This window comes from Vigna angularis, chromosome 6 (assembly GCF_016808095.1).
Source record: "Vigna angularis cultivar LongXiaoDou No.4 chromosome 6, ASM1680809v1, whole genome shotgun sequence".
Lineage (NCBI taxonomy): Eukaryota > Viridiplantae > Streptophyta > Magnoliopsida > Fabales > Fabaceae > Vigna > Vigna angularis.
The window spans coordinates 26960916-27087913 of NC_068975.1; the positions used below are offsets into that span (position 1 = coordinate 26960916).

The following is a 126998-nucleotide window of genomic DNA, read 5'->3' on the forward strand; positions in this document are numbered from 1 at the left end:
TGTTTAGCTCCACATGCTAAATGTGGTTTTTTCACATCCCAAACAGATTAGAAGTCAAAAGTTATACATCTCCAATGTAGTTTCTTGTAATGTCACTTGTCTTACCGGTTATCTTGTTTGATTATATCTTGTGACAGATCTTTTTGGCTAATTTTTCTGTAAGATATTCACTGTGTGGATGCTTTTAGTTCTTATATTCAATATGAAAGAGAAGTTGCCTAAAATTCTCACTTTCTATATTCCCCACATGAATGAACTCTTCTGATTTAATGTTGTTTCTCTGGATTATTCTTCTTTATCCTCTCTCCAATAACTTCACTGGTTCTCACAGATTTCTGTAGTACAGAAAATAACTTTTTTGGGACACCTCCATTGATTCTAATGTAAATTTTATATTTCTGAAAATTCATTTCTGTCAACTGGTCAGTCCAATTATATGATTTTTGAAGTGAAGACAACAGGAGATCATTGAAAAAATCATTCTTCCAGGGATGTTTTGTTGAAGTTTTGGTTTTGGATGGATAGTCTAATGATGTCATTTTTCAATGTGTAGCTGCCTTCATTTAATGAAATGAAGTTTGGTTGTTGGATGCAGTTGGAACTAATAATGTATGGCTGAATTAACTGAAATGTTTCTTGTGGAAATCAAACTTCGGATTGTTCAGCTATACATAGAGAGAAAATTAAGGGTTTTCTCCTCAACATCTAGACTGCTAGTGCAATTCTGCATTTAAATTAAGCTTTCAATGCAAGATAGAAGGACAAGTGCAACTGTGCATTTTCTATTTTTTAAAGTATAGGTTGTGTTAGATGTAATATAAAGTCACTGCAGATTTATCTAGTTACTTAAGCTATTGAAATACTTCTTGAAGTTGAACAGTACTTATAATCACTCAAGAAAATTTTCCTTTCAAAACTAGCTTCTAAAGTTGAATTGAGCCTATTTTGTTCTCAATTTCCTTATCATATCAAAGTCTAGTCTACTCTTGGTGTTATATATATTTCATTCAGAGATGTTCAGTACTAACTAGGCATGAGGGGATGTTAAGAATTCCACAATGATCTAACTTTTGAAGTTGATCTTAGAGGTATAAGTTTATTCTCAAATTTTTGCAGGAATCAAGCAAGGCTACAGAGAAATCTAATGTACTTGGCAGCAATAGCAGATTCTCAGCCCCAACCACCCACCATGCCTGGTCAGGTACATAATGCCTTATTAAGTTTTGCACTCGTAACATGTTAAACTTTTCCTTTTCCTCTCAAACTAACAATTTCTTCATTCTTCATTTGTAGTACTAAAATCCACAGAAAGTAATTTTTCAACTTTTATCTAAACATTGTCTCAATCTTCCAGTCTTTCCCAAGCAGCTCATGATTTTCCCCCTACTAATGTATGGATTTGATGATGCAGTACCCTCCTGGTGGGATGATGCAGCAGGGAGCACACTACATGCAGGCTCAACAAGCTCAGCAGATGACACCACAGCAGCTAATGGCTGCACGGTCCTCCCATTTGTACGCCCAGCAGCCATACTCAGCACTTCAACAGCAGCAAGTGATGCATAGCCAACTGGGGGGAAGTTCAGGACTGCACATGCTGCAAAGTGAAGGGAGCAATGTGAATGTGGGATCTGGCAGTTCAACATTAGGAGGTTCTGGAGGGTTTCCTGACTTTGTCCGCGGCTCCACCGGAGAGGGTTTGCATGGAAGAAGCATGCTCGGTGGAAGTGGCAAGCAGGATATCGGTGGCTCAGGTGATGGCAGAGGGGGAAGCTCAGGTGAAGGAGGTGAAAGCCTTTACCTGAAGTCTGCTGAAGATGGAAACTAGACACCCCAAAAATGTCAAAATTACTGCAAACTTTTGGTTAGTTAATTATAGTTAGGAGAATTAGGCAATGACACCAAGGTTAAGTAGCTAAGTGCAAAACTTGTCTGCTTATTATATAATGTTGGTTTATGTTGTAGTATTGCTTGAGGCAAACCATTGCCTTGATCTTTCTACACAAATTAGCACATTTTCTGCTTACATCTGTGGTCACATAGCATGGTTGGTCCATGTGAAGTTCAAAAGCTGTGTTTTTTCTATCTCTGCTGTTGGTTTTATCAGTTTAGATTCTGCTTCACATTTTTAGTACTACTTTCTATCTCCCTGCATCACTCCATAAAGATTTCCTTGTAGATACTTATAATTTTTAAACTCTTAAATATACTATAATTCAAAGTCATAGTATAAAAAATTTAAATAAAAAGTAGATTGTACGTTTATGACAATTAATTTCACTTTTGATATAAAATTATTTTTTCAATTAGTCAAGAGATTGAGAACAATGCTTTTGGTGTTAACTTTTTGTTTATTTAATAGAGTATAAATAGATTATATCTCAAATAATATTAGAACAATCATTTCTCTAACAACTTTAATTAAATTTTTTTCTTGAATTGGTTGACATATATGTCATCCAGCTCAATGTCAATTATAGGAATGAAATCTGAATCTAGATTCTATATGCAAGTTACTTGAATTTGTATCACTAATAATTAAGTTGAGTTAAATCTAAGATACATTGTGGAGCACAAAGTAGATTTACTTTTACATAAATAGTCTTTTTTTTTAAATAAAATTTAGTAGAAAATCATTAGTTAATGGACTTCTTTTACCTACCCTCGATTGTTCTGATTAACTTCAGTTTGATTGTATATTTTAAGGTTTAATTATTTTAATTTTATGTTCTGATATATTTTTCATTGAATTTATTACGATAGTTTAAACTTTCACTGATAAAACATAAAATAACACAAATATCAAAAACATAAATTCAATTAAATATTGTATTAAATTCAATTAAGAAATTTGTGAAGATCATAGCTACATCTAATCTTGGAATGATAATTTATCTAAAAATAAAATTTGAAATAATTAGATAAAGTGGAACAATTATGTGTGATTTTGAAGAAGAAAAACTTTAATTTGGAAAGATAAAAATATTTAAGATGTTTTCCCTTAGTAAATTTGGTTGATTTTAAAAATCAAGAGTTATAATTGAAAAAAGGGAATTATACTATAACATGTAACTTCATATAGTTTTCCTCTTAAATTTTACAGTGTAGCTGTGTTGTGGAATCAAATAACATTGAGTAAAATTCTCAAAGTAAACTTGTCATAGCTAATAGTTACTTAACAATTTGATAATAGGTTTGGTAAAAATATAAATACTCTAAAAGAAAATTAATTATTATACTTTCAATCCATAATTGGTTGCTTTAGGTTTGGAAAATGGAGAGTGTCTTTGTATGATACTCGATTTTAATTTTTATAATAAACTTATATTTTTTTTTTCATAATGAGATTTGTCATTTTATTTTAAAATTTGTATTTGACAATTTTTTTTTATTATTTTTTCCTTCCCATATTTAAATTTATATAGGCATTATGAAAAGTTTGTTTTGTTTACTTTACATGGATATATGTTTTGGTTTTTTATTTTTTTTATTTACTCAATTTTTATGTCATGATAAATAATAGATATCTTTTTAGGTATATGTCAAAGTAATATTGATACCTATCTTAAATTTTATACAAAAAAAAGTGACAAAAACTATAATATGAGAAGAATGTTTGGTTTGTTTTAGGAGAAGGTTTTGGTGTATTGGGCTTCTATTCCTTTACTTTACCAAAATTAAATTAGCTTCTATTCCTTACTTTACCAAAAGTAAAATTAGAAAAAGAAAAAAAAGAGGTTTCATAGACGCAAGAAAGGGCTTAATTCTCTTTTCAATTTTTAAATTGTCTCCTACTAACTTTATATTATTGATTTTTACTATAAAAAAATCAATTGTTTACATATATAACAAAATAGTGATCACATTATTATTTTTCTTCCTTTAAATTGGAGTATGCATTGTTATGAGATCGTCTAGAGATGCTGAAATTGAGCCATGAATGAATTAGACCTAAGATAATGTTTACTTTTGTTATATTAAAATTACATTTTATATGACAAAATATTTAATATTATCTTTTAATTTTAAAAATTTTATTTTTATACTTTTTAAAAATACGTGTTTAGATATTAAAATTTAAAATTAATATATGTAAGATATTTATATCTGTTATTTTATTATGAGTTCTGCTGAGAAAAAAAATATTATGAGTTCACAAAATATGAAGACGAACCTATAATATAAAACTTATAGGTTGAGATTGGTTTGTAGACAACTCCTGTTTACGTTAATCTCAATGGGCTAAATATTGGTTTTAACAATTATTTACTCAACCTGAGGTGATTATAAGAATACTAAAAACATCTAGTAAAAAAACTTAAGAAATATTTAATGAGATCAGATAAGTGTATCATAAAATAATTAAATTTTTTGAAATAGAATATCAATTTTCTGAGTTAAATTTATAATACCTTGTTATATTAAAAATAATGAATATGAATTTTAACAGTTATTATAAATTCATTAATAGGATAGATTCTAGAGTATTATATTAGAATGTTTTAGAAAATAAATATTCTTAGAAAGTAACTCTAATTTAAAATTATTTTCGTATAGAACTAATCTGATTGTTTTAATTCTTCACACATATACGTTAAGCTTTACAAAACAGTGATTTGGAAAGTAAATGGCAAAAAAGTGAGAGCACTGATGAGAAAGGGTTGCTGCAATTGAAAAGACAGTAGCAATCAGTGTTCGATTATTAGTTCCATAAAATACGTATTCATATACGTAATGAATACGTATCATGCAAGTACACAGGGTGATGGAAGAGCAAAGTGTGAAAGTTCTTTCCAGAAATACTCTTCATCCAACTCCACAGAACTACTCATCACCATTGATCTGTTGGTGTTGTAATGATGAAACTGATCACCATCTTCACTTCCACGTACACCTTGAATGACCCTTTCACCATGCATCATAGTAGAACCATGTCCAACGTTGTTGGAGTCTTTGCCCGTGAGTTGTTGAACCACCGACCGAAACTCAGAAGCATCGCAGGCCCTAACCAACACAGGGCTCGATATGTAGGTTATTTTCACTGTTTTCTTTGGAGTTTTATGCATCATCTTTATGCCGCTGCTGCTGCACTCCTTGCTCTGCTGGTAGGAATTCGGATCATATCTCAGTTTCCCCATGTATTAATGTAAACGTACGTATAAATATATGTATATAATATATGTATATAATATATGTATATACGATGTATATGGTGAGGTGAAGTGTTATTAACATGATGGTGGCTTTTATAGGCAACAATTTGAACTTGGCAATGTGAATGGTAAGAGCTGAGGCTTCCCAGAAGCAGGGTTATGTATTATTTAATGTTCGAGGAGATGACAAATTTGGAAAAATGGTTGAATGAGTGTAGAAAATGGTAATGTGGGACACCACCCATGACTCATGGGTATGATATGTTACTTACTGCTACTTAGCTACTACGTACGTGTATGGTTGAAGGGTTCCCTTTCGTTTTCATTAGGTGGTGGCTCACTCTCTATGTTGTTCTAAAATGACGGCGTTTCGTTTTATTTTATTAAAATTTGTTTGATTTTTTACTATGTGGTCGTTTTCCAACCCTAGTACTCACTCAACAATGATCTTGTTTCACGGTCTATGATTCTAACATATTCCACCCTTCTAGATTAAGGGAGAACTTTCATTTGGGTTTCACCCATTGATTGTTTTTTTATATGAAATCAGATCAGGTTGGTGCTTTTTTATTTTATTTTTAGAAAGTCGGTTGCGTGCAAGTGAATGGTTTTAAAATATTTGAACTTATTTGTTTTGATTAAACTGTGTCGACCAAAAGTGAGTTAAAACAAGGTCAAGTGATGAAAAGCAAAGCTTTCAATGCAGGAATTGAATATTGCATAAAGGTATCTCGAAGAATGAGGAAAACTAAGAATGTTCAATGTTCCTCTCTGGCTAAGTGACAGTCTGACAGAGAATATAGATATATATGTGGGTCAATTCCTTAACAGGTTTAGCAATTTTGTAAACATTCAATTCATATTTAAGTGTCTTGGGTTAGCTGTGACAAATATTCAAACTCAGTCAAAACCTTGGATGACAGGGTTAATGTATGAAACAATATTTGCTTGCTGTCATTGCCAACCATGCTGTTCTTTTGTATTGTGAAAACAATTTAAGCAGTTATTTTTATTGAATTTTTATCTTTTAACAGGAAAAGAAAATTGTTCATTTATTAGAATGAGTTAGTATAAGACATGGACACCACGTTCAAATTATTCAAATTTAATGTTTATGAGATTTTTTTATTAATATATTATTTAACTTTTTTTTGTTTTTATTCAGTGTAATTAAAAGGTGATAGACGAGTTTCTTACATTTAAGTTCTTTTAGTAATGTCGAATTGTTAGGTTGAGCAAAGACAAGTTCAGTTTTTTTTAATGATATCATATTATCGAGCTAACTTGTCCGACTAAGCGAAATGAGTTGTGTCGAATTGATAAACTGAAAAGATTGTCTCAACTCACTTTTTTTTGCCATACTCAGTCCGCTGAGCTCAATCCTTTTTATCATAGAAAATACTTAGATTTTTGGGTGAGGTATCGTTTTTTCTTTTGTATATCACTAATTTTTTTTATTTTTAATTCATACATTTCTAACATAAATTTTAGTTGAGTTTGGTTTTAAATTGAGCTATAATATACTTTTATCTTTATCTTGAAAAGTGATGTTTTCGTTAAACTCGGTTCGAAAAATAAATTTCATTTAATACATAATTTCTATTCCAAACATATATTTGATCTTCTGTATATTAGAATTATTCTCTAAGATTATACAGAATAAATAAAGACTATATATTCCATTTCGTTATAGTACTTTTACTATTTTGTAAGTAAAGTCAAGAGTCAAGGTTATTGAAGTTCACGGGAAAGAAAATGTTTCAGTAATATTAAATCATATTCAAGCAGACGTGAATAAAAAAACAACCTAAAAAAGAACATGTCTTCATCAATAAAACCAAAAAATATATAGAATCCAATGAGTAGTGTCCCTTGAAGATGGATACAGAGTATAGTGTGTTGTTATTTATGTTTCTGCCCGGAAATAAATTATTTCCAATACGAGATTTGTAACATTTCAAAAATACAGTATCAAAATAATATAAGAGACTTATCACAAATTAATAATATTACAGATCAGTCTTACAAAAAATAGAACGTACGATTATGGTCGAACGACCTTACAAAAGAAGTATTCAAAAGGTGACCGAACGGTCATACAAAGAAACCAACAACTGACTGAACGGTTCTACTGTTCGGTCTTAACTTCTACCTCTACCAAATATTCTTCTTCCAGCGCCTCTTCCAGCAACGCTTCTCATTCTGCTCACATCCACACGGATGATCATTGCAACAGAAGGACACACACCGAACGTACAAAACATACAAGACAGAAAGTAGGGTAAGCTTATGTAATTTAATTCACGCATCAACATAGATTTCACACAATTCAGATAAACATGATAATTCATTCACTTTTACATGCAAAGCCTAACACTAGACTCTGACTATCCGGACTGTATGAATTCTGTGTAGTTACGACGTTCATGCACCCGGGTGATGTAGTAACTGAGATACCCTCAACAGTTGCCACTCGAGGTTAGTCCGTACGTCCAAATTAACCATAAGGACGAGGACTTCCTGTCATTCTCACACATGACTTACCCTTCTCTACGTGAGAAAGGAGTAATCACGAATATCAGGATGAACCGCCAGCTTAGCATGCCCACATTCATACTTTACCAATTTCCAATTTACAATCATGAGCTATTCCTCCCCGGAACGCTCGTTCATAACTCAAGTTATTTCATCCACATCATATTTCATCATCTTTCATTAATAAGACCTCAATGAGATCAATTTGAATAAATATCTCTTAGGATATCAAAATGTCGAACGCTGAACTTTAACCCTGAACAAGACCGAACGCTTGGAGTGAGACCAAAGGTCTCCAGTTCCATAAGCGTATCAAACCCAAGGGAGTGAATATCGGGTTATAGAAAAACTGATTACCATAATATTTCTCGAGGACGCATAGAACTAAATGTTATTTACTAGATGAGCCAATTGAATGAACTGACTCACGATAGTTAAACCGAACGCCAACAAGCCTAGGCCGAATACTAAAACTCTAGGCTGAAACCAATTGAGACAGACAATGTGGAACATCAAATAATGATACTTAACTAGATCAGGTGAATAAACCGATCGTCTACATATATACTTAGTTTTTTGAATGAGTTTAACTTCAAGGGGAACGAGTGCTAGTCGAAGACCGAGTACTGTAGAGAGCGAACTCTATTGAGTTCGGATGAACGCTCTTATTATAAAGGTAGCTTACAGAACCGAGAACGAGTGCCTAGTGTAAGACCAAGCACTTGCTTAGTACGAGCACTTGGTATAAGACCAAACACTACTAAACTTATAGAGAAAGGCTTGATAAATATAATAGATACCATTTTAAGTAGTGTTTAAGAACAAACGAATTATACAAATACATATAGATATACTTGGGTTTATAACCAAATACCAAGGAACGACTACCCTTGGTCGAACGCTCATGTACAAGTATTACAAAACGAAGACGCTCGACCTCAACTGGAATTCTCTCCATATGAAAGAATCCAATTACAACCGAGTCCACAAGAAAAACCAAACGGTCAAAGACCATTCAGTGACGAACATACATTCTCATATGGAATTACATACTTATCATTCTTTATATCAATTCATTTCTTCAACATCTATTTTCATACATTCATACATCCATATCATAGTAAATATTCGTACAGTCAAAACATATCAACAATCATACTTCATATTCATTCAACAACTCAACAAACATGCATCCATTCAAAACGAACGTATAAACGAACATACAATCAAATTATATAAGCTTCCCTTACCTCTAACGTGACCGAACGTTCACAGTTTGAACAGAATAGCTCACCACCAATCTCTTAAAAGACTACACTCTTGAGGTACGAATCTAATCAAAATGAAAAACCCGAAAGGCGTTCAGAAAGGGGTTAAGAACCTCATGCAATCGAAACCTGAGTTTGCATGCACAAAAAAAAACCATCCGGTTGAGAGAGATGAACTTACCAGCACAGAATCCGAAACTGATCGGTTCAAACGGACGCCCTCTATGCGGGAGAAGTAGAAATGGTGCCTGAGTGGTGATCGAAGAAGAGAAAGAGTGAGATTTTGTAGAGAGAAGTAAGAGCTTTTAGAGAGATGGAGGAGAAAAATGAAGTTTCAGAATTTGGAAGAAGATGGTTGCATGCAGAGAGTGACATGAATTTTGAAAAACCAAGTTTTACTACAATCGTCAAGGACGAACGGCCACTCAGTTGCCCATACCTGTCTCCCACTTTCTGATTTCCAGATTCCCTTTGCTTGACACATGGCGTCCGCTCAGAGAGGTTTTGGGGGCGTTTTAAATGGATTCTGACAAGATTCATTTAAACTAATTTTGCACTTTGCAAATAGAATAAATATATGTTATATAGATTAATTTAATTCTATTTTGGATTGCCTGATTTGTTGTTCATATATTTATTAGTAGTATTTTTTTGCCATTGAATTTTGTTTTCACTCCTAATTATTAGTATGTAATTATTTTTTATATTTATAATTTTTAATAATATTATTAAAAAGTATGTAATTATTTTTTATGTTTATAACTTTTAATAATATTATTAAAAATTATAAATATAAAGAATAATTACATATTAATAATTAAAAGCGGCAAAAAAGGTCAAGTCAGCAAGTCAGTCCAATAACTTGATCAAAAAAAGTTGGTCAAGATGACTTATTCAACCTGACAGCCCGACACAATTTGTTCTTATTAGCTCGACAACTCGATATCATTACAAAACCTAATTGTAAGAAACTTGCTTTCACCTAGGACAATACCCAGGACAACTCGACAAGTCTACATAACATTAAGAAACATAAAAATAAGGAACTCAATCTCGCCCGTAATAACACTCAGGCCATTATGACAACCTGACATCATTAATGTTAATTTAAGTAAGTGATAAATTATTCAAATGAAACCCAACAGTTTGACATTAGTTTGACAACCTATGTGACAGCTCGATATAACCTTACTTTAGCCCGACAATCCTTTGATAGTCTGTCAACCCACCAACATGTGAACTTGCTAGCTTAGCAATTCGACAAACCGAGTTGTAATATTCAATTTATCTTTTAAGTGCATAGACCAATTTGACCTAGTCTGTTACATAGATAAGGTTAATCGTTTTATCACCTCTATTAATACTGTAATAAAATCTTTTACTTTATTTTGTATACATATAGCAATAACTCCTTGTTTGTGTTTGAAAAAATATGTCTAATTCAACAATAGCTTCATGTATTCATTAAAATATCTTCATGTATTCATTAAAATATCTCTGTGTATCTAATTAATTGACATATTTAGTGTAAGTATTTTAAATATATAATTATTTCACATCTTTTATTGATATTCATTTATTTAAAATTTGAATAAATAATTTTGTAAGTTTAAATGTTGTTTATTTTTAATATTTTAGATTTGAAAGTATTGGTTTAAGGATAGAGATTTCATGAACATCAATATGATATTCACCTTTTCTTTACTATTTTCATGCATATGTCTCTTAAATTTAGTTACTTTTATAGTCTAATAATTATATTGAATCACTTAACTACTTTAATGGACCATTTTAAAAGTGATTTTGAAACTCATTATCAATGAAAGTTTCCCACCTCCGTTATTTGGGTAACTAAAAGGAATAAATATTATATATATTAAAAGAGATATGATAATTTGAGAATGTTGAATAACATATCAAGAAAAATAAATTTGGATTTCGATTGAGTTTTTTATAATATTTCTCAATTATGTTGAACCTCTAAAATACAAGATATATTAAAGTATTTTAAAACAACTAAATAGTGTTTATCAATACATTTTGAAAACTCGATTATATATATTTATATTATCTATATTTATACTACTATATAAAGAAAATTATTTTTTTGATGTTCAATTTTTGTTTTTAATTTTTTCTTTTAAGTTCACTTTTTTTTTTATAATTTCAACTTTCAAGTGTTAAATTTTTTAAATTCAACCATTTTTTAATTTGAATGTTTCTTCAAAATTTAACATTTTTGTAAATTAGATAAATAAAAATTATCTACAAAATAAATAAAAAATATATATAATCAAAATGTAAAAAATACTTATATTTATTTTTATAATTAAAATTTTATTATTTTTTATTATTATAAGACTGTTCGAAATATCCGGGTAGATTTTTCTTTTGTAATTTTAGTACATTAATTTTGAGATCTAAATAAAATAAGCACGGTTGTCTTTCAATATTATTATAATCAATAATATTTGGTTTTCAATTCAACTGTTTGGGTCGTAAGAAATTGTTTGAACGGGAGACTTCAAAGTAACTAATTAATTAATAGTTGCTTTTGTTTTATCTTTTAAGCAATCTTGCATTAGAATTGGATATTGAATTCCACACTTTAATTAATTAAGATTAACAAGAAAGAAAACAACATAAATTGAGTGACCAACCACTACTATAACAAAATCTAATATTATTTTTTAAATATTACCGTCAAATTTTCACATTATTAGAATTTAATAAGTTTTATTGTAATGCAAAATAACTAATATTTATCATTAAATAAATATTTATGTTAATATTTGATTAATATTGATTCTAATAAAGTTTGGTTATCCAATTCAAATGTGATGTAAGAAAGATTTTTTAAGAAAAAAATATAAAATTATTTTTAAATTTTTAATAAATAAAATGTGTTAATGTTAATTTTAACGCGACATAAAATATTAATTTTTTAATATCGGTTAAATGTTATGAATATTTGCACATTTGCAAAAATGATTAAAAACAACATATTATTTTTAATTCAAATATTTAAATTTCAATGTTATAAATTTTATCATTTTCTTTCTCTTTTTCTTCATTATCTTTCTCTACCTTCTTCTCTTTCTCTTCTTCTTTTATTATTTTTTTCACTTATTTATTGTTAATATACAAAAAAATCTCATCAAAGAAGAAAACATTATTACTTAATCTAATAAAAATATCCGTTAATAATAGAAATAATAAATTAGTGATAAAATTTATCGACAAAATTGTCTATCAAATACATTGTTAATGTTTGTTAATAACACAAATTTTAATTTACTAATAAATTTAATTGACAAAATTTAATATTTGTTATTAACAAAAATATTTATCAGTAATTTAAAATTCCAAAATTAATTAATAAATTTTGAAATTTTCAAAAGATTTGTTTTCATCAATAAAAAAATACAAAAACAAATCATGTAGCACTCATTCAAATGAAAGAAGTTTTAAATTGCACTTGATTTTTTACCTGTCCATTCTACAAGTGCAATATAGATTGTTCTATTCAGATTACACACATTGTAATTATTTTAAGGAAACATAGTAATCAATAAAGAATCTGATATGGATAATAATTGGGGGACAAGGGTGATTTCCTCCACCTTAATCTATTTTTTTATAGACCTGTTTAACATGATTAGGTTTTATTTTTCTTAGGACTATGTTCGACATAGTATGAATTGATTATAAATTTCGCCAGTCATCAACCGACAGTAAGTTACTTCTTTTAGAAAATTAAACGATCCGGTATCTAGTAGGTCTTTATTTGGGTGATGTTTACTAGATCTTGAGATCATGCATGCATGAATAACGTAACAGATAATTAGTCAAAGAACGTTTTTAGAATGTTTGTACTAATCAAAACAAGCTCTTAATCAATGTCTTAAAAGTTGAAAAACTTGGTTACCAATTACTTTAATAATACATTTTGTTCAATTTAATAAATTCATTAAAATCATCACTAAAGATATTAAAAAGTATGCAATATTATTAAACACAAACACCCTCAATTGTACATTAAATATTCTACAATCTGAGTGTCCTTCAACATACCAAAAGGTTAATAATACTTTGTTTATAAGAAGATAAACGATCTTATCCACACGCTTTATCATTAGGAGGCTTATAATAAGAACACGGTCAAAACCATATTTATCAAAATGGCAAAAAAACAAGAAAAAAAAACTATTAAATCACAGCCTGGAAGGTTCTAAATTTTCTCTATGAAAAAAGTTTAACAACATACTTTATTTATAGTTTTATTTGCAATTAATATATATCTGTCCTAATTCACACATCTTAGTTACTTTTCGTGAAAGGCAACTATAGAGTTAAATAAAAACATCTATTTTGTAATAGGTTATAAGATTAAGAACTGAATTATAACATTCAAACCGAATCTTATGAAATATTTTTGTTAACGTATGTTGATATGATCATAAAAAATAATAAAATAGAGATTTTATAAGACTTTTGTATCAATGTAAAGATTACGACAAAGTCTTAAAATGTATATTAAAATTATAGGTTTAATTATTTTTGGTTGAAATTTAAGTTAATATATGTTTAACTTTTTATTTTAATTACGTCTGAACTTTTACATAAATACTCAATCAGATTTTTTTAATTATTAATTATGTTAACCACATCACATGTATCAATATGTGCTTTTTTAATTTTGTTTTTCAAAAAATTTCCATCAACATATCATATATTAATATTAAGTATCATTCTCTTATTTCAATTTAAATATTATATTTGTTTCTTTGATTCAATTTTTTTTTCAAAAATGAAACAATATTATGTCTCTAAACTAAGTTTATTATTTATATAAATATATTCTTATTAAAAATAAATTTTTAACATATTATATTATTATATATTATTAATCCATATTTTGTTAACTCATCTATTTTATAAGATTAAAACTAATTAAGTATAGATGTTTTTAGAAAAAGAAATAAGTATTTGAAATATATTATTAATTAAATTTTTTTATAAAAATAAATTAATTTATAACATTTATGCAAATAATAAATTTGGCCATCTTTTAATTGCAACAAAACTTATTATTGATATAAATGCTATACTAATATTTATATAAAATTTGTTATAAAAACACAATTCACAAAATGCGGGTTAATAATATACATTAAAAAGTTATTTTTAATAAAAAAATATCAATATGAAATTTACATAAATAATATATTTGGTTTTAATTTAGAGAGAAACTGTAAGAGTCTGGAAAATATAGGGTTGTTGGGCCTTATGATTGAGGCAGTCAGGCCCAAAGGGCTAAGGGCACAATGACCTTAGAAAGGGTTCCTTCATTTTCCAACTCTGAGCTTATTATCCAATTTCTCTTTCTCTCTCTAAACTCCTTCTTCTTCCTTCTTTGCCTTCTCTCTACCCTTACACTCATTTGAACCATTGGATTTTCAACTAGGTGGTGTTCTTTTGCTCACGGAGTTGAGGGCTTCCTATCCATCCGATTAGTTTTCAATTTGGACGGGTAAGTCAGTTTCCCCATTTTCTTGAACTTAGGGCATGCAACTTTACTGGTTGCATGCAGCTGGATAGTGCTTCCTTTTTTATTCTCTGTCTGTTCTAGCTCTAAGATCTGTTTCCATCACCATTTAGGTGGTTGTAGGGCACTGTTTGGGTTCTCGTTGTGAAGGGCACGATTAGGGCAATTTAGTGGATTGTACTACTCAACCTCAAGGTAAGGGGAGCTAGTTATAATTTTTAAATTGTTTTGGTTGAATTTGTTTTATAAATGGGGGTACATGTTGACTGCTGAACTAATGTGTTGTTGGACTGTATTTTATATTTTAAGCATACTGGATGTTATGAACTGAGATATGTGGTTGATGTGGCTGTAGTGGTTTGTTTGGGAATCGTTTTGGATGAATGAAAAAGGCTGTAAAGTGAACATGTAGGAATGGGATGGGGCGAGATTCCGGTTTAGTGTCAATTTGGTGAATAGTTTAACAGTTAGGCAGGAGTTTAGGTTAGTTCAAGGGAAGTGAGGTGTTGAAATTGGGCATTTGGGGTCTAGAGCAGAATAGGACAGTCTGGGCAACTTAAATGGGCTAAATGTAACTTGTTAAGCACATAATGAAGGTCTAAAACATGTTAAAAACAGTAGAATGGATCTTAGGCCATTAGGTTGTTGATGTAGAGGTTCTAGAGAGTAAAGTAAGTTTTAATCGCTTAAAAATCATTAGGGAAGTGTTAGGAATCACATAAACAGGTTCAATTTGGATATAATCACGATTTAGAAGTCTTAGAAGTTGGCCAAGAGGCCTGGAAATGGTAAGGGCTAGGGTGAGTGTGTGATTCTGTAGAATTCGCGTTCTGCAGATGATGCATAGTCGCTATGCAAGCTGTCTCGCATAGCGAGACCCTGTAGAGAGTGCTCACTGTCTGGGTAATTCGCTGTGCAAGCTGGTTCGTCGTGTGAATTATCAGAGGGTGTTGCTCTCTGTTTGTGGACTCGCCTGGCGAGTCCTGTCGCTATGCGACTGGTGGTGGTCTGGGACCACTGCCCATTTAATTCGAATGGCGAGTGGGGCGCATAGCGAGAGTTTAGGGAGGGTTGGTCTCTGTCTGGACTTTCGCATAGCGACCTGGGTGCGCTATGCGAGAGACCCAAAGTCTGATGCTTATTCAGACTTAATTCGTAAGGCGACCTGGGTGGGTGCGCTATGTGAATAGCGCCAGTCTCGCCATGCGAGGGTGGTGCGCTGTGCGACAAGTGTTGAGTCTGGTTCTTTAATTACATCTCCTGTTGTGTTTGATTGATGTGTTATGTGGTTGATTGGTGAAGTATTTCCTTGCATCGATAGTACTGCATTGTGATGTTCAAACAAGTATGTATGTAGCAAAAAGTGTATGGTTATAAGTGGTGGTAAGGTGATACAAGTTGTAAACCAAGTTCCATATGTGTAGGATCTCTTGGTGAGATTCTTAGTGAAGAATAAGAGTAGAAGCTTAGTCTTGGGGGTCATCCTGAAACTCCAATGGTCTTTCTTCTCATGTAGAGAGGATTCAACCATGTGGTAAGGAGTAGCAGGAGGTCTTAGTCTTGGGGGCTTAATAGCCTTTAAGAGCAGTAGAGATTATGAATATTAAAATTTCTCCAAAAAGACTAAAAACAATTAATAATTTTATTATATAATAATAATAATATATTATATGTATAGTAAAATTATAATAATATATATTATATATAATAATTTTAGTAATATTTAATAATAATATATATTACATATATAATAATAGTAATAGTATATTAATTTTTATCTTAAGAGAAAAATAATGATTTTATATTTTAATATATTAATTTTTTTATTTATCATATTAATCAAATTACTCACAATTTTCTCACGAATTTTACCTTAAATTCCTTAACTTTTATTTACAAATCTTTAAGAAAAAAATAACAAAAATTTTACCTCAAAATTTATTCACTCACCCTCTTTAAGTCCATCTTAAAAAATAACACACTCTCAAACTTTTTCATTTTTATAAACCACCTCGACATTTAACGACTTATAAAATCGTTGCAAATAATTTTTATATCATATTGGAGTTAAAATATCTGTAATAAACATTAATTATTTCTTATTTTATAACACTAAATTTCTTTAAATATTAAAATCTAATAAAAATAAGAGTTTTACAAATAAAATTAGAAAGTTAAATGATTTAGATTAAATAAAAACATGTGAAAATGAAGAAAAATTATCAGAAAATGAAGACTTTTTCCAATATTAATTGAAATTAAGGAAATTTGTTTGGTAATATCTTTACATTATAGGAATGGAAAGTATGGAGAAGAGAAGAGAAGAGAAGGGACCGAGTGCGCTAAAAGTGGGAGAGAGGGGAGTCGAATGCGCGAAAGCAGAGGGAAGAAGAAGAAAGTGGCGAAGTTACAGGAGGAGGTGTTGAACAATGGCGCGTCCTTTCCAAGAACCATTCGATCCTCATTCCACTTCTCACTTCGACTTCCACCTGCACCACCTTCACCTCACGCACCCTTCCATCTCCGCCTTCCTTCTCCTCACGCCTCAACCACGCCATCGCCATTCCCTTCTATACTTCTCTTTATGCTTCCTAAGCTCTCCAACACTCTCCGCTTTGCACCTCAATAATGGTACGTAACACTCCTTCATCTTAACCTACCTGCATTTCTATTTTCTGCACCATTCGATTACGCTCAATCCTTTCTCAATTTATAACTATCGCACAATTAATTCCTCGAAATTTTGTATCACTATAATAACTGTTTGCTATTTGCTCTTTATCATTCAATTGCTTGTTAGCTCGTTATGCTGATGCTGTTTGTGCGCAAAACAAAATGCTATGTTTCATTTGGATGCTTGTGTTGTAACACCGGTAGTTCGATTTGTGTTACATTTCCTATCCAACACGTATTCGTATCCGATATTATACATTGTAACACTGTGAGGCTTGCATCGATTCGACGTCTTTGTGTATTCGAGGGACGGATAATGCGTTAACATTGCCTCGGACTGTTTAAAAGTTTACGTCTAAGAACTTTATTGGATTTTTTTGACTCTATCATGGATTGCATGTGTTCTGTGCTGGTTTTTGAATTGATAAGATGTTGTTTTCTTATCTCCATTTGCAGGGGAATCCAGTGAATATTACTGTGGGTTCTCATGTCTGGGTTGAAGATCCAGATGTATCTTGGATTGATGGACAGGTATCAAATATCAAGGGAAAGGATGCTGAAATTCATACAACCAATGGAAAGAAGGTTTGTGCTTATTTTGCATTCTTGAATAAGTTCCATACGGAGTTCACTTCGTTTTTTCTATCACCAGTAAGTTGTTATAAAAGAGCGAATAGCAGTGATGAGAATGGTTAACTTCTCTGTTGTGCTCAGTCTATGTTTATTGTACTGTCAGTCTGTAGTTGAATCTGTACTATAATTGCTTGCAGAAACAAAAAAGAAAGTGAAAGCACTGAACCTTAAGGAAGAGATCCAACAATAAATATTCTTTATTTGTTCTTGACATTCCCAGTTTTGGATTTTTTTTGTCAGCAAGCAAACTCCATGTTTTATACTTGGTACAAGGAGTATCAATCCTTTTACACGAGGGAAAAAGAAAGTAATCCATAAAATTTACAAGAGCTTGCAACAACCTGTAATAACATAGACCCCAGAAAGACAAAATATGCCTTTAGATTCTTCTTTACTGCCCAATGCCATCTCTTGTTTTAACAAAACCTCAAGAGCAACATAAGCATATATAAATCTAACCACAATACTTTATATAGGGATGACAAATGAACATGTCCTGAGGTATTGTCCGAACTCGTCCCAACTTTGATGGAAAATCTTTGCATTGACTTGGTACATATATGGGTATGAGTAATACTCAATTTTTTAAATTAGATATGGGAACGGGGATAAGCATGTACATGGATATCTGTCTCATCCCTCTCCCCATACCAATACCAGTTCTAGTCCTCACCCATTCTTGTTTTAAAATACCAAAACGTATTTAATTTATTAGCTAAAATGAAAAACTTATATTAACTTATTTTTGGTCTTTGGTTTCATAACTTATTTGTAAGGCGTACATTTAATCATTTTTTTATTATTTGACATTTATTCAATTGTGGTTTAATATTTTTATTTGATACTTATATAATTATAATTTCTTTATTGATATTTGACATTGGAGAAAATAAAATGTGTAACCTTTTAACATTAAATACTTGATAAAATGATGTTTCTTTGTTGTTATTTTTATTTTTTCTAAAAAATTTATTTAATTAATATTTGGAACAATAAAGAAACGGGTATGAGCGCGGGAACAAGTATACTCGTTTCTCGATTGGATGAGACAAATTTCATAACCATTAAGTATGAGGATGATGATGAATTTTTCTTCAAAGATGTAGTGTGGATAGTGAAACCCACATCCACCCAGTCTTGTCCCATCCCTTATATCCTTTGAAGACATGATCCAGGATCTGTGGAATGTTGTTAATGTTTAACTTCCTGGAAATATTGTAAAAGCTGTTGCGCTTGTAAGCTAAATTATGACCATGTCTCTTGTTTTCTTATCTTTTTTTCTACTTTGTTTGGGTTATCACCATTGGGGATTTGTTCTTTAGTTAGACAAATAATTGTTTATTATACTCGTCGATTATTTTTTCTATTGCCTGTTTTTGATTGGTAAAAGGTGCAAAATATTGTGGTAAGGCAATGAATCATTGCCCATGTTTTAATTTTTATTTTTTCTAGGTGGTGACAAAGTTATCAAAAATATATCCCAAAGATATGGAAGCTCCTGCAGGTGGAGTGGATGATATGACTAAGCTTTCATATTTGCATGAGCCCGGAGTCCTGCAGAACTTAAAAACTAGATATGAATTGAATGAAATATATGTATGTCTCTCTTCCCTTTAATATGATAAAATCCAGCACTGTTTATTTGTCTAACAAGTTGTTACCTATTTTACTAATTGCCGTTGCAGACTTATACTGGTAATATACTGATTGCAATAAATCCATTCCAAAGGCTACCTCATATTTATGATTCCCACATGATGCAACAATACAAGGGAGCACCATTTGGAGAGTTAAGTCCTCATGTATTTGCCATTGCTGATGTTGCATATAGGTAATCTAAACTCTCCTATTTATCCATTTTCGGATTCTTTCTCTGACTAAATTTAGACTAATGATTTCATTAATACTAGGGCAATGATTCACGAAGGAAAAAGCAATTCAATTTTGGTCAGTGGGGAAAGTGGAGCTGGTAAAACTGAAACTACAAAAATGCTTATGAGATATCTTGCCTTCTTAGGTGGTAGGGCTGCCACTGAAGGTCGAACTGTTGAGCAACAAGTTCTTGAAGTATGATTGAACAAATTACCCTTTTTTTAAGTCTAACAAGTGTTCATTCTTTTATTTCAAACTATGATATTCACCCTTTCTTTTTTGTCTTAAACTTGACTCATCTAAGACTTCTGTGTTAACTAATCTGAGTGCAGTCAAATCCAGTTCTGGAAGCATTTGGCAATGCTAAAACTGTCAGGAATAACAATTCCAGGTAAGTCTTACGGCTGGGAAGTAAATAAGCCCTTGATTTACTTCTACGAGAAACCCTGATGTATAGATTATTTTTGTTGTGTTTGTGACATGTGGGCAATAACGGATTGTTTGTGTTTCACTCTCCTCCATAACCTGATCTGATATGGTTTCCATTTTGTCTCATTGCAATCCCCCAGTTCTATATTGTACTGCCAGAATATAATATGTTAATAACAACAATTAACTTAATTTCTGTTTATCAATTTTTCTTTCCAAATTGAAACATTGACTTCTACATGATGTGTATTTAAGTTCAATTTCTTATTGATAAATTAGTTCAAATTCTCCATTTCTTAATTTTGCAGTCGTTTTGGTAAATTTGTTGAGATCCAATTTGACAAGAGTGGTAGAATCTCGGGAGCAGCCATTCGAACATACCTTCTGGAGAGATCTCGGGTCTGCCAGATTAATGATCCTGAACGCAACTACCACTGCTTTTATTTTCTTTGTGCTGCACCCCAGGAGGTTACTTTCTGCATAATCTACTTTTTGAGGGATTTTTTTTAATTATGTCAACTCATTGCAATGTTTGCTAACAGGAAATTGATAAATACAAATTAGGAAGTCCTACAACATTTCATTACCTTAACCAGTCAAAATGCTATGACCTGGCTGATATAAGTGATTCTCGTGAGTATCTTGCTACCAGGAGAGCTATGGATATTGTTGGAATAAGCCAAAAAGAACAGGTATTTCTTTTGCATGAGCATGAAATTAGCTTCTTTTTGCCTAGAAAACAGAAAATTTATCCTCGCGGTTCTTACCTCTCTACTTGCCGTTTTTCTGTAAGGAAGCAATTTTCAGAGTTGTTGCTGCGATTCTTCATATAGGGAATATTGATTTTACAAAAGGCAAGGAAGTTGATTCATCAGTTCCAAAAGATGATAAAGCCAATTTCCACTTAAAAACTACTGCTGAGCTTCTTATGTATGAATGCCTCTGTATTGTTACTCCCCATACCCATATGATTTTGAACTGCCTTTAAGATGATTGTCATCATTGGATCTCCCACTTTATTAGGTGCGATGCTGGTTCCTTGGAAGATGCATTATGCAAGCGTGTCATGATCACCCCTGAGGAAGTTATAAAACGAAGCCTTGATCCAGAAAGTGCAGCAGTCAGCAGAGATGGCTTGGCAAAAACAATTTATTCTAGGCTCTTTGACTGGTAAGATGCTGAAAGTGGGAAATGAACGCACAAAATACAGCAAGGTAAAGGATCTAGAATTCTGGTTTTGATCTTGGGTTCATTTATGTGGTGGTTAACAGGTTGGTGAACAAGATTAATAATTCAATTGGACAGGACTCCAGTTCTAAATCTTTGATTGGGGTGCTTGATATCTATGGTTTTGAAAGCTTTAAATCTAACAGGTAATATGTAATTCAGAAGAAACATGCCCATCTATACAAGTACTTCACATCGTTGAAAAGAGAAATGCTAGCAACACTATCATTTATTAAGATTTATTGGAATTCACAATTTTTGGTGAGTTCTACTTTTCGTTAAAGGAGTCTCTCTCCACATTTTGCAGTGGGACCATCTAAGATTGTGATTTTCAATTAATTCAACCCAATAATAAGGACAGTGTTCGAAAGAGTGTTGCTAACGTTCCTCTTACTGAAAATATTGAAAGCAACGACCTCTGCTTGTTTTCAATCCTTTGCAACTTATTTTCAGCTTATCATGCTCTGCAGTTTTGAGCAGTTCTGCATTAATTTCACAAATGAGAAGCTGCAGCAACATTTCAATCAGGCAACATCTCAGACCATGATAAGCACTTATGTTTTCTTATGACCATCTTTTCCCTGCTTAAAATACTTTTTATTATGAATTCCAGCACGTGTTTAAGATGGAGCAAGAAGAATACACGAAGGAGCGGATCAATTGGAGCTACATTGAATTTGTTGACAACCAAGATGTCTTGGACCTTATTGAAAAGGTCCCATTGTATTTCCTTTTTCTCTCACTCTATGATTTTTTAGTTAGAAAGTAGTCAACTTCTATGTTTCAAAACTTAATGAAATAGAAAACTCTTGCTACTATGCTTTTCATTCGCTTATTGTCTTATTAAATTCCATTCCACAACCTATTCTATGGGACAATGCATTTCCTTTAAATAATGAAATTCTGCTAACTAAAGATTTACATCACTGGAAACATTTGTAAAGGAGGAGAAGCAAGAGAAGGGATGGGAGTGAGGGTGAACGTGAACACAAGAGCCCTATTGTGTATCACATACAATCTCTTTAATTTACAATTAACTGCTGTTACTGATTGGTCTTTCACTTGGTTGTAATTTGGGTTATTTTGCAATCTGTCTAAATTCAATCCCTTTTTCAGGTTATCATTCCAGTTGTCTTTTTCTTTTTGTACTAATCTCTTATATTGTTTTTCATTTTTACAGAAACCTGGAGGAATAATTGCACTCCTTGATGAGGCTTGGTAAAATATTGTTTCCTCCCTTGAATTTCTTCATTAAAGGATGGAGATTTATACCTTGCTAGTTAAATTTTATCCCTTTCCTTGCGGTGACATGAACCACCTTTTACCGTATTGTTTTACAACGTTTTTGATACAAAGATATTGATAACTCCTTCATTCTAACTTCCCTCTCTTTTCTTGCAGTATGTTTCCAAAGTCCACACATGAAACATTTTCAAACAAACTTTATCAGACATTTAAGAATCACAAACGCTTTGTTAAGCCAAAACTGTCTCGAACAAATTTCATTATTTCTCATTATGCTGGCGAGGTATTATTTGATCTCAGCGCCAACTTCAGCAAAAAAAAAATGAGAAATTGTTGTATATTCATTTCTACTGTCATAAATTTGCAGGTGCACTACCAGTCTGATCAGTTTTTAGACAAAAACAAAGATTACGTGGTTGCTGAGCATCAAGATTTATTGAGTGCTTCCAATTGTCCATTTGTAGCAGGCCTTTTTCCTCCACTTCCAGAGGAGACATCCAAATCCTCTAAATTTTCTTCAATTGGTTCTCGATTTAAGGTGTCATTCTTTTCTTGGTCTTCATTGTTAGATGTATGGATTTAGTCTACAAAAATAAAAAAGCATCATGCATCAACATGCACCCATGTCAGGGCTTACAAATTGAACTGTAATATTTTAATCATGAAGCTAACCATGCTTTCTTATCCTGAATGGTGCAGCTGCAACTACAGCAATTAATGGAAATACTAAGCTCTACACAGCCTCATTACGTTAGATGTGTGAAACCAAACAACCTCCTCAAGCCTGCAATTTTTGAGAATTCCAATGTCATGCAGCAACTTCGCTGTGGTGTGAGTATGGTTTGAAAATATAACTTGATATTCCTCCTTTACTTCAATCTGTGTGATGGCTAGTACAAAAGTATGGTCCTGGTATAGTCACATTTTCAACCTTTCTTCGGTGGTCTCTAATGCTTGCCCATACAGGGTGTTTTAGAGGCAATCAGAATCAGTTGTGCTGGCTACCCTACGCGCCGAGCTTTCTTTGAATTTATAAACCGATTTTCCCTTCTTGCTCCAGAGATCACAGAAATACAGTAAGAACTCTTCTTCTGTAACCATTGTACAAAAGGAGAAGGAATTTTGGTCTTTACAACCAACATTTTGGTTCCAAATTGAGTGCTAAACTGCTGTTTTTTCACCTATGGGCAGTCATGATGAGAAGACTGTTTGCCTGAAGATTCTGGAAAAAGCAGGGCTTAAAGGATATCAGGTACTTCAAAATGTTACACCTTATTATTTCACTCTTATCATTAATATATAATACCTCTTTTTGGCTATAATTAAATAATGCCAACAATGGTATTGTGCATTTTCATGACATTTATATATGTATGTTATGCTCCAGTCGCATTCAATGGCACAATGTTCATTTGATTGGCTGTCAATTGTGTAGATTGGACAAACAAAGGTTTTCCTAAGAGCTGGTCAGATGGCTGAACTAGATGCACGGAGAGCTCAAATGCTTGGTAATGCAGCAAAAACTATTCAACGGCGTATACGAACCCATCAAGCTCGTAAACATTATCTTGCACTACGCAAGAACACTACAATTATGCAGGCTCTTTGGAGAGGTGAAATATTATAAAAGGCACAACCTAAATCATTTTTTTAGGATAGGTCAATAATATGGACTTCCCTAAATAGAATGGTGTGCCTCAGTTATCTGGGACATCTTACTGCTTAATCGGTCTCCGTTCTCTATAGGTTTTTCACATTCATAATATGTTTTGCAGGAAGACTTGCATTCAAATTTTATAACAAATTGAGAAGGGATGCAGCTGCAGTGAAAATTCAGAAGAATATACGTAGATATGGAGCTATGAAATCCTATACTAAACTCAAAGCATCAGTGCTTACTGTGCAAACGGCTTTAAGGGCAATTGCTTCCCTCAAGGAGTTCAGATTTAGGAAACAGGCTAAGGCTTCCATCATTATTCAGGTCATAGCTGACTGCTATATGATTAGGAACATTGAGAAGGGTTGTCAGTATTAAATATTTAAACTCTTGAAAAATTGCAGGCTCAGTGGCAGTGCCACAAAGCTGCTTCATATTATAAGAAGCTCAAGAAAGGTTCAATTGTCACCCAATGCCGATGGAGGGGTCTCATGGCCAGGAGAGAACTTAGGAAACTGAAAATGGTAAATTTCTTTATTTTCCATTGCCTTTTTAACCATCCTGTCTTAATCATGAGAAACAGGACAATGAAAATGCAAATGCATCCAACCTATATAACTGAAGTCACTTAAGGAAAAATATAATATCTGATGTTTTGTGTTACAAAAGCAAGTTTCATAATAACAGAAAGGTTTGTAGTTTTATATTCATATATTTGTTTATCGTCATTATTATCATGATAAAGGGAAAACAAGATAAAATTGTCCTCTATACAAAATACAAATTGGATTTTACCTTCATTTCTTATTATAGGAGCCAAAAATTTCATTTTCATTCTATTTTCTATTTTAACTTCTTTTATTAATCATATCTTTAATATGAAATATGTGGTAGATATAAAATAAATCTTCTACTAAACAGAGGAAAAAGTACCCCATCACGTGACATGTACAGTCCTTTTTCTTTTTGGTAGTTTTGTGAATGGTAGAATGAAACCAATTAAGCTGCTCCTATATGACTCATTTTTTAATGTTAAAGTAGCACAAAGCCACAAACCTCACTTTATTATTCCTAATTCTTTGATATCTCTCTTTCTACTCTCAGTTAACGTTCCTGTCCATTTGCTAGGCTGCAAGAGAAACTGGTGCACTTAAAGAGGCAAAGGACAAGCTTGAAAAAAGAGTGGAGGAACTCACTTGGCGTCTTCAACTAGAGAAAAGTTTAAGGGTGAGATATACGCTTTGCAGATACATAAATTTTGGAAGATCAATTTCAGCATAAGACAGCAGCCCTAAAGAAAACTATTTGGAATCCTGTAGAGCAACCTAGAAGAATCCAAAGCACAAGAGATAGCAAAAGTGCAGAATTTACTGCAGGAGATGCAGAACAAATTTGATGAAACCAATGCATTACTTATAAAGGAGCGTGAGGCTGCAAAGAAAGCTATTGATGAAGCACCCCCTGTTGTTAAAGAAACGCAGGTGATTGTTGAAGACACTCAGAAGATTGAATCACTAACAGTGGAAATTGAGAGTCTAAAGGTAAGAAAAATTGATTTTACAACACTTAATCTCTGTTAGGTGACCTTAATTTCAACCATGTTTGTATTTCTGCATAAAATGCTTCTTAATAATAATTAAATATTGTTTAGACAATATATGCTTCAACACACAACTTGTATCATTCGTGTAGTGGTTCATCAATTCTTTTGCCTCTTACTACTTTTCATTGGTTGATTAGCACAAATTTCAACAAAGTATAAGGAATGCGCATACTTTAGCTACGACCAGAAAAAAATTTCAATGGTTTGATTATTCAGTGGGAAGATGCACTAAAACTAACTGTACAAAATATCTAGGGTCTTATTAAAAAGAGAAACAACATTAAAAAGATGAACTGCACATAAGATGCTCTTATTTCCTAGAATACCCCTATTTCCAAGTGACATTATATAGACCTACTGGTACACAGCTAAATTATGCATCTCATTAAAGACCTTTGCAGTGCACTTCAGAGTTCAGTGTATTCATTCATATGCGAATGAAAGTAGTTTTACTAGATCTTCAGTATAAAGGGGAGAAACAATATTTATTCCCATTTGTTGCTATGAGAAACAAAAGGTAAGTTGGTATCATTGTGCATTCTTTTTTCAAATAAGTACTTGACATTGACGAAATAGATTCATAATTGATGAACATGAGATGGTTAATGTAAAAAGCTAATCATCTTAAAGTTTATAATATGTGAGAAAAGGATTAACTGAGATGTGTGTTTAGACCACTCATGATTCTTTATTTATAATCAACAATTCAACAATTGAGGGGCAAATAAAGAGTCTAGTTCCGGATTTCAATCGATACAATATTTTTGTATATCTTTGTAACACATTCTTTCAAGACCCTTTGAACTTCAAATGTAGACAATGAAGGCCAACTTCACTAATTGATCATGGAAGGTTTTATACTGTATTGAAGCCCAACCATCCTAAAAGCTTTGGTTGTTAGAGTCATGTAAATATCTTAATTGACATATTACTATACCAAGGAATATAAGTTTTGGAAGTGTGGGTTTTAGGCCTAACTTGGCTTTGATACTGATAGGTATCAAAAAATACAGAAAAGTAACGAAAGGGAATCCCTTGTATTATTTCTTCATCTAAAAAACAAAGTAACAATGAAAACGTCGGTCCTATTACCAAATCTCAGCCCAAAATCTGTTTTCTCCCACCCAAAAGCAGCCTCCCCAAAAGATCACGTAATACTACCCTTATACTCCCTATTCTCTCGCCAAAACGTAAACGATTCCCTACATTCCCTCCCCCTGCCACGTAGGCAATTCTGTTATCAGGAAAATCAGTGTGCGTGTGCCTGTGGTCCCCATGAAATGGGTTTCCACTTCTTTCTGTCATAAACATTTTGAATTGTCCTAATATGTCCTTCCAATTCTTTGTATACCATCTCAAATACTGTGAGTTTTAAACCTAATTCAATATTATAAAACTAATTTGTAATATAAGGTTTGTATTCACTTATATATTATAATTTGGTAATATCATTTGTTGGTATGCAATCTCCAATAATAAGAAGGTTTAAATGTTTATGCCTAAGGAGCATACTTTCTTTTTGAGTTTATAGCATTGTAATTAAGTTCTGTTATAATGGTTTTCTCATCTAAATTGGATTTATCTTCTCAGAGCTCCCTTGAGTCAGAGAAACAGAAAGCTGATGACTTTGAAATGAAATATGAAGAGTCCCAAGCTTATTGTGAAGAAAAGAGTAAATTATTAGAAGACACAGAGAAGAAGGTTCGTCAGCTACAAGAATCCATGACCAGGTAATATAAATAAGAAAAAGTAAACTTAATGTCACTGTTTTCCCACGCTAATCAACAAGGAAACCTTTGGATTAGAGTGTACCCAATTCTTTTTGGAGTTTCTTTTTCACGAGAAGTATGATAATATTATTGGTAAAGTGATCGAACATTGTTCTTTCTGTCTTTCTCTCTCTTCCTATTTGAGTATAATTACTTATTATTAATGTTATACTATTCTGGATAAATCTATAACAAATTTTTTAAAATCTTATCTTGAAAAGTAATATATGGATGGTATGTATCTACACTTAGTTTGGTGAGATGAATGACCAAAATCTCATTTCTTTGATTAGGCTAGAAGAGAAAGTTGCTAATTCAGAATCAGAGAATCAAGTTCTACGTCAACAAGCTGTGTCAATGGCACCCAATAAGTTCCTCTCAGGACGTTCTAGATCCGTTATACAGGTACTCTTTGTAATGAATCTCAAACTTAATAAAAGTATAAATGTAAAGATTGGATATGACATTTTCTTGTCTCTGTTTATAGCGACCAGATGGTGGACATGTTGGAACAGAAGCAAAGTCAACTTTGGTAACTAATTTTTTTTTAAATCTGTTACTTGTCTAGGATATGTATATGAGTATTTGACTTGTTTTCTTTCTCACTTCATAAACTAATCAGGATATGCATAGCACATCAATGAACCATAGGGAACATTCTGAAGTGGATGATAAACCACAGAAGTCACTTAATGAGAAACAACAGGAGAATCAAGAGTTACTCATTAGAAGCATTCAACAAAACCTAGGATTTTCTGGGAATAGGCCAGTTGCTGCTTGTATCATATACAAATGCCTCTTGCATTGGAGATCATTTGAAGTGGACCGTACTAGCGTTTTTGATCGTCTAATCCAAACAGTTGGTCACGCAGTTGAGGTGTAAAATGCTAAACTGGTGTAATAGTTCTCATTATTTCCTCCCTTATCATGTTTATTGTCACTAATAAGTTTAATTTGACCTCAGACGCAAGATAATAATGATGTCTTGGCTTATTGGTTATCCAATGCCTCTACACTGGTCTTGTTACTACAGCGCACACTAAAGGCAAGTGGTGCAGCTGGAATGGCTCCTCAACGTCGTCGATCTTCATCAGGGAGTCTGTTCGGGAGGGTGACACATGTAAATTCAACTACTTAATTAAACGGAATTCAAAACTTTCCATCTTTAGACAATTAAAGTTTTGTTACTTTTGTTTCAGAGTTTCCGTGGAACTCCAGCAGGAGTCACCCTTCCCCTAATCAATGGTAGCATGAGCAGTGTAGATACGTTAAAAGTTGAAGCCAAGTACCCTGCTCTCCTTTTCAAACAGCAGCTTACAGCTTATGTGGAAAAGATATATGGAATGATTCGAGATAACTTGAAGAAAGAAATTTCTCCCTTGCTTGGATTATGCATCCAGGTATAACAATTTCTTCATTGATACAAAGTAAATTTATAAAGCTTTTCCTTTCTGCATTGCCTTTCAAATTCACTGATTCAATGTGTACCATTTGGACATGATGAGATAGGCACCCAGAACATCCAGAGCGAGCTTGGTGAAAGGATCATCACGTTCAGTTGCAAACACTGAAGCCCAGAAAGCTTTGATTGCTCACTGGCAGGGGATAGTTAAGAGCCTTGGGAAATTCTTGAGTACTTTGAAAGCAAATCATGTTAGTCCAACCTCGTTTGACTTTATTCTCTTATCTTCTTTTTTAACTGGTGCTTTCTCACAACAAATTTTGCTAGCAATGGCAGTTCTGGCTCTGCCTGGCTCTGCGCATAGATAAATGAACGTCATACTAAATACATTATTATAATTTATAATGAAATCATAGGCTTTATAATGAAATAGACAATCTCCCTTTTGTCTCCTAAATTAGTCATTTTTTTTTCTCATTTCCAATAGGCTTAACAATGTCTATTTAATGTAAAATAAGTAAGCTTTGATTTTGAACTCTATAAAATAGTCTTCAATCTTTTTTTTTTTTTTAAATTTAAAATTACTAGTCTTTATTCCTAATATTGATATTAAGATAAATAACATTTATTTAGAGATTTTGCAAAACTTTTCAAAGCTTCACATGTCAACATTTTATCATATGCCAAGGGTCACTTAGATGATCACTTGACTTTTCAATAAACACATAACACTAGGGAAAAAAAACATTTGTTTTTTTAATTTTAGAGTGACAAAAAATAAAGAAATTATTTTATAAAGAACAAAGTAAATAAATTTATTTTACGTGGACTGAAAACATATTTATGTCTTTGAAATGTTATATAAAATGGAGCTAGTATATATCGGAAGTGTTCTACATGATTTTGTGATACTGGATGAGGTAAATTTATTTTATCTTTTTCTATCATTTTTTCTTTGGTGAGCTATTATTATTCAGGTATTATTTAGTGTTGTTGGAGTAAAATAAGTTCGTTCGGCTTTATCCAATCTCTGCTTTGTTTTGGCAGGTTCCCCCATATTTGGTTCGTAAGGTGTTCACTCAAATTTTTTCTTTCATCAACGTCCAACTTTTTAACAGGTTAGCCTTTTCGACTTCCGTTGTATTGGGGTTCTTTTTGGTTCTGGAAATCTAAGTCTCCTTTTTATAATGTCGCATCTTCATTTTTTTTTGTAGTCTTCTTCTAAGACGGGAGTGCTGCTCATTTAGTAACGGAGAATATGTGAAATCTGGTTTGGGTGAATTGGAGGATTGGTGCTCTGGCGCTACAGATGAGGTGCATTACTTTACAGTACTGTTATGCTTTGCGATTCTTTCTTTTAATAAGGTATAAATACTAACCTCACCCCTCCCTTCTCTGTCGGGGATGCAGTACTGTGGTTCGGCATGGGATGAACTCAGACATATAAGACAGGCTATTGGATTTTTGGTATCTATCTTGCCTGTATCCATCTGCATGGTCTTGTTCTAATGGTCAGATAGTAAATTTTAAAAACTGGTGTTCCCAATTTAGGTCATACATCAGAAACCAAGGAAAACGCTGCATGAAATAAGTCATGACCTCTGCCCAGTAAGTTAAAGCATCTTTCACTTTCTACTTTAAAATTCACTTTCCCGAATACCTAATATTCTTCACTATTCACAGGTCCTCAGCATACAGCAGCTGTATCGGATTAGCACCATGTACTGGGATGACAAATATGGCACACATAGCGTATCCCCTGATGTATGTCTTTATACTATTACTCAAACTAGATTTAAAATCGTCTATGCCAGAAAGCCATGATAACTTCATATCGAAGACGTACATAAAAACTATGATGAGCTTTGTGTATCTTTGTTTTCTTCTAGGTTATATCCAATATGAGAGAGTTGATGACTGAAGATTCTAATAACGCAGTCAGTAATTCTTTCCTGTTGGATGATGATTCAAGGTAAGCAGGGCATTGTTCAACCATGAAATAAAAGCTGTTCAGATTTTCATCTTGTTTTTTAAACTCTTACTAATGTTTTATTTGGCTCACATTTAATGTTCCATGAATGACCAATAATTCTCATAATTAGTTTAAACTAAAGCTATGACTAAGTGCAAAAAAAATAAGACAACTAATGTGATCTTGTGGCGCCTCCAAGGGCTTAGCTTGGCAAGAGTATTGCAGTGTGCTCCCTTCAATTCAACTCAGATATCAATTGCTAGGCTGTTTTTAGTTATGATATTCGAAACTAATGAATTAAACCCTGTACAAAAAGTTCGGGTTACCGTTACATACAGGTGGGGCGAGTTGAGTTTTATATCTCGTCCCTTTCTCAAGAATATAAAACTCACCCGTAGAGACTAAACTACAATTACCATGCTCCTGCATTTAACTACCAACTTATTTTTATGCCTGCACATTGACTGGAGAGGAACCACGGGTGTATTTAATTTTTACTGAATAAAATATTGATTTTAGTGAATATAGTAGAATAAGACCAAAACTCTATCTATATTAAAGGCTTCTAGTTATTATATTAAAAATTTGACATTGACATTTACCGTGTGTAAGCATATGCTTTGCAGCATTCCGTTTTCTGTTGATGATTTGGCGAAGTCGAAGGAACTGATCGAGATGTCTGATTTAGAGCCCCCACAACTATTACGTGAAAACACTGGCTTTAGTTTTCTGTTGCCACGCCCAGACGGACAGATTTCGTAGCAGAATTCACCGAATGCCACTCACCATTGTCCAGACATGAAACCATTTTTAGTTAGATTTTATTACGGGGAAACTGATTTTTTTTTTCTGCTTTGACTTCCACAAAGAATATTGTATTCATTAGAAATTTATCTCTTTCTTTGAAAAGGGGATGACATAGTAGACCTATCTTTTGGGTGGGAGTCAAAAGCATACAAGTCCTTTCCCTAAAAACTTCCCCGTCCTTTTTATCCGCATTTGTCACTCATTGGTACCTTCTTTTTCGTAGGATGATAAGATTTTGTACGTAGAAAGATAGGAATTTCACCAATACTTCTCTTAACAAAAGACATTGTTTATGGACTTTATGGCTTTACTTAAGTTTTCGTTTTATTTTATTACTTTCGAGTTCTATTTTAGCCTGTTACTGTCAAACAAAATGAATTTTGATATATATTCTTTTAGGTTCTACACCCAATCAAAATTTTCACCCATCCCATCAAGAAGCTTTCCGGAAAAATTTTCCGTCATAGAAAAGGAAGATTGCTTTCCGGAATTATTTATTGTGTTCCGGATAATAGTTTTCGGAAGTGATGAGGAGATGGAAGAAATCTGGTGGGGTGTAGGAAGTACTAGTCATTCTTTTAATAATAAGACAAGAAAGGGCCCAGATTACTTCATGATGACATTACATATATCTATAATTTTGTTTCATATAATTTTTTTAATGTTCGCTTAGATTTTGAAAATTTATTAACTATGCTTTTTATGATACAAAAAACGAGTTTGCCAAACTGAAAATTAACAGTTAAAAAACAATGAGTAATCGATTAATATTTGCAATTTTGTAATAATCTGAAGAGGTAACTCTATTTATCTATCTATCACAACTAACAATATCTTGTTATTCTTATAAGCAATTAGGCCTCTTCCATTTTAGTCCCTTTATATTTTTTCACTTGTTACTTTGAAAAAAATAAGCATGAATTAAGAAATGTAATTAATGTTTGAACTTTCTAATATGATGGACATTAACCTTTGTTTCTCCTATATGATAAAATTGTTAAGTTTTAAAATAAGCATAGATGAGGACATGATCAAAAAATAAAATTGAAACTATCATAAAGGATGTTTGTATAAAAAATAGATAAATTGAAAACAAACGGGAGAACATGGTATTATAATACGTACTGCTATTCAGTTCGAGTACTAGTAATATTCCGACACATTTGAGGAATCCCGTTATCTTTAACGACAAATGCAATTTAAAAAAATACATAAAAACAGCGTTTAAAAACCTTATATATCTCCCCATCTAGACTTTTTACTGCTCAATCATATTCTTTCTTAAAATGATAAAAAAATAATATAAATCTTTTATATTAATTTAATATTATCTTTCATTATTTTTCTTTCTTTTTTTTTATTTTATATTTACAAAAATTCATTTTCTTATGATTCTTTTCCAGTTACAATTATTTTTTTATAACTATTTTTTCCTTACAATGTGTATTAAATAAATATCATATGTCACCATATTATTATTTATAACAAAAACTTTTATATCTTGTAATTTTAAATAATGGTAAAATAACATATTTACATTAATTTAATATATATTATAAATATAAAATAATAATAATAATTTAAGTTTTTGTATGTTTTTAAAAAATATAAAAAATAAAAGACATGTAAAATTTTGTATGTCTCAAATATCATTTATGTAATTTTATCTTCTTTTTTTCTATTCTTTTCACTGTTCCAACTAAAGATAAAATTACTTATTATTTACTCTTGCATTTTTGTCCATCCAAACAAGCTTTCTATTTTACTTCATTTGTCTACTATCATTTATATCTTATACATTACTTCTCTAATTTCGTCTTAAACAAAGTATTACCTTAAGATACTCAGTCTAAATTTTGTTTTATAAAAAAGTTTTAAAAACTAAAATTAATTAAAAAAAATCCAAAACAACTTGCTTTCATACTTAGCTCCGAGGACCCCAAAAAGGATTAGGGCTTTTATTTGTATTCATAGTAGAAGTTCCAGAAGATCCCGAATATGCACCAGCAGCATTCCTACAAATTTATATTCATTTCTTCCAGGGAAAAGACTAGAAAACATGATCTAAAAGGTAATATTTTTCATTGTTTGACAAAACACCAACCTACCGGCATGTACACCACCGAATCTATATAAGAGAAGTTAAGGTCCTACTACGGCTACACTTCAAAACGATCAAAGGTGTTAAAAGCTTAAGACCCCTTTACTTCTGTTTTCATTCTCTGTTCCATGTTTAATTTACAAAACTGTCGTCGTTTTCACAGTTTTCTGTAGAAAGCTTTCATAACAGGAAACAAATTGAAATTATAGACAGTTTTGTAAACTCAAAGTAAGAACATAAAAATGATAATAGAAGTAAATAAGCCCCTAAAGTTCCCTTGTTTGATGTCGTCACGAGGCACAAGGTGCGTGTGGCCAAGATGGTAGAAAGTAAGGAACTATTTTGCTAGATTCCCAAGAAATGGAACCTCCTCGACCCTGATAATTAACAACTTCCACCGTTTTAGTCTGTAAATCACATAGCAAAATGTTCCATCCTGATCTTATGAAGACAGAAGTAGAATTATGTGGAAGGAATGACAGTAGCTGGGTTTCTTTAGAATGTGTGCTTAAAGATGGCATCTGCTTCCATAATACCTTAAAACTTAATCTCCACCTCAGGACCCACTTGTACTTCACCCTAGTACAGTTGCAGTAAATGGATGAGTTGTTATCTTCTGGTTCCTTCACAAGCATCCATATCTCCACACCAATGTTATTGCTCTGACCATACAGCAAAACCCCATCCGATGACTCCCCAAGAACAGATTCCTCATGCTCACGTGTTAACACACCTGTTGGTAGTCTAATCAATGCTATATACCTGTCTCCAAGACGAGGATCATAAATGGCAAGTTTTCCCCATATTGCAAACCAGTGTACAACCCCTCCAACCACCATAGCTGCTGTTCTCGGGCGCAATGCAAAAGATGTTGAGCACATCAGAGTGGATTGCTTCCATTTTCCAGTGTTTGATGAGTAAGTCTCAATTGAGACAGTGTTGCGTTCCTTAAGCTTGCACTCACATCTTGCTCGGATCACCTTGTAGCATGTGTCACCATCAAGGCATTCCTCCACAATCAATGCCATGCACAGAACTTTATAGAACTGCTGAGGTTCTGGGAGTTGATACTTTTGCTTGGAGACTGCGTTGTACACAAAATATGTCTTTGGATGGAAACCAGAAAGAATAATGCCTTTTGAACTATCAATGAAATACCCACGACTTTTGAGGATTCCAGAATGTTTCAGATCATCACCCTCTCTACAAGTGGACAAGAACGGAAGGGCAGGCTCCCAACGAGGGCGACGGTACCCATCCCGAGGTCTTCCAAGATATAAAAAGTTGCATACAAAAAACCCCACAAGTCTGAAACTTTGCCCCCATCGTCTTGTGTACCCTTGACGAAAAGAAGAACTGCATATTACTCGCAGCCATATTTTTGATACAACAATTAATTTGGAGATTGTTGATGGCGGTATTCGAAGTAGGATCTCATGCAGTATGTCATCACAGTTAAGTGCAGAGCCATTGACGTTAATTCTTTTTATCCTCTCCATTCTTCTCAAACAACCTATATCCTGCTAAGCACAAACTAACAGCATTTTCAGAAGAGCCAAAGAGTAATACTTACTGATAATGGGATACATTAGTTCATCCATTGATAATATAATGATAAACAAATCAAATAAAATAACACCATGTTCACCAGTGGTCTAGATTTTGCAACAGATGTCAAATTTAAACCCATTTCATTCAGTGCTCAAGAAATCAGACGAAAAACCTGAGGTCAAGTTTATACACGATTTTTAAATGAATTGACATCGTTTTTTGTTTCCTGAATGTGGTTTTCTCAGTTAAAAGTGAAACATATTTATGATATTCAACTCGTTCTTCTACTTTTCTGAGGATGATAAGAAGTTACAAACACGACTTGCAGGAGGCCATTTCCTAATCAACAAGAACTAATGAATCCCACATGCATTTGGTCAAAAAATTTGAACAAAATTATTCCTTCTGTGAATAAATAAAATCTAAAACGGAAACTGAATAGCGCAGGATAATTGCATGAAAAGATTGTCCGAAATTTACAAGAAACGGAAATGGATTCACTCACTCATGAAAATTGGGGTTTCAGAGCAGAGTGATTGCGGTGCATGCTTGCCCTTGTCGATTGGTCTGATCGATGAAGCTAAAACAAACGAAGAACAATTTTTCACACAAGAAACGCTTGTATTGGTTGGGCTTTCACTCTTAATGGGTTGGATTAAATAACACAATAGAATGGACCCAATTCTCGATATTAAAGGCTTTTGCTTCCTGCACATCTATGATTACTCACTGCACTTAAAAAATTGAAAGTGTCTATGAAACATTTTTCTTGATTCACTCGTTTTCCCGTTATAATTTAACAGAACCCTTACCCAATTGGGTAATAGTATATTCCTTTCCTTATCTATCTTCCAACCAGAAACATCTGTAAAATATGTTTGAAACACAAAGTCATTGGAATCAAAACAATTCATTATTAAATTGTCAGCTTCTATAAAAAAAAAAACTACATTTAATCACAGATTTGTAATAAATATAATCCTTTTTACTTTTCTTTCTTCTCATCCTTCTTCTTCTTCTTCAGAGTGCTGAAGTATAACATCGTGAGGCTCGTATGGTTGAAAACATCACTGTGGCGCAAGATGAAGAATCTGCTTCTGGGAACTACGTTGTTATGGGAGCCATGGCCAAATATAGCACCACAAGATCAACGAAGGTAGCAAATCAACCTGAGTAGATTAATGTCCATGTGCACTTAGGCAAGTCTGATGCTTGGCTTTTCATATATGTTGTAAAGTAAGGATCGATGAACGTTTTCTTTTATTATATCTTTCGATTCCACCATGATTTAACATGTATAAGTATTCATATACATGTGCTAGAATGTTTTCTTTTCTTCCTGTTACATCTATTTTAACTTGTACGAAGTTCTTGTGTTCAATATCTTTTTTTCTCTTATTTGATCTGAAATAAAACCACCAAAGTTAACTTCTGCATTGTTTCTTATTAAGTATTTAAGTGTAAATCTAAGTTTCATTAATAAGAAGGTGAAACATTATATAAGGATGAAAACAAACCCATTGTATTAAAAATTTTGTTTGAATTGAGAATAGTATCAATACTTATATGATTGGACTTAAGTTTCATTTGTATCTCTCTCCAAAGAACATCTCCTCTGTAGACACTACTAAAGCCAAACTATGTTTAATTCATGATATAGACTTGTGGGTGAGAGAGCATGGTTATTTGGTGTTAATTACGTGTCCACATAGTTTTAATTACTATATAGGTTGTTAACAAAAAAAAAATCAGTTTCATATATCTATTGAGTGAAAATAACTTTAAAGTAGAGATAAATTTTAATTAAATAACTGTTTTGATACACATCTATTAACCTCTTAATAATAGGGAAAACATGCACATTTTATGAGACAAAAGTCACTGGTAAAACCTTGTTTAACAGGCACATTGTACCTTACAAATATATTAGTATATAATTATTGGTTAGAGATTACACCCACGTTAACTCAATGAATAAGTTTCAGTAAATGGAATTTAACCACGTAAAAGTGTGCTGAGATTCTATTACGTGTGATTTCAACAGAACAAGGTCATCATCTCAAAAATAACAATAATATTACAACAAAACCTCGAAAAAATACAACTACAATGCTAGAAGATAGACAAAAATTCCCTACATACATTTTTCACAAAAACAAGGTTACATATGTAATCTGAAAAAGGGAATAGATTATCGACCATAGTTTACATCAGTCACCACTTCCTACTGTCACAGTCAACATGGGAAACACGAGTTGCTGTTTCGAGTAATGTCACGTTCATCAAAGCCTTTAAGAAATGATTGGATAGCAAGATGTTCAGAAGCATATGTCATGAAAGAAGCCAAGATTATGCCACCAACAACCATCAATCCTAACCTGTTGAAAATAAATATGTAAACGTAAATTCAAGAAAATATTTCATAATAACTCAGATCTTTTAATTCCAAAACTACTTCTACATCCACTTCAAAATTAGAGAAGACACTTTAGAGTGTTTCGTTGATTTTCCACGATGGTGCTACCAATGTAATGTGTGATGATGCAAAGAAAAAGATCAAAACAAGATTCTAACAAGAATTAGAGAATGACAGGGAGAAAGAAGAAGCAGACACAGCAAATTGGGAGTTATTTTATGGTCTCAGGGATGAAAGAAAAATGAAGAGAGAACATATAAAATAAGATAACAAGGTGTTTCCCTTTTGCCTGGTTGAAGAGAAAAGTTTACTTTTTGAAACAAAAAATTCAAAATTTTCTCATTTTCTCTTCAGTTCAAAATGGACTAGAGTCAATGATAACAAAGACATGCCACTGGGACAGCTGAGTTTTAGGAAAAAGAAAAACGTTTTAGAAGTGTTTTGGAAAAGAAGTTACCTTGCAAACAAGGCAGTTATTCCAAAAAGACAAGGCAATGATGGAGCTGCAATGGCCAACAAAGCCATCCCTAAACCATAGTACCATGTAGCAACGTCACAAGATGACACCTGTCGCTGATGACCTGTAATAAAGAGAGCATATATGTTCATAAAAATATTATAGCAGAAAAAAGTATCTCAGTATCAGAATTAAATGAGAAACAGAACCACAAAAGATGCTTCACTCTTGAACATACGCTTTTCAGAATCATGATCTGACAAGGAGGATGCTACTCGTGATCCCACCATTTTTCCCCACTGATAAATCAAACGGAGATAACCTCCAAATAGTATAAAGAAAATTGTGTACGTCCACTCATACATCAAAAGCAATCCAGTCCATGGCATCACTTGCCGAGGAACAATCAAGAGGGATAATCCCAGAGACACCACTGCAACCATAAAACAAACACAGACAGAAACACCACCCAAATAAGCAGGAACCTTGTTCTGAGCGCCATTCAAGAGCTGCAAGACACCATAGAAACAAATCTTAGTATGTTCAAAACATATATAAATCTAAGCATTAAGTTCAACTTAGAGGATACGCATCCTCTCATTCAAAGCCATAACATGATCAGGTCATTTGATGATATGGATAGTCAGTTACATAGACATAGTTTCCTGTGCAGGAAAGAATGTTGGAGTTGGTACCAAGGATTTGGGAGGAAGCCCCACAGGAAGGGCATAGTCTTTGTCATTCATCAAATGATTTCATCATGTGGGGTCCTTGAATGGCAAGATGCAAATCCCCACCCAGAAGACAGAAGAGAAAACCAACCTGATGGATTGAATTAGTCGCTGATGTCGAAATACTAGTATAAGCAAGTGGCCCGTTTGATCTAATCTTATAATAAAGGTGTCTAACTTGATCACATACTGAGCTTCTAAAAAATGAACTGAAGTGCCCGGGATTCTACAGAAAATACAATTTTATGAGACTTACATAAAGCTGAGAGTGTTTAATGCTAAGAGATTGGACAAGAATATCAATCCATTGTAGCCTACCTTCATAAATGAACGATAGCATAAGAAAAGTAAGGCACATAGAGGTAGCAAAAAGAGAAATTTCACAAGAAATCTGTCTTTAGGATTTTGCCCCCCTCCAGTTCCAGGAAGTGATTCCTCAAGCTGTTCTCTTACATCCTAAACCATACCACCAAGATTAGAACAAACAAGTCAGTAATTTTCATATAACAAATGTGGTCTTTATAAATATGACAATGAGAAAATCTTTTATAACACATCAGAACGAAAAATGATAATTGACTTGCAAAATTACCTGCCACACATCAACAGGTTTCAAAAGCCAAGATGTCCACCAGTCCCAAGGCTTAAGGGGGCCCAGTGTATAGTGAATCACACGGAGTTCATTTTCGTCTACCATCCACTGGATTGATCAGCATGAAAGTTGGAATGTTAGGTAATAGGATTGAAAGATGAAAAGCTCTTCACTAGACGAAGCTATGGGGCAGGGTCATTGAACATACTCCTAAAATAGGACTTAATGAAGCAAAAATCTTAACAAGAAACTACTGATTTCTAAATGAAATCATTTTCACACGCCTATCACTAGTTTTAAAAATAAGTGAGAAGAACATTTCAGAATTGATTGCAAGCAAAAGTTTCTACAGACCACACATGCCTAACAAGCAAGCTTCAAACACTAGACAATAAGAAAATGCTATGATGACAAACCAATCAACACATAGAGTCCTCGATCCATTAATAAGCTCAGATTAACATATGCTGATTGTTACATTGGTTTTCCATTGGGAAAGAGCCCAACGTATGTTTGCCTACAAGCAACTAGTTATTACTTCATTGATTGCTTGCATGAGAATTTGTGCTAGTGGAAAACCAAAATACTGTAAAACTGCTACATAGACAACAGTGAATTTTTTATTCTTTAGAAGCACTAAATAAATCCTTGGTCAACATTAATAGAGGTCACTTGAATGCTATAATTTATTCCAATGATCACAAAAACTATCGGCTGAAAAGACAGCACACATGAAACAAATCACATCTGGACAGGCATGAAAGTGTAGTACTCTATCAGACAGGATAATCATTGATTTGTGCAACCAAACCTAGTATATCTTCCATTTCAATTGAACTCAAATGAGCAGATCCGGCATAATTAAGTTAAAATGGGGAATATATCTCTCATGCCTCACTGGCTCTAATTACTCATTACCCCTTTCTAACTATATTCTAGTACCTTATTAGCAAGCATGTAAAGACCGACATCAGCATTGTACAGCGTGGATAGTCGCTCCATTTCAGGAACTGGTCTGGTATTCAACACCTCAGGACTCAAATTCGGCTCAAAAACATGTGCATTGGGAAATCCAGAGAAATATGAATTGAGAAAACCCTGATCGCCTATCAAAAGGAGAAAAAACAGTTGAAAACCATTGTTAAAAAACTACCCAGTTTAAATTATATGTAGCAATATAGCAATTAAAACGAAAAGGAAAACTTCAAAAGAACAAAGTAATTGAATATAAAACCTCCCAGAAATTGATTTTACCTCCAGTGTAAGATGCAGTAGTTTTTATTTTGCTTATCATGTCATTAAAAACAGTTTGAGATGGCTCCACCACCATGACTCCCGAGTTCAACCTCTCAGAATGCTTTAAATTTGCACAGAATTTCACACACTTGAAAAGATCGTCAATATTTTTAACCACAATAGTGTCCGCGTCAAGGTAAACAACTGCACATTAACATTCAGAACATTCAGCATATAAACACCAATAACCAACACATTGTACCCCTTATGAGAGAGAGAGAGAGAGAGAGAGAGAGAGCTTAAAACCAAAACCCTGTCTCTTTAAGTTTCAATTGATTCAAAAGCAACTAGCAACCAACTGAAAATAAAAGAAGCCTTTAACTAAGTGCAAGAGCATATCATATGCTCTCATTTCAAAAGCAAGAATTTAATTAGAACAGCAACTTTAAAAATCATACTTCATTGATTGATAGTGTGAAGTCTATATTCAGGGAGTGCATGAAAATTAAACTCGCAACATATATGATAACTATAAGTCCTCCTTATTTTTACACTAAGATGATATACACGCATAAAAGGCCCAAAGAAAAATGTTACCTTTCTTGTAGTCAGTCATGTTAAATATTTTTAGCTTTGTATAGACACCCCAAAATCTCTTCGGACGCACTCGATTAGGATTCGCCAGTAAACTAATCAACTCCACTATCCACCCGTCAGCCTTCAAGAAATTCAAACACAAATCCACCAAATCAACAGTTAAAATCACAAAAGTAAGGTGTCAGCAGAAAGATAAAGTTGAAATTTCAAATCTTGTGGAAGACCCATTAAGAAGATGATGCTGATGATTACCCGGAGAAGGCTTTTGGCATAATCAGAGACACCATCGGAGACCAACACGACCATATCCTTGCTGGATCCAGTGTTACGTATTGATTTTCCCAGAACTCGAACACCCAACAAGAATTCGTCTCCGTACAAAAGAGTGACGTAAGCTTCATCCGTTCTCTTGGTCTTGGATCCCACACACCCTTGAAATTGAACACAAAATAAAAGTATGCAAATGATCGAACATAACCACCATGTAACAGTGTTTGGTTTCATTATAACTCGAATCCGATTCGCCAACACCTTCTCTCTCTTTTTTTTTCTGAGGGGCTCTGACTTGAATTTATCGTCGCGGGTTACACAATATTTGAAAGTTGAATTGAATTTTCCAGCTTTGCTTTTCTCCGTCGTCTCTGACCAGAACTCTGGCTGTCTTCTCTGGCTGCGTGCTAGCGACTTCTAATCTGCTGCTGTGAGTTCCACGGCATAACGCTGCCTCCCAGTCTAACATTTTCGAGGAAACCAAGAATAAATCGCAATAATTCTCAAAAGCCTTTTTTTTTATTCTTTAAGCCTTCCTTTGTTCTAATATATATGAGGCACGAGAAAAAAAATTGGAAACTAAACTAAAGAGAAAATAAAAAGATTTAAAATGTTTGTTTTTCAAAATTAATTCCTTTTATTTTCTTTAGAACTAAAAGAAAATATAGCCAAAAAAACTATAAAAGGAAATAGATTATTATATGTATTTATTCATTTACATTTTTTTAGAAGTCTATTTCAGTTAAGCAGTGTCAACTCTTATAAATTCTCTAACCTACGTTTGATTCCTACCTGTGAAAAATAGTAGTAAAAATTCACTTTACAGACAAGAAATTTCCAGCTCTAGTCTTCCAGAGTGGAATATGCAGCAAAACCTTCATAAGTTTTCGAAAGCTTGATTCCAATAGTGAAATATCTCTGGATAAATAACAGTACAATTGCTACTTCTAGTGCCTTTTTGAGTTGTGATTAAGTAATTTGCTTATCCAATGAGGTTTTTTTTTTCAGTTAGAAGTTTCTTAATTATCAATTAGAAATGATTTGTTTATTTTCAATGTGTGTGAGCTTACTAATTTGATTTTAGCAATTGGGCCAATCCATTAACCTATCATAATAGTCTCTGACTAAATGACTGTATAAAAAAATTATTTAGTTTGTAACTTATTTAAATAAGCAATGGAATATTATGGGTAAGCTTAAATGTGTATTTAGACAGATCTCAAAAATAATTATTTATATTTACAAATCATTATTGTCAGAATTAATTATAAAAATAAGAATTCTATTTGAATACAGTATGTGAAAAATGGTTTTCTGGTATTTAATTTTGATTCGTTTGACATGTGAACAAAATTATTTTTTACGCAATCATTTTTGAGATCAACTATAGCAATCATTGAAAAACCAGCATGAAATCAACTGTAGCAATCATTTGATATTTAAAATAATTTTGTTCAAGCCTATATAAAACATGAATATTCGTTGTTCTTAATTTAATATTAATGGTTGAGATGAACCAATAATACACAACAAGGGTTAAGACCTCTCTCGTACACTGTCATCTATGTGGTTGTGTAATGGCAATGGCTTCATCACCAAGATACATGGGTGCAATCATCTGAGAAAAAATTGGAGTGAAAACAGAAAAGATTAGCCTTGTGGTTAGTGGATGCTACAGATCTGCAGGACCAGTTTAAAGATTTTTTCGTCCTAATTGCCAAGTTAACTGATCAGCAGCTGCCATAGCACGAGATGCTGGACCGATGGAACCTTCATACCTGTGAAACTGAATGATGAGAATACGCAGACAGAATAGTGCATTGATGGTCGATGATAAACATACTGAATTTGAATTATATGCTTACAGAGCAACCAAGATGTATGCTGCTGTTTGTATAACAATAACACCTTCACCAGCGGGCTTTGACGTGTTTATACACCTTGCACTAAACCAGTTCTCATGAATTGTTGTGACCAAGTCTGTCATTCAAATTTCCGTAAATATCAGAAGATAAACTAAAATGCACCACTGTAGCAGATAAAGTTACACAGTTCATAACTATACATGTACGAGTAGAACACAGTTTATTATCTCTCAACAGTAAACAGTCTAAAACAAGTATCAAGACCATCATGCTCCAAGAATTGTACCATAGCCCAAATCTCTAAGAGTCTTAAACTCATATTACTTAGATATGTTGTAGTCTTCAGTTTCAGAAATTTCATATGTCCTTACGGTAGAGGGCATAAAAGAAGTTGAAAAACAGAAAGCCGCAACTAATTATATAGGCAAACTAAATACAGCTGAGTTTGAGCTTACACTGATTGGATCCAATAACGAAGAGCTCTGTATGGAGCTTATTTTGTTTGATGAAGTCCATAAAGTTACTCAATTCAATGGGATTAGCTTTTATTCCTTCTTGTGCAGCACTGCCAGCACCAAATAGCTCAATTGAGAAATTCAATATTTTTAGAAATAAAAAAGAAAATTCCAGCTAAAGAAGTGCCACACAAAGCAAGCATGAAGTTTAGGAGGCAATGTGCACAAATTTTTCAGAAACAAATACTTAAATCTCCTCAACCACATACAGTATTAAAAATTAAAAAGAGATTTTCAAACAAAAACACAAAACAACTTACAATGTCACAACTACTTTTGCTTTTGGATTAAAAAATATAATGTAACAGTAGCAGCTTTGCTGAATCGATACAGTGATATTAACCGGGCAGGACATTGCATTTGATCCTAAGGAATGAACCTGCTATAAACTACTGAAGAAGAAGGAGCAACAAGAAGAATCTGCACGGCTTACAAAGCACTGATTCATTACAACATGGCTTATGTTTAAAATATTTGACACTAGGACATCCATATATAAATATAATCAAATGAAACTAAATACAAACATGAAAAAAGATGTAATTGCTAATCAAGATTTAAAATGAAGCACTTTGCTCTCAATGAATAATCCCAAAAACGAGAAAATTAATTATCTATCAGCAAATGTATATTACCTTCTCAAAAAAAATAACTTTCTAAGTTTTACACTTTCCTTATGATAATGAGTCGTGCTGAGAACAATGAAAAGGGCAATCATTTTAATTTATATTATATTCTGAGAGAGCTTTTTAAATGTTTAAAAATTGATTACTTTTACAATGTTGATCTCTTTGACGAGAATAGTCATATGGAGATATCAGCTCAAGTGTCTGAGCCAACAAAAAAAAAAAATAGAACTAGTGCTTAATGTCCGATACATCGTCATACAGGTGTAAAGGAGGAGTCGATTTTGAAAACGTGTTTGATACTCTTGACACCTTAAGTACAAGGAGTATCCGTGCTTCATGAGGCTAATTTGGGGTACTTGATGAAGCATTCATTCAAGTACGTTTCAAGCAACAACAGTGGCCCTTGTTTTATTGTTCGAAGTAGTTCAGGTTCTTGGAGCAATAACAATGGCAAAATCTTACTCGCAAGGTTAACCCTTATCAGAGCACAACCAGAATATACAGTTTTTCATCCAAAATAGCTAAATAAACACTGGTACCAATGAAAATTTTTATGATCAACATAAAATGGTATTATCGTGGAATTCCAGGGTAAGATGGTTGATTCATAACTCGTACAAGTTCAATATGAATAAAAACTCATATAAACTGCAAGATAAGAGCTTCAATTATTTATACCATAGACTGTAGGCAACCGATTTGCATTGCTTATTCATTCCATGTGCTTTTCCATCATAAAGAAAAATCACACCAGATATAAAAAAAAAAAAACATAACAAGAATCAAACACAATCCTTCTTACATGGTAGATAACAATCGAGATGGTCCAGTGGGGTCATGGTTGATTAGCAAAGCAGCTTTTAACGGATGACCTAGAAGTAGTAGGATGTTTAGAACACGAGATAAATATCACCAAATTACAGTATTTACAAAATTAATTTTCCAAAGGGTGATGTAACAAAAGAATACATATGTGCATATGAATGTGGCTTGAAAGCAAAATCTAGCTAACCAGAATACCCAACGTTGGTAGAAGCCCACTTATCCCATGTTTTATGCACGAACGCCCAATCCATTGAGTCGCATCTGATAAAGAAAGTGAAAAAGGTAAACAAACAATTCAGGAATTAGATTACACTAACTTTCTTTGCAGTTTAACTCGAACAAAACAGGATAATTAGTCAGAAATAGTAGAATAGACATTGAATGAAAACCTAGATAGAAGAATGGATGAAGGAAGTAGAAACAGAGAGAAAGACTGAGTCTTGGATTCTGCCTTGTTCAATAAATAGTAGTTATATGTTAGGTTACAATCACTATTGTAAATTTTCCTATTATTTTATTAAAAAAATGAAAAAAATTATTAAAACTGTTGTTTTGGAAAAGATTTAATTAAGTTTTAAGTAAACTTGTACATTTTTATTTAAGTTTTATTTTTATTTTTTTAATTAATTTGATTATTTTTTTAGTTTAACTTTTTAACTGGTTATCTTGGTTTCTATTTTTTTTTTCATTTTATTTATTTGTTTTTCTTTATTAAACAAATCAATAAAAAGTTGTTAAACATAGATTAATTAAAATTAATATAAATATTCATTTTACATTCACACAGATCAATAACAGTAAATATATTTTCACCTTCTCTATTTAATTGCACAAAATACACCTAGTAGGCTATTAAAAAAAAATATGTTTGCTGGAACATTTTTTTTTCTTGTGTGAATATCTTCTTAACAGATATTTAAAAGATGGATAATGATATTTTAACAACATTTTTTTGACAACATTTTAACATTATACGTGTGATTATGTAATTAGTCTAAAATTACTTCACAATCAATAATAATAATCATAAACACACTAATATGAATCAATCACAGAATGACACGTAAATGATGTTAAAATATTGTCAAAAAAATGTTGTTAAAATATCATTATCTTTAGAAGATATATGAAAGTTAAAATGTTCTTTCCCTTATTTAAAACACATAATTTCATTCATTTTATTTAGTGCCACTAGAAAAAACTAAGACTCTAGAGTACATTTTTAATAATTAAATTTTATTGATAATAAAATTTTACTTCCTGTAGTTTTTTTTAATTATTGAATCCTAAAGTTTAATTTGTTATCAGTAGACATGTTAACATTCAGTATACATATGGATAAATGTATGCATAGAAAGGCACAAAATAATTTTTTTTTTTTTCAGAAAAGTTAAAACTTAACTTATAATTTAACTTGTATAAATATTTTCATATAAGTTTTAAAACTATGTATAAATGCTGGTGAAAAGGTTTCTTAACAAGTAACTTGTGTATAATTCACAAATTCATTTTACTTCGTGTAGAAATTACCCAGTGTACCGTACTGTGCTCCCACATGTTCATTCTTCCCATTCTCCCATGACCGTTTTCGCATGACCGTTTTCCCATGGACATCCTTTCAGGCCGTTCTTTCATCGCCTTCTTCCTAGATCAACTTTTCAGGTTATTCTTCGTTTTCTTAGATCGTTTTCTCATAGTCATCCACGTAGGTTGTGTAAAGTAATAATGATTCATTAAACTGTTAATACATATTAAGATGTGACTAGATCGTTATTAGACCAATTAAGGATAAATGTTCATCACAACTATAATAAATAAAAGTCTCATGTATACTTTAGGATCACCATAAGAGAGCGAACAAAGTTGGACGATGGACGACCACCGTTTGATCATCAAAACAACTTGGATGGAGTACTTTAAGTAAGAAACTTCAATCCTTTACCCTAAACATTAAGATTGTATTTCATCACCGAGCTATATAATTGATCATGGAGTGTTAATGTTGTTTTCATGTGTTTTCATATATTTCTCTCCTCTCTATTTTTTAACCTATTATTTTTCACCTTTTCTTTTACTAAAATCAAATGAACATTTATGTATTTATTTAGATTCCAACCCCCTTTTACACCAAAAAAATCACTGGTATGGTTGAAGGAGTAAAAACAAAATTAAAGCATATGATTAAAAGAAAAAGGCAAGGGTGGTAGAATATATGATACAGCAGAGAATGAGAAAAGAGAAAAACTGATGAAGAAGAAGAGAGTGAACTAGTAGCACTTTTCATCTCCTTCCCAGTTAGCCTTCCCCTTTGGACCAATTGGCCCCTCTTCACCATAAAGCTCAGTAGGAAACAATTTAAACAAATTCACCACAGATAATCTAACATACACAGGAAGCAGATCTATCAACTTGTCTATTTCAGAACGTGATTCATACACAATAGCAGGACCCCATTCTCTCATATACTGCAACCAACTTGGTTCTGCAATAGCTCCCTCACCAAGATACTCAGCAGCAACAACCTTGTATCTGCTGCTGGAATCCAATGTAAGTTTACTTCTACCTGCTTCATTCCTTGCTCCTATTCCAAGTTTGGATGCTCCCTGAAGGTAGCTCCCTGGATGAGGAAAACTTGCATGCCCATGCCTTGATGAATAAACAACTGCTTTATTTCCTTCAATAAACTCCAAGTTGAATGCATCCACCCATTCTCCACCACTGTGCTGTGAAAAAAATACACACCATAGTTCTCCTGTGAAGTTGCTCACACGAAGGGTGAAATGCTCCCAGTCACCAACGTGTTCACCAATCTTGTTCATCTCAATGTTCACCAACCCCACTTGAAGTATTCCAGGTCCGTTGAAGGGGCAAAATACCCACATAGCAATATCAGTAAATGTTCCTCCCAAAGCTGGTTTTAAATGAACATAAAGTTCTGCACTCTCTATATCTCCCTTCTTTACATTATTTCTAGCATCACTCTCACTAGGCAAATCTATCCAAAAAGCACCATCATTTGTTCCCCCACTTGGTAAGTTTAATCCCTCCTTATCTATTGCTTTACCCTTCTCACTGCCTCTTGAATACACAAGTGCTCCGTTTTTGAAAAACCATTGCACTGAGATGGCAGGTATATCTCATCAGGGTGGAAGTACACAGTGGGGCCGTAGTGGTTAATGAGTGCATGAACTTGGTCTATGTTTGGCATGGCATGTAAAGTGGAGTCAAGATTCTTCAAGCAAGCAATATCTTTCACTTGTTTATTGTCAGAATACGTGCTGCAGAAGAATGTCCCTACTGATACACCTCTACTCCACATCCCTCTTTCACATGGCCTTGTGTTCCAAACCTTGAATGAAATTTTCGAAAACTTTGAGTTCATGGATAGTAATAGATCACAGGTCTCACAAGTTTCTGTCAGATCGGCTCGCACGCATCTAACTTTTTCAACTTCAGGTTCATCTGGTTTGTTAGTAACCATTATGCCCATTGCTTTGTATCCCAATGGAGGATTTGGCAACCAAAAATAACCACTTCCATCATGTGGTGAATCAGCACTCCATATCAAAGAGTAGTTGATTGGTTTTTTTAGAGCTGGAGATTCTGCTTCGGGTTCAGAAGATGTTTCACGAGCCACAAGAACATGTCCTCTCAATGGCTGATCATTGGACTGGCAATAGTGACCAAGGCAGAAAAAATCATCTGGAATCTCCAAAGGTTTGTAAAATACAAAACCCTGAGATTTGCCATGTGAGCTTTTGCTGCTCCAAACCCTCTCAAACTTCCTTATTTTCAAAACTTCTAGGCTTCCAAGGCTTATCCTTCCTCCAGCAAAACCAGCACCTGATACCATAGCATTCACAAACATTTGATGACACAACAATAGAAAATCAAGTAGGAGCCAACATAATTTAAGAATTATTGATGTCAAGAATTCAACTTTTTTTCAAGATCTCTAGCACACATAAAAGACAAACAAACATCTGCAGAAAAATAGAAAATAAGAGTGTGTTTCCAACAACTACTGAAAATTAAATTATTTCAATAATTCATTATCATAAGATAAAATTTATTGAAATCATTATATACCCTTAAAACAACAAACCAAATCATCGATTGTCATCATCTGGGCGACTAGTCCGATCAAATCAGTATCGGTGTATCGCCCTTAGTTTCATTAGTCAGTATCACATTAAAAACACTCTGTCCACACTCCCTTTAGTGTTAAGGCAATAATTAATGATAAGGCAACTAATCATGTTTAACCCCAGAGTTAGGAAGTTTGGTACAGTTATTTATTATTTCATCATCAAAGATATGTTGTCTCTTAAAAACCTTTGACAAAATAGAGTGACACATAAATAGTTTCGAATCTCTTCCTTAGTCTAAGCTAAAAAGCTGTTAATATTGCAACATCAGGAGCTCTAGCTCATGAAAACATCCAGACAATTACTACACCAAGAAGGATTATTCATGACTATCAATTTGGAACAACACAAGAATAGATGAAAGATTAAAGGAGAAAAAAACATGGTCTAGTTCCTCGTGTAGCATATATCACCATCCTAAAAAAGTAAATTAATTGTGTGATTGATTTAAGGTTTGAAAATGTAAATATCCAAGCTTCAGCTTCAATATTGTATATGCCAAAAGAAACGCAGCTGTTATAATCCAACAGATAGCATTTATTGGATATAGACCGATTCTGAGAAAAAGCAAGAACAGCCATTAAAGATACACAAAAAACACACACCTTGTGGCCACTGTGGAAGAGGTGCTGGCAGAGAGAAGGGCTCTGGCTCAGAAGGGTAGGATTCAGGAACACTGTTCCACCAAAAACAGTCACAGCTAAACATCTCTGACACCATCACCAGCAAAGAAAGTGACAGAGATGGTTTATTCTTTAGAGTCCTCTCTCCACAACCAAAAGCTGGAAGAGAGAGGAGAATGATTTTTAATTTGTTGTTGATGGAAAACAAGAAAATGATTGAACTATTCTGCCCTCCTTTGTATCTTCGTTGACCAGTGACAACAAAAGAGGAAAAACATGCCGTTTAATTTTCTTTCACTCTTCTGTCTTCGCATAACCTTTCTACGCATTCTTGCTGATTCATCATCTTCATATATATATATATATATATATATATATATATATATATATATATATATATATATATATATATATATATATATCTTGCTTAACATAAACTCTCCACCCACCCATATAAAAAAAAATCAACTTTGTTGCATTTCACTTCTCAAAATATTCTTCTCTCAATTGGGCACAGTTTTATAAAAAAAGAAAGAATATTAAATTTAGGAATTAGAGTACATATTTACTAACTTTTTTTCTTAATCCAGTTATTTACGTGTAGTGAAAAATTCCTATGACCTTGGACCAGAACGAAGTGGATAATAATGGACGCGACAAGAAAAAGGGAAATGAAGTGGATGAAGGAAAAACAAAACAACAAACAGAAAAATGCGATTTGTGGGTTACAGTTGTGAAGTGATTGAGGATGTCAGCGTCAATTTGGATACGTGTCCCTGTCCCATCGTTGCGCCTCATAAAAAGCATATAATCGTAAACGACACGTTGCTTTTCACCATTAATGTATTTCAATTACTTTGATCAAAGTTATGTTCTATTGCCTGCAATTTCAACGGACCATCTTTGAAAGGAAGGAAGAGTAATGAAATAAGCATCCTTAGCACAAAAGTTAAGGTTATTGTCTTATTCAACTAACATGAAGGAGCTCATTTGATCTTGTATACCAGTCGAATAGGACATTTAATTAAGTTTAAAGAAAATGCCATAATTAAGTATGCTTATTGTATGAGTATTATTATATTAGAGTGCGTATTTTTATAATAGTAACTATTTACTTTATGATATCATTTGTGATTATTAATTTTGTATGATTAAATAAAAATATTAGTAATAAAAATGTGTATAAATATTTTTGGCAAATTTGAGTTTATTTTCTATTTTTTGTTTTTCTATTATCTGTGATGGATTGATCCAATATAATTTATAAGAAATACAAATATTGTTATAATTATATTTTATATCCAGCTGGAGTTTTCAATATAAAGTAGGTAAAATTTGATACCCATTGAGAAGTTTGTGCCATCTAATTTCATTATTTTCATAATATGCTGATTTTTTTTAAAGAAAAATTGTTTATTTCGTGAGAATGTATGTCCTGGTTAAATTCTATTTTTTAGCCTTTTACTATTAATTATGTTTTCAGTTCAATAATTATTAATGTTCTTCCTTCAATTTCTATTATTTTTTTATGAATCTTAATTCCTTTCAATCTTTTAGTTTATATTTCTTTTATCTTAGTACCACTCTATATTAATATACCAAAGTATTAAAATAAGCATCATAATTTAATATATTAAACACAATCAAAATATTTACATACATTATTTTTAAAGTCTTCCAGTAATTCCAGATTTTTACTAGTATTCTTCAAAATAAGACATTTAAAGAAAACAAAGATCTTAAAAACATGTATCTATATATTTAACAGTAAATTTTCATTTTCTACTAGCACATTCGCTACTTCTCATTAATTTTTCATACAACATTATTCACCTATATTATAAAATCTTAGCAGAAGAATAAATCGTAAATAAAAATAAAATAGGATAAGGTAGTGTAATTATAACAATTCTTTTTAATAAAAAAACTATCGTAAAAGTAATAAAATTTGTTTCCTTTGTTACAATCACCCATTATCATACATCACCAAATGTCTACAAAGTATACTCATTATAACTCACAACAAACTGACATTTGTCTTTATTTCTAAAAGATACGTAATTTCTAAAAGATACGTAAATTAAGTAAACTCAAAGATTGTGCATATATTTCATATGAGTTATGACTATATATTATGGTCGAACAACCTATCTTCTACCTTACGTGATAAGGTGAATTTTATATTTTCAAGTTTGGTCACTCACCAAAACTCTAAATATGAATCTCCTTCTATTTTCACAACTAGACATTTTTATCTATGAGTAGGATTCTAGAAGAATTAAAATAATTTCTTTATAAAATCAACATTAAATATACCCTAACTCAAAATCAATATAGCATTTTCTTCTTAAAAATATTTACACTGTCCTTATCCATATAATCAAACATATATTACCTTTCATTTTAAATTTATCTATCATTCACAGAAAAAAAAAAAAAATATATATATATATATATATATATATATATATATATATAAAATAAAACATGAAAACATAAATCAAGCACAAATAGAGGGTATATATTTATAATTGGTACAACGAAGTTAACACAAGATTTGTTGTTACACAAGATTTGTTGTTACAGCGGAATTACAAAAATTCTCAAAAGTGGAATGCGCATGAAACTGACAGTTGCATCTTTTATAATAAAAGTCAATCGTGAATTAATTATAATATTTTGTAGTTTAAAATACACACTAAACCTACAAAAGTATATTGTAAATTCCCCTAACTATAACAATATAAAAAATATTAAAAATCCAAAATTATAGTTTCACAAAATTGGAAATTTAAAGGAACTTAATCTATTTTAAAATAAGTGTTTTAGGATAAGAAAAGACTATTACCTTATTTCAATTATCCTATCCTTTGTTCAAAATGTAATTAAACTCAAGACTAAACGTTTGATTCTTTTACTACAGATAACTCACCCATTATGATCCTTATCTTATTTTTAGTCATGAACCTAAGAGTATTTTCTGTTATACAAGTTGATATATAAATTTAAAAAATGAGTATATAATCATTTTATTCATTATTAAATAATATTTTAGATAAAATTTTGAGCTCAATAAACAACTCAAACACTAATAAAAAAAATTAACATAATAAAATTAAAAGATAATTAAATATTTTTATTCTAAAAAAAATATAAGTTGAAATTTAGCTTTTAAAAAATTGTATGTAATTTGAAAAAATAAACTTTTAAACATAATTTATATCATACCGTATAATTTTGGAATGAAGTGTTTAATTTGATTATATTTTATTCTATGATGTACATATTCTCTTATTTTTATTATATTTTATTCTTATGAAAAATATAACATTGATTACTAATAATGAAAAAAATAAGAAGATTTAGATAAATAATTAAAGATGATGATAAAGAATTAAGAAAATACATTAATGTAGGAAAACAAAAGGGTTTTGGTTTTGGGTGGTTGCATAGAAGAGGTTGTGTCTGAGTGTTCTATGGCATGCATAAAGTGGAGCTGCTTTCCTCAATTCCTCAAATAAACGATTCATCGTAGGTCAGTTCAGACGACTCCGCAGTCAGACGACTCTTTTCATCTCCGTTATTCCTCTGCCGGTTCCCCTTCGCGCAAGTAATCGTTATCTCACACCCAAACACCGTTCCAAAGCACGAGAACGGCTCGCGGCGCCTCACCCCACGCCTAGGCGTCTGTACCACGCGCTGAGGCGTCTTTCTCACGTGATGCGGCGTCTTCCCCACGCGCAGCGGAGTCTTCCCCACGCGTTGCGGCGTCCTCCCCTCGCGTTTCGGCGTCCTCCCCTCGCGCTGCGGCGTCTGCCGAAGCTTCATCCGCTCCTCACCGTAATCCTCAAATGCCGGAGAAAGCTCCGCCCTCCACTTCTCCATCTTCTTCACCACAGCCTCATTCCCGCTATTCACCGACCACCCGTCAACCATAGAACTTTCGGCCGTACGCGGCGGCGGCATGGGGTACCACCCCTTCGCGATCGCCGCAGCTACCACCGATGTCGAGGGCCCCACGTCCGAAATGAGCGAGTCTTCGTTGGAGACGCCGCCTTTCCGCACACCCATTTCCGAATCCTGCTCATCGTAGCCGTAACGTTTCGCAGTCCCGCGGTAGGTGTAGTCATTGATGGTGGAATCGTTTTTCTCGTTCTGACAACGTTGCAGCGTCAAAACACTAGCAGTTTCCAAAGGCGAGTGCTTTTCACGGTCCTCCTCGGTAATTACTTTTTTGTTTTTCCTAGTTTCCATTAGTTCATCGTCTCCGGAGGAGCTGAGTTCGGAATAGAGTGGCATGTTCCGCATGGTGTTGTCGAGGAGGGTGATACCGATGTTGAGATTTCCCCGGGGGCGACCGGAGGGGCGGAGAATCTGGAGCGCGACAAAGCGGGGCTTTGGTTTCCGGCTTTTGGGGAGGAGGTTGGAGACGTGAACGGCGACGGTGCCGATGAGGACGGGGCTTAGCCATGTCTGAGCGTAGATTTCCATCATGATGACTGCGTTGTCGGAATTGAGGAGGTGGTCATCAACGCGGAACACGAACTTCTCGTCCCACGTGGGGTTGGTGTTACCCTCATGGTCAACTTGGGTGGTAAGTCTGCGGTCTGGGTGGACCCAGCCCACAGCGTAAGCCCGAACGGGTTTGGAGACCTGGGGTAGATCTTGGGCCGAAATCACATTGATTTCTATGAGCTGGTATGGTCCAATCTGGGCCATGATTTTTGGAAGCTTCGACGGAACGGGACGGAGAAGATGGTGCTGCTACGGTGATCACACTACCACTCAGTCACTCTTTGCGTCGATGCAAAACTCTCTCTCATCGCTTGTTCTTATATAGTTTTGCCTCGTGAGCGCGTGGCTGCCATTCCAGACACATGCGAAGGTTACTTTTGTTTGTCAGACTTACTGGATCATATCACAATACAGGTGTGTCTTCTTTCATGCGCTGGGAAGAGAAAACCGAAAAAACAAAATTTTAATAATCATTAATTTTAAGATTAGGTTGCCTTGGAAGCTTCTTCAAAATGCATCATTTTTACAATTTTTAGCCAAAGCTTCTCTTATTAAATTATTTTGTAATCAAAATTTAGCTAGTTTTAATTATTTTTATTTAAGAAAATATTCAACTATTTGCTATTTCATTTCCAATTATTGTTTCAAAAGTTCGTGTTCCAATATAGGTTTTCGTACAAAGTCTCCTGAACAGCACTGATTGGCTGTAAAGGTTTTTTTATTTGTGATTACATATATATGTTAATGTTTGCGAAAACTAATCCTTGTAATTACTGGACTTTAGTATAATAATAAAAAATAAAAAAGTTATTATTATCATTATAATTATAAAAAAAAATATAAATAATTTGTATATTTTATATATAAATTGTTTTTATTTATTTGTAGATAACATTTTACTATAAATAAATAATAAAAAATATTAAATTTAAAAAGACGTTAATTTAAAAGGTAAAATTCATGAAATAATTATTTTGAGTTTAAAAAAGTAGTTATTTAAAAAGTAAAATAAAAATAAGTGTATGAATCAAAAGAGACAAGTAGTAAAAATACATGTATTAGTGCTAAAAAGCTTTTTTATTGCAAAAAATTCAAAAAAACTTGGTTCCCATAATGTAGCATAGTGCTAAATAAAGTATCAATCCCAGGATTACGATAAAATCAAGTTTAAGAAGTTAAGAAAAATTCTTTTATTATTTACTATTTATTATTAAATAAGGTGGGGACATTTAATCAAAAGAAATGAAATTTTAAAAGAAAAAAAATTCTAAAATCTCTTTAAAAGAAGAAAGACATATAAAGTGAAATAAAATAAAAGAAAAGAAAAATCTAAAATACCTAAAACAAAAACTAAATCTGGTATTCTAGTTAGTATGATATAATGATGTATAGAGACACTAAACATGTATGATACACTCTAAAAACACAAGTGTTAATCAGATTAATCAAATAGTTAAAGATTATAATAAAATCTACAGTGATATTGGTACAAATCTCAAAAACTGAATAAAAAAGGAGTATAACAATCATCTAACTTTTACACATTGCTCATGGAATGAAAATATTATATGACTACTCTCAATTAGATCAATAGGAACTATTAGAAACTAACTAAACAAAACTAACACACTATAAACCAATAAAACTAAAAACTAATCTGTACAAATTACAATCAAAGTAAAATCAATTATCATAACCTAAACTAATTCAATCAAAAGATCTAATGCAACTCTAAACTATATCTCAAGCATCAATATAAAAAAGTATAACTTTTATTTATTATTTTAGCTTTTGCTCATTGCACCCCTTTTACTAATTATTTTAGCTTTTTCTGCATCCACTGCTCAATTCATTCACCCCTATAATTTCATTTCTTGATTTACCTACTTTTTAATTAAACTCTTTTTCTTTCACACATACATTTTGAATATGTATATACATATATATATATATATATATATATATATATATATATATATATATATTATTTATATTTATATTACTATGCTGAATATTCAAGTAATTAAAATCACACCAATTATAATTAATGTAATAATTATTTTATGAATTAAAAAATAGAAAAAATTACTACTTAATAATTTATTATAATTGCAGTTTATTGATAATTTTAATTGCATTTATTTTTTATAAAATAAATCTCTAGTATTTTAATTTTATTTGTAATAAAAAAAATACAGTATAGATTTATCACATAAACTTTAAAATAATTATTTTTGGTTTTTTATATTGTCAACACCCAATAATGAAAAAATAAAATAAAATAAAAAGTTATAAAAAGTTAAAACAATAATGATTAATGGTGGGGAAAAAAAAGAAAAAATTTAAATAAAATAAATTTCTTTAAAAGAATATACAATTTAATTTTAAAACTTTAATTTCTTTAAAAAGAATATATAATTTTCAAATTTTAATTTAGCTAAACAATCTAAGAATTTTATGCATATCTTCATATTCTCGTTGCTTTTCATACCCCTCACATAACAAGTCACTAGAAAATATTTTTGAAATGTGACTTTTTAGATAAAAATATGTTTTTAATACGATAATAATTTGAATCAATATTATACTAATAATTATAAGTAATATTCCTGATGATAGTTAGAAATAATATCTTGGTTAGTATTGTCAGAATGGTTAAAACCCGTGAGCCAACCTGACCCATCACGGGTTCGGTTCGAGTTGGTTTGAAAAAATGAATTTTTTTTATATGAGCCAACTTTTAACCCGACTCACTAACCCACTTAATTTAATTTAATTATTATTTTTTTAATATTATTAGTTAACATTTTTTGATTGTATTGTAGATGAGAATAAAGAAAAAAAATGTTTCAATAAAGCAAAATATTATAAATTTATCCATTGAAGACTCTAATGTTATAAATGGACAAGTCATAAAAAAATTATCAATATTACGTTTTTTTTGTTTGCTTTTAGATTACATTTGAGTTGTATGTTAATTTTTTTATTTTGATTTCTCTTTAGAGTTTAACATCATTTTAGAGTGAAATTATTTAAATTTGAATTACAAAAAACAATGTATGTTTTAAATTTAAAAAAAAAAACTTATGATTCATTGAGCTAGTGGGCCAACCCGTTTAACCCACTGACCCATTGTGGGTTGGGTTGGGCTCAAATTTTTTCGGCTCGCTAATAAATGAGTCAGGTTGGGTTGACTCACTAAATGACCAACCCGTGGTGGGTCGAACCGGTGACCCATTTTGACACTTGATATTATATAGATGAATAAGTTCTCACATAAAGGGACCTTTACCAACAACAATTATTAAGGAAGAAATCATTAAAGTACTAATGTGTGAATAAAATGTAATTGCATTTATATTTTAATTTAGGCCATTTGCATACATAGTTGCATTAACTGAGTGATTTCATCATGCATTGTCTTTGTTTCGAATCGTACATTTGGATTTAGTGTTTTTCTTGTAGGTAAGTGTTTTTAAGTGTTAAAATTACAACTTTAGAAGAATTGATGTCCAAGATGCAAAGTTGAAACCAGAGAGTTTCACAACTTAGCTGTGAACGTTTCCACAACATGTGGAATTGTCTCCAAAATACAGAGTCGAAATCATATAGTTTCACAACTCAACTTGTGGATTTGTCTCGAGAGAAACATATAGCAAACCAAAGAGTTTCACAATTGAGTTGTGGCTTTTTCCACAACCTGCGGATTTGATTTAGGAGAATGAAATTGAAACTAGAGAAGAACACAAGCAGATTGTGGATTTTTTCATGAGTAGTAAAAATTTTCAAAGTAGTTATTAACCTCTCATATTACGTGGATTTAAAGAGATTACAAAATAGAGAAATAAAGACAAGTTAGTTAGAGGGAGTAACCACTCTCCTAAAAACAAGAAATTAGTGGAAAAGTGGATGAAGATTTTGGATGTGATTTTTGTGGAGAAACGGCACATCAAGAAAGGAGGTACACTTCTTCTTCTTCTTCCTTTAGTTTTTCTTGAGAGTTTTATGTTATGCAGAACTAATTTTTCTTTTTATTAGAGGATTGATGTAATACTTTTGGATTATAATTTATGAACCTTTTTAATTAATGCTTTATTAATTTAAATTATCTCAGTGTTCTGTTTATGTTCTGATGTTTATTCTATGAGCGATTTCACAATTGGTAATTTGGGGATTGTTTGCGAACAAATTAGATGTTACAATTGGGAAATTGAGCATAGCTACTTAGTTTACAATTGAGATAACAATTGTTCTTCGTGATTTTATTGAATTTTGTAATTGACCTAAGAGTTTGGGAGTTAGAATTCAATATATAAGTTTGTTTATTTAAGGAATTAGGGGGAAACAAGCTATTAATAAACTCAAGTGAATAATTACAATTCAAACATCAATTGGAAAAGGGCAAAAATTGTATGAAAACGTATGAAATCAATTCTCTAACTTTGTTTATATTATTTGAATTCCTATCACTTCTTTATGTTCATCATTTCACTTGATATTTTTGTTGCTCAAAATTATGTCAATTAGCAATCTAGTACTCAATTCATTCAATCCCAAAGGACGATATTTTGTTAATACAATAATGATGGGTACACTTGTCAAACGTTCATCAAGTAATGTATGTCACTTCCACTTTTTTTTTCTTTTGATTTGGGTATTATATTATACTGTATGCGTTTTTCTTGTATATTTAACTTTGACATTTTCTTCTATAGACATTATTTTACTACTCACAAATAACTCGTTTTAAATAATAAAAAAGAGGTTTTTCTAGTTTCTTTTGATATTGGTTAGATCCTCGCATCACGTGATATCTATTTTTAAATTTCATTTAAAAAAATCTAAAATGATTTTTTTCTTATCTAAAAAAATAATAAATCATAAAATAAAAGACAAATATGCTTTCACAATTATAAAGATATGAACACTCGTTTGATCATTCGCATTGTCTTAGTGCTAAATGTTTTTTTTTAAAAATAATTTAATATAACTTTCAAGATATAAGGACTCATGTGATCGTTTTCATCATTTTAATGCTTAATTACTTTTCTTTTCTAAATAATTAAATATTGTTTCAAAAGTATAAGTATTGTGACTATCGGCGTCCACGAAGTACTTGTTGCTTTCCTTTTTTCCATTCCTAAAATACCAAAAAGAAATTCAAAATCTTCAAAATCAAAATATATCAAACAAACTTTTTTTTTACACAATTATGTAACCCTGATTCTGAATGAGAATACATATAAGCAAATCCATAAAACAAAAAAATATTTTTTTGTTTCTTTAAAATATTATTTTTGAAAAAGATTAAATATTTTGGAAAATTACATCAACTTTATACAATTGATTGAAGTACTCTGTACGCATATACTTTTCCATAATTTTTTTAAAATAAATTGTGAGGACAACTCTCCAAACCTTATTTTTCAAACTTTTTTTTCAATTCACTCCCCGTGATCCTGTTGCGACATATATTATTTTTATTTTAGTTCTAAACGTTAGAGAACTAGAAATAATTTTTCCAATGTTTCTTTAGCCTTTGAAATATAATGTTTAAGAAATTAAAATCATATATTTAATATATATATATATATATATATATATATATATATATACTTTATTGTCATATTATTATTTTTATTTATTATCTATACGATCATACAAAAAGAGATTGTGGCCACATTATTTTTTTCGATTTTATCTTTTTAAGTGATATTCTTTTTAATTTTAACCATTTTTAAAATTTAACCACTTTTTCTAAATTAAATAAATAGAAATCATCTACAAAATAATATATAAGCTAATTATTTATATTTAATGTTATAATTTTATTTTTTTGTTATTATAAAAAATAATACACATGTAGAGATCTCTTTTTTCGTGTTCATATTATTTTTCAATTCTACTCTTTTTAAGTAATATTTTTATTTTTTAAATTTAACCGATTGTTTCAATTTGAAATCTTGAATATAACTATTTTATCGCTGTATTTAAATTTAAAAAATTAAAAATAAATTCGTAAACCTAGTTTAACATAAATGTAAATATTTTGATGGGGACACGGAACCGTTACAATCCCTATTTATACTCTGAAATGGAAAAAGTTTCGCAAATAAACAATCCGTCCAAATAGACCCTTCACCATCCTTTGCCTCTCTCTTTGTATCGGCTTCATGCCCTTTCATTTTCATTTCCATATCGCAGCATTGTACCATCGCAACGGCACTGTCACAGTCGTTTCTGAAAGACTAATTCTCAGGTTCTTATTCTCTTCAATGCTCGTTTATCAGGTAAGTCACTGCTTAAACCATTCTTTGTTTTCAGAGTAATGTATTTGCCTTTATTTTCATGTGTGGTGGTGTTATGGTTTGAAAGGAGAAAGAGCTTAAAACTGTAACGGAAAGAAATTGCATTCTTGATCAATCATCTTTTTAGTATGCCATCGTTATTGTTTCTCTTTTTATTATATAATTAGGTTTCAATTTCAAGATACTTAGATTATCGGTAGAAATGGTAAAAATAAACAGCTATTATTGATTCTATATGTTGAGTTTAGTTTTACTGTGTTACTGGTATAATTTATTATATTGCTGATCAGATTTTGAACCATTCTTGGATTGTGAAAACATTTTATTCACATTCTTTCTTTATTGCAAAAGAATCGCATTGAGATCCTTTTCTTATTTGAGTTTTATTTGAAAACTTTATTAGTCTTAAGAAAATCTTTTGGTTATAATTTTAATTGCCACATAAACATAATTCACTTAGTTCAACTCATAATATTTTTCAAGAAAGAATCAATTATAGAAAAATCATATCTCCATAGAAATATATATTGTTTAATATTACATATACGTTTAATTCCTTTGTAAAAAGGAGGGAGGAGAAAAATGTATAGAAAATATATTTGTATAAAGGAAAACAGAAAATGGTTGGTTTTCAGGTGTATTTATATTTGTTTTTTAATTTTATCCCTTAATAAGTAACCATTTTCTTATACTAAATAGGTATTTTATCAATTTTATCCTAATTTTTTTAAAATATCAGGTCTTCGAGTTAACATGTATTGCTTAATATTCTATGTTCCTTTTATTTGTAAAAATGGGGGAGGTGAAAGAAGAGTCTAGATAAAAGAATTTATACCTCTGTAAAAAAGGACAAGAAAATAGTTAATTTTTATCGGCGATTACATTTCTTTTCAAATTTTATCCTTTAATAAGTAACTATTTTCTTAAATTATAAATATTTTATTAATTTTACTTTTAAATGATTTTTTTTAAATATCATGTCTTCATGTTGACATATTGTTTAATATTATATTTTCTATTATTTATTAAAAGAATAAAAGGAGGAAAGGGAAAGAAGGGTATTGAAAAAGGAAACTAATTCATACAGAAAAGGACAAAACTAATAATAGACTTTTATTTGTATCTACATTTTTTTAAAACTAAAATAAGTATTTTTATCAATTTTACTCTTTATGTAATCTTTTTTAAATATGTTTTTTTCCCTATTTGATTACTTTTAATTTATTTTAAACTAAAATAATTTTTTATGGATTAAATATATGTTTTGATACTTTAACTTTTAATGAAGTTTATAATTAGTTTTTTTTAATAAACCAATTTAGTTATTTAATTTTAAAAATATCTGTATTTAGTCTTTTTAATTAAATTTTGTTAAATCTATTTGATGTTTCAATAACATTTCACGAAAATTTTTAAGTTGTTACAGGTTCAACACATTTTTCCTTTAATATTAATTGAGAAAAATCTTTAAAATCTCAAATAAACTAACAAAATTTGGTTAAAAATGTTAAATTAATGCAGTTATAAAGATGAGGGACTAAATTAGTCCTAAGTTTTGAAGATTATGGGTTAAATATATGTTTTGAGCCCTTAACTTTTGATGAAGATTGGAATTAGTTATTTTTCAAAATTTTAAACCAACTTAAGTCCTTCAATTTTAGAAATGTGTGAATTTAGTTTTTTTAATTAAATTTTGTTAAGTTTAATTAACATTTCAAAAGCATTTTGTGAAAACATTTCATGAAAACATGTGAATTGTTTACACAAATTAACTTATTTTTTCTTCAATGTTAATTGAGAGACACATTTAAAACCAATAAAAGACTAAATTAGTTTAAAGTTTTGAAGATTATTAATTAAATATATGTTTTGACCCTTAACTTTTAATGAAGATTGAAATTAGTTATTTTCTAAAACTTTAGATCAATTTAGTCTTTTTAATTTTTGTTAAGTTTATTTGACGTTTAAAAGTAGTTCATGACAAAATTTGAGTTGTTTGTATAGTTTAACCCATCTTTTCTTCTATGTTAGTTTAGAAACACATTTAAAACTTCAAATAAATTTAGCATAATGTAGTTAAAAAATTAAATTAATGTAATAAGGAATAAATTAGTCCAAAATTTTGAATATATATTAATTTCAATATTAAAGTTAAGAGATAAAAACATATTTAATCTAAAAATTATTTATAAAATAAATAAAAATAATTTATAACAAAATTTATAAAAAGTATTTTTGTTTATTTTTCTCATTATAGTTTTATTATTATTTTTAGATGAACACACATGCTAGTATTTGTATTTTCACTAGTTTTAGTTTTTTTAAAGTAAAATTAATATCTATAATAAAAAGTTGTCTGCCAAGTAATAAAAATTATTCATAATAAAATTATTAAAATTATTTATATTAATATTTATGTTTATAATTTATTTTCTTATAATGATAAATATACATGTAGTATATATATTCACTAGTTTTTAAAACAAATAAATATTTAGAATTTGTCAACAATAAAATTATAAAAATTATTTATAACTACCTTAAACATTATTATTATAATTTTTTTTAATAATAATTTTATCATGTTTTTATTATGATAAAAAATAATAAACACATACCTACATGCATAATTTCATATTAAAAAATAATGAATAATGTGATTTTGAATTTTTTTTATAAAAAAGTCTTACATTTAATTTTATTCTTCATTCGTTTATCTTTAATCAACTTTTTTTTTTAATTTCCACCCTCCTAATTATTTTTTCTAAATCAACCACAACCTAAAATTTTATATGCAGCATAAACTTTAACAATGGAGCATATTTTCCTTTTATTAGCTACCATTATACAATAATTAATAATAATAATAATAATTAATAAATGGATCAGGTTGTAATCAAGAAAATATAATTGTTTTGTTTGCAAGAAAGTAAATAAGGAAAAATAAATACTAAATTTAACATTATTATTTCTCACCTATTTATATTCATTTCTTTATTTTTCATTATATTTTTTATTAAACTTTTCAACCAATTTTTTCATTAACTACTATCATCTACATAGTTGGCCTTGTTTCATTAAAATCCTTGTTTTTAGATTAAGAATCCATTCTACATCAACCATGTATTTAGACAACATATACTCTGTAATATCTTTGCATTAACCTTGTTCTGTAGAGTATACACAAATCATGTTTATTTATAGGTTTAGATGGAGAGAAAAAAAGAAAAGGTGGAATCTAATATTATTTTTCCTAAATTTTTATTTAAACTGATATGTGTTAACTATACTTCTATTTCAAATTTTTATCTCGTTAGGCTTCTATATATTTGAAATGGATTAATATAATAATTTTCTTCCATCGACGTTAATATATTATAAACTATGTTTTCAATTATAATGAAAAATTAATTAATATATTTGAAGTATTAATATTATTATTGTTGTTATTAAAATTAACACTAAGTTAACATAAGAAATAATAATAAAAGACAATAGACGAGAATAAATGTTTCGGAATATAAAACATTAGATTTTATTTTGTTTTTTCACAGTCATCCCTAATATATGGTTTAGTTAAGATACTTATTTCAATTTTGGATATTATAATGTCCTATAAACTTAACCTTTCATGGCAATATCTGAAATATTTTCATTAATGTCTCCCTTTCAATATAATTTTTTTTAAACTATCTTTGTTAGTAACTAATTCACGAAAGTTATAATGAAACTATTTAAAAATGAAAGAGGTGTTCTAAGTTCTTCTCCGTCCGGCTATGAAATGGAAGTGATCTCCCAAATTCAATTTTTACCTTAAAGGACAACTTTGTCCTTTTGTGTGATTTATTTTACATTTTAAATAAAATTTTAATATTAGATTAAATATGTATGTGATTTTTAAATATGAATGTGAAATTATTATTTTTTTAAATTTTATTATATTTTGATTTTAAATTTTAAAAAGTAAATTAATATATAATGTCTTAGAAAATGATAGTGGTTTAAAAATAACTAGACTCGGTTAGTTTAATATTAAAATGTTTTAGTTTAAATAATTTTGTTAAGAATGAGTTTTATTATTTTAAAATACATAACCTCTCTAAAATTACTTTCTAGAGTTCTCTTACTTTTTCCTGTGAGTTTTCATCTCTTCTTTATTTATTTAAGATTAAAGACTGTTTGTGGAATCAGAGCGACTATATCTTCAAGTCTAACGGATATCTTTTCTAAAAAAGTAATTTAGTTTTTACTCTTTTTCTTTGGTCGGTCTTGTTTCTTTTGCACTTGATCCTTAGTGCTTTTTCACGTGTTTGAGTCTTTTATACGACACTCTGCTGATCGTGATGATTACTTTCTAGTGGAGGAGTCTAAGTTTAAGTTGAATTAATGGATTTGTTTCTTTTGATTATTAATTTGAGTTATCATTTTTCTGTGTTTCATCTTTCAATCACGTTAAAAGTAATGATTTTGACATGTTTCTAGGTTTGATTGAGAATGTATTTTGATTGAATTTAGGAACTTTCACATGATTAAATAGAGTTTTGCTACTAATTAAGAATGTGCTTTGATTGGTGGTAAGAATTTCAACTATAATTGATTGAAAGTTTACTTTGATTAATTAACTTTTAATTTGGTTTAGGAGATTTAAGAACAAACATGATTAAACATAATAAGATTCGATTGAGAATGTACTTTGGTTGAATATATTGTAGATAATCTAGAAAGGTATTGCTTTTGATTGAGAATTTACTTTAATTAATTCTAAGATCGTCCTCAAGTTAATTAGAAATGTACTTTAATTAATTTGAGACCTGAACAATAATCAATTGAACAATAATATGTGGATAACCGATGATGGATCTATCTTGAAAAAATAATGTTATTAGCCTATTTTATTATTATTGTTTCTAAGTTTCTCATTTGTTCTTCAATTAAACTCACAACATTCTTCAACATTAAATTCATTAAGATAGATATTCATTCTTATTTTTAAGCATTGCATAGTATTTACTAACCTTTCAGAGTCTTCATAAGAATCAAATATTGAAAAGCAATCTCGTATTCGTTGGGAAATGACTCAGGGTTACTTTAACCCCAAATTCAACTACAACGTATCAAATTGGAAAGATTTTAATGGTGTATCTTGATCATGTTTTTGTTGTTTGTAGGTGCTATTAGTATGATTTGATATGTGGTAGCTGAATGAGAGTTTTATAGAATCCTTAGTCTTCAAACAGGTAAGGAAAGCTAATATTTGTTTTAATTTGTGTCAAGAAGTATGAAATGATGTTTGGTTGAATATGTTATCATTTTAGATAATTATTTAGTAAAAAATGTGTTTGATGAATGAAATTGGATTATTGATGAATGTTGTTTTGAATGATTATGAATTGGTATTTGCTTGAATTTTAAATGTTGAGGTTTTGGAGTCCTAAGAGGTACAAATCTATTTTAGAATTGAAAGTAGTGAAATAAGAGTAAAAGTGATGTTTGGTGTTTTCCTTGAAGCCATTTAATATTTTAAAATTTTGGTTTAAAGCATTTGAACTCTGATATATGAGTTCTGAGTTGTATGTTGATTGGTTGAACCTTAATTCTTGACCAAATCACCAAATTGGTATTTATTTTAGATTTTAGATTTGTTTTTGGATCAATTCTAGTGTCTAGGATCCCATTTTGATCATTTGGATGAGTATTGGGGGTAACCAAGATAGAAAAATCATGTTGCTGTAAAAAAAAACTAACATGAATAATCAATTATTTTAGTCATATTTGCTTCTTTGATGAACAACTCTATGAAATAATCTATTATTAGATCTAATAATAGATTATTATAGTAGGTATTATGAGATAATTGATTATCAAACTTGATAATCAATTATTTTAGTAGGTATTGTTGTTTTTACTTAAAACTCTTGGAATTAATCGATTATCTCATAAAAAAATGAATATTTATGATTTATGGTGGATGAATATGATGGTATGCATGATGCTTCATGAAATGAAATATTGAATATTAATATGTATGGTTTCATAACTCTCGTGGAGAGATTCCATGTTGGTGACATATAGTCTATGTGTTATTGTAGGAGCTCAGTCTTGGAATTATCTTAATACTCTAATGATCATTTATTCTCAAGTGGATACGGGTGTCATGTGGTGAGAATAATAGGAGGTTCTAGTTTGGGATCGATACCATTAACAAAGAGCGTTTTAACGAACTAAACTTGTATTATAGGTTGGAGGGTGAAACAATTGTGTCATCACTACAAGTGTACAACCTGTCATAGCTTGACAATAACACATGTATCTGGATTTTGAGTCTAGATGTCTTACTTGTTTAAGTGTTTTGTTTAGTTTAAGCCGAAAATATAATGTTATTTTGTGAATGTTATGTTAATTTATTTTATATTAGCTTATCCTTTTCTTTTTCATTTTTCTATGTTTGTTTTAGATTTTAATTTTCTAAGTTCTAAATTTTTAATTTTAGAAATCTCTAGTTTTTCTTGAGTTATCATATTTGTAACAATTATTTTAATAATTTTATACTAGATATATAATATATATATATATATATATATATTTTAAAAACTTAGTTATGTTTATATTTTATATATTATTTCTTTTTCATTAATTTAATTTAAAAAGTTTTATAAATAATTTAAATATTAGTATGATAGAATTATTTATTTTTGAAATTTAAAAAGCAAATTATATCAAATTTTAAAAAATAAATAAATTTTAATTTTATATTAAAATTTAAGAAATAAAATCATATTTAATTTAAAATTTAAGAATTTAAAAACATATTTAACTCGTATTATTTAGATGAATACAAATATAATTTAACACTGAAGCAAACTTGTTCGATTTCTGTTTGTCTTTATTCTGTAATAAACGTGAAAAATTTGTATCTACGTTTACATTTGGCGTGAAAAATTTGTATCAATTCCCATTTTTCTACTTAAGAAACTAAACTTGACAGCGAAAAATGGTTAGATTTACATATAAGGTTGGAGATAGTTTTCTCCAGAAATCTTTTCGTTGTTTACTGTAGAGATCTATTGCAATATAATTGACCTCTGACATTGTTTTTTATTCTCTGAACCTGTACAGGAAGAAGATTAATATTTGGTCATATAAAATTCAAGTTGATAGGTAGCTTCGGTAGTGTTTTGATTCGGGTGGCTTATTTGTTGGAGCCTTATGGCTCCTAATGCAGGAGCTGAGAGGGCCTTTAGCTTTATGATGGCCTTGGGAATTTCTAAGGAGGAGGTGAAGCCAGTGTTGATAAAGCTGTTAAGAGTTTATGAAGGAAATTGGGAACTAATTGAAGATGACAATTATCGGACACTTGTAGATGCGTACTTTGATTTTGAGAAAGAGAAGGTTTCCTCTAACTTCATTTCTTTTTTTCATTTTAAATACACATTTTAGTTTTTTTTTAATTGTGGAAATTTATGTTAAGCATTAGTATTGAATATTTATGTCAGCGTAATATTAGTTGTTATCTAACACGTACATTGGTGTGATTTAACTGTAACTTTACTTTTGGCGATTACAAAAAGTAGATTTGAAATATGTGAATTATTATATCATCAATCAATAGGAAAGTAAGATATTTCGTTGTTAAATATCTTACTGAAAATCCACTTAAGAGCCTAAAATAACAAAATTCAAAAAATACAGGCATTGCTTTTTTTTTTCTTGTATAATTTAAAAGTTAATGCCTTTGTCGTCTTCTTCGAAAAGGTTGTTGAAGGTGAGAGAAAACCTAATGCCAGTGGTCATGGCCAAAAATCAACAGGGAAACCGTTCTTGGTAGATGGTGATGACCGTGCTTTATCAAAGATCTTTGAACAGAAAAACGTTAAGCCATCTCGAACATTCACGGAAGACGATAGGCCCCAAACCAGTTCACAAGCATTACATTCAACCATGAGTGAGGCCAAAAAGATCTCTAATTTACCTCGTGGATCAGCTAAGGACAGACCTGAGAAAGCATCATCTGCACGGCACCGTGGCCAGATCGAGATGAACCCTGTGAAGACAAGGGCTAAAAAACCCAAATTACTTACTTCGACGAATCATAATGGTAATCCTGCCTACTTTATCTTGCAATAATTTCTTCTTTTTAGATTATAATATACTAGCATCGATTTATTTTTGGGATTACATGTAGGTTTTTTCTATAGATTTTACAGCTTAGCGAAGTGTGGGTACCCATGGTTGATGTTTGGATGGGTTTATCAGAAAAAAATATGAAAAGTATTATCTGTTTTATACGAGAAGCTTAGTTTATAAATAAATTAACTAAAAATTAAAAATAATAAAAGAATACTTTTACAAATGAATTTGTTCTTATCTTTTTTGTGAAAAATGGAATTTGAAATTGGAAATGAATGTTTCTTGTAGTCGATTTATTTTTTTAAAAGTTTCTTTTTAAGAATTTGATTGACTCCGTTGTTTTATATATTTATATATATATATATATATATATATATATATATATATATATATATATATATATTACTAATATTTTCTCTAACAATACAGTTTTAGTCATTTGTAAGATTATAGTTCACAATATTCATGATTTATTGGAATCAATTTTCTGATGTGAATTTTTGTTAATTTAAGATAATAGAATTTTTTCTTTAACTTAAAATTAACTTAGGTGTTTTTGTTTTTGGAGAATTTGGATACAAGGACTTTACGAGTTAGTGTGATGGTCAATATATTCAATTATACAGAAGTGTGAAAATGGGTTCAAAGTGTATGTTAACTCGGATCACTAATCGGTTGGGATAGAAAAAAATTAATTTTTTCAAATATTGGTTAAATTTAACCAGACTCACTTGATAACAAATAAATACGAGGGAGTTTGACACGAAACTTATCAACATCAGTTATTTACTTTTTAATCATTTTTTATCAATATTTTATAATTAATTGTTTCTAATTATTGAGGTGAAGAATTTGATATTTTTAAATACATTATTGTTTACCAATGTTTGAATAATTGGATGCTTAATTTATTTGTTTATCCTACAATATCTACATTTTTTTACTACTATATTTATACTAATATTTGGTAAAATAAGTGACCTCTTTGATTGTACATTTATAAATAGATGAGTGGAGTCAATCACTTTGATTGTGTTGTAGTACATATATAAAATAAATTGGTAAAGCAAAATTTTCTTAAGTTAGTTCCACCAACTTGTGGTGAGTCAAATATTTGGCTCACTAAAAAAAGTTAGCTGGGTTAAATTGACTCTTTTCTTGCTTTACCCATAATGAGTCAACATGTGCGTGTCGAGTTAGATAAAAATTGCAATCAATTGGGTAATCATATATCTTTTTGTTGTCCCAGTTTTAGTGTATTTCTTTCTCTGAGGGAAGAGTTGAGTTAGGAGGCAATATGATACGATAGTGTATCTTCATTTTGCATTTACAATATTACATTTTCATTATAATCATTATCATTTGTTACCATCCTTATTATTATCCTTTTGTTGACAACCATTAGGGTTACGGTTGTAGTCACCTTCATTATCATTGTAGCAACTACCACTATACCATAACAAAATTGTAATAGTTGTTATACCATAACAACTATTGTTTCTGCCATTACATTCCATGCTTGTTTTTTATTGTTGATGCCAAAACATTTGACACTACTTTTATCATTGGCATTACTATTTTTGGTGATTATTATTATTTTTATTATCATCATCATTATGATTATACCTTTCCTATACTTGAAATGATTAATATGAAAGATAGAAAATTCTTTTTCAATTGTTTAATTTGAAATTGTACATCAACCTCAATATATAGAAAACTCTAACCCTAAATTAATAAATACAAAAGAGACTTCTAGAATCTTCTAACAAATTCTTGTAATGCATTTATTATTCTACTCGTTAAGAAGTAGATATTAAGCTTTAACTCAATCTCATAAAATTGGTTTGTAAGGTGAGGGTTGTATCCACTTATATTTTCTACACTGACCTTATCTCTATTTGATGTAAGACTTCCAACACACCCCTTCACGTCGAGGTATATACATCTCAAGTATGAGACTAAATATTAATGGGTGGTCTAATAGCGGTGCAATAGCAGCTGGAACAATATGCCCAACAGATAATATATCTCGTTAGGATAAGCTCTTAATCATCATTTTGATATCATGTTAAAAGGTGGACTTTAAGCCTAACTCAACACCACAAAACCTTTTAGAAGTAAGAGATGAAGAGGATCATGAGAACCTAAAATAGAATGAGGTATTTTATTATCTATAATCGAGGAGGGCATGTGATTGATGAGATAACTTACAGTAAGAGTAACATTACTCCAAAACTATTAAGGAACCTTGCCATGTTAAAAGGGTATAAGTTGTTTCAATAGGATGTTATTTTTGCACCCCACCACTCCATTCTGTTGAGGTGTATAAGTACAAGATGTTTGATGGAGAATACCATAAGAAACTATAAATTGTTTAAAAGAATGGAAATGATATTCACGACCATTACAAAGTTCGAATAGAAACACCAAATTGGGTTTTAATTTCATTAAAAAAAGATTGAAATATATAAAATAATTCATAGTGATTTTTCATTAAAAACAACCAAGTACACCTGGAATAATCATCAATAAAAGTAACAAAATATTGAAAACCTAAATTAGACTTAACACGACTAGGTCCCAATATGACAGAGTGAACTAAGACAAATGAGGATGAAACATATTGTGGGACACTATGTGGAAAGGAATTACAACTATACTTGCCTAATTAACATGACTCACACTCCAAGTTGGATAACTTAGTTAAGTTAGGAACAATATGTTGCAATTTAGTAAGATTGGAATGACCTAACTGAGCATGAAAATGATGAAGATGATAAAGGTTAGAGACTCACATTCGGTGCTAATCACCTTTTTGAAACTCTGATCTTGTAAACAAACAGAGTTTTTGGTAAAAGAAATAACACAATCAAGAGTATGAGTTAGACGACTAATGGATAATAAGTTAAAAGGAGATCCAGGGTCAAAAAGAACATTATCAAATAGATAAAATAGGAAATTTTTTTAACATTCCCAATACACAAGCTAAAACCCTAGATCCATAACCATTGTAAGAGAAGGTAAATTATCCAAAGTGGATAAAGAGAAAAAAAAAAAGATATGTTACCAAAATGTGATATGTGGCTCCTAAGTCCAGAACCCAAGGACCAAGAGAAGAATATTGAGTCAGACCACAAAAGATTTACTTGTGCAAGCTACAGAGGCATTAGAACTAAAAGGTTGTTGATCCTCGTACCATTTGAGAAAATGGACGTTAAGCCTAATTAAACCCTACAAAACCAGCTTGTAAGGTGAGGTTTGCATCTACTTGTATACTCTAAATTGACCTTATCTCTAGTCGATGTCAGACTTCCAACACTACTAATAACAATTCCCCTTAAGCTAGTGATTGTGTTAGGATGTGGAGAGTCTATGAGAGGAGGAAGGGGAAGCAGAATACTTAAACACTTAACTACTTAACTGCTAATTAGTTAAGAACATCTAACTACTTAACTGCTAGCCAGTTAAGTGAGGGGGCGGGAAAAGGGACTATATATTAGGACCCTTAGTCGTTTGTATGTGTAGACCGGTCTTGGCACTAGGTGAAGGAGGTTAAGCTCCTAAGATACAATGTAATCTTGATTCTTTGTTGTGAATACCAATCATACTCTTCTTTCTTTTCCAATTCTTGACTGTGGCGTTTGAGTAGAGATAGAGCTGGTTAGGAATTTCTTTCAGAATCCCTAACAGATTGGATATCTATTGAAAAAGAGAATGAATTTATTATTTTCTTTCATATCAATTACATTCTCCTTATCTCTATTTGTAGCAATTTAATCTTCTAAGAAAAGGGAAATAAGGAAACAATATTGAAAAATAATCTAGAAGATCCTACAAATATTTTTTCTAATTAGGAAGACTCTATAGATATTTTTTCTAATTAAGAAGATTCTATAAATATTTTCTCTAGTTACATCACTCCCCCTTAAGTTGGTAAATGAATATCACTCATTCTCAACTTGCCTACAAGATCTTGAAAGTTACCAGGAGGGAGCCCTTCTGTAAAAATATATGCTATCTAAAGTTTTGTAGCAACATGAGTTGTAATCACAAGGCCTTTTTGTAGATTATCTTTGATGAAATGTCTGTCAATCTCAATGTGTTTCATCCTGTCATGTTGTAATGAATTATGGGCAATTCTCATGGCAGACTTATTCTCATAGTGTAGTTGCACAAGGTTGTCCACCTTAACTTTAAGGTCATCCAAAATGATTTTCATCCGGAGTCCTTCACACATTCCTTGAGCAAGAGCTCGAAGTTCAGCTTCTTCACTAGAACAAGATACTCTATCTTGCTTTTTGCTCCTCCACGTTATCCGACTATCTCCAACAAACACACAATACTGAGAAGTAGATTTTCTTTTAGTAATGGAACCTACATAGTTAGCATGAATATATATTTTCATAGTCAATGTACTGAAAAATAATCTGGAAATCCTACAAATATTTTCTCTAATTAGGAAGATTCTATAGATATTTTCTCTAATTAAGAAGATTCAATACATATTTTCTCTAATTACAACATCTATCATTCTCAACTTGCATATGAGATCATGAAATCGTTTAGTGAGAAGAACATTTTGTAAACAGATATGCTAACTGAGGCCCATATGGGTTGTAAGAAATAGTGATAAGGTCACTATCTAGTTTCTCTTTAATAAAGGGTCAATCTATCTTTGTGGCTTTGGTCCTATCATGCTGAATTGGATTGTGAACAATGTTAATAGTTGACTTATTATCACAATAAAGTATCATAAGTTCTTCACAGGCCGCATTAAGATCTTTTAGAATAATTCTTAGCCATAACAATTCACACATCCCTTGTGATATAACTTGGAATTCATCCTTTGCACTAGACCTTGCAATAACATTTTGTTTCTTACTTCTCCAAGTCACCAAATTTCCATCCAAGAACATGCAATATCCTTAGGTGGATTTGTTATCTATGATAGAACTTGCATAATTTGCATAAGTATACACTTCTATTTTTAATTTTTCATTTCTCTTGAACAATAATCTCCTTGGACTTGTCTTCAAATATTGAAGGATTTTGTTTATAGCTTGTAAATGTCTGTTCAAAGTTTGTTCCAATATGTTCAAATTCAGAAGTCTACATCGTTTAAAAGTTGAGATAACTTAATGAAGTGTCTCTTAATACAAAATCAGCTCAAAGGTCACTAACACCTAAATAGACAATAGACATTATCTCATCTGCAATGGCTCCAACGGTACCAAAATTGAAGATAGGAACAAACATCGTGTTATTTCAATATTACAAATTTCGGCCTTTCAATTTAATTTATCCAAATCCAATCTTATAAGATGAACTTAACGCTTGCCTATTGTTATAATTTTTCTCTATTTTAGTCGATGCTAAATCTCTAATGTACCACTCTCATGATCAAAACATCATGTGAGAGAATAGAGTTGTGTCTGAAAATGAGTGATATGATAGACTCAAAGAAACCTTGTTAAGATAGATGCTAATAAACTCTTATATGTGAGTTTTTATTTGTTGTTTTCACTTTATAATGTTTTTGTTTTCACTTTATGTTTTTTGTGATAAAATATTGATGTGTAGTTAATTTTTTATTGATTTTCTTCTGCAGGAGATCTTTGTGTTAAACCTCCGTCAAATCAGGATCAGGATGTGCAAAGTAAAAATCCTGTGCCAGACTGCATCAATAATACCCGTGCTTATAATGGAAATATTACAATCGCTAGTTCTTCACATCTTGAAGAAGTTAAATTATCTTTGAATTGTGAGTCAGCCTTGGCAGGACTAAACTTCCGTATTCCTGATTTGGCTATTGTAATGAAGTTCATGGACAGGAAGTACCTTAGCTCAAGCAAAACTGCTGACCCTCAATTTTCTACGGCAAAGTTATTGGATGATCTTTGTAGCATTTTTCTTAAGCTGGGGCTTCGAAAGGGATCAAATTCCAACCTAGCCAATTCAGATACACAATACGCTAGTCTAGAAGAAAGGAAACCCTTCAATTTTATCAGTGACATGACAAAAGGTTCAGAAAAGGTGAAAATATCGTTAATAGATGAATTTGGCGGTGAAGTCTTGCCAAAATTTAATTACATACCATGCAATATAATATATCAAAATGCTACTGTAACTATTTCTTTGGCCCGGATTTCGGATGAGGGTTGCTGTTCTGATTGTTCAGGGGACTGTCTTTCTTCATCATTACCATGTGCGTGTGCTCGGGAAACTGGTGGAGAGTTTGCTTACACTCCTCAAGGTTTGTTGAAAGAAGAATTTCTAACTGCTTGCGCGACTATGAAGACTGATCCTAAAGATCATCATTTTGTGTACTGTCAAGAGTGCCCTTTGGAGAAGTCAAAGAATGAGTACATGCCTGAACGATGCAAGGGACATATGGTAAGGAAATTTATAAAGGAATGTTGGAGGAAATGCGGATGTGACATGCTTTGTATGAATCGGATAGTGCAACGAGGTATTGCATGCAAATTGCAGGTATGAAATTCTATAAATACTCATACAATAACTTATACCAATTGATAAAAATCATGAGAAAAGCCTCTAAAGTGACACTTGTTCTTTGCAATTGGCTCATTGCATCATTAGCAGTGCTACAATCGTTGTATTTGATTTTGTTGAATATATTCTCAGCTTTTCTTCTTCAGGTGTTCTTAACTCGAGAAGGTAAAGGATGGGGCCTTAGAACGTTAGAAGATTTGCCAAAAGGAACTTTTGTATGTGAATATATTGGAGAGATATTAACCAATATGGAGTTATACGATAGGATAATGCACGAGAGTGGGAATGACAGACATACATATCCAGTAACTCTTGATGCGGACTGGGGCTCAGAAAAGGGGTTAAAGGATGAGGAGGCACTATGTTTAGATGCAACATATAATGGAAACGTAGGAAGGTTCATCAATCATAGGTAACCATGTAGAATGAAACCTTTCTGAAATTCAACATTTTCCATTAAATACTATAATTTCGTTATAATGCTCTTTTTTTTTATCCTGGTAAGTGATATTCAAACACCAATAGTTATATATACGGTGATTTTGTTGATTTTGGTACCAACTTCTTTTGCCCACTTCTTGCTTTCGTCTAAAATGTTTATTTAATGATGTTATTAGTTTGACTGTTCTTTGGTTGAAAATTTTGAATTACTATCTTTAACAAAAAAGTTTCTTTTTATTGAAAATTGAATCTCATACCATCCATACAAATGAGTTACTGATCATTTAAAGTGTTTTATTCTCCTCTGTTTCCGATTTTTTCTTTTCTTTTCATTTAGGTTACTGATGAAACTAGACGTCAGAACCATTACTAATGTTTGTGTAATCGCAGATGCTATGATGCAAATCTCATAGACATTCCCGTTGAAATAGAGAGTCCAGATCACCATTATTATCATGTAATGATTGGTTAAGTTTATATTCACATAGTTCTCTTTTACATTTTCTTAATTTTGAGTAACACAATAAAGTTTCTATTTTTTTTCTTTCTGTGCAGCTTGCCTTCTTTACCAATAGAAATGTGAGTGCGTATGAGGAATTGACTTGGGTAAGTTGGTTGGACCGATTATAAACGTGCATTTTTATTCGTGCAGTTTTTTTTCTTTTTTTGTAAATTCACAATATGAAAGTTAAAAAAATGTAATAAAAATATTTTATCTATATATAAAGGATTAGAAGAGATTGAAATTAATTAAAAAAATGTAATTAAATACTTTCAAAATATATTTTGCCGTATCTAAAATCTAATCTAAATTGATTTGTAAACATTCTTTCCTATCTTTCATTTGATAATATCCTTATGCTTTGATATACAAATTAAACAATGATTGTTATGTTGTGTTTTTAGTTAGCGGTGGGAAGGCATAGACGCTACTGTCACAATCAATCCTCATTCGTAATTAATATTATATGCAGGATTATGGTATTGATTTTGATGATAAAGATCATCCTATTAAAGCATTTCGGTGTTCTTGTGGAAGCGCCTTCTGCCATGATAAGAAACAAAAAGGTTAGTTCCATTAATCAACTGTTTTCCTTAGTTGCGGAATTCCTCACCCCTAGATGCAAGTGTTAATTTCTGTATTTATAAATGGCTGTGTATATTATTTGTAGTAAAATCTCTGTACATTGTTTATTACACTTGAACAAAATCAAAGAGAAAATATATTTTAGATAGCTTTCACAAGTATCTCTTAAGTTATGGGATTTATATTGAAACACTAGATTAATGACAGTACAAAGTCTATTATTATGAGTCTTTTATTACATCTATAAGTTGATCATTGCATCCACCAAAGTACAAATTTTTTTGGAACAACTTTTCTCAAATAAAATGTCAATCGATTTTTATGTAATTGGTTCCGTCATAGAATATAAGATTGGTAGCAATATGAAATGTTGGTTGATCATCACGAATACTTCTTCGTTGATTAATCTCACAATTTTAGTTATTGGTGGAATTTTTTTATGCACAAGTTCACAAGTGCGAATTTATTTTCCTATATTTAACTTCAACAGTTGATCGTACAACTACATTTTGATTCTTATTTTTCTTGGAAATATTTCTTCCAAGGAACACACAATATCACGTAGTAGAGTATCTCCTCTTAGGAGATCCAAACCAATCACTATCACAATACCTAGATATTTGGATATTCCCTTTATATTCATATTATAAGGAATATAAAGTCAAGTCTAGCAATGATAAGATAAAAATGTTTTTTTAACAAGTCTTCTATATCTTTTAGGGCCAAAGAAAGGCGCACCTTGTTTTGTCATAAGTTTTTGATTGGGTTCATTCAATTATGTAACAGTTTATAACGAATTACACATGTCTCTTTAGTATATCTATAACATATTTCATTTAAGAAATTGCAATAACTTCATTTGATTGGGATACTCTAATGCTAAAAAAATGAGGAATCCAAGATCCTTGAAAATGATTGCACAAGTGCCTTAAGCTAAGAGATTCTAGCAACACAATTCTACCACCATAAGAACCTAATGATCTGCTTTATTGTGTCCAAAGAGTACTTTTAATATCCAATCGTAAAGGACCAATGATGACTAGTTATCACGGGAAATAAAAGGCAAACAATCATCATGATGGTTACTACAGAGAAAGTATCCATATAACGTATGTTATAGATAATTTTCTCTTGGATATCTAGGACAATGGTAAAAGCTTGACCAATTCCTTGAGAAACAACCTTAAATACGAAATTTTAGGAAAATAATGGTAAGAGAAATAAGACGAATGACTATAAATGTGATCAGTAGCACAACACCTGAATCAATTATATGAGAACCTTGACTTTCAACATATTGTTACATGCAAATTGTTGACAAAAGGGAATTTGCATATGATTGTGCTAGGGAGTTGGAGTTCATCTTCCAATATTCTTTATTAGAAAGAGTAATGTAATATTTATGTACATTGAGGACGGTTTTTACTACTATGTCTTCTTTCACTTGTTTTAAAACATTTTATGGTAAGAACATTTTGACTTTTTAAGCTATGATTGCTAGTGTGATCAAAATTTGGATTAATTGCACGAAGAAACATGATCGTAGGGTATCTTCTTAGCATAAAAGATATTATATCACGATCAATTTGTTTAAGAGAATGTCATTTGCAAAATTACTACCAGACTTCTTTCTAAAAGATTGTACATGTTTTGTGAGTTTAAAGGATCAATCGTATTGGGCTGTATTTCACATATTAATTGCAATATAATAAATATTGAAAGTTCATCTTTTGTCTTTGGGTAGTATCTTCTAGTGATATCTCTCTAACATCTCTTCCCAAGTGAACATGAAAGTCTTGGTCAGAATCCAAAGTTCAACTCTTTCTATATGACGTTATGATTGGATAACCTAAAAAATAGTGTGTTGATCCAAAAGTCGTTTGGTACCTGAAAAGAGGAGTAAAACAATAACTTTACAAAGAGTAGATGGTAGTCAAACAATTGACCGCAAGGAAAGGACAAGTAAGGTCTACGAAACCATACCCGGGAAGAGTGTGTGGGCAACACATATCAACATAAGAATAATAGGAGAGAAAAACAATTTAGAAAGTGATGAGTCTTATGAGGGGGATTTAACCATGTATATTCAACAACAACGAGACTTGAGTCAAATTCATATAAAGGACAATGAATTTGTAGGTCCTTTTTTATATGGTGTCTAACTTTTTCATCTCTAATTAATGTTACTTAATGTGAGATCTAAACTCACTTAAATTCTTAATAATCTCTTTCTCAATAGTGATTCCTTTCATATTGCTAGATCCACTAGAATGGAAACATTTCAAACCACATGTACTCTTTAATGGGACATGCTTGCTTGAATCTTTTGCCAAAAAGATTTTTTATGGATGTACTATACTTTTTTTAGCCTATCATCAAAGCAAACCATTAATAGATTTTTCGAAAAGATACAATGGGGATATTCATCAATGTGAACTAACCCAAAACATCTCTTTTAACGCAAAACTTTTTCATGATGATATTTAACCTTTTCATGATGGATTTTTTGAAAGAGACGTCGGGGTTATTCAACACCGTGAACCAATGCATATAGTAGGATGTCATCTTTATTCCACACATCCTACTTTATTTCTTCTTTATATGATATTCAATTTTCTCATTTTTATTTGTACTTAATGTGGAACTTAACACTTTTAAGACTTTAGGTGTGTACATATAGTTACAACTAAAAAGAGTATTTGAAGGATTATGTTCTTATAAATAATCTTTGTATTGATCAACTTTTATTAGGGAAAGGAAAAAAAAAAAAATCAGGTTCTTGACATATTCTCTTCATTGACTCCTTCTGCGAAGCAATCCATGATGAACTTGGTGCCGTGGATCAACATGTGTGAGGTGGCTAGATGCACAAATGAGAATAGTTTTCACTTTTATTTGTTCGTTTTGTATGCAAATCTGATTTTGAATTCTGTTGTTAATTGTTTTGTAACAGCTCGCCCTCGTAGGGAAATCTAAGAAGTTGGATATGAATTTTTTTAAGAATTAGATTGATAGTTTAAAAGACTTTTCGAAAATGTCATGCACTGTTTTTAGTTTTAAGATTTGTAGTTTGAAATATAATAAATTCATTTAGTACAAATTTAAAATATTTAAAAAATTATAAATTTAGTAGATAGAAAGTAGTCTAAGTTTTTAAAGGAAAAGTAGAAACGATACTATTGTTTTAAACTTTTTAGTAGTTAATTATTTCTAATTGAATGTTCTCTTGTATTAGTTATTTGTGCCCTAATATTTTGTTATATATGAATCTCTTGACCTCCAACCAATATTTTTATAACTGCTGGAAGGTTCAATTAAGGATATAAATTTTTTTATCTTATCTCCATCTCTACATGTTATCTCTATCTGTATGTTATCTCTGTCTGCTAAAGAAAACATAACATTATCAATGGTTAAATATGTTTTTATTTCTCAACTTCAATTAAAAATAGTTAATTTTTAAAATTGACCTAATTTAGTTTTTTAATTTTAAAAATGTGTGAATTTATTTCTTTTAGCTAAATTTTGTTAGGTTTATTTGACTTCATGATAACATTTAATTTGCTTTAATGTTTATTGAAAAATATGTTTGAAGCATCATATAAATTTCACAAAATTTGATTAAAAAGACTAAATCTAAATAGTGCTATACTTTAGGACTAAAAACATAATTGATCATATTATTAAATATTTAATATTAATAATATGACATTTTTATTCTTCTAATGTCAAATATTTAACATAAAATTTTAATTGTATAAATTCCAAATTAGAATAACAAAAAAATAGTGTTGTCAAAATGAGTTTGAACTCGTGAGTCAATCTTGTCTACCACGGGTTTGTGTTGAGTTGGACTGAAAAAAATTTTGAAATTTCGATATGGACTAATTTTGAACTAGGCTCTGACTAAGAACCTGGATGAACTCGTGGTGAGTTGGGTTAATTCACTAATCTACCTAATTTTTTTAATAAGTACTTTTTGTTAGGTTAGTAATTTTATAATATATTAAAATGGAGACTCGAGTGATATTATTTTTGTATAGAATAATTATACAACATGAAAAATCTACAAATCTATACTTAGTAACTCAATTTTTATTAGAAACAAATTTGAATTGCAAGTTAATAAAAATTTTGTTGAGGAGGTTGTGATATCTTTGTGTGAATGAAATCTTATGTTTGATTCATCATAAATCTAATTTAAGACCTTTAACCTTTATTTAGATTTGAATTAGAAAATTTGTTATTTTTTTCATAAAAAAAATTATAATTAAGTGAGCTAATTTATTTAATCCACCAATCCATGGTGGGTCGAGTCGAGTTAGGTCGGATAGCCCATTTTGATAGCTCTACAAATAGGAAAAATAATTTTTTAATGATATATGAATAATTTTTTTACAACCAAAATATATATTAATTTTGTATGATAAAAATAAATGACAAATAAAATATTAAAAAAATTATCAATGATAAAGCATGTGTCTTAAAAATATTTTGATATATCTATGATTGATGAAAAGTACCTACTTTGACACATGAGAATGAGAATGTGTGAATGAAATCTTATGTTTGATTGATCATAAATCTAATTTAAGACCCTTAACCTTTATTTAAATTTGAATTAGAAAATTTTGGTTATTTTTTTCATAAAAAAAATTATAATTAAGTGAGTCAATTCATTTAACCCACCAATCTATGATGGGTCGAGTCGAGTTAGGTCGGATAGCCCATTTTGATAGCTCTACAAATAAGGAAAATAATTTTTTAAAATATTTTATAATGATAAATGAATACTTTTTTTACAACCAAAATATATATATTAATTTTGTATGATTTGGTTTGTTTTCCTTCGACCAAGGAACCGGAACAGTGCAGTCATAATCTTCCTTCGACCAACGAATCGGAAGATAGCAGCGTTACTAATTCGAAGAGAACTGCTCCGACCTTTGACACACAAAGCGCAAGCTTCTCCTATTCACGAGACCAGACAATGCAATGAACCAGCTTTTTAGAACTTTCTCAGTTACACTATATTCTTAAAAAGCTCAGAGTTATTTTCTAAAGTGTTTGGCAAAGGTATTTAAAGCCTACTGGTCCGAAACTGAAAAGACGCATTACAACTGCTAGTGATAATCGATTATATGTGAGATTTGGAATAGTTTGGATTTTTAACTCTTCAACCGATCGGCTCGAGTTCTTCATCTTCTGTCGCTCGGTTTGATTTGTCACAGCCTCTTGTCGTTCGGTCTTCAACTATGTTTGGCCAGAGCCCTTATCACCTTTTGTCGTTCGACTTGGTTACTTATATCTTTTCAACGTTCGGTGCTAGCTGCTCGGTCTCAGGCATTCCGTCCGAACTACTTGGTCTCACTCAAGTCTTAAACCGTTTGATCATATGCCTTGAAGTGTTACAAACCGTTCGGTCTTTTACTGATATGCTCCATTAAGCCTTTTATTAGTGTTCAGCCTTCAACTGTGTTCAACACCGTTCGACCTTCAATTGTTACACTTCGTTTGGCCTTCGGTTATTACGAACATTCGGTCTCAGTTATGCCTTTGCTCTCAACTTCAGCGTCCACCCGCTCAGTCTCGTTCATGCCCCACTTGATCTTGGTTATGCCTTCTACCGTTCGGTCTTAAACTGTTTGACCATGAACACTGTCCGACCATAAACAATATTCGGCCTTTATCTGATTGTAGTCGTTCGGTCTTCGTATATACTTGTGTCGTATATACCTGGCTAAACATCAGGTTTATATTTCTTGTATTTTTCACTCCTTTCACATCCTAACAAGATAAATGTCTTTATTCCAAATTCACCAATTAAGTCATGACGTGAGAAAAATATTTGATCAGTTCTAAAATTATTTGTGTAATCTTCTTCGAAATATGACACGAATTTTAAATTTATTTATAAATCTATTAAACCAAATAGATAATCATCCATATTAATATTAATAATAATACCAAAAACAATTCTAACATAAAAAATAAAATTACAAACACAACTTAAGTAAAAAAAATATATAAAGAAACTACCCGGTTCCAAAATCCGGAAATTTCTTAATTAAATTTTGAAAGTTGGTTAAGGTGAAACAGATTTTCAAATTCGTTAAAATATTAGTCAAATTCGTTGAATTTCGTTGGATTTTGAAAAGTAATTAAAATCTTGTCAAATTTTAAAAAATCATATAAGTTTTAACGGACTTTTAAAAATCGACAAGTTCTTAAGTAATTAAAGGTTTAACAAATTTTGAAATGCAGTTATTTTTGGAAATTTGGTATTTTTAACTTGAAATGGAAAGATGAACACAGTTCCACTAAGGACTGGCAATAAAACTCGACCAGCAGGACAACTACAGTAAAAAAGGGATTAAAATTATAAACCACCAGGAAGTAGGAAACCATGACATAGGGGACTAAGAAACAGCAATAACAAGAACGCAACAAAAAAGAACGAAGAAGTAAACAATAAAGAAGGTCTAGAGTTAGTAAATATACTGGCACTGATAATAGTGTTGTAAATGTGATCATAAATGTTATCGATGCTTAGCTTATTAGATTGTTTTGAGTATGGTAAAAATATAACCTTATTGTAAATATATAGGCTGGAATAAAATTTAATTCTATGTCAACTTTGGTGGGTGTGAAATGAAGTAATATTACTAGATTATTTAAATTGCAACCTCATTGAATGTTAATTTTATTTAATCAAGTTTTGCGGATTTGTTAATTATATTTAAAAGTTTCATCGCATGGTTTCTTTCAATTCTGATTTTAAGTATGTGAAAGATAGAGAGAGATCAGAGAAAGAGAGAAGAAGATCAAAATCAGAAACAGCCATTACCATTCTATAAAAGAACACACATAACTGGTAAACGATTTGGTACTAAACAAACCAAAATTTTGGTTGCACAAAGGTTATCCAAAATGTTATACTAACAGTGAAAATCTGAAGAAGCTGTTAAGCCATCTTTCCAGTAGCACCTTTGCGATGTTTAGCACAATACTCAAACAAGCTCCCATCAAAGCAACGCCTCACAGCTTCTTTTGTCAGATACCCTTGTTCATCTTTTGCAAGGACATACAACACTCCCCACTCAAATTTGCTGGCAACCCTGCAATGGTTTCAAGAGATTCACCCATTTTCAGTCCAGGATTCTCAACATTTGTTGTGCATGCAAAAAGGTTTAATAAAGAGGAATAAAGAGGACCATCCAAAGAAGTCAAATGCAACTCTGTTTGCTTCAGTCATGTGCCACAGTTCCCTCAGTGACAATTTATCAGGCACTTCTCGAGCATATTTACTGAACATGAATTCCAGATTTGCTGGCATGAACCTGCAATGTTGTTTTAGCCACAGCACAGTGCTATATAACATTCAACGAATCATTTTCTTGACTTACCTTCCCTCTGTGTCATAACTACCACTGTCACTTCCATGCTTGGCCTTATGTATGTTTTTTATGTGAATTGGGAAAAAAGGTGAAGGTAGCCATGTCTGTGAAAAAACCAGAACATGTTACAAGTGGAAGTAATAACAATGGTAAGATAAATCATACAGGAAGAGTGTCTCACCGGAAGAGTAGGATAACTGAGAGCTACATGAATAACAATCGAGAATATGAACGAAAGAATTACGTTGAAACCCAGTGAACGGAACCCTACAAAATCACAAAAACAACAATCAAAGATGTGAACTTTGAGTCATCAGAGGTTGAACAATTTTGGAATTACATGCTTAGTTGCAGCTAATTGAACCAAAATCATATAAAAAAAACATATACAAAAAGAAAAAAAAAAACATTACCCTTGTACGTCTCCCATGGGTAAACCACACCATCGTTGTTAAGGTCGAAGAAGGACACATGCTGCTGAAGTACTGACATGTCGTTGTGTTTGTAGCCCCACGTTCCATCCACATTCTCTGTGTCAGGGGCAATCAAAGCTCTTGGCAAATCTGAATTTTAGAAAAACAAACTCAAATTCCGCACTTGCAAAAAGGTCAAATTTGATCAAACCCCATTAAAGCTTCCTCTTTTAGAACCCTTAATTGGATTACATGATAAAACCAGAAAGCCCATAAACGATTAATATCATTAATTCAAACAAGAAAGCAAAATAAGAAGAGAGCGGATCACATGGTTTGGGAAGCTTGGTGTCCAAGTCCTCCGGGACCTTTCTCTGAGAAGTTACCGGAGCCTTGTCTGCCACAGTTGCCATGGATTCGTTGGCTGCTTCCACCGTTGACATGTTTGGGAAATGCCTTTGTTTTTCACTTTGGTATTGGTTGCGATGTGAGTGAGTTTTGTTAGTGTTGGAAGTGGTGGTTGCAGAATAATAGGGAAGATGAAAGAAGTGTTGCGAAGCGAGGAGAAGAAGGGACACTGAACGCTAACAGTGACAGATTCTTCCTCGTGACTCGCGATTATTGGACACGTGGCATGTTCTTTTCGACATCTTATGTTGTTACTTTTTTTGTAGCTCTTCAGTTTCAATCATATGATTTCTTACGCAACAAAAAAGGAAACTTGACGTGGTAATGCTAACTAGAAGCGTGTTTTCGAATCACGTCATTGTCACTGTTAAACACAAAACCTTCAAAATCCTACCTTTTTATTATATCTTCTTTCTTACTATTTAGATTGATATGATTTCGTCACCTATTTAAATAATACAGTATTATTTCAACTTAATTTAGTCAAAGCCTTCGATTTCATGTTCAAAATATGTAATTAAATTTAATACTTAAAAAAGAGTTTTTTCACTGTCCAACTAATTTGTTTTTTCTATTTTATAAGCAACAAAGGACCAAATTTGGGTCTATTTGGCTCTTCTAGCAACCAGTGATTTATTCATGTTTACATATTTTTTTTCTACACCTTTACATTCCAAACATATTTTTAGGATTATATTTTTCTAGATTTTTTGAAAGATTTTTTTTAACCAATTTTAAAATTTTTAATAAATTTCAAAATTCATTAAAACACAAAAAATGAAATGTAGAATTTTTTAAATTACAAAAATTAATTTTAAAATTAAAAAAAATTGTGAAGGTACACCACAAAATGTGTAGAAGTGTAGGAAGAAACATTTCTTTAAGAGAAAGTTCAACAAGTTTAAAAGACCTCTTTTTTAGACTTTTGGATTGTGAAAAAACTTGAAAACTTACAATACATTTTTCATCTGAAAGTAAAATATAAAATATAAAATATAAAATATCACAATATAAAACTTATAGTGCATTTATTTATTATGTGTAGTCTGGAATATGTTTTCAATCTCAAGCAATACATTAACATGTTCCGGACTGTATAACTTAGAATATTTTTTTATTGTGTAATTAAAATATATTTTTAGATCTTAGATTTATAATTTTTTAGATTGTATGATCTCAAATATATTTTTGAATTTTAAACTACAGAATTCAAATTGGATTTTGCAATTTAGAATACTTTAGTTAGAGAAAACAAATATGTGGGTGTAAATACAAGTCTTTTATAGTTTTTCGTTTTTTTCACGTATTATATATACGTTGAACCCATCTTGGTCTACCATTTAATCCGTTTGTTTTGAATTAGTGAAAACTGTTTTTTAAACCTGTTGGAAAAGCATAATAGAAAAATTAAATAGAGTTTTTGCAAATCAAACTTATTTTATAGAAATTAGAATTAAAATTTTAAAAACTACATGAAAAAGTTTATATATACTACTTTTGGTTTATGGAGAAGTAAATTTTATTGCTCCTTTGATTTTATTTCTCTCAAAAATTTCTGAAAAAACTTATTCAAACAAACATCATATATACATACACACACATATATATATATATATATATATATATATATATATATATATATATATATATATATATATATATATATATATATATATATATATATTTATTTATTCTACGTGAATACGTATTAGTTTTAAGTATATGTTATAAAAAGAAATGATTTAATATTTACTTTGTGGGTTAGATATTTTAGTTATGGTTTTTCCCTATAAACTAATTCATGAGATAGAAAGAATCATACTCGTAAAAATAATAATAAGTGTAGGTTGCTAGATGTAGCTATTGAATTCACTTTCTATGGTTATTAAGAAATCCTGTTTTTAATTATCTACTTTATTAGCTTACTGTGAAGGTTTAAAAATTATTAATTAATCAATAAACAATAAAATAATATAACAACGGAAAACGACAATATTTGGTTAATAACATATTTAATTAAAATCCATTAACAAGATTTTCGCATCCATATGTTCCACGTCATTTCTCTTTGATGCGCACTGCTCAATTTTTTATCTTTTGTTAAGCGCTTCTCATGTGTTTGTTGTTTTGCCTAAGAGAATCTTCCTTTTTTTTGTTTAAGCCCTTATGTTTTCCAATGACTATTTAATCTATTCTGGTTAAAGTGTTTTTGTATTAATTCATTCTCTTTTCAAGAATATGAGATCAGTTCCTTTTCTCCTCTCTGTTTTGCTTTACACCATGAGCACTTTGTGCAGTCTCTCTCGTCTTTCTAATCTCAAGAACATGATGCACGTAGATGAGGTATGATATGGTATCAGAGTTCTTCTATTGAAGGCTCTGTTGTGTCAACTCTAATCTCTTGCTTTTTCTTTTTCTTTCTTGTTATTCTTTTTCCCTTTCTTGTTGTTCTTTCTTTTTCCTTCTGTGTGTTTTCTTTGCTACCATGGCAGGAATACAGGACCAACAATCTGTTCAGAGTTTTCTCTACCACCATCCAAATGAGAATCCAGCCATTGCTCTGGTTTCACCAGTCTTGGATACTATTAACTATCATTCATGAGTCGTTCAATGGTTACACCTTAATCGCTAAGAACAAGGTGGAATTTTTTCTTGGTACTATTCTTCAACAGTCCACAACTGATCCCAATTTTGCTTCTTGGTCCAGATGCAATAGTATGGTTGATATAGAACGAGCTTGATAATTTTAGGCCTGAACCAGTTTGCACCTGCAAAGGTAAGTGTTCTTACAACATCTCCTCTGTACTGACTCAAAAAAGAAAAAATTGAGGACCAGTAAAAAGATCTGCACTTACTGCAATAGAACATGACACATTGTTGATATTTGCTACAAAAAGCATGGGTATCCACCGGGACATCCTCTTCATCGAACCAAGCAGCTTCATGTTCATAATGTTCCTGCACAATATGATTATTCTTCTACCAAAAATCTGCATGACAATGACAACATTCGCCTGACTCCACAACAATATCAAATTCTTGTTGAGCTTTTCAAGAATTCTACTTCTAGTTCAACTGTCCAAATCAACCAAATTGGTTATGCCTCTTCCAACAATTCCATAACTGGTAACATTCACTCCATTTTCCACTATAATAATTCCAATCATGTTTGAATCATGATTCTGGGACCACTGATCATTAAAAAGATAAAACTCATTCAAATCAGCCTTCCTAATGGAAATGTTCTCTCAACTCATTATACTGGAACTGTAGTCTTTAACTACAAAATCAGACTAGACAATGTTTTATAATGTTTAATATGTACCACAATTTTCTTTTAATCTTGTGTCTATTTCTAAAATTGTTGCTTCTCTTCACTATGATCTTATTTTCTCTTGTTTTGGATGTATTATATGTGACATCCCAATTATGTAGAAAAACATATATAATAAAGACGTCATCATGCATAATATAATTAGGATTACAGTCATTTTCAAAATAACTTCAGAATTTAAGTTTAAACAAAGTAGAGTCTAAATCCGAAAACTTAAAGGGAAAAGTATCTCAAAATACACGAAGTAACTCATAACACCCTAAGGAGACTAGGCAGCAGCATTGTCCTCAACTTCCAAAATGGATGATCATCGCAAAAGGAAACACATACAACATGCACAAACAAGCAAGAGTGAGCTAGATATAAAAAAACATGTTATTCAATCACACACGGCATGCAAAATTCACTCAAACATGGTAAAAGACATCACAGAACTTGTTGCTTTATAACTCGACTCGTCCGAACTAGAATGATTACCGAGCTATGACGGGTTATGCACTCGTGGCGGCCTCTACTGCTTTGCAAAGCCGTTGCCAATGGGTTTCACCCTACCACACTCACGAGGTTAGTCCATTCCGCGCCCTGGAGCATACTGGAAGCCTCCAAGACTAGGACCTCCTGCTACTACTCACCACATGATTCAATCCTCTCTACTTGAGAATGATTGATCATTGTAGTTTCAGGAAAACCCCCAAAACTGAGCTACCATGCTATCATTCTACACACCACCAGGGCACCACCATGTATCCTCTCCTTGAGGATCATGGAATTACGTTCATGAACCATCCTGTCACTTTGAAACTTAACCCAAGACATGAATAACCAGATACCATCATATTATCACAGTGAATCCAACATATCTCATACATTCACATACTTCCCACATAAATCACATCATACTATGCATTCCAAACATTCCACATACTTGATTCAATCAAAAGAGAGACAAGGAAGAGACAGGACCCGAAGTATTCGCACAGCGCACCCCTTAATTCGCTATGCGAATTAACTCGCTGAGGCCACAGGCCTCAGGTCTTCTCGCATAGCGCACCCAAGTCGCTATGCGAGAGCTCAAACAGAGAGCACACCCCCAAACCTTCTCGCTATGCGCCCAACTCGCTCTTCGAATTAAATGGGCAGTGATTCCAGACCACCACCAGTCGCATAGCGACAGGATTCGCTACGCGAATTTCACAAACAGAGAGCAACCCCATCTGGTCACTCGCACAGCGCACCAACTCGCACAGCGAGTGACTCAAACAGTGAACACTCTCTGCAGGGTCTCGCTATGCGAGACAGCTCGCATAGCCAGTCTGCATAATCTGCATGACGCAAATTCTGCATAATATGCAACTCACACTCCCTTTACCGTTTTTAGTTATTTTCCCCAACTGCCAACCCTCCTAATTCTTGTTCCACACCTAATTAAACTTGTCTAAATGATTATAAACGTTCTTAGCATGATTCTAAAGTGATCACTACCAAATTTTAACTTAAACTTTCAATTTTCACTAACCTAAGGACCCAATTTCGATTCTACCATTTTGAACCTGACTTTACTCAGTTTTATGACCCTAACCTGTTCTAATTGCCTCATCCAAGCTAGCCAAACTAAGACCCAAAACAGTACTCCCTTAACTATTTACCCTTCTAACGCGACTAACACATGATTTCCACCTCAATCACTCCTTACTAACCCAATTGGTCATCGGAGAAGAATCAAATGTCTGAACGCATCAGTCTCACCTTCGGCGCTAGCACATATGACTAGTTACAACTGACTGGATCAGACCAGGGTTGCTCTATGATCAGGGATGTGCCAACTCAGGTTTTTAAGATTCTTCTATCCTACCAACACAGTACTCTCAATAAGTCACAATTTATTTATCTAAGTCATCCAAACTGTCCTATGGTGTTCTAGACTCCGATTGCCCAATTACAATACTTCACTTCCCTTCTTAGTAACCGAAAACAGTATATGTACACCCACTCACCATCCATATTAACTATTTTACAACATTCTTACTCCAAACCAGTAATCCAGTACATCCAACAAGCTCATCCAAGTCAGAGAATACTCAGTATACCATGGTTACACAACTTTCACATATTCAACAAATGCAGCTCAACATGCTCACCACCAAAAATATCACATAACAGTAAGATAAATCACAACTGATCAAACATGCACATCATATAGTTCAAACAAAATATCACTAGCTCCCCTTACCTCAGAGTTGAACTACCAAGCTCACAAGAACGTTCCTTTACAGTATCTCACACAGCGAGAACTCAACCAAACCCTACAAACCACCAAAGTGGTGACAATAACAGCTCTTAGAGCTTGACTTGGCAGAAAGTATGAAAACGAAACCCCACTAGTAACATGCAACCAGTAATGCTGCATGCCCTAGGTTCAAAGACAGTGAAGGAGAAAGGAAAAAACGACTTACCGGTCCAAACGAAAATACGATCGGTTCAAAAGGAAGCCTTCGGTGTGGTGAACGCATGAGCACCTTCAAACCCAAGATTGAACGGTTCAATGAACTGGAAATCTAAAGAGAAAGTAGAGAAGATTTTAGGACAAAGAGTTTTAGAGAGAGAGAAAGGGCTCAAGAAATGAATAAGAAATCTGAGAAACCCTTCCTAAGGTTAAGTTGGCCTTAGTCTGATGGGCCTGACTACCTCACATAAGGCCCAATGGCCTTATATTTTTCATGTTCTTACGTTATACACATGAGAACCAACGAGAAGATTGGTTTAGTTAGGATGCAAGTTGGCTTGTACATGTTTAATTACAATTATTTTCTTGACAATATTGAACATTTTGTGTGTATCTCTAGAAGTATAAATATTTGGCACTCTCGTTTAGGTCATTCATCTAACGAAAGATCGAGTATTCTTCATGGCAAATAGAACTACATTGTTTCTGATAAAAGTCATCTCTGTGATACTTGCCTTAAGGAAAAACAAAGAAAACTCCACTTCCCAACCAGTCTTTCCTATGCTTCACATAACTTTGATCTCATTCATATGGACATTTGGGGCCTTGTAATATTTCCATCAATTGTTTTCGATATTTTCTAACCATAATCTATAATTGTTCCCATTTTACTTGGATTATTCCCATGCATGAAAAATCTATTGTCAGAAAACATATTACTACTTTTATTGCTAAAGTTGAAATTCAATTTAATGTTGTCATTAAAACAATAGGAACTGATAATGGCCCTGAGTTTCTCATGTGTTTACACCCATTCCACCGCTACCAGTGATAATGATGTCAATATTCCTCACACCAACAACATTGATACTGCCCTTACTGAGGAGATCTATGCTACACAACCAAGGCGGTCTCTCAGAACCAAAAAGGTACCCACATATCTTCATGATTTTTACACCAACATTATTGTCAGATATCCTATTGATAATTATCTCCAATATACTAATCTCTCTTATTCTTTTAAACACACCATAATGTCCATCACCGCTGCTACTGAGCCACAAAACTATGCTTAAGCTTCCAAAGATACTCAATGGGTGCAAGCATGATGAACTAAACGCTATGCAAGACAACAATTCCTGGATCATCACCATTCCAAATGTGTTCAATGAATTTCAAAATTTATTAAAAAAGATCCTTTAAAATCCGTTAAAAGACGATTTCAAAATCTCTGTTAAATTTTTTTCCAAAACTTAAATAAAAACTAACATATATATATATATATATATATATATATATATATATATATATATATATATATATATATATATATATATATATATATATATATATATATATATATATATATATATATATATATATATATATATATATATATATATATATATATATATATATATATATATATATATATGTTAGTTTTAAATAATGTATTCTACGTGTATATGTATTAGTTTTAAGTACATGTTATAAAAAGAAATGATTTAATATTTACTTTATCGGTTAGATACTTTAGTTATGGTTTTTCCTATAAACTAATTATTCTATCGTCATGGATGAGATAAAAGAAATCATACTTGTAAAAATAATAATAAACGTAGGTTGCTAGATGCAGCACTCCCTATGGTTATTAAGAAATCATACTTTTAATTATCTACTTTATTAGCTTATTGTAAAGGTTTAAAAATTAATTAATCCATCAATCAATAAAGAATAAAATAATATAACAACTGAAAACGACAATATTTGGTTAATAACGAGGCAATATTTAGTTAAAATTAATTAACAGGATTTTTGCATCAATACCTAGTCTACCTTGATAATACGTTCTAGTGACTATTTATTTTCTTATGATTAAAGTGTTTTTGTATCAATTCATTTTCGTTTTCTCTGCTCTGTTTTGCCTTAAACCATGAACACACTGTGCAACCCCTCTTGTCTTTCTAATTTCAAGAACATGATGCACGTACATGAGGTTCTTTCTTTTTCTTTCTTGTTATTCTTTTTCTCTTTCTTGTTGTTCTTTCTTTTTCCTTCTTTTTGTTTTCTTTGCTACCATGGCAGCAAGAAAGTAGATCCTACAAGAATTCAAATAGTAAAAAGATATGAACCGACTGTAATAGAACATGACACATTGTTGATATCTGCTATAAAAAACATGGGTCCAGACCATCCTCTTCATCGAACCAAGAAGCCTCGTGTTCATAATGTTTATGCACAAGATGATCATTCTTCTACCAAAGATCTGCATGAAAACGACAGCATTGCCTGACTCCGCAACAATATCAAATTCTTGCTTAGCTTTTCAAGAATTATACTTCTAATTCAACTGTCCAAATCAACCAAATTGGTTCTTCCTCTTCCAACAATTCCATAACTGGTAACATTCACTCCATTTTCCACTCTAATAATTCCAATCATGTTTGAATCGTCGATTCCAAGGCCACTGATCATATTTGTGTCTCCAAATGCGATTTCTCCTCTTATAAAAAGATAAAACCCATTCAAATTAACCTTCCTAATGGAAATGTTGTCTGGGCTCATTATATTGGAACTGTAGTCTTTAACAACAAATTCAAACTAGACAATGTTTTATATGTACCATAGTTTTCTTTTAATCTTGTTTTTGTTTCTAAAATTGGTGCTTCTCTTTACTGTGATCTTATTTTCTCTTCTTCTGGCAGTGTTATACAGGACATGAGAACCAACGAGAAGATTGGTTTAGTTAGGATGCAAGCTGGCTTGTACATGTTTAATTCCAGTGATTTTCTTGACAATACTAAACATTCTGTGTGTATATCTAAAATCATAAATATTTGACACTCTCGTTTAGGTCATCCATCTAATGAAAGATTGAGTATTCTTCATGAAAAATACAACTACATTGCTTCTGATTAAAATTGTCTCTGTGATGCTTGCCATAAGGCAAAACAAAGAAAACTCCACTTCCCAACCAATCTTTCCTATGCTTCACATAACTTTGATCTCATTCATATGGACATTTGGGGCCTTGTAATATTTCCATCAATGGTTTTCGATATTTTCTAACCATAGTTGATCATTGTTCCCATTTCACTTGGATTATTCCCATGAATGAAAAATCTGCTATCAGAAAACATATTACTACTTTTATTGCTAAAGTTGAAACTCAATTTAATGTTGTCATTGAAACAATAGGAACTGATAATGGCCCTCAGTTTCTCATGTGTTTACACCCCCTGCGCAAAACGGTATTGTAAAATATAAGTATCAACATATCTTCAAGGTGACTCGTTCTCTTCTTTTTCATTCCCATGTTCCTAACATTTTCTGCTGTTTTGCTACTCAACATGCTGTTTTTCTTATCAATTGCATGCCAACTCCCCTGCTCAACAATGATTCTCCCCATGAACGTTTATATGGTTGTCTTTGTGATCTTTCATCTTTACATACTTTTGCTTGTCTTTGCTATGTCAATAATCTCAATCTTCACCGAAAAAAGTTTGATCGCAGAGCCATATCTGGTACTTTTTTGGGTTTCAGACCCAATACTAAAGGTTACTTATATCTCAATTTAAACAACCAAAAAATTGAAGTTTCTCGCAATATTGTTTTCTATGAAACTCATTTTCCTTACCACGTTCAAAGTAGTACTTCTCATGACAACAATTCTTTATCTTTACCTATACCTGCAAACTACAACAATGATTATGGCAACCTTGAATCCTCTTTTCCCTTTCCTGATACCACCACTTCCACCGCTAATGATACAACCAACACTGACATCGCTACCAGTGATAATGATGCCGATATTCCTCACACCGACAACACTGATACTGCTCTTACTTAGAAGATCCCTCCTACACAATCAAGGCGATCTCTCAGAACCAAAAAGGTAACCACCTATCTTCATGATTTTCACACCAACATTATTGTCAGATATCCTATTGATAATTATCTCTAATATACTAATCTCTCTGATTCTTTTAAACACACCATCATGTGCATCACCGCTGCTACTGAGCCACAAAACTATGCTCAAGCTTCCAAAGATCCTCAATGGGTCCAAGCTATGAATGATGAACTAAAAGTTCTGCAAGACAACAATACCTGGATCACCATTGATTTACCTCCTGAAAAACTGCCATTGGATATTGCTGGGTCTATAAAATCGAATACAACTCTGATGTCCATTGAGGGTCTTGCTTGTTTAGACACTTTTGCACCAGTTGCTAAACTAACTACCCTGAGACTTCTTCTTGCCATCACCACCTCCAAGAATTGGGTTATCAAACAGTTAGATGTAAACATCGTTTTTCTTCATGGGGATCTTCACGAAGAAATCTACATGAAACTCCCTCTAGGCTACCCTGCTCAAAAATCCAACGAAGTCTGCAAACTCCAACATTCTTTGTATAGCTTGAAACAAGTTGGTCACCAATGGTACTATAAAATTTCTCAATTTCTAATTTCCAATCTCTATACTTGTTCCTCAGTTGATCACTCATTTTTTAAACATAATAATAACTACACCACTGCTATTCTTGTGTATGTGGATGACATCGTCATCACGGACAACCATGTCGAGGAAATCACGACCATCACTGCTCTTCTTCATTCCAACTTTCTAATAAAAAACCGTGGTAATCTCACTTACTTCCTCAGATTCGAAGTGGCTCAAAATCATAGTGGAATGCTCAGAATCCTATGGCTCATTCTTCCTAACTTCATACGACTATACAACCTTTAAACGATGACGATGCTCCTCCTATCGCATGCTTATTTGATGTCTAATTTATCTCACAAATACTCGACCCGACATCAGCAAGCAGCTTATCGTGTTCTTCGATATCTCAAAAAGGCTCCTGGCAATGATATCTTTTTCCACAGCAAGACCACCCTCCAATTACAAGGTTATAGTCACTTGTCCAAAAACACGGAAATCCATCACTGGCTTTTCCATATATCTTGGCAACTCCTCGTTTAATGGAAATCTAAAAAACAACATACTGACTCTTGTAGCTCCACCGAAGCTGAATATCGCACTCTTGTAATTCTCAAAGACTTACAAATCCCTCCACTTTCACTTGCAACCCTTTATTGCGACAACAGGTCTGCCGTACAAATTGCTTCAAACTAGGTCTACCACGAATGAACAAAACATATAGAGATCGACTGCCACATTATACGTGAAAAAATCAATCGTGGTTTGATCAAGCTCCTGCCTATCGTGTCTTCTCTTCAAGCCACTGACCTCTTCACAAAACCCCTACCTTCTCAGCTCTTTCAACAGCATTACATCAAGTTGGGCATGAGAAACATCTACTCCCAGCTTGAAGGTGCGTGACAAATTACTGATTATATGACCATTCTCTATTCCACATCACTTTTCTTGGTGCACATCACTCAACTTTTCACCTTTCGTTAAGCGCTTCTCATGTATTTGTTGTTTTACCTCAAAGAACCTTCTATTTCTGTTTAGGCCATTATGTCTTCCGGTGACTATTTATTCTCTTCTGGTTACAGTGTTTTTATATCAAGCCATTCTCTTTTAAATAATACGAGATTGGTTCCGGTGACTATGTTTTGCCTTACACCATGAACACTTTGTCCTTGTCTTATTCATGCAATCCCTCTAGTCTTTCTAATTTCAAGAACATGATACAAATACATGAGATCTAATGAAATAAAAGATAAAATTAAAATTGTTAACCATTTTTTCATAAACTAATTTTTTATTCTAATAATTTTTCATATGATTTCAATTGATTTTAAAAGAGTAAATTAAGTATTTATAATATTTAAAAAAAATTTAATATCATTAAATTAAAAAAATTATATCAAATATTTTTTAAAATTTAAGATCAAAATATATTAAAATTTGGAATATAAATGTATTCAGATTTTATTTTCAAGTCTAAGAAATATAAACAAGTTTAATTCTTTATATTATTTTTTTTTAAGTTTGTTTTATTATGTAAAAGGTAACGCTTTCTTTTGATTATTATTCATCGCATTCAATAAATTTAATAAGTATATAGACCAGTGGTCAATAACACATTCTTTAAATTTTCGTTCATAATAAAAAAATGCATTAAAATAATATTTCTTAAATGTGTATATATATATATATATATTGTATTTGATGAATTATTTAAAAAATGCATATTCCATTTAATGAAATATAATTTTTGTAATTTGTAATAACTTTTTTATTTACATAGATGGACAGCTCCATAATTTAGACACCTTATCATACGATATTTATATTCCTTTTCCATTCTTTCCCTTTCTCTCTCTGTGTCAACTAACAGTACACATTCACTGCACTTGGACTGCCGAGAATAAAGAAAATTGCATCCAATGTTTGGAAAAACAATCACCCTTTGATGGCACCAATGCTTGTTTATTTTCTTTCCTGTCAAAGTTTGAAGCTTGAGACTATTTGTTAGTATTAGCTGCACAGTGATTACAGCATCTCTACCATTGAATTTTCAGAAAATTAATAGAGCAGAGAAAGTTGTTGGAGGAAGAAAGTGGCACCATGAGTTGCCAAAAGGAAGTAGAAAGTGACATCATGATGGATTGACCATTTTGGACACTCTCACTTCACACCCAATACATCAGCAGCCTTTCGTATTCATCAGCAGCCAACACCAACACTACCAAGCACTTTACTTTACCCTTTTTTTAATATTTTCCATTTTCCATCTCATTATTTTCTTGGCTTATCAAAGTCAACAACTTGCAAATGGCAACTCAGGACAAAACAAACCCAATCACCCCATAAATGGACTGAAATCTGACGGCCCAGAACCACCCTGTCCCCACACGTGCGAGCCGCAGGATGTTTTTTTTTGGGTTCACCTGTTCTTGCCATAATCATGAGAAGTAGAATCAGAAGCAAGAGCCTTGGACGGACAGAGTTTGGATTCTAAGATTGTTTGTTTGAGTTAAACACGACAAATTCATATACGTGTGCATTACATTTCTTCCCTCTTCCTCCTCCTCTTCTTATCTATCTCCCTCTCTCTCTCTCTCTCTCTTACCCTCCGTTTTTTAGTTGGATTCCTCGGCTTTTTAGATTCCGTTTCAGGTTTTTCCCAATTCCAAAGACTCATCATCGTCATCCCTTTATAGGTAAGATTTTCTACTGCTGCGTTTTTTATTCCATATGCGCACTTTCAGTTCTTCACCCTTTAACCACTCCATGGCTTGGTCATGTTTTTCACAACCGATTTTCCTTATCTCTTGAAATTCTATGTGCCTTGTTAAATTTTTGTAATTTGAGTTTTTTTAATGAAGTTCTGTGAATCTGGGGGTGTGATTTGATCTGTTATTGGCTGAATTGTGTGGTCTCAATGAATGGTTATGGCCTGCAAAAGAGGCATCTTGCGTGGTGGGTTCGTTTTCTTCAATTTGTGGCTGCAGAGAGGGTTGTGTGGCAGCTCTGGTGGTTCTGTTCACGGACTACGACACTTGTCAATGCTTTTAACTGACTGCGAATTTCAATTTGATGACCCCCTTAACAACTCTTTTTCTTCAAACCTCCCTTCTTCTGCCAAAGCTGATGCTTAAAACTGAACTTGTTTTCTAATGGCTTAGTGTTAAATTTCATCAGCTTCAAGGCTAAACCAATGTACATACTGTGTTAAATTGCTGCAGATTCACTTGGGACTCCAGAGCTATGTCTTCATCTTCTCGTGTTCTTCCCACTCCCCTAGAAAACAAGTATATGAAACCCCCAGATTCTTGTCATCTTTCACCTGCCAGTGATCTGGCTGCAAATTCTGTCTCATCAAATTTAATCACAAGTGCTGGGAAGATCATCTCATCACCCTCTGAATATCCTGATGGCACCCCTTTTCCCTATGCTTCACAGCATGATAGGCAAAATGAAGATCTCCCCTTTGTTTCTCAGACATTGGGTGACAATGTGTCTTCCGAAATACACTCAACAACATTCATTTCTCACCCTCATGAAAGCACAGATATTACCTGGGGACCAGATCCCTTTCAGGATATTCTTGGCTTTCCCGAAAATATTTCTGCCCAGCATGATCAGGTGGTAGACAATGCCTGTTACATAAACGATGAGAATGTCAAAAGAACCGATTTTGGGGAGTGGGTTGATCAGTTAATGTCAATTGATGATTCTCTTCACCCAAACTGGAGTCAGCTTCTTGGTGATGACAATGCAGCAGAACCAAAACCAAAGGTATGTTTCTCAAGCTGATTTTTGCAAATACTTGTCACATCTGTGAAGTTACTAGAAGGAGTAGGTGGCATCTCATTTTTGGTTGCCTCTATAGTCTATGAGGATGATTTTTGTACATGAATGAACTAGTCACCGATGCATATGAAAATTAAGTCAATCTTGATCTTTTTATCTTGTTATTACTAGTGACTAAATGATCTCCATAAACTTCCTTATTCCATCACCTTGTACATTTGAATTTGTGTATACAGTTCTTTCCTTCTTCTGTTGTATGATGTATATGGGATTCTTAACAGTTTGAACACTATTTTCATCATGCACCTTAACCTCTTTGCTCTATTTGTGTATTTATTTTTGTAAAAGTTGCTGAAAAATATCCTACTCCATTAATGCGTTCATTTCAGGTTCCTCAGTTGCTGGATATACCATCTGGAGAAGTTAATGGCAATTCAGCAGCAACCACACCACAGACTAAGACTAGAATGCGTTGGACTCCAGAACTTCACGAGGCCTTTGTGGAAGCAGTCAATCAGCTTGGTGGTAGTGAGAGTATGTTCATGTCCGTGATCTCATTCTTTCTAACCTTCTCTCTGGAATGTTTATTGTTGTCTCATGATGTAAACTACTTAACACGCAGAGGCTACTCCAAAGGGTGTGTTGAATCTGATGAAAGTTGATGGCCTTACCATCTATCATGTAAAAAGCCACTTGCAGGTACATCTTTGGTTTATCATCCTCTTAAAAAGCTTTTAGGTGTGTCAATTTATTTAATCTCATGTTTTCCAAATGCTTTTAATTTCAGAAATATAGAACTGCCAGATACAAACCAGAGCCATCAGAAGGTATGCTAAAGTGTGATTAGGAATCGTATTGTGCCTCTTCTTCATACTTCCTTAACCTGTTTGCTTTCAGAGAGACAGAATAGGAAGGAAAAAACGTTTTAAAAATTGGGAATTTCTCTTGATTGTTGAAGGAGGATAAAAATTCAATTTTTTCTCTTCATTTTAAAGTTCAAATTATTTTCTCCTTTTCTCTCATCCCAACAAAGAGAAAGTTAAGTCTTTAGGTCACATTGCATTACAAGCATAAATTCCTTTTTCTTGTTTGGCTGTGAATGAGCTGTTTTTCTATGCATGCAGGAACATCAGAGAAAAAGACGACACCAATAGAAGAAATGAATTCTCTAGACTTAAAAACGTGAGTTCTCTCTCTCCCTCTCTGTGCAGGCTCATGCATGCTAGTTATTAGAGAATGTAACGTTTTCTCAGTTTAACTCTTCTCTAATATTATAATTTGAGATATAATTTAAGATTAGTACTAAGTAATTCACTCTTGCTATGATACCATTCTGATGTCATATATGAACAGTTGCTCCTTGAGATTCCTTTCACAGAGTGAACATAGCAATGCTCAGAAACATACTTTGGTAATTCTTTTGCAGGAGTAAAGGGATCACTGAAGCATTACGATTGCAGATGGATCTCCAGAAGCGACTTCACGAGCAACTTGAGGTTGTTAACTTATGAGTTGTGTTTGGTTGCTCTTTCTTTCTGAGTCTGTAACTGTTGTGTTGTGTTATGCAGATACAAAGAAAGTTGCAAATTCAAATCGAAGACCAAGGGAAACGTCTTCAGATGATGTTTGAGAAACAAAGAGAGATGGGTGGCAAGAAGGTTAATGGCTCCTCCGGAGAGGCAGCTGCTGCCACCGCCACCACCGCCACCACCGCCACCCCATCAGACAATGTGCATCCTTCTTCTCCTCCAGTAGAAACCTCAAATGAAGGACATGAGAAAATGATGCATGAAGAGAAGAATGGAAGCACAAAGCAAAAAACAAGTGAAGGTGAAGAAGTGATGAATGAAGATGAAGATGAAATTGCACCAGCTACAAAACGGGTGAAAAGTTCATAACCGTTGGATTGTTTGATGGTTGTAGGATGATAATTGGGATGTAATTCATTGCCTAGAATCGTTAAATATTCTTGGACTTGTTTGGAATCCATGGAAATTGTAGAAATATTATTGGAAGTTTCAACGTGCTTTTCGTCTTCTTTTTCCTCTAAAATATGCCATGAATAGTACTGATTAGAATTGAAGTGTTCTCATTGTTGTCTTTTCTAAAATTGGTAAAATTGATTGATTTTTTTTATTAATAATAGGATCGAATTGAATAAAATAAATAAACAGTAGAATTAAAATGATATTTAAGTCAATTTTTTTTATTAATTTAATTTACAAAATAAACAAAAACATATTTAACTGATCGAACATGTATTGATTTCAAATTATTAATCCAATTTATTTTATTCAATATCATGTAACTCAATTGTTTATCAAGTAATCAAAGAGAGGTTTATTTTTACTTTCCTATATTATTGGAGTTTCTTTTTGGTAAATGGGGAAAATTTTAGTTTTAATATAGTATGAATTAAATATATTTTTAGATTTTAAACTCAAAAAATTAAAATTTGTCTATTTTGATCTTTAAAATTTAAAAATAAATTTATATAATTTTTTTAACCTAATTCTATTTTTTTTTATTTTTTATATTATGCTTATATTTAAACTGCACGTTCCATTATGATATTTGAGTTAAAATAAGATAAACTATTATAGTCAAATTAAAATTTTATTAATAAAAAGAAAAAATCTAACACAATTAAATTAAAAAAGTTTAATTTATTCAATTTTTAATTTTAATATCAAATTGTATCAAAATTTTAATTTTATATTAAAGTGTATAACTAAAAGTATATTTAACCTTATTATTATTACCATCAATAAATAAAAAATTATTAATTATATTTCCAATTTTTTTATAATAAAAAATAATTATAATTATATTTTTACAATTAACAAAGAGTAAACAAAAAAAAAACAGAGCAGGTGGTAGAAGAGATAAATGGAAACGAGGTGAGCATGGCGGTGGTTGGTGTGGCGGGATTGAAAGAGAGAAATGTTGTTCCAGGTGGGTGGGCAAGGCAGCCGCCCTACCTTCTTCGAGATGGCGGCGGCTCAGCAGCTTCCGGCGAGTCTCCGCGCCGCTCTCACTTACTCCATCGGCGTCTTGGCCTTACGCAGACCTTTCCTTCACAAGCTCCTGGACTTCGAAGACGAATCCTTCGCCTTACTCATGCTCGTACTCGAATCTCACACCTTACGAACCACAGGTACACCCAAAACCACACTCTCCATCACACATAACACCAATTATTTCTGCTCATTCCTCTTATTTCCTCATTCTAGATGCTTCTTTTTCGGAATCTCTGTACGGTCTTCGAAGAAGACCGGCCAATATCACCGCCAAAATTGACGATACTGCTGCTGCCACCGCCGGTGGAGGCAGCTTGCGGAGACGCCAGAAAATTCTTTCAGTTGTTTTTTTGGTACTGTAGTTGTTCTGCTTCTTTGTTTTCTTTTGTCGTGTAACCCTAATTGTTGCTTCTTAATTTCCTCCATTATCATTGATTAAACAGGTTGTGTTGCCGTATATGAAATCTAAGTTGCATTCAATCTACAACAGAGAGAGGGAAGCGAGGCTTCAGGCCACTCTATGGGGAGATGAAAATGGGGGATATGATGATGCCCGAGGAGATTATTCTCCGGTGTCAATGCCAACCTCTGACACCGGTGCCTCCGTTACAATGCGTATCACTAAGAGAGTTCAGAAAATTGTAGGGTTTTGCTACCCGTGGTTGCACGCTAGTACTGAGGGTATGTTAAATGCAAGATGTTGAGAGTTAAGCATTTGTATCCTGATTTTTTTTTCCAACGGATAAACCCAAATCGACTTGATTTTAAGAACTCGGTTAAATTTTTTATTCAAGGATATGCATTCGTTCTATCTGTAACGACAAAGTATTCTCTGGAATTTGAATATTTTTCAATGTCTAATGTAGGATATTTGCTATGCAGGTTTGCAATTTGCTTACCAGATGTTGTACTTGTTGGATGCTACTGGATACTACTCGCTAGCACTGCACGCACTTGGGATTCATGTCTGTCGAGCTACTGGGCAAGAGATGGTAGACAGTTATGAATTAGGATATCATTACATTTAGACAAATTATCGTGTTATTTGAAAAAGAAAATATGATCAGCCATGCATTTTTCATCGGTGCAAATATTTAGTATTTTATAACTGACTGTTTTCTAGTGAACTACAATTGTAGTCCCTGAAAATTGTGAAGAGAGGTCATAATAATTCCTGAAACTGGGAAATGCAAAATAAATCCTTGAAATTGAAAATACTGTCACTTTAGTCCCTCACATGTACAACTTAATATCATGATTATCCTTAAGTTCTATAGCTTTGTAATACCATTTTAGTCCGTAGTGGAACTATAGCTCATTTCACAAAGGGACTAAAAGGAATGAAAAATTACAGTTTCAGGGATACTAGAAACTAAGTTAATATGAAGAACCGAAATGAGAAGACTGATTTGATCATTTGACTATTTACTCAATTTTTTTTTCGGTTGTTTTTTCTTTTGCACGGGGATACTATCAAAATTCCCAAGGTTGCATATATTAGCAGCCTCCTTGTTCCCAAAATGTAATTGAATCAAATAATAACTTTTCCAGCATTCCGGAGATGTCAACAAATAAAATTATTTTTAATCTTATGGTGTTTGTTAAGTGTTGTTGTGTTATAGGTTTTGTGTTTGTTTGTTTGTTTGTGGGTGCATGTTAAAGTGGCTATGAGTACAATTATGGAAGAAAAAAATTTATTGGTATAAATTGGTTAGTGCATGATCCTTCCCAGAATATCAAATCTTTTTTCAAATGTGATGAGTTTCTGCACCATCAATCTATCATGTACCTATGATTCTACTGTATGGTAATTGTGCTCGAAACACATACTATTCTTTTATTTGCATTCTTCAGTATATGGAACTCAAATAAATTATTCAATGTAAGAATTTGTGAGTTGCTTAGCAGCTTAAGAATCCTCTAATTGCTTGGTTAACACCAGAAAATAAATTTGTCATTTATGTTTATATGATTGATTTTTTTATTCTCTCTCGTGTCAAGATAGATGGATATGTCTTCTAGAATTTCAAAGATGCGTAACCGTGAACGTGAGAGACTTCGTGGCCCCGAATGGTTGAAGGTATATGATTTTATTATCTGTATGATAACCTTATGTTTTCATGAATTAAGAAGAAACTCAAGAAGCTAGTTATACTCTTTTACTTTATTGACGTTGTCCATGGCTTTCTCTCTTTCCATATTAGACTGACATATAATATTTTCAATTTTTTCTCTCTTTGTTTTGGGCTAATTGAAGTAAGCAATCCAACTTCAATGAGAGTAATGGGAAAGGAAAGGATATTTTGTCAAACAAAAATCAGACAGGAAGCAAAAGAAAATGTAGCTAAAAAAGTGGCGATAGTAGCATATACTCGGCCAGAATTAGAATTTAAAAAATATATCACCAAAGAAACAAGTGCAAAGAACCCATGAGTTGAATGATGGCAAAATAATTGTAGAAAGAAAAATACAGAGACAATTTATCTTAAATGGTTATACAATACTTATTGTTGTTTACACAAGCCCATGAAAACCATTTATTTTCCAGAAATATACTCATAAAACCTTATACATTGATTTATAAATTTAACTCTGTCTGGTTGTGAAAATCAAATTTTTCTGAGATAGCATCTAACAATTACAGCAAGTTCCTCTTACACCAAAAGGAACTTTTGCTTACCATTTATTGGTTACATTTAAAGGTGTAAAATTATTTTACAATGACTAATTTTAAGTCAGTTCTATTTTTAAGCTCAACAATAAGAAGCATGGATTATAATAATACGGTGTTACTTTTGCTTATATTTTGTTTGACATTATTAAATACATAATATGAATGATGTTCGTACAAAATAAAATCTGTATAATGTTGTCCACAAAGTCATTGTGTTCAACGAATTGAGAAGTAGAACTTGTATAACTGGTGCGTTGTACCTGTACCTTTCAAGTATTGGGCCTGCATTGTGAGAAACTTGCTGTGTGCTGAAACCTTTTATGTTAGGTTGTGCAGGATAAAGTGACTAAACGCTCTTTATGTATGTAACGCATTACAATGCTGACTATGAATAAATGTTCTGTCTATGCTCCATTTTAATCACATGATGTATTCGTATATCAGACATTGCAAGGAGCATTGCTCAGCTGTACGTACACTGTTCTTGATTATGCACAAACCGGTTTGATTGCAGCAGTGTTTTTCTTTAAGGTGAGATGGCTATCCACATATGTATGCGTGTCTGTCTATATGTATATACATGTAGTTATGTATATATGTGTATGCATATATTTATGCATGTATATATTTCTTTTTTCATTGAGTACTAACAATATGGTGAAATACGTATAAAAAATATCATAGCTTGGTAGATTTTATTGACCTAGTTTCCAATTCTAGATTTGATCTGTGTCCGCCGGTTTGGTATAATTAAATATTGCTACAAACGAGGATGATCACTATTGGCTCAAGCCTCTTGTTCCATTGCTGGCTGGGTTCAGTTTAAATAGGTTTAGCTTTGTATGTGTAATTATTAATACATCACCTATGTGAATTTATGTAGATGATGGAATGGTGGTACCAATCTGCTGAGGAGAGAATGTCAGCTCCAACAGTATATCCTCCTCCCCCTCCTCCTCCTCCACCAAAGGTGAAGATATAAATTATTCTAGACAAACAGATTATAACTCTTTTCAACTTTCATTGTAAAGGTTTATTTTTCACTAGTTAGACTTGCATCCTCTATGATGTACTGTCACACTGTCAGTAAGTAGAATTTAAAAGTAAAAAAAAAAAATGTGCTGGTTCGTTGCCTACTATGAACTGAGTCTAATATATTTATAATAAAAACAGGTACAGAAAGATGGGATACCACTACCACCAGACAGGACAATTTGTCCCTTGTGCTCACAGAAGCGTGTAAATCCATCTGTAGTTACAGTTTCTGGGTTTGCCTTCTGCTATGCTTGCATATTTAAGTATATTACTCAGGTGACTGTTCTATCTGATTTCATGGCTAAATTTAAACTATCGGTCTTTTCCTATGTAAACAATGTTAACTAACCGGCCGCACATACTTTTTATCTAATGCTAGATTTTGGTTTTCCACATTACAGTATAAGCGCTGCCCAATTACTTTAATGCCTGCAACAGTTGACCAGATTAGGAGACTCTTTCATGATGTCTAGGTCTCAGTTGAGCTGGGTTCTTAGTTATCTTTTTTTGTGAATCTTTTCTTTTGTTGAATACATGGGGCAACTATTCATGTACTAATGTATGTATATATATCCCAATAATTTTTTGGCATCGTTTTCTTCATCTTTCTCTATGTACTAAGTTTGTATATATACATCGTCATCTCTAAGTAGCTGTTGCCTATGAATTGTAGCCAATACAAAAAAATGGAAATTGAGACAATGTTTTTTATCTTTCTAGACCGTGATTTTATACCGAATAGCGAAAGTAAGAATTGAGACAATATCTGCGTACAGCAGCAACTGCGAAAGTAAGAATTTCAATATAAAAATCTGGGCATCAAATGATCAAAGATCTCAAAACAAGCTTCTACTTAAGAAAAAAAAATGGTCTACGCTTTTCTCATTAATATTCTTCCAGGGCTAAAACAAAAATCACGCCGTTGAACCCATTGATACACTAGCATCAAATGCACCTTCTAGTCTTGTTTGTAATGCCGTTGTACTCCTCTTTGGTGTTACATCCTGCAACAAAAGCAGTTAAGATCTACTCAGCCTTGTACGTCCACTAACTAATTAGTATTTTCTTTGAACTAATTGAAAAAACATTAACTATTATATTTGTAGAGACTAAAAAAGTACTTCTATTTTAATGTAGTAGTTTTAAAATTTGACGCTTTAATATATATATATATATAAACAAGGGTATAGCAGAAGAAACATTTTAAGTTATCTTAAATTGTAAAATAACTATAATTTTACTACAAAACAAAATTGCTAGAATAACAGCAGTTTTGAATTATATATCCATACTTCATATTACCTTTCCTTTTTTGTTGAACTGCAAATCCATGCTCTGTTCTGTGTGAGTCCAGTAGCTTCCAACAGTACCTATGATGGGTGTGTCGTCGGGACTCCGGCTTCTAGACCTTCTTGAAGATGCAGATAAAGAATACATCTTGATCTCTTCAACTGTTAAGGCTCCCAAAATTGGCCTATCCTCGTGACTCCACGGTGAACCTCTTCTTCCTTTTGGTGTATGTTCTCCCACACAACTGTTACTATTAATGGAAATAGGCGTGCTTTCCGATTCAACCAACCAGCTAGAGAGGCTGGTCTCTACCCCAATTTCTTCCCTTCTTTTGCTGTCACTGAATTGCCTACCCTTGCAGTTTGACAGCTTCAAAGCAGGCTCTGAACTAACGGGTATGTTACCATCTTGCACTACCAAGTTTATGTTTTCTTTATCGATCTTCAGTGGATGCACCTCTCTTGCTTTCACTACCCTCTCGATTGGATTCAGCAATGAGCAAACATCTGGAATCCTCCCTTGTGCTTCTTTTTGTGTGATGTTCGCTGACACTAGACTGTCCACTTCATTCTCTGCTTCTGCTGATGAAATTCGTATTCTAGAATCAGCAGACAGAGAAAACAGAGATTCCGAAGACTCTTCTTGAACCCATGTTCGTTTAACAACAGCGCCTTCTTTCCCCCTTTTTCTCTTCTCACTCTGAGGATCGTCATTTTCTAGCGTAGAATCAAATTCACTTGTATCTAAATTAACGTCGTCGTATTCGTCATCTGGGCAATCTCTATACCTATACTGTAGAACAGGGTGAGTCACTTTCCCTTTTTCTCCTTCCTTATCGTCCTTCTCCTTGGATGGATTTTCATGGGTAAATTCTTCAACTGGACTCAGAACGGACGAAATATTTTGAAGTGGCGCATTTGGGGATGACCCAAATGCTTCAGGTACCTCTCTTGTGCATAATTGCATCGGACTATTAACTTCAGGCTCGACTGTTTCGGCATCTGAAACTTTTTTTCTTGAACAAACAGACAGAGAGAACAGTGACTCCGAAGACTCTTCCTGATGCAATCTTTCACTGATCTCATCATCTCTTTCACGGTCATTCCTTTTCTCATCTATCTGAGGTGCTTCCTTGGTTTCAACACTGTTATTATTTGATTGCTCTTCATTTCTTATTCTGAAAGCGTAAAGATAGCTACATATGTAATCAAATCAAATTAGATAAAAAAAAAATCATAAGAAAATGGATAGCTTACTTTGATTCTGCTATGCAATCAATGAGTTCTTCAACAGCAGTCTTCTGCCGTGCAAGAGGTTCAACAGCTCCTTCCCCCACATGGGTCTGTGACAACTTTTGAGAAACTTAGATTAAGATAAAAGAGACAGAGAGAGAGAAAGAGCAAAGTGAGCTTACTTGTGTGAGAGTTGCATCCTTAGAACGCAATTGGTTACGACGTTTAGAAGTGCGAAAACATGGTAGAAAGCACCTCATGATTGATTAATGAACTGTGTTGCGTAAAGTGACTTTGGTGCTAAAGAAGAGTGAGATTGCTTAGGAAGCCATGCTATGATGAGAGAAGTAACTACTGAGAAGAGATTTTGAAAAAAGGGATTTTTAGAAACAGAGAAACAAACGGTCATGAAAAAGGTTTCAGAATCTCGGAGCGCAACTTTTTCAAATTTGACCGTTAAGATTCATTCCCACATCAGTTTTCGCTCCTAATTCCACTCTACTAGTTGACTATTTCTTCAATAAATGAATCACTCAAAACAATTAAAACTACTCAATAAATGGAATTCAATATCCTTTAACACCCTGTTCAAATACAACAAAACGTGCATATATATATATGTATACATATATACATATATATATATGTATACATATATATATACATATATATATATATATATACATATATATATATATATATGTGTGTCCCTCTAATTCTTAGCATAAAACACATTCTTAAAAAAATTTGACTTATAAGCATTAAATTTCTTTTTATTAAATATTATAAATGTGTGTTTTTATTGATAAATAATGAAAATAAATTAAAAGTCATTAATATTAAGAGTAAATTTAGTATATTATTTTAAAAATTCAACCAAATTAATTACTTGTATTGATTATGTTAAAAGGGACTTATACTAAGGATCATAGGGAGTTTTTTTTTAACATTGATTATTTGAATAATATGTTTCATATGCTAAATGTTTCTATCTAAAGAAAGAAAGTTCTTAAATTAAACAATAATATATTTTTTCTGGAATTAACAATGGAGTCACTTAAACTTAACACCGTATTTTCTTGTTTTTTTTTCTTTCAAACATGTGCGTAGTGATAAAAGTAATGTTAATATACATGTATTAAAGTTAATTCGCAAAATTATTAATATTTTACATAAATGAATGATTGTCACTATTATTATTATTACTTGCAATTAGATGAGATATTAAAATGAATCAAAATTGTTTAGTTTTGTAAAGCTGAATGACTAAATTGATAAATAAAATTTTATAAAAACTGACATTGACAGGGACATAATTATAAAAGAAAAAGTGGGTTTAATCTTTTAATTTTAAAAGGAGCGTCTTATTAACACAGTGTACCTTGTAAATTAACTGAAATGTTGTTGAAATTGAAACTTAAATTTCAGTTTTTTATCATTTGAAGAAAAATTAGGGATCACAGTAAATAAATTATAAGGGTAATTTAATACTACACACTATTTAAAAGGAGCGTTTTATTTTAATGTAGTAAATTAATTGAATTCTTTCGTTGAAATTCCAACTTTATATTTCAAGTTTGTGATCATTAGAAGAAGAAAAAAAATGAGACGATAATACTTTTATCTGTTAAATGAATATTACCTTATTTGTTAAGAAAGAAAAAAATAATAGTTATGTAAATTTAGAGGCAAAATGATAATTTTGTATAAATTAATGGAATAATTTGATAGATGTAAGAGATAGAAATGAATATTTAACTTGCCAATTTTGTGTCCAAAAACTAAACGGGCAACTCTCAAAATCTTTTTATTTACTTTAATTTATGAAAAATAAGAGGTGAAAGAAATTATGCACGAAGACTAATTTAAGTTTTTTCCATCAAAGGCTGTGTAAGGATAAGTTTCTGTTTGATCTATAGGATAAAGTTAGGTACATATTTAATTTACTTTTTATGATCTTGAATTGAAAGATTCTTCAATTTTGAAGAACTTAATTCTATAAAATCTATATTTGATATTCGTATATTAACACTAAAAAAGTATCCTAATTCTAATTATTTAAAAATATAAAGAATTGGATAATTATGAGAGGAATTCGACCTAAACTTTTTTTTTCTAGTATTTAATAATTGCAAGATTAGGAGAAAGAAAGGGTACAAATTGAAATATAAGATTTGTTTCTCTCTAGAGAAGAATCCAATATATTTGAATACAGTTTATAGCTTAACTTATGAGATATTTGAATACAGAATTTCATTATCATAATACCAACTACTGTTAGTATTTACAACGAAATGGATGAATTAATTTAAAATGGGTTAAAAGAATTATTGTCAAAGTGAAAATAATAATAGGAAAATTGTCTATACAAATAATAAAAAAATCATATTTTGAAATAATTGTTTCCTCATTTTATTGAATTTGTCTTACTTTATAAAAAAATTATTTATTTCTATTTTTTTAATTTTCTTATCTTAAAATGCTTAATTTAATTTCTCATCCAGTTCTTTTATTTTCTTATTTTTCTAACATAAACCACGTAAAAAAAATATAAGTTGTTTCACGACTTTCATTTACACTTAATAAATAAAAAAAATCGTACCAAAGTCGTGTATCTCATATAGGATTTCAATACTACAATTAAAAATAAAAGAACTTGGTGATTTATAGGTACAACTTAGGATTTCAAAGTGTTTTATAAGTACACTTTTTTAATTTAAAGTTGTGCTTAGCATGACTTACTTATCATTGTAATATTTTTTAAATTTATTTATTCTATTAATTTTGTGGAGAAATTACACTTAATGATAAATTTTCTCAGTGTTTTATGAGATGGAATGATAGATACAAGGAAAAGGTAATGATATTAAAGTAGATAGAAATAGAGATTAGCACTCAGGAAAATGAAAAATGGATAATGATGGAGATAGGAGTAGATACAAATAGTAGGTAGTAGTATCTAAGGACAACTAGAATGAAGCCAAGCACCCTTGCTCTTCAATGGCAATACAACAATTTATAGAAGATAAAGCTTGCTTTGCAAAACGAGGGAGAAAAAAAAAATAAAGGCACCTTTTTCTTAACTAATAACAATTGGTTGGCCAAGAAATTTCTAGTAAATTCTTGGAGAAACCCTCCAACATAGAACTATAATGTCAGCTGTGGCTGTGTGCACAAAAGAAAGATCACTTTTCTCTGGCAACAATTATCAAAGCCTCAAGCAATTAAACCCAGAGATACCATACCACGATACTACTTACTACTCTTCTTCTACGTCCTCCGTCCTCTGATGCACTCCATCTCCACCTTTTCCCGCTGTCTGCAACTTCTTATGTTTCTTACTTTTCGCTTTCTTTGCCTTCATTCTGCGTTTCTTCTCATTCGCATCTACCCATTTGTAGTCCGCTGGTATGTTGAAAGGATCAACTTCATCTTTATATCTGTGACTATCAGAGTCACTCGACTGCCCCCCACGACTTCCTTTCATCCATGAAATCCACGAACTAGAGCCCTCTGATTCCTTGGATTTGGCATCATGAAAATGTGCTGGGCTTGATAGTGGCGTTGAAAACTCCTCCACAGGCTGAAGCTCCTCAAATTTCGTAAAAGTGACAAGGACCCGGATGGTAGGAACTATCGGAATAGCAACCTGAGTCCCAGAGGTTATTATCATTAAACCAGATGCTTTTATAAAGAACAAGTATGGATGCTGAAAACTGTAATGACAGATAGTAACAGATTGGTAGAAACAAGGCATGAATTGCACCAACACTCAAACAAAGATTGATTTCTTTGAAGTAGATCGGCTAAATGGCCGATCATCTAACTCACAGTCAACTAAAATATAACTATTCAACCATGAGAAAAGTCTAAGTGTGATAGGAGTAACAATAAATCTCGAAAAAACCCTCCTGCTCGTTCCCTTGTCCAGACAATAGCAGCAAATCTCGGCTTTGCCTTGAATCATTTTAGAATAGGCTGGCATAGTTTAAAATAACAATTACAGTACAGGTGTACCGTGCAGATGATATTCACTCAAAAAGACACCTAAAATCTACTCATGCGCAAATACCAGTACAAGAAACAGGAGAAAAGATAAACCCATGTCAGTCATAATGTCATCAAAGTTGTTAAACTTCAAATGTTCTTTAGGTACGTATGTGTGTATATAGGCCAATGAAGGGAAAATCATGAGATTGTAGGACAATCTGGCACGTTTTGGAGGCTGCGGCTTTGATCATTGCGAAATCACTTATCTTGGTCGTAAGATTGTGAGATCATAAATTTTTAGCCAATTTTTGCTAATGCGTCAGGTTTAGTGGGTTGAGTTTCGCAACCCAGTTTGCAAAACAAAAAAAAAACATATGACTTTGGCATTCTGTGTCCATGCCTTGGGTTCTGCTTTCAAAAGTTCTGATTTTGTCAACTGATTATCTGGCCTCTCTCTGTTTTGGTTCTTCCAGTGCTTTTTACGACTTGCAGGTGAACTAATGGATATGAATAATGAACTTTCAATTTAAGTTTTCGAGTTTAGTAACTATCCATTTTATATGATATTCGTGATGCATAAATACGTACTTGAGTATAATTTTGCATTTTCATCATGATATGCAATTTTAGCTGACTCAATGCCAACAAAAACCAGCTACAGGAGATATGAACATGCTGTCCTGCAAGAGTGCAGAGCAACCGTGCATAACATATAAAGAACTAGTGGTTATGGTATTTAGATTACCTTGACAGGAAAAGTTCCCTGAGGAAGCTTAGTTGTCAAAAGTTCTCTGAGTCTTCTGATAGCCTTAACCTTATTTGCTAAGATGTCAAGTAGAGGCAGAAGCTCATCAGTTTTCAGAGGAAAATCTGGCGTCAACCACAACACAGGCCTTAAACCCTTTTTATACTCACTCTCATTCTTTGACTCAGTGTTTGTTCCTTTCTTCTTCTTCTTTTTATTGATTTTATCTTTTCCCTTCTTAAGGTCTCCACTATCCTCCTTCAGAGAGTCAGATGCTAACTTTTGCTGATCAACAGATCTTTGATTGCTCCCTTCTGAGCCAAACTTGGAGTTTTTCTTCACACTTTTGGAATCCTCAGGGTCATCAGTGCTGTTCTTCAAACTTTTCTTGTTCCAACCAAACCAGCTCTTCTTTTCTTTAACTGTGCCATTGGCTTCAGAATTCTCAAAGGAAGCTGCAGAACCATTTTCTTGACCATCAAAGGCTCCATTTTCCTCATCCTCGTATGTACCATCAGAGTTTCCCATATGTAGTGCAGAATCTAATTGCATTCTTTCCTCAGCAGTCAGTACATCATCATATTCGTCATTGTTTTCCCCATTTATCATGCTTTCTCCATCCTCCACAGCAAAAAGCTCTTCATCGGTCATAGCACCAGGAACCCTCCTTGACTTCACACTAACCATCACATGAAGCATGTCATAAACTTTTGCCTTCCAACTCCCAACCATCTCAGTCTTCTCCTGCCGCCTCCAATTTAAATGGGGAACAAGCTCAGCCTGAGTAACGTCAATACCTGGTCTATACATATTTGTCTGAGACATCAAGGAAACTTCGTGAGCAACTTCAGACTCTGTTGGCTGCGTACCGGCCCCTTCCAAAGCATTTGTGATTTCCTTCTCCTTATGAGAAAGAGCAATCAAAGAACCAGGTGGCAGAGTTAAGTTGCCCTCCTCTGCAACATAGCCCTCTCCAAGGAACAAAAATGTCTGGTCCGATCGTTGGATTCGCAAGCCATCAAAACCAGCAAGGGTCATATCAGCACGGAGATTAGACCCACGCTTCCAAATCCGATAAGTGTCAGAAGGAGCTATTCGCCCAATAAAAGGAATGACAGAGCTCTCAAAATGAAAACTTATCTCCATATAAAAATCACGAATTCGGGATGCTGAAGCAACAATGCGGGGAAGCCTACGACACCATTTAGCCCACGCCAAAGGTTGATAATGCCGTGCAATAATCATGGCAATAGCTTCCTCTCTAGTGCACACTGCTTCTTGCAGAGCACTCCAACCATGCTCATTCTGTAGACTCCAATCCGCACCAGCAGCCATCAGAATCTCAGCAGACACTGGATCCCGAAGTCGCACTGCAAGGTGAAGAGGGGTCTCCCTACCAGGAACATCACGGCGATCAATAATAGAAGAAACCTCATCCGAATGAAGTTCAGCTGCAAGAGATTCAGCTTCTGTGTTGACCTCTCCAGCCTTAGCCAGCCTGGGAAGGGAGGAAACAATGCGCCTCAGGGCAGCATGGTCGCGCCTGGCAACAGCCAAGTGAGCAGGACTATGTGCATATCTACTTAAATCTTCCATCGATTTCTCTCCCACCTCTCTCTTGTCCCTTCTCCCCGCTCCTAGGTTACTATCATGAATGATTCCATTGCCTTCCATTATCCGTACACCTTGAGTTACGAAGCAGAAACAGCATACACTTCACACATACCTTGACCTTGCCTTACAAACTCAAATCAACAATTGACGCGGTTCAATGACAAGGGAAAACCAAAGAAATGGGTAATCCGAGTTTATTTCCTGCCCAATTCTAACCCTCTTTTCCCCTGCCACAACGAACCAACCTCCACTATCAAATTACAAGATATTACTTCACTTGCATTAACGATTTAGAAGCAATAACGACAAAAAGCAAGATATCACGGACTGTTTTTGCTCCAAACCCCGATTTTGGTCCCGAGCACAAGTATGCAGTGAGCCGATCCAATCAAATCTGCAAACAAAACGAGTCTGAGCCTAAACCACCGAACAAAGATACAAGCACGGAGTGCCAAGACTTACAATTAAACCCATTTAGCGTTTGTCCATTAAACAAAACGTCTCGAATTGTAACCGCTCCCAGAAAAATAAGTGTTGTAAAACGTAAATTGAAATCAGAAGCAGAACACAGCGAAGAAAAAAAAAAGAGCTAGGAAGGAAAAGAAGGGTATAAGATTAGCGTGTTGGAAAGAATTAAGAAAGAGAGGAAAGAAGAATCCAAGACCTGGGGAGGGCGAGAAGGCGAGGCGAAATTGAGTTGCGGATGCGATCCAATGAGTTTAGAGAGGATGTGTGCGATGGTTGCAGGAGCAGGGTGTGATGGTTAGGGTTCTTCAGAGAGGTTCAAATTCTCCGAACTGAAATTGAAATTGGGAGCAATAGAGAGAGAAAGAGAAAGGGGAAGATCGGACGGTGGGAATGAAATTGGAGAGATGAGATCGAAGGGTGAGGATGGATTGGCAAGGGAGGGACCATTAATGCTGACAAATGACAACACGAGACGACTCAAAAGGATAGAGGACGGAATCGGTCACGACTCGGTCCTCCGCTCTGACTCGGAGGTCCCTCCCCAACATCCCGCGCTCTACTGTTCTCTGTCCGTCTCTCTTTACCCCTTCATTTTTTTTTCTTTTTTTTCTCCCATTTAATACACTTGCCACCAATCTAAATATACATATAAATAATAAGAAAATAAATTAAATTCAGGATAATTTTTCTTAAAGAAACTTAGATTTTTTCTAATTTGTACTCTTTTATTATCTATCATTAAAGAAAGTTAATGGTTTACGTCCATGAAATATAACTATATTGTTAAAAGTACATTTCAAGTAAGTAATTTCAAATGTGAAGAGCATTTATATAATTAATTAGGTATATTTCTTACAATAAAACTTGACTAAAATTTATTCTTATATTTTTTTTATTATTTTGATTGTTTACGAGAATTCCATTTATTTCTATTGCATCGTCGTAAATATTTTATGAATATTATTTTGACATAAGAAAACTTAAGGAGAAGTTCAAACATTATTTTTTTAAGTTGATATTTAATCATGTTCGGATGATAATAATAGAATTGTAAAATGACTTATAAAATAGAGATTATTAACACGTAAAATATGTTTCAGTAATCTAATATGACTTATTCTACGTGTTAAGTCAAAGGATTATATTCCGTTATTTGAAGACTCGTCAAAGGATTGTAAATATTCGAAGTTGGTTTTATCAAATAAAGTGTTAATTAATTAGGATTATGTATATACATTAGCTAATAACTCATTTGTTAAGAATATGTAAAAATATATACAGTTCTTTTAAATGAGAACGTACCATCAAAACTTATAAAATGATTTCAATTACGAAAAAAGTATATTATGTACAAGGATTGAAATATAAGGTGAAACTAAACCTGTTACAATTAGTCAACAACATTGAGTGATTGAAAGTTAATTTTATAAAACGTTAAATTTTGTTTCAATGCATAATTCTCATACCTTATTTTAAATATAATTTGTCTCACAAGCCAAACAATTATATCACCTTCAAATGTATTGATAAAGTCTACTAAATTTACAATTTTGTTCTTTATGTAAAACTTTTATATGTAAACTAAAGTTTACAATATAAACATTAAAATTTCATAACCAAAATCACTTATTTCAAGATAACTTGTGTATCAAAACTTAAATTAACGTGTACCTAATTTATGTCTAAAACTAATTTTTGAGTTGTATATCATTATTTAATATATTTAAAATATCTTCATTATATATATACTTGAAAATATTAAGACTTAAATACATAAATTGTATGGCCTGTTATTACACAAATACTCAAGAGGTATAGTGATTTGTTTATACAACACTACATACACATTTTCTTCTTCAATTTTTTCAATCAAATTCAAGTTCACCAGGACTGATATAGTGTTGAGTTGCATTTTAACATGCAAAATTTCTTTAAGATTTTGTTTGCATACTTATTTTTGTGTCTCAAGATTTCATGTGAAGTATGAATAAACTCAAGGCCAAAAAAATAATGTCATTTCAAATGTTGCTTTCATTTATGATTTGAACTTCTCAATTTGTTATATCTGTTGTACCAATATATAATTTGTACAAAGACAACAACAATCTTTTATGCTTTATTTCTTTTACATACAAGTGTTAAGTACGACGATTACCTATTATTCACACTTATTATAACCTTTTATTTTATCTTTATATAATATATTTTGTGTTGAATTTCATGAAAAGATGTAAGACTTGTATATAGGTTTTATAGATAGATATAATTTTATGTTTTTGCTTTATTTTGTAGAAAAATCAAAGATTGAAGAAGATTAAAGATATGTTGTCATAAACCACTCGTCTATCGAGACATCAACACTTGCCCAACAAAACTTTAGCAGCACTAGCCTAGTCAAGAAGCCTAGCGAGTATAATAAGCCAACATGTCAGAAAAACTATCTCTGGTTCAACAAGAGGATATTTTGGCCCAACGAGAAAACATATTTTAGTGAAGTTTAAAGTGTCCAAGAGTTGGAGAAAAAAGTAGTTTTGAACGTACAAACAAACTAAAAGCTCAAAACACGGTTTGAGGCAATTATAAGACTTAAGGATTTCATCTTCCTCCATCATTTTCATCATTCCAACCCCTTTTTATGTTCTAAATATATAGGAGTATAGTTAAACTCCATTTTATTGGGGCTGGATGTAATGTACCTAAACTTTTTGCAGTTCTTTTTATGCAATAAAATATCTTTCATTATTCTTGCGTTATATCCTTATTCACGTGCATGATGAAATGTCTATGGGTGGTGATAACCATTGAAAAATTGGGACTTAAACATGGATAAAACAACTAAGAAGTTTGATTTTAGTCATAAACCAAAACTTTTGGTCGTTTTACGCATAATTTCTTAATGCAAATATTGCGTTTGAATATCTAAGGGATTAATATTTTCACATAAGGATTTATAACTTGTCTTTAAGGTTGTGTTCACTTTAGAAAATTGATTTAGGAGAGAGTGAGCAGTGGATTTGAGGGTGAATTGATTGTTAATTTTTGGTTTAAACCCTTCTTTGGTCCTCATTTTTGTATGAAAATCTCAGTTCAATCCTCACCTCATTTTTTCATCTGTCTCAATTGGGTCATATTTTTTATAAAAATGAACACATTTTACTCTAACCGTTAACTGATCTCAAACGACGTTAAATTAAAACCAGAGAGAATGTGTTGATGTGTGTTCCTCATTTACGTGGAGAGAGAATATGTTGAAATCCCTAGAATGAATATCCTTAAAGTCACATTACCATATTTTCTGTTCAATTTTTTATATTAAGATAATATATTAATTTAATTAATAATATATTAATAATCCAATTTAATTAATAATATATTAAAAAATATATTAATTTAATTAATAATCCAATTTAATCATATTCACTAGTCATTATTTTGAACTAAATTATTATAAATTTAGTTTTTTAATTTTAAATTTTTTATAAAATTATGTGCGTTTTAATTAAATATTAATATACAAAATTGTTTATATTATATCATTATTATATAAAAATAATAACTTATTTAATATTTTTAGATGACTATTTGAGAGAAAACATTTCTTTTTAAACTAAGATATGTTTATTATATTTTTTTTAAAATGATTTTATTTTTAAATTTAAATAAATTCAACATATATATTATATTTTTAACTTTTCAAAGTAATAAAATTATATATCTAATGATTAAAATAAAAAATTATTTTAATTAGTTTTTTATAAAAATTAATATTTATGTATTTATATTTAAAGAAAAAAGATAATATTAAAATATTATGTAAAACTTGAAAATTAAAATATTAAATAAAAATTAATTAAAAATAAAATAATTTAATTCTGAAGAATAACTGTGTTCTAACCCACTATAGGTGGTGAAACTTAAAAAAAAAAAGTCTTCTATAAAGTAAATAAAAAATAAATAAAACTTGATTTTAAAAATATTAAATAAAAATAAGTAAATAATGTCACATCACCACTATTTATTTAATCAAAACACTCTAGTAAATAATGTCATATTACATATCAGCACATGCTCTCTACACCACGTGGCCTTAATTTAACGTCGTCTGAGACCAATTAACGGTTAGGGTAAAATGTGTTCATTTTTACAAAAAAATATGACCCAATTGAAACAGATGAAAAAATGATTTTTTAGTGGATTTGAAGGTGAGTAAAGTAGATTTGAAAGTAAAGTTTGTGAAAATTAGTATAAGATTTGACCGATGTGAAAGATAAAAAAATTGTTTAATTGGTAGAAATTGAAAATTACTAAAATACCCTTAGTAGTAAAAGTAATATAAAATTGTAATTGTTAATATTATATATAATTATAAAAATTATTATAAGAAGAGAAAAAAATAAGGGTTAAATATATTTTTCGTCCCTTAAGTATTACACGATTTTGATTTTAGTCTCTACTCGAAACTTTGATGGTTTTTAGTCCTCATAGTTTTGAAACTCTTATTATTAGTCCTTAAAATTGGACGGTGTTAACTTTTAGTAAATGGGGCTAACGACCAGCTCACGTGTGATGTTACATTCCCTAAGTACTTTTAATTGACATGACAGTAAATGGGTGATGAATGAAAATAGTAAATATTTAATTTCCTCACATCTTCTATGTATTTAATATGTCTAATGAATTTAACGTAGTGGAAATATAATATTTTTTTTTCTTTTCTTTAGCTAAGTTTATTCGTGTCTCTAATTATAACTCAATATGCATAAGTTAAATTAAAATTTGTATTATAAATTTAATAAAAATACATATTTCTTAAGAAACGTTATTATTCTATTATTTGAGCAATGACAAATTTATCATCTATGAGACGAGCCATGAATTACTAAAACTAATTTTGTTATGATACAAATGTTATGAATTGTTTAAAGTTTATTATATAGCAAATTATTAGCAGTTTTTAGATTTAATTATTGCTTTCAACTTAAAATAAAAATAAAAATAATAGTTTAGTTGAAGACAACATCATCACAAAGTACATCATCAAACATAATGTATGCGTACCTTCAAATGCTTGTTTCAAAGAATTCCATACTTGAGAGTTACTACTATTTCAATGATAGAATTTTGAGATAACTTAATTTTTAATTTTTCTACATTAACACCATTCTTTTTAACTGTTAACAGTTATATTATTATTATTATTATCATTGTTTTCTTTTGTATATATAAGAATTATCTTGTGGGTATATTGTAAAATAAAGGAACAGTTTCTATGTGAAAAATCAATATTCAAAGTTTATTAATATATATGTATAGTAAATACTAATTGTTAGTTTTTTTTTCTAGAATAAAAATTCCTAAATTTTCATTTTGAAATGAAAGAAAGGGTAATAAAAATAGTCATGTCATTAAATTGAATCCATTCAATAAATATTAGGTAAACTAATATCATCAATGTCATGCTTATCTCGAAAAACTTAAAAAATAAAATATTATAAAATTAAAAGATAAACATTTTTATTAGAAGTTAAAAAGAAATTTATATATAAATATTATATTAAATATTATACTTATATTTTTATTAAAATTTATATGTTTAAGTATTTATAATTTAGGATTAAAGTTAATTTAAAATTAGAATTAAAATTAAAAAAATGAGACTAACACCATTCATTTAAAAATTTCAGAAGTTACAAATCACATAAAATATTAAAAATCACATCAACTATTAAATAAAATACAATAGAACATTATATATTAATCTATTATAAATTAAAATTGTCAAATTTTTTTTAAAAAAATAAATATATATATATATATATATATATATTGTATAAATAATTATTTTTAGCTTTTTTCTTTTTATTTTTTTTATCACAGTAATACTATGATTTTTTTTAATATTGTAAATTGTGTTAACTTTTATTTAATATTTTATATGATTTTTAGTTTTTAAAATTTTTAAACTAATGGTGTTAATTTTCACTACTGAAATTTTTTATTATAATTTTAAATCAACGGTAACTTTAAACAAATATATTTAATAAAAATGAAAATTTTAAATTAAAAAAAATACGAATTAATTCAGAACATATATATGTTAATTGTTTAAACGATATTAGTAAAAAAAATTAAATTGAATTGAATAAAATTAAAAAAAAATAATGTTAAAATAAAATAAAATATATATATTAAAGTTAAATTAAATAAACTCAATAAAGAAAAAATTAGTATTTGAGTCTTATATTAATTAATTTTTTTTCTTTTGGTCATGCAAAACATCAATAGAACCTTATGTTGAAACATGTTATGTATATATTCTATTATAACAATGATGGTGTATAAATGCATTTACAAACTTAAAAACAATGCCTCCTCGTTTAGGGATAGCGGAACATCTTGTGAAATAAGATGATTAGGGTTTTTTCTTCTAAGTGGATCTCAAACCTAATTTTGAACTCAAATTTTACTGGATTTCTTATATTTGTCTTAAAATTGTGACTCACTACATAGTACAACTTTAAATAAAATAATTTCTTAAAAATACATATATTAATTCTATTGAACCACTGACATGGTTAATATTACTTGAGATTAAAATAAAAAAATAGTTTAGTCATGAACTATATATACATAAATATATATATATATAGATATATTTGAGACCATAAATGAAATCATTAATTTAAGCTTTAATTTTAATTAATAACAATAATTTTATACATTTTAAGTATATTTATTATTTTGAACCATATTAGTATTATTTTGTCCCATTCTACTTTTAGTATGACTTTATTGAACATATACATGAGAAATAAACAATTGTTATGTGATGACCCAATATAAATAACATTTTGAATTACAGAAAATAATTGAAAGATAAAAAAATGATATTAGGAGAAAATTATATTAAAAGTGAGGATTATTTACTTAATCTGAGTTTTGACAATGAGATATGGATTATGTGAATAATAAATATTTAGATAGTAAACTCATATAATTTCAATATGAATAATGATACTTTGACAACATTTTAACATCATTTACGTATTATTTTCTGATTGGTCCAAAATTAAGTATTAAGTATGGAAAATATCATAAAAGTTGACGAATTTATTGTGCATTACATTAAGTTGTTGAGAATTTGATTTTGATTATTAATTAGATGTTAATTCAAATAGACTTATTCAAAACTCGGTTATGTGTTTTAAAACAAAAATAATATAATCCTTGACTTAAATAGCCTAACATGCAAGTAAAAAAGAGGACTTAAAATTTGAGAAAAAAAACATTTTTACCCTAAACAAAGTTTTCATTGTGTGACCTAAGTTTGCTCTTGACTAAAACATGAAAGGAGGGAGAGGAAGAAAAACTCTTTAAACTTACATAGGGAAATCAAAGAAGAAAGTTATATAGATACAATGAAATAAGATAAAAAAACAAATTATTTGTATTTTTATTTATCACCTTAAAAATAATATTAAAACATAATTACCTATGTATTATATTATAATTTAGTATGCTTTTCATATATAATTATTAAGAATATTTTCAATTATATTTATGGAAAATTGAACAACAATACATGGAGTCTAGTTCTATTTAATGACGAAAGTCGTTGTGTTTATCACTAGTAAAAAATTGGGTTTTTACAACGCACATTATGCCACGGTTCACTAGAAACCGCAACATAATGGTGCGCGGTGGCAGTTTTGTAAATAAATCGAAGGAATATGCCGCGGTTCAGAGGGGAACCGCGGCATATACGTCAGTCAACCATCCCCTTTGACGCCACGTCTGAAAAAAAAATTAAATAACAGCGTATATGTCGCGGTTCTCTGGAAAACTGCGGCATATATCCCTGCCAATTTATTGCAGGGGCTGACTGAGTCAGAGAATTTCAGAAGTTACAGGGGTATATGTCGCGGTTCTCAGAGTAACCGCAACCTATTCTCCTACCTGAAATAAATTTAAAATGAATTTAAAATATTTAGAGGAATATACCGCGGTTGCCCGCCGAACCGCGGCATATAGTTTAAAAATAATTTAAAAAATGCCATCTTATACCGCGGTTAAGTAGTGAACCGCGGTAGATTCCCCAGTCAGAGTTAAAAAATAAAACTTTGGAACAGTATTGTCTTGTTCGCGCAGACGCTCGCTGGACTTCGAGTTTTCTTCTCCCGCCGACCACCCATCTCAGTTCCCTCGTTTCTTCACCGTTTAAACTCAAAATTGTTCGGTCATTTCCCATTTTTGACGATAAGAAACAGTTTTAGCCGATCAAAATCGTTTGAAACGCCTGTCATTCCTCTCCGCTGCCATTCCCTTTTGTTGCACCAAGCTTTTTCGCCGCCCCTGTTCCAGGTATTTATGCCCTTTTGCATTCTTAACATGATTTCTTCATTAGTTTTTGCATAATAACAATTGCTATAGTTTTGGTAATGTATGAAATTACTATAGTTTTGGTAACTTTAACAAATTTTGATTTTTTCCCAAATGTTGAATTCATATACACTAATTAATATGAATTGTCTTTTGCAGAGATTCAAGACTACTACACCAGTTCCTGAGAAGTCACTATTATTCATTAGGAACGCTGCTGCGAAGTATATAATTAGATTATACAATAACTCTTAGATTTAAACATTGCATTTGATTAGATTGAATTTTCTTAGACTTTGTACTTTATTTGATGTTGAAATACATTTGAACATGTGTTTGTTATGTTCAAATTGAATTTGTGTACATGTTTTTATATGCAGGTCTGTTTTTGTGGTAGTGGATATCACAAAAACAGACCTGCAATTTTAAAAAACTGCAGGGGAATATGCCGCGGTTGTAACCACAACCGCGGCATATAGTGGACAATTTTTTTTTTTTTTAAAAAGGATTTAGGCAGCGGTTCCTTGGACAACCGCGACATATTCCGCAACCTATATACCGCGACCTAAAGTCTCTGACTTACTATCGCGGCTGAATATGCCGCGGTTCGTAAACCGTGACGTATAGTGAAAAATAACCGCGGTAACAAATTATTTGTATTTTTATTTATCATCTTAAAAATAATATTAAAACATAATTACCTATGTATTATATTATAATTTAGTATGTTTTTCATATATAATTATTAAAAATATTTTCAATTATATTTATGGAAAATTGAACAACAATACATGGAGTCTAGTTCTATTTAATTACGAAAGTCGTTGTGTTTATTATACTTTACAATGGTTATTATTTCCTACATTGAGTTGTCATTTCGCACTATTTTAATGTAAGAAAGATTTCCATCTTTAAACAATATCTTATTCATCCAAATAATTTTTTTTCATTCATTTTTACTATATAATATGGATTAATGTAAAGTTATTTTATGTCACAATGTCAAAAGATATGTTCTTTTTTATGTCACTTACTTCTACGTCGAGTCTTGAATTTAAATAATTGACATAAAGCTAACTATTTTACTATTTTACACCAGTGCATATCCACCACGATTAAAGTTTAATCTAAATAAATGACATAAAACTAATTATTTTAGTGCATATCAATCACTATTGAAGTAATATATAAGTGTGAGTTCATAACAAACATTTATTACAAATGAACAAGTGATTTCTAAAAGTTTATATAAGTCTTCAACAAATTTGAGATAGATGGTATAAATAATATAAGAAAATCCAATAAACTTTCATTAATATATACAAATACACAAATGATCATCATCAATAGATGATATGCTACATACCTTAAAAAGTCAATTTTTATCTTATGAAATATAAGTATAGCAAAAAAGAAAAAAAAAATGGAAGATGTTGATAACACAGTCTTCTATTAAGGAGTGTCAAAACAAAAATAAAGACAGAGTATAAACTCCTAAATTAATGGATAATGATACTTTGACAACATTTTTTTTAAAAACATTTTAACATCATCTAGGTGTTATTATGTGATTGGTCCAAAATTACTCCACAATCAATAATAATTATCATAAACACCAATATGGGCCAATCACATAATAATACGTAAATATATAATATTAAAATGTTGTCAAAATAATATTATCAAAATATCATTATCTTAAATTAATAGAACTTATAGACCATATGAACAGCAACCACGTTGTAACATGAAAAATTTACCATCTTTAAATGTCATATATTTTACTGTTAACCATAACTAATTCAAAACTAGTTTGTACAAATATTGTTAGAATATTGGAGTGGTCCTTATTGTGAGTATGAGTCAGAAAATGAATAATTTTACAATATGTTGTGTTTTTTGTTACACCTACCATCCGACAACTTTGGGTGCCCAAGTTTTGGTTTGTAGCAGACATGGTTTCTTAAACTGTGTTTTGGTCCCCTTTGTCCATATCTCTATGGGATTTTACTTTCCTTCAATAACATCTTTTCTTCTCCATTATCTTTCTTGCTTTGCAACTTACACTATTCTCCAGGTACAAATTAAATTAAAAGACAAAATAAACAAGACTAATGAAGCAGTTTAATTAGTTTCTAAACTTTTTTAATTATACTAATGTCTATAAAAATTGTGACATTATTTGTTACTTTATTATGTGTTTCAAATATTTGTGAAAAAATAACAATAATTCAGATTAAAATTATAACATTCTTTGTTATTTTACAATGTGTTTTGGAAAAAAAATTGATAATTCAGACTTTCTCAACTGTTATAAAGAAACAACCAACCATACTTTTACAAAAAAAATTGTCATTTTGTCCAGTTTTGGACACACATGTACTTACTATTTCAACAGTAGATCTTCACTTATAATAGGTGGATGTTTTATATAATTTTTTTTTTAAATTATAAAAATTATTTTTTTATAAAAATTTTTAAATATATAAAGATGAATAAAATATTTTCATTTAATCGATTATATGTAACATTTTAATATAAGAGAATTCATTATTTTTTATACCGTGTTGTTACCCAATTTGATTTTTTTTCATTTAAATTTATAATTTACTTGTTTTTTTGTAGATAACTTACTTTTATAACTTATTCCATTTCTTAGAAAATACTATAATTATTTTTTATAGTGAATAATAAACAGAGAGTTTTGGTGTCTTAGAATTAAACACATTGTTTAATCAATAATAATTGATATTAGAGCCACTTAAAAAAGAACTGTATTTAATTGATTAGTATATCTAAATTAAATTTGACTAATTTTTTAACACATTTTGGTTATAGTTAAAAAAATCTTAAATTGTATTTTATTTATTGCTTATCAATTTCCACAAGAATACCAAATATTTTTTTTTTCCAGTTGTGCAAACTCTTTTTATAATATAATGTTATATGTCTTATCTAAACACAGTACACAGAAATACAT

At 31.5% G+C, this 126998-nt stretch overlaps 13 protein-coding genes, 1 long non-coding RNA gene and 1 pseudogene across 39 annotated transcripts in view; 7 read left to right on the forward strand and 8 right to left on the reverse strand.

The window, feature by feature from the left end:
* LOC108343893 (GRF1-interacting factor 1) overlaps positions 1–2085 on the forward strand; it is a 3836-nt gene extending 1751 nt beyond the window's left edge. Inside the window, exons 3-4 of the mRNA XM_017582323.2 lie at positions 1117–1201; positions 1412–2085. Coding sequence (XP_017437812.1) covers positions 1117–1201; positions 1412–1828 — 502 coding nt within the window. The 3' untranslated portion in view covers positions 1829–2085. The remainder of the gene's footprint in view (positions 1–1116; positions 1202–1411) is intronic.
* A 14724-nt stretch (positions 2086–16809) lies between these two features.
* On the forward strand, positions 16810–32125 carry LOC108345678 (myosin-11). The gene is made up of 38 exons (XM_017584345.2): positions 16810–17135; positions 17634–17762; positions 19263–19406; positions 19496–19641; positions 19721–19877; positions 20015–20073; positions 20420–20579; positions 20654–20803; positions 20905–21041; positions 21135–21281; positions 21383–21484; positions 21809–21866; positions 21952–22053; positions 22519–22556; positions 22740–22866; positions 22951–23121; positions 23283–23414; positions 23550–23659; positions 23775–23835; positions 24019–24196; positions 24359–24564; positions 24645–24764; positions 25369–25467; positions 25560–25781; positions 27434–27573; positions 27906–28017; positions 28100–28144; positions 28235–28489; positions 28577–28732; positions 28812–29012; positions 29122–29265; positions 30062–30132; positions 30229–30328; positions 30425–30481; positions 30566–30622; positions 30698–30778; positions 30904–30986; positions 31613–32125. Exons 1-38 carry the CDS (start codon positions 17133–17135, stop codon positions 31746–31748), a joined length of 4596 nt encoding a protein of 1531 aa, XP_017439834.1. The 5' UTR covers positions 16810–17132; the 3' UTR covers positions 31749–32125.
* Positions 32126–33808: 1683 nt separating this feature from the next.
* Positions 33809–36087, reverse strand: LOC108344691 (F-box protein At5g03970). Of its 2 annotated transcripts, none has more exons than XM_052879065.1 (2): positions 35951–36087; positions 33809–35428 (listed from the first exon to the last, which is right to left on the reverse strand). In XM_052879065.1, the coding sequence occupies exon 2, from the start codon at positions 35391–35393 to the stop codon at positions 34185–34187; it is 1209 nt and encodes a 402-aa protein (XP_052735025.1). In that variant the 5' UTR covers positions 35394–35428; positions 35951–36087; the 3' UTR covers positions 33809–34184. The 2 variants fall into 2 exon arrangements, with proteins under 2 accessions (XP_052735025.1, XP_017438634.1); XM_017583145.2 differs by having other exon boundaries at positions 33809–35414; positions 35951–36086.
* Positions 36088–37439: 1352 nt separating this feature from the next.
* Positions 37440–42261, reverse strand: LOC108346154 (inositol phosphorylceramide glucuronosyltransferase 1). Of its 2 annotated transcripts, none has more exons than XM_017585173.2 (10): positions 41727–42260; positions 41475–41595; positions 40896–41081; positions 40584–40747; positions 39642–39749; positions 39368–39505; positions 39141–39275; positions 38557–38827; positions 38319–38442; positions 37440–37823 (listed from the first exon to the last, which is right to left on the reverse strand). In XM_017585173.2, the coding sequence occupies exons 1-10, from the start codon at positions 41976–41978 to the stop codon at positions 37682–37684; spliced, it is 1641 nt and encodes a 546-aa protein (XP_017440662.1). In that variant the 5' UTR covers positions 41979–42260; the 3' UTR covers positions 37440–37681. The 2 variants fall into 2 exon arrangements, 1 of the variants encoding a protein (XP_017440662.1); XR_001833780.2 differs by having other exon boundaries at positions 37686–37823; positions 38528–38827; positions 41727–42261.
* Positions 42262–43154: 893 nt separating this feature from the next.
* LOC108344787 (uncharacterized) lies at positions 43155–46037 on the reverse strand. Of its 4 annotated transcripts, none has more exons than XM_017583280.1 (6): positions 45968–46037; positions 45766–45839; positions 45556–45625; positions 44065–44174; positions 43610–43724; positions 43155–43522 (listed from the first exon to the last, which is right to left on the reverse strand). In XM_017583280.1, the coding sequence occupies exons 2-6, from the start codon at positions 45827–45829 to the stop codon at positions 43438–43440; spliced, it is 444 nt and encodes a 147-aa protein (XP_017438769.1). In that variant the 5' UTR covers positions 45830–45839; positions 45968–46037; the 3' UTR covers positions 43155–43437. The 4 variants fall into 4 exon arrangements, with proteins under 4 accessions (XP_017438769.1, XP_052735027.1, XP_052735026.1 ...); XM_052879067.1 differs by lacking the exon at positions 45968–46037 and adding an exon at positions 44385–44544 and having other exon boundaries at positions 45774–45839; XM_052879066.1 differs by lacking the exon at positions 45968–46037 and adding an exon at positions 44385–44544 and having other exon boundaries at positions 45723–45825.
* Positions 46038–47082: 1045 nt separating this feature from the next.
* On the forward strand, positions 47083–51326 carry LOC108344843 (uncharacterized). Its single transcript, XR_001833591.2, has 3 exons — positions 47083–47240; positions 47417–47498; positions 50940–51326. It is a non-coding gene; the product is annotated as an uncharacterized LOC108344843 (long non-coding RNA).
* Positions 47727–50669, reverse strand: LOC108344841 (hypothetical protein At1g04090-like; annotated as a pseudogene).
* Positions 51327–53862: 2536 nt separating the features above from the next.
* LOC108344317 (uncharacterized) lies at positions 53863–55068 on the reverse strand. The gene has a single exon (XM_017582775.1). It carries the CDS (start codon positions 55066–55068, stop codon positions 53863–53865), a length of 1206 nt encoding a protein of 401 aa, XP_017438264.1.
* Positions 55069–61051: 5983 nt separating this feature from the next.
* On the forward strand, positions 61052–80403 carry LOC108346078 (histone-lysine N-methyltransferase SUVR4). Of its 2 annotated transcripts, none has more exons than XM_017585032.2 (10): positions 61052–61154; positions 66341–66409; positions 68289–68561; positions 68925–69267; positions 74911–75791; positions 75962–76227; positions 76647–76713; positions 76812–76862; positions 77163–77324; positions 80095–80403. In XM_017585032.2, the coding sequence occupies exons 3-10, from the start codon at positions 68379–68381 to the stop codon at positions 80317–80319; spliced, it is 2178 nt and encodes a 725-aa protein (XP_017440521.1). In that variant the 5' UTR covers positions 61052–61154; positions 66341–66409; positions 68289–68378; the 3' UTR covers positions 80320–80403. The 2 variants fall into 2 exon arrangements, with proteins under 2 accessions (XP_017440521.1, XP_017440522.1); XM_017585033.2 differs by having other exon boundaries at positions 61058–61154; positions 77231–77324; positions 80095–80270.
* A 3761-nt stretch (positions 80404–84164) lies between these two features.
* On the reverse strand, positions 84165–85755 carry LOC108344926 (peroxygenase 2). Its single transcript, XM_017583465.2, has 6 exons — positions 85485–85755; positions 85154–85303; positions 84922–85007; positions 84750–84844; positions 84558–84683; positions 84165–84461 (listed from the first exon to the last, which is right to left on the reverse strand). Exons 1-6 carry the CDS (start codon positions 85594–85596, stop codon positions 84308–84310), a joined length of 723 nt encoding a protein of 240 aa, XP_017438954.1. The 5' UTR covers positions 85597–85755; the 3' UTR covers positions 84165–84307.
* Positions 85756–87580: 1825 nt separating this feature from the next.
* LOC108343878 (uncharacterized) lies at positions 87581–94156 on the forward strand. 19 transcript variants are annotated; one of them, XR_008249898.1, is made up of 6 exons: positions 87600–88200; positions 88269–88337; positions 88459–88687; positions 92112–92267; positions 93528–93739; positions 94044–94156. XR_008249898.1 is itself a non-coding variant. In XM_017582302.2 (3 exons), exons 1-3 carry the CDS (start codon positions 87800–87802, stop codon positions 94086–94088), a joined length of 306 nt encoding a protein of 101 aa, XP_017437791.1. In that variant the 5' UTR covers positions 87599–87799; the 3' UTR covers positions 94089–94156. The 19 variants fall into 19 exon arrangements, 1 of the variants encoding a protein (XP_017437791.1); XR_008249899.1 differs by lacking the exon at positions 93528–93739 and having other exon boundaries at positions 87606–87904; positions 88054–88200; XR_008249904.1 differs by lacking the exon at positions 93528–93739 and having other exon boundaries at positions 87596–88200; positions 92168–92267.
* Positions 94157–98103: 3947 nt separating this feature from the next.
* LOC108345992 (protein PHR1-LIKE 1-like) lies at positions 98104–101623 on the forward strand. Its single transcript, XM_017584894.2, has 8 exons — positions 98104–98478; positions 99004–99556; positions 99961–100105; positions 100194–100270; positions 100359–100398; positions 100696–100753; positions 100998–101067; positions 101140–101623. Exons 2-8 carry the CDS (start codon positions 99026–99028, stop codon positions 101467–101469), a joined length of 1251 nt encoding a protein of 416 aa, XP_017440383.1. The 5' UTR covers positions 98104–98478; positions 99004–99025; the 3' UTR covers positions 101470–101623.
* An 822-nt stretch (positions 101624–102445) lies between these two features.
* Positions 102446–106891, forward strand: LOC108345918 (peroxisome biogenesis protein 12). Of its 2 annotated transcripts, none has more exons than XM_052879068.1 (9): positions 102446–102728; positions 102805–102944; positions 103035–103272; positions 103474–103583; positions 104597–104671; positions 105710–105796; positions 106149–106235; positions 106439–106576; positions 106680–106891. In XM_052879068.1, exons 1-9 carry the CDS (start codon positions 102515–102517, stop codon positions 106704–106706), a joined length of 1116 nt encoding a protein of 371 aa, XP_052735028.1. In that variant the 5' UTR covers positions 102446–102514; the 3' UTR covers positions 106707–106891. The 2 variants fall into 2 exon arrangements, with proteins under 2 accessions (XP_052735028.1, XP_017440262.1); XM_017584773.2 differs by having other exon boundaries at positions 102447–102728; positions 106702–106891.
* Positions 106892–107084: 193 nt separating this feature from the next.
* LOC108345917 (uncharacterized) lies at positions 107085–109341 on the reverse strand. Its single transcript, XM_017584772.2, has 4 exons — positions 109005–109341; positions 108847–108932; positions 107603–108767; positions 107085–107304 (listed from the first exon to the last, which is right to left on the reverse strand). The coding sequence occupies exons 1-4, from the start codon at positions 109080–109082 to the stop codon at positions 107215–107217; spliced, it is 1419 nt and encodes a 472-aa protein (XP_017440261.1). The 5' UTR covers positions 109083–109341; the 3' UTR covers positions 107085–107214.
* A 2369-nt stretch (positions 109342–111710) lies between these two features.
* LOC108345700 (uncharacterized) lies at positions 111711–116250 on the reverse strand. Its single transcript, XM_017584392.2, has 3 exons — positions 115836–116250; positions 113558–115565; positions 111711–112471 (listed from the first exon to the last, which is right to left on the reverse strand). The coding sequence occupies exons 2-3, from the start codon at positions 115229–115231 to the stop codon at positions 112082–112084; spliced, it is 2064 nt and encodes a 687-aa protein (XP_017439881.1). The 5' UTR covers positions 115232–115565; positions 115836–116250; the 3' UTR covers positions 111711–112081.
* Between the last annotated feature and the right edge of the window lie 10748 nt (positions 116251–126998).

Bases quoted from the DNA above. Each gene is read 5' to 3' on its own strand.
- LOC108345678 (XM_017584345.2), top strand. The intron at 22,867-22,950 runs GTATTATTTGAT...ATAAATTTGCAG, and splicing joins TTTCTCATTATGCTGGCGAG to GTGCACTACCAGTCTGATCA. The intron at 30,987-31,612 runs GTAAGCAGGGCA...TATGCTTTGCAG, and splicing joins CTGTTGGATGATGATTCAAG to CATTCCGTTTTCTGTTGATG.
- LOC108344691 (XM_052879065.1), bottom strand. From the start codon at position 35,393: ATGGAGAGGATAAAAAGAATTAACGTCAATGGCTCTGCACTTAACTGT.
- LOC108346154 (XM_017585173.2), bottom strand. From the start codon at position 41,978: ATGAAACCAAACACTGTTACATGGTGGTTATGTTCGATCATTTGCATA. The intron at 40,748-40,895 runs GTAAAATCAATT...TCCTTTTGATAG, and splicing joins TACTGCATCTTACACTGGAG to GCGATCAGGGTTTTCTCAAT. The intron at 37,824-38,318 runs GTAACTTCTTTT...TATTTTCAACAG, and splicing joins ATAACTGCCTTGTTTGCAAG to GTTAGGATTGATGGTTGTTG.
- LOC108344787 (XM_017583280.1), bottom strand. From the start codon at position 45,829: ATGGATTGGGCGTTCGTGCATAAAACATGGGATAAGTGGGCTTCTACC. The intron at 45,626-45,765 runs GTTAGCTAGATT...TACTACTTCTAG, and splicing joins TACCAACGTTGGGTATTCTG to GTCATCCGTTAAAAGCTGCT. The intron at 43,725-44,064 runs GTAAGCTCAAAC...TTTGAATGACAG, and splicing joins CGTTATTGGATCCAATCAGT to ACTTGGTCACAACAATTCAT.
- LOC108344317 (XM_017582775.1), bottom strand. From the start codon at position 55,068: ATGGCCCAGATTGGACCATACCAGCTCATAGAAATCAATGTGATTTCG.
- LOC108346078 (XM_017585032.2), top strand. From the start codon at position 68,379: ATGGCTCCTAATGCAGGAGCTGAGAGGGCCTTTAGCTTTATGATGGCC. The intron at 68,562-68,924 runs GTTTCCTCTAAC...TTCTTCGAAAAG, and splicing joins TTGATTTTGAGAAAGAGAAG to GTTGTTGAAGGTGAGAGAAA. The intron at 76,228-76,646 runs GTAACCATGTAG...GTGTAATCGCAG, and splicing joins GGAAGGTTCATCAATCATAG to ATGCTATGATGCAAATCTCA.
- LOC108344926 (XM_017583465.2), bottom strand. From the start codon at position 85,596: ATGTCAACGGTGGAAGCAGCCAACGAATCCATGGCAACTGTGGCAGAC. The intron at 84,845-84,921 runs GTGAGACACTCT...GTTTTTTCACAG, and splicing joins TCAGTTATCCTACTCTTCCG to ACATGGCTACCTTCACCTTT. The intron at 84,684-84,749 runs GTAAGTCAAGAA...ACAACATTGCAG, and splicing joins AGTTATGACACAGAGGGAAG to GTTCATGCCAGCAAATCTGG.
- LOC108343878 (XM_017582302.2), top strand. From the start codon at position 87,800: ATGAGATCAGTTCCTTTTCTCCTCTCTGTTTTGCTTTACACCATGAGC. The intron at 87,905-92,111 runs GTATGATATGGT...TTAAAACAATAG, and splicing joins ACATGATGCACGTAGATGAG to GAACTGATAATGGCCCTGAG. The intron at 92,268-94,043 runs GTACCCACATAT...TTCTTCTGGCAG, and splicing joins GGTCTCTCAGAACCAAAAAG to TGTTATACAGGACATGAGAA.
- LOC108345992 (XM_017584894.2), top strand. From the start codon at position 99,026: ATGTCTTCATCTTCTCGTGTTCTTCCCACTCCCCTAGAAAACAAGTAT. The intron at 100,271-100,358 runs GTACATCTTTGG...TTTTAATTTCAG, and splicing joins ATGTAAAAAGCCACTTGCAG to AAATATAGAACTGCCAGATA. The intron at 100,399-100,695 runs GTATGCTAAAGT...CTATGCATGCAG, and splicing joins CAAACCAGAGCCATCAGAAG to GAACATCAGAGAAAAAGACG.
- LOC108345918 (XM_017584773.2), top strand. From the start codon at position 102,515: ATGTTGTTCCAGGTGGGTGGGCAAGGCAGCCGCCCTACCTTCTTCGAG. The intron at 103,584-104,596 runs GTAGACAGTTAT...GTGTCAAGATAG, and splicing joins GAGCTACTGGGCAAGAGATG to ATGGATATGTCTTCTAGAAT. The intron at 106,577-106,701 runs GTGACTGTTCTA...TCCACATTACAG, and splicing joins TATTTAAGTATATTACTCAG to TATAAGCGCTGCCCAATTAC.
- LOC108345917 (XM_017584772.2), bottom strand. From the start codon at position 109,082: ATGAGGTGCTTTCTACCATGTTTTCGCACTTCTAAACGTCGTAACCAA. The intron at 108,933-109,004 runs GTAAGCTCACTT...AAGTTGTCACAG, and splicing joins AGGATGCAACTCTCACACAA to ACCCATGTGGGGGAAGGAGC. The intron at 107,305-107,602 runs GTAATATGAAGT...CTTTTGTTGCAG, and splicing joins AGTTCAACAAAAAAGGAAAG to GATGTAACACCAAAGAGGAG.
- LOC108345700 (XM_017584392.2), bottom strand. From the start codon at position 115,231: ATGGAAGGCAATGGAATCATTCATGATAGTAACCTAGGAGCGGGGAGA. The intron at 112,472-113,557 runs GTAATCTAAATA...TCTGGGACTCAG, and splicing joins AGGGAACTTTTCCTGTCAAG to GTTGCTATTCCGATAGTTCC.